Source organism: Prunus avium, chromosome 3 (assembly GCF_965620075.1).
Source record: "Prunus avium chromosome 3, drPruAviu1.hap1.1, whole genome shotgun sequence".
NCBI classification, from domain to species: domain Eukaryota; kingdom Viridiplantae; phylum Streptophyta; class Magnoliopsida; order Rosales; family Rosaceae; genus Prunus; species Prunus avium.
The window spans coordinates 32,702,996-32,820,457 of NC_142286.1; the positions used below are offsets into that span (position 1 = coordinate 32,702,996).

Here is a 117,462-nt window from a genome sequence, read left to right on the forward strand (position 1 = left end):
TACTCTTGGTTTAGCTCCTTCTTTTGTTTGGGTTTTATTTTGTGGGGAAGTGATTTATTAGATGCAGGCCTTTATTGGCGTGTGGGTAATGGTTAGATTATTTATGTTTACAAGGATAAATGGATACCCAGACCGTCTACTTTTAAACTATATTCACCTTCTTCTCTGCCAGCGGGTTCTAAGGTTTGTGAATTTATTTCCTCCCCTCCTGCTTGGAATTAGTCTTTTACAGTTGTGTTTTTTTTTTCCAGAGGAGGTGGAGTTAATTCGAAGCATCCCTTTGAGTTGCAATCCACTTACAGATCAGCAGATTTGGTTATTTACTAAAAATAGAAAATAATATGTTCGATCTGGTTATCAAGTTGTTGTGCAGAAGAAAACTAGTGATATTAATAGTGGTGTTGGTGGTTCCAATGGTGTTCAAATGATATTGTATTGGAAATTGATTTGGAGCCTCCATATTCCAAATAAAATTAAGCATTTCTTGTGGCGTGCCACTCATGATATCCTTCCCACTTGTGTCAATTTAGTGAGCAGGAAAGTAATCCCAAAAGGTATTTGTTTTCATTGAGCAGTGGCATATGTTAAGCTTACATTGGTTAAATGTTGTGGAAAGCTAGAAATGATAATCTTCATGGTCAAGGTGTGCATAATCCTACCTATCTTCTTGAGAGGAGTTTTGAGCTTTATGAGGAATCTCATAAATTAAAAGAACAACCACGTGCTTGTAGGGTTAATCAGAATGAGATTTGGAGTTGTCCCCTGAAGGTTTCTATAAGCTCAATGTTGATGGAGTTACTGACAACACAACAGGCTTGCATAGTAAAGGTGTAGTTGTTCGTAATGATTCTGGAGTTTTTTATGGGTGCCCTAGCCGCAAAGCCCTCGCGGGGTTTCCATTCTAGCTACAGAATTGCAAGCGATCTATAGAGGAGTTTTATTTGCTGTAGGTGGTAGTTTTTTCCCTCTTCTTATAGAACCTGACTCTTCTGAGGCTGTTATAATGATTAATTCAGGGGAGACTATTTGGGCTACTGTCGGCAACATTGTGGATGATGTGAGTGACCTACTCATGCAGTTTTCTTTAAAGGAAGTCCAAGTTCGACCTAGGGAGTCAAATTATTGGTTAGAAGAAGACCTTGTGTGGCTAATGAATCGTATTCTTGATGGCCTCATTGTAACCAATGCTTCCAGTTAATGAAATTTATTTCTTTTCGATCAATTTTTTTTTTTTTTAATGAGTGATATGTGTACTCTACTAACTTCGTGAAAATACAAACACGATAATGTTTTCCTCTCTTTATCTTTACACTTTCCCCCTTTACCTTTTTCATTTAATGAGTGGCATGTGCACTCTATTAACTTCTAAATTAAAAATAATAATAACATTGTCCTCTCTTTATCTTTTCATCTTCCCCTTTTAATTTGTTTCTTTTCCATTTAATAAGTGACATGCGTACTCTACTAACTTCTTGAAAATATAATGAAAATAACATATTCCTCTCTTTATCTTTTCATCTTCCCCTTTCAATTTTTCTTTATTATTCAATGAGTGACATGTGCACTTCACTAACTTTTAGGAAATATAAAAAGATAGGTTTTTTTTTAATCACAAAATGTACCTAAGGTTCACGAAATTATCATGTTTCTTCCTTTATGTTTTTGTGTCAATAGTGGTCCTTAAAGTTAACACTCGTGCTCACAAGTAGCTTCCTTCAAAAAGTCCGTTAGTTTGCTTACATGGCACATATATGGACCCCACATTTCCAATAAAATAAAGATGTGAAGTGGTAAAGATAAGGTGAAGTTGGAGTACACATATCACTCAATGAATGAAAAAGAAAAAGAGGTGAAGTTGTAAAGATAATGTGTCATCTTCTTTATATTTTAAAAAAGTTAGTGGAGTTCACATGTCATGTCACTCATTGAATGAAAAAGATCTTCATCTTTACAATTTCTCATTTTTATCTTTTTCATTGAATGAGTGACATGTGTACTGCACTAACTTTTTGAAAATACCAAGAAGATAACACTTTGTCTTTATAACTACACCTTGTCTTTACAACTTCACCTCGTTTTCTTTTCCACTTAATGAGTGGCATGTGTACTAAACTAACTTTAAAAAAAATATGTACTTTTAATTCTTGAAATTAGAAACACATGTTTCGAAATTTTCCCCTTACATAGGTATAATATAATAATAATTTAGGAAGTAAATTCTATCCCAAGTGGTGATAGTTGTTTTTGAAATCTACTTCCAATCAAAATCCCTATTATCTAATGTAAAATGGTCATTAGTGCATAATTTTCTAGCCAAAAGTTATACTTATTTGCTTCTTCATTATTTCTCTCCTCTCAATTCTCCAATTATAATTTCATATTTATTATTTTCATCACGTGTAATTAATCCACCATTATAACACGTGAATTAATAACGTTTTAACTTGTAACATTCACACATATTCCCATTACGTAGATATCATAACACTCTCTCATCTTCTTCTCTTCCCTTCATATCAATGCATATAAAACTTGTTCTAATTAGAAAATAGCGAGACTTTGGCAATTATTTTGGATCTTGTCAAGGGCGCGCATTTTCTTTTGTAACTTTTGTTGATTGAACCCAACATAGAAAACGAATAAAAAAGTTTACAGTATTTCTGGACTGATACAGAATTCGTACAAGCTGATAACTGATGGTAGGGGTAACCTGAAAATGGAAACGTTTTTTTTATTATTATTTTGTGTGTGTCTTTTTGTCTTTCTCTAATCTAGAATGTTCTTTTTTATTTCATTTTTGCCATTGTTTCTCTTTTAAAAGCAGAACCCGTAAAAGATGGGTTTGGTGGAAGGCCATGGGCAGTTAGTATTATCAAATCATTTTTCTGGTGGTGGTGGTGGAAGGAGTGGGTGTGATGGGGTTGGAGTTCAGGTCGCAGCTGGACGACGCGTGGTACGACGCCCGGATAGTAATGGACGGCTACGATCGCCTGAGGGTGAAGTTCATCGGCTTCCCCGACGACCACGACGATGTTTTCGACGCCAATAACTTGACTTCCTTCAAAGATATCGCCGAGTTCAGGCGCCGGTTCAGGCCGGTGTCCGTACAGGTTCAGGATAATGAGTGCCCGCAGGTAGCGAAGGGCACGCTCGTCTGTGTCGCCCACGCAATCTGTCCCGACGACCGCCGCTTCTACGATGCCGTCGTCTACAAGGTCAGTTTTCCCCCCTCTCTCCCCTCCCTACCTTTCTCTCTCTCCCCATCTCTCTCTCTCTCTGGCCATTTCCGTTTATAGAAGGGGGGCTTGTCGCTGTACTAGGGGAGGGACCATTAGAGGAAGGCCCTTTTTGAATACATGATTAATCCCCTCAACATATTTTCAAAATACTTTTCCTCACAGAGATATTTTCAAATTTTTTTGAAATACTAGTTTATTTAGTGTATCTCTTTTTTATGTTGGACAATTTGCCACTTGGTGGCAGTCAATGGTGGACCCAAGAATTTTTCTAGAGTAGGCTAAAATTTTTATTGGGAGATCTTTTATATAACCAGGAATTTTGGGCTAGTTAACATTCGACAAGAGGAATGCTAGCTACCTTCTTCATTTCCATTATGACACTCGTATTCCATTCACTCATAAATCTATGTATTTAATGTGTTCAAAAACCCTTTATTCTCTTTACAAGTATGAATCACAACGTTCACGCGGTTTTATAAATGGGCTCTTTTCGAGTCCATTTGTGTCAATGGTGAAGGATGGTGAGGTATAGCGAAATTAATTGACAATGTGAGGTTGGTTGGCACACTCACACCTCTAGCTCGGTGTCAGTTGGTCTCAATGGTGGACTGGTTTTGTAAATCAGCTCATCTTGAGTTCAATCATACTAACAATGAGATTGGCGACGATGGAAATGACAATTAGATCCCACAACTCAACTCAATGTACAATTGCATTGGGTGAATAAACACTCTTGTTTGTGTGCAATTATGTAAGAAACACTTAGGACTCATTTGAGAGTAATTCTGGATAGGCCAAAAAGCATGGAGAATCACTTTAAGTGGTTTTAAGTGATTTTATGGAGAAGCACCTCCCTAAAATCACTTACAATCACTTAAAGTGATTATATAGAGAAGCATGTGAAAGGTGGTTATCCCTAGAAGTGATTCTGGCTTATTTAGAATAACTCCCAAACGAGCCCTTATAAATGCTTTTGCTGCAAGTACTTTTGTTAGAAGCACAACAAAATTTTCATTAGAACATGTGCTTCTCCAAGAAGTACTAAAAAGTTGTTTTGTAATCCAGAATCACTTTTAAGTTTGTCTTTCCAAACATTGGAAGAAGTGCTTTTGGTTCTAGCTTTTCTAAAAGCACTAACAAACGAACATTAAAAGGTACTTTTATTGTGGTTTGGCCTAAGGGCAATGTTTGGAAGTGCAACTTTAGGAAGCACTTCATTAGGTCATTTTTTCTGTAAGTACTAAAAAAGTGTAAAATATTTCGAAAATCAATTTTCTATTGACAGTATTTTTAAATCTTTAGGTTTTGCAAGAGGAACATCGGTTTGTAAAAGGAGAAGAAGAATGCCCATGCAGCTTCGTCCTCTTTTGGAGACACGGTCCAAAAGCTGGGTGTTTAACTGTTCAAGCTCTTGAAAACATATGCAGAGTCCAGCCTCGTAGAAACAAAATGAATCCACTTCTGACCTCTTTTCTAGAAACAGCCAGGGAGAAAATTGAAATCACCCTTTCTAAAATTTGTGCAACTCCTCATGAAGCTGCCTATGATGAAAAAGCTTATAGGCCCAGCGTTTCTCAACGTTTAAAGCAGGCAAGTTTTTATATATATATTTTTTATAAGCTTTTACTATTTGTATTTAGTTTCATATATTGGGTTTTGTGTTTTTAAAAACATTCATATACAAAATGTTTTTGTATATAACACATTGATGGGTTAGAGCAACTTTAATGGTTGTATGTAAATTTGGGGAGGTAAAGCCACATTTACATCCCCTTTAAACCTTCGGGGGATTTAAATGTGATTTTTTTTCCAATGGAATGAGATGTAACCACAAAGTGAGACCCGCAATTGCCCATCTTTTATTAACTTCTCTCTCATCTCTCTTCTTGCACCACTAAGCGAGCCCCACAAGTTGGGATGCAAAATCAGATGCAATTGTGCATCCTTTTTTGCAACTTACAATGATTATGTATATTACCATCCCTTTACATCTATCAATTGGAGCATTTTCTAGTGAACTTGGATCTAAATTTAGCATGCATCCCCATATATATATATATATATATAAAACCATTAAAGTTGCTCTTATATCACGTTTTTGTATTCCATTACCATATAATAATTTATAATATTAGAGTTTTCATAAGGTTGCATAAAATAGCATGTAGGTATATTGCACATCAAAATATAAAGTCTCGTGTTGCAATAGACTACCGTGGGTGCCCAAGATTGGATTGGATTGGATTGGATTAGATAAGGTACTAGATTTGAGGCAAAATGAAGTAAGAAATAAAGGTGGAGGAGGCAAATGATTTTTCATTTTGTGGGGATTAGAAAAGATAAGCTATAACGTGTTGATATGCTACCATTTTGTGATGATTAGAAGGGATAAATTTCGTTTATCTTCAACTTTGACAAAATTTGGAAGTTGGCCTCTAATGTTTCCCTTAAAATAAAAGATCCAATTTGATCCAATTCTAGGCATCAAACATGGCTATAATATCTTGTGTCTCACTACTTATTGTCAATTAGTTTTGAGTTGAATGTTTTCTTTTTTGCATGGACCATGGCAGGAAACCCATGTATTAGATTAAAGGATGCATGTGTTATGAGTATATAATGGAATTATATAATATCCTGAGCTTCTACACCCATTGACAATCAATTTTAGATTGCATGCTCTATTTTTAACAAATGGAGTAGAGCAAACATGGTCTAGCCAAGTGGAAAAGGGTCTTGACTTGTAAACCAATGTTCTCTGGTTCGAATCCCCATGGCACTCTTATAGTGTGTGTGAGCATCTACAATGGGCTCCCTAAATCACCTCCTTAGACAAATTTTACGGAGGCATTGTAAAAAAGCAACTCCAACCATGCTCATTATCCACCTCCTAAAATAGGGAGTCCTCTAGGAGCTCCTAAATCTGAGAAGAGAAAAATGACTCCTAGTGGCTCCCTATAATTTAATGCTGTCTTATTTAATGAGTATTTCAAACCCTTATTTAATGCTAACTATTTTTTATTTTATTTTTTAATAGAGATGGACCAATCAAAAAAGAGTTATAGCATTTATGACTCTCCAAATTAGGGAGTATGGTTGGAGTTGAAATTTTTTAGAGAGCTCCTAAAATAGCTTTCTTATATTTTTAGCTAAATTTTAGCTGAGAAATAGAGATCATCATTGCGGATGCTCTAGTTTAGACTATTGCTTGTATTGAAAAAAAACAAAAAAAGGTGGAGTGGAAGAGAGTTTGAGATTTAAGGCCAGTTGTGGGATTGGAGCTACGTAAGGTTGAAAGTCATGAGAAATCCTTGTAATTGTTTACTTGGTAACGGGATTAACCATCCCTCTTCTCCACTCACTCTCTTTCTCGTCTTTAGTTATTATTTGGATTTGTCTAGGACTTTCCACAACTCCATTTTTTATGCCAGTCAGCCTATTTGTAGGATACGAGCACTTCAAGGCGACCCTCAAGCCTTATCTCGTCTCTTAAAGGTTTGTACAAATTGCCCTTAAAACCTTTTCCAAATACATTAGTTTCTTAATCTTTTACCGTTTCCTCAGGGCAGAAATGAATGGAAATCCTTCTCAAAGGGCTGGACATGGCAGTGAGATAGAAGGGGTCCCCCATATGATAATCATTGACAATCTTGAGAGGGGTTTATCACCGTTAAAAATTGTGGAATTTATATATAAAAAAGTTTCAATCTCCTGTGAAGCATTTGTTTCGCCATGATTGTCGTCTTGAGTGGTATACTCGAGGAACCATCCTGGTGGACAGCAAAACGAATGTTGACCTGACTTTCTAGAGGGTCCCGATCACATCATCATCTGCTCAAGTGGAAGGTATCTAATGTAAAATGCCTCTTTTCATGATTGTAGAGGTTAGCTTGAATTGCATTCCCTAAACATTGGGGGTTTAAGTGGTTGTCAAGTTTTGGGGTCTAAGGGTTCATTTGGGGCTGCTTCTATTGAAAGTATTTGTCCTTGTAAGTTCTTATGTTAAAAGCCCTTTTATTAGAAGAACATTAATTTTTTTGTTAAAAATCCAAGTGCTTTCTGAAAAAGCATTTTGGAAGTGCTTCCTAGAAAAGCACTTTGGAGGCGCTTCCTCTAGAAACCGTTTTTATGACCTATAAGCACTTTCAAGTTGTTCTGCCAAATGTAGTCAAACATTTTTAGACAACTAAAAACACTTTTAACTCTTTCAAAAGCACTCCCAAACATACCTTAAGTGATTGTCCAACATGGCATAGAGTCTTCGTTTGCGGGTCATGTGTTGGAAACATCCAATTCCCCTCCAGAAATCTTTGTTGATTTACAAGGTGTAGTATGGGGCTCTGCACGTATATTATTCTTTCTTTTCTAATTTCATTTCCTCTTCATGTGCAAGTGGGGCTACACCCGAGGAAGGGTGTTAATTTGATATGCATTGTTGATCAATTTCTTAACATCTAGCTCTTACGATCCTCTGGTTGTCCTCCATAAATTGTGCAAAGTTGACAATCTTAATATGGTTATTACTCTAATTGATTGGTTCAAACGTGCATCATTTTATAATTTCATGCAGACCTTGGGTGATGACTGAGAAAACACGGGTACATGAGCTATTCATTAAAAACTTCATGCTCATATCTCAGGTTAGTTCCCTATGACCTCGTTTGATTACCATATCATTTTAGTTTGTAGTTTTTACTTGTTTTTGGTTTTTGCTAGGAATAGAGAGAAAGTATGTGGAAAAAATTGTAGAGGGGGGAGGAGAGAGGAATGAAGTAGAATGTATGAAACAAAACCTTGAATAAGAAAACTACTGAAAAATTTAGTTTTCATTTTGTGTGTCATATGAATTTCTTCCCTTCAGTGATCGACCATTTAGGGCTCGTTTGGTGCTTAGGATTGGATATGATATGATTAGGGCCGATCCTGGGTCTTATGAGGCCCATGGCTAGTCTAGATGGTGGCCTTCTAACAAATTAATCATTAAAATTTAAATAAAAAAATTATTAATTTTTTAATTTTATTGACAATGATAAGAGTTTACAAAAAACAAGGATAATATATGGGCCTCGTTAAAACCTTGCTTGGAGAAGATTCAGTGGGACAAAACCTAAAACGAAGGAGAAAGAGTACATGTACAAAACCCCAAATGTTACCAAGCTTGCTGTTTGTGTGCATTTTTTGAAGAGCTTGCTGTTTCTGTGCTTGATATGCAGTACAAAATCGTGTTGCGTTTTGTGTTTTTAGAGTTGGAGACCAGCGTGTATGGCCCTACTTTTCTTTCTTTTTTAAGTTTGTTTTGGTACACCAAGTGCTTCATGGAATCATGGGCATCTGGCCTACAACTTTTTAAAAAAAAATTATTTGTTGCAGCCGCATGGGTTTGTGTTTAGTTTGGTGTGCACATGCTGCTGTAGTATATATGTAATATTGTATTTGGTCTGATATATGCACAAGCTATATAAAAAATTTGTGTGCCCCTCTAACTATTGTGCGGCCCCGGGCTGTCGCCCAACCCCCCCTGTGCCACTCCCTATATTTAAAGCACGTTGAAGAAAGAAATGAAATTTTTTTATCATGTTGAAGGTAGAAGATGGATTACCGATGAAGAAAACTTATCCTATCTAATCCCCACAAAATGATAGAATATCAACACAAGTTATCCCTTCTAATCCCCCAAACTACAAAAATCATGCGCTTCTATCCTCATTTCCTCCAACATACCTTAGATTTAGTGTCTTTTCCAATCAAATTCAATCTTAAACACCAAACTAGCCCTTAATGCTTTATCTTGACTTTTGACTAATCACTGCATGGAAGTAATCCCTGTATCTGCATTAAAACAGAGCTGTGCCATGATAACTACAGAAATTATCTTCAGAGCCCCCTCCCCAAGAAAGAGTTAAGAAGAATACCAAACCTAGATACAATCTGAAACAAATTGTATAACCGCATCAACGTAATACTATTCTTATTGTTTTTGCAGAAACAACAACAAAGTAGAAGAAGTGAAACTATGAATGAACTGAAGGTGGTCGCTTCAGGAACTGAAGAATACAAGAAAGCCAAGCTGCCTAAAGATTTATTTTGGGAATTTGCTAATCATCAGTGCCAACTTCACCAGAGGTTACTGATTGAGGAGGGAAGGATCTGGCATCTTTCAAATGCAGTGCAGAAGAGGTAAATGCTTTTAAAGCCCTAGTTCCTTGAGCATGGTTTATTGTATTGTTGTACAAATATACAACAGCTGTAGTGAAAGTTATTATAATTGAGATTGCCTAGGGGACACCATGAAAAGCTAATTCTGACAAGCAAATGTAAACATTTCTTACCTGAGATTTTGATTAGTAAGAAATTAATATAAATATATATCCGAATGTACTTTTCTTTGTACTTAAAGTTTGATTTTTCTCTTCTCAATTTAGTTAATAGTTGCAAAATGATGATTCAAAGAGACTAGATTTAATACCACCTAGCTATTAGTCTGGTGGTATATCTCTCTGCAATGTCAGAAGTTACCAAAGTTTGAGTACCCCTCCCAAGAGATAAAAAAAAATTGCTCATTGCTCCACAGAAAAAAACTTGGTTAGTTGGTAGATCTGGCAAACTAGTAGTGTTTGTTGTATTCGTGTCAACTCACTTTTTTTAACGAATTAACACAACATGACTCATTAAGTTAACGAGGTGGAAAATAACGAACATGAATATGACCCGTTAAAATAATGAATGACACAACACGACTCATTGCACACGTTAAGAATATAAAAATAAAATAAAAATCAACTAGATAAGAGTTGGGGGGAGGAATGAGAAGAAATAATGAGAAAAAAGAAAAAGAAAAATAGAAAGATATATAAAATTGCAAAACTACCCCTACTCTTAATGGGTGATAAAGAGTATTCGCAAATTCACACGACATGACTTGTTAAGCATCGACCCAAATATTGATTTTTTTCGCGTGAATTCGTATCGTGTTAATGGGTCGTGTACAATATTGCCATGTCTATCTAGTGGAGTTGCAAGTTTAAGTTTCTCTCTTGACACTCCAAAATAATCATCATGCACTTCAAAATAGACTTAACCTTAATGCAATTAAGGATAAATGCTCTTAATCACTTGTCCTACTTTGTTTATCATATTTAACAATCAAAATTTTGACTTCTAATTGATGCTAATATAGTTTTCTCATATATTTGAAGTCACACTCAATCTCATTTATTTCTACAAATTATGCACTTGTCAGATTTATAAAACTAGGAAAAGCTTTTGATGATGGTTTTGTATTGTTGTCCCAATAATGTTAATTTTGAGTCATGGGTCTCTATACCAACTATACTAAATTAGTAATGTAAACACACCCACTTTTTTTCCAATTCTTTGTCCTCACTCTCTCGCATTATGTGAGACTCAGATAATTGTGAAACTATGTAGGGTCCATTCTATATGAGAAAATTGAGATATGATGCTTATATAGCACTACTCATACGAGATAATTTCACAATATTTGAAATTTTTATTTTTTTTTGCCCAATTAGGAAGTACCATTTTTCTCAGCAACCATCAAGCATAATGTAGCGATGCTATTTATATTTAATCACAATTTTGCTATGCATTACAACATCATCTATTATATAAAGGGAGCTGATTTCCCCACTTCCATTTTCTCCACTTACACTCCCTTTTACTTTGTAATACTTTTTAATAAATTTTGTTTTTTCTCTTTCCTATTCTATCATTACCCTACATTAATTTATTTTCTACTTCACTTTTATATTATTTCTTTTTCTTTGTACTTACTTTTCTAACTTACACTCCATTTTCAATATTAAAGGGGAAAAAAAAAACTTACTTTCTTACTCGATTAAAGGAAAAAAAAACTGAAAATAGAGTGCAAGTTGGAAAATTAAGTATACAGAAAAAGAACTAATATAAAAATGAAGTAAAAAGAAATTAATATAGGGTAAGGGTAGAATAGGAAAGAGAATGAACAAAATTGATTAAAAAGTATTAAAAAGCAAAAGAGAGTGTAAGTGGAGAAAAAGAGAGTGGGGAAATCATATCCCTATATAAAAACCCCAAAAAAAAAAAATTACAAAACACCATTCCATTTAAAATGACGAATATGATAACATATTAAACTAAATAATTAACTATATATATATATATATATATATATATATAAATTATATCCAACAAAATTTCTCGTTTTAAATTTTTACTTTTTTATACTAGTTTTTGTTTAAACTTCCCTATTTAGAAGAAGGAATTGAACATTGCATAGAATTTTTAAATGACGCAATTGAGATCCCCATCATTTAAATTTCTGGCAATTAATAATTTCAGTGTTTGAATTTATGTATGTCGAATTTTGTAAATGTCATAAATTATAGTGAAAAACGAATTCCTGCTTAATAGAAATGACACCTCTTTTGGTAGAAATTAAACTCGGAAATCTACATCCCCAATTTTCACGATTTTTTTAAAATAAGTTCTATGCTTGCTTAAGTTGCCAAACAAAGGAATTATCAATTTCTCCTTTTTAGTTTCTAGCTTTTAGCTAAATCCTGATTTATTTTCTCCATCCAAACGGAGAGTAATTAATCTAATATGTGGAAAATGAGGTTTAGAAAAATTTCTTATAAATAAAAAAAGGTTAATCAATTTTGAGTCCCTCAATTTCCAAAATCGTTCTCGTGGTCCTTCAACTTTAGTTTCGTTAGGACAAATGGTCCTGCCGGCAATTTTGTTAACTTTTCTGTTAAATGTAGGGGCAAAATAGTATTTTTGTATCAAAATTGATTAACATATGAATAAAAAAATTAAAAAACTGAAAAATTAAAATTAAACTCTCTCTCTCCCCTTCTATCCCGATTTCTACTCCCCCCAAACTTGATTTTTTTATTTGATTTTCTTTTATTGTTATTTTATAGATATGATTTTTTTAATTCATTTTTTTGGTTTTAATATAAAAATATCATTTTCCCTTGCATTTAACAGAAAAAGTTAACAAAATTGACGGCAAGACCATTTATCCAAATGAAAGTGAAGTTAAATGACCATGGGAACAATTTTGAAAATTGAGGGACTCAAATGCAAATCATGTCTAAGTTCAGGAATTAATAAAACGATTAACCCAGTAAAAAATAGAAAGATCATAGTAACCTTAATTAGTAATGGTTAAGTGAAATTCACAGTGGGGCCTATTCAATGACAGTAGAAGAACAAATGAAACGACTCATTAGCAAAGTGCGCTCGAAAACGGCATAGTTAGCAGAGCTTCTTTTGTTTTTCTGGTCAGGACCTTTAAGAGAGAAAAGACAAAAACAAGAAACGAAACGGCAAAAGCAAAGGCAGAGCAGAGAAGCGAGCCAAAGAAAGAAGGGAACTCTGATTTTCTGTGAGAAAGGTGGCCTACGAATCGTGCGGTGGAGGTGATGGAGTTCAAGTCGTACAAGGACGACGCCTGGTACGACGTGCGCATAGAGACGGAGAGCAACGGCGACAGTGGCGGCAATGGCCGGAGACTGAGGGTCAAATTCTCGGGGTTCGCTGACGAACACGACGAGGTCGTCGACGGCAAGGACTTGAAGTCGTTTAAAGAGGTCGACTTTTTGAGGTGCCGGTTCAGGCCCATGTCGGTTCAGCTTCAGGACACAGAGTGTTCTCAGGTGCACAAGGGCATGAGCGTCTGCGCCGCGCACTCTGCTTACCCCGATGATCGGCGCTTCTACGACGCCGTTGTGGACGGGGTTAGCACTTCATTTCCTCTCTCTCTCTCTCTCTCTCTCTCTCTCTCTGGTTATGATTTTGTTTTTTGTTAAATTATGAACTTGATTAGCTAATTAATCTAGTGATTATGATGATGAGGTGGTGCGTAATGAGCATCGATTTGAAAATGGCGAAGAGCAATGCACATGCAGCTTTATCCTTTCATGGAAGCACGGTCCTTATTACGGGTCATTGAGTGAACAGGCTCTTGAGAACATTTGCAGAGTCCAGCCTCCTCTTGCTGTTGACAAATTGGATCCCCTGCTCGCCTCTTTTCTAAACTCAGCCAGGAAGAAGGTTCAAGCCACTGGCTTTTTTGATTCAGGTGCAAGGTCTCAACGTTTAAAACAGGCAAGTTTCTTTTTTTCTTTTGGTGTATAAATATGTTCAGCTTTTGATTATTGTTGGAATATGGCTAAAATTTATGTTTGAGTTTATAGGATTCTTCTTTTTTTTTTCTTTTTTTTTAATATATAATTATTGTTGATGGTTTTTTTTCTGGGGTGCAAATGGTAAGTCCATATAAAAGACTGTTAGGATGTATTTAATAGTGTGAATGATTAATGTAAGAGGAACAAGAGTTTTGTTGGAAGAGTGAACAAAATTTGACTAAAAAAGAGAGTTGAGGGCCTTTGGTGTTCTTGAACTCTGGTTGTGAGGTTGAAAGTTGTGGGAAATTCTGGTAGTTCTTTGGTTGGTAGTGAGTCCATTGATGTCGACCAGTTAATCGAATATCTGGTTGTGAGGTTGAAAGTTGTGGGAAATTCTGGTAGTTCTTTGGTTGGTAGTGAGTCCATGGATGTCGACAAGTATATCGAACATCTTAGGCTTTTGGCATCTAACAGTAACTTTGAGTGGTCCATCTTGTCTTTACATGTTAGTTGGATACTTCTGCTATATGGTTTGGGTGATTTATGTGGGTTTTTTCATATGAGCTCGTCTGTTCGTGTGTAGGAAACAAAGCTTGCCAGGTCGACCTCAAGTCATTTAAAAGGTTTGAACTGATTTGCTTAAGCTTTTCCAAAATGCTTTTTTATTTATTTAAATCTTTTACTGTTTTTCAAAGGCAGAGATTATTGGAAAGTCTAAACTTGTGACCTATCTGTATATATTTTGAACAAACAGGAGATGACGTAGATATCGGAGGAGTTCCTCATATGATAATCATTGACAATCTTGAGAAGGGGATATCACCATCAACCATTATGGAATTTATTCATCACCACCTTTCATTCCCATGTCAAGCATTTGTTTCGCCCAGTAGAGTTTTAGAGTCATATGCACGAGGAGCTATCCTGTTGCACAGCAAACGGAACTTTGACAAATTATCTGCCTTTTTGGAGAATCCAGATCACATCATCATTTCCTCAAGAGGAAGGTATATAGTGTAAAAGTCTGTTTCCAGTAATTATAAATCATACAAAATTGTCAATCTTAAAATGGTATTGTTCCAATGTATTTATTGGATAAGTAAGTAAAAGATCTTGCAGCCTTTGTGTAATTTAAACAGCCAGCTGGAACCTGGACGTAATTTTTGGAGTCCAGAACCTTTAGCTCTATTCATTGATTTGTTAAGTTTATCGTAATTTTTAGTTCTCTGCAGGCCTTGGTTAATGACTGAAAAAACACCAGTACATGACACACACATGGCATTGATTGAAACCTTCAGGCTCACATCTCGGGTTAGTTTCCTATCATTTTTGCTGTGTTGTGGCTAATGGCTTATAAGATGAAAGCTCTGTGTTAGATCATATCCTGTTATTTGATTCTATAAAATGACGATTCACCCTCAGGCCCTGGAGTGTTTTTTTGGGCAATGTACCAGTTTTGGCTCACTTTTAACCACCTAGATCCAACACTGGGTCTGGCCAAGCCCAATGGACTCGTTAGATGTGAGGTTTTATTTGAAAATGTCTATGTGCTTAGATTTTTATGTGAGCTTTTATTGATGTGAGGTCTTATCTCAAAATGTCTATGTGCTGTTAGTACTAGATCACTTAACTTATATTGTAGATTGTTGTATCACCTATTGTTGTGGGATTAACTCCATCCACACTTGTATCGAAAGTGCAACATGTTTCAAGCATGATCATTGCAAACACCCCCATAATTTATTGATTTTATATAATAGTTTGTATTGGCTAATCAGTGCTTGGAAACAATCCTTGTATCTGCACTAAAACACATAATGGGTTAAGCCATACATTACATGACTTACCTAACGTAATCTTTGCATTCTCCTGAGAAAGAGATGGAGGAGCATGCCAAAACCTGATAGAATAAAAAATGACTAGTATAAAGCACCAAGTTTCCTCTGAAAGTACTGCTACTGTCATTGATTTTGCAGAATGTGCAACAGACTAGAAGAACTGGAACTTGCAATGAATTGAAGGTTGTCAATTCTGGGACTGAAGAGTACAGTACGGCTAAGCAGCTAAAGGATTTGTTCGAGAGACTTGCTAATCATATTTGTAAGCTTCACCAGAGGTTAGTCATTGAAGAGGGTAGGATCTTACAGCTACCTGATGAGGTGTAGAGGTGAATTCAGAGCTTGTGAATACTTTTTGTTATGTTGTACAGATGTGGCTAGCTGTGAGAAGGCTATCATAATTGATATTTGCCCGCACGCAGATTCCACGAAAAAGCTAAATGTGACAAACAAATGAGACACTTCTGACATCTCATACCTGTGTAGGCTGGGTCAAGGTACATTGGATATACTGGACATTTTGATATGTTAACAAGAATAGGTTCATCTTAATGTAATTTGTCTGTGTACTTGAAATGTGATGTGTCCTGAACTTTTCGTTGTGGCATATAAACATCCTTTCCAGATTATAATGTGCTTGTGCTGTAATTGGAAAATGAAGACAACATCCCTAGTGCACGTAAGCGCACACATACGAGCGTAAATTTGTTGTATGAGCTAGCGCATATGCTTTGAGAATCAGAAAAATGCCATGCCAATAGTTTCATATTGGTACGAGTATCCTTTCTGTTGTGGTAATAACCTTCTTTTAGTTTTTCCCTCTGGGGCAGAAAAATATTCCTCTCATGGAGAGAAACTCTCATGCAACGGGGATGGTACTTTTTGCTTTCCCTAGCCAATAACACAATGACATGTGGAATAACTTTACTACGTATCATTATGTTGCTGACTGGGATAGCAAAATAATGATATACTCGTTACAAGTTTTTATCCTACACTTGAGCCACGAATATCCGTCCATGAATTTCTGCAGACTTTAGAGTGGACTTTCATTTGCCTCTCATCGATAGTGGACTTTAATTATTCTACTTATTTTCAACTGTTATCTTGCAACCTCTTCTATGTTAATAAAAGGAAATATCTCAAGGAAAGAAGAAAAAAAATTGTTCAACGTTTTTTTAATTTAAAAAACCCCCAAAGCAAGCGTGTAGCAAGTGCAACTAGCACCAAGGGGATGATAATAATGAAAAGGGCATATCTATTTAAATCTGCTAGGACCCGAAAGTATTGACCTTGCCTTAAGGATTATTATTAATTTTTTTTTTTTGTCTGAACCACGAAGTGGTCCTTGATGGGCCCCAACTATGGGTGGCACCTTTAAGCCTTAACCACAACCCAGACTAATCCCCGCTCACACCGGGTCGGCCCGTAAGGGGTAAAGTGTTGGCCAAAGTGGTGACTCCATACGAGAGCGGGGATCGAACTCCTGACCTCTCTTAAGGAATGAGAGTGCCGAACCACTCACACCAACCACCTTGGTTAGGATTAATTATTTCAAACCACTACACTAGTGGGTGTTTTGCAAATCCTTGAATTATTTGAGTGATTAGTTATTTCTTTGGGTTAATCGTTTTATTAGTCCTTGAACTTAGACTCGATTTGCATTGAAGTCCCTCAATTCCCAAATTCGCTCCCGTGGTCCTTTAACTTCACTTTCGTTAGAATAAATGGTCCTGCCGTCAATTTTGTTAACTTTTTCTATTAAATGTAGGAGCAAAATGATATTTTTATATTAAAACCAAAAAAAGAATAAAAAATTATATCTTTAAAATAACAATAAAAGAAAATCAAATAAAAAACCCAAAAAAAAAGAAAAGGAAAATCAAGTTTGGGGGGATTAGAAATCGGGATAAAGGGGGAGAGAGAGAGTTTAATTTTAATTTTTAAGTTTTTTAATTTTGTATTCAAATTTTAATCAATTTTGATACAAAAATAGCATTTTGCCTCTGCATTTAACAGAAAAGTTAATAAAATTGACGGCAGGATCATTTGTCCTAACGAAACTGAAGTTGAAGGACTACAGGAACGATTTTGGAAATTGAGGGACTCAAATGTAAAGCAGGTATAAATTCAGGGACTAATAAAACGATTAACCCAAAAGTCTTTTATACCTCAACAACCTTTAATTTTATTTTTGAAACAATCCTAAAAATAATATGGTTAAAACCAATCGCCATGGCAGAAAAAGGGAGGACAAATTAATGACAATGCAAATCTAACCTTGCCCAAAACAAAACGTTAATTTTTAATTCCAACAAAAATGAATTCTTGGTGGTATTTGATTTCGCAGGCTCACAGCCGACGTAAGAGAAATACATGACTTTTTCCACCTGTCAAGCATAATACGACGTGGGGGTTTCCTATTGGCCAGTGAATCAAGTTATTGAATCACACCCCGCCATGCTGGCTCAGTTGAAAGACAACTAGGAAACGACGCCGTCTCGAGTACCTTATGCTGGTCCAACAAGAACTGCCGTGGCCCGACAGCCTAGTTTGAGTTCGGCACTTCCCAAATCCCAGTTCATCCTAAATCCCGAGTTCTTTCAAACCTCACTCAAACACAAATCCACAGCCCATCTTCTGCTCCTGCGTATCAACAATTTCAGAGGTAATAATTCTGCTTCTTCTTCTTCTTGATCTACGCATTTACATGTACAAATAACTATTTGGGCAATGATTTTTTGGAACTTTTACTCATTGATCGTTGATTTTTTTATTTTTTATTTATTTCTTTTGGTGGGTTGAATTTGATGCTTAAACAGTAGAGATGGAGTTGTGGGTCAGGGGACACGTGGCACTGGGTTTGGCGCTGATGGGTTTGCTGGTTTTGTGCCAAATGGAAGGGTCAGATGGGTTGAGGTTCGTGATAGATAGAGAGGAGTGCTTCTCTCATGATGCAAAGTACCAGGGCGACACCATTCACGTCTCTTTTGTTGTCATCAAAGTTGATTCGTCTTGGCATAACACTGAAGATGGTGTTGATCTTGTGGTAAGCTGTTTAATTTCTTCTTTTTTTTTCTTTTTTTTTTGTAATTTGTTGTGGCCAAATTGTTTGCTTTTTTCAGAACTTTTTCTGTTTGATCTTATTGTTGAGCAAGTTCCAATGGATTGTACTGATTTGTATTGTTTTTTTTGCCTTGGAAACTTGATTTTTTTGAATAGTGTATAAAGATTGTGGATTTCTGTTTATGAAAATGGGAGATAGAATATATAAATTAGAATGTTGGTGTTTTTTTTTGGTTACTGGTTTAAGCAAAAGTTATAAGACAATCCAAGTTGGTTTTTCAATTAGGACATTGCTGTTTATTGAATAACATAACAATGGTAATAGTGGCAATCAATTTCCGTAGTCTATCATTTACCTTGGAGCTTTGTTTCCAATATCTCCAGATAAAGGGGCCTTCTGGTGAACAAATTAATGACATACGTGACAAGACGAGCGAGAAGTTTGAGTTTGTGGTTCAGAAGCAAGGTGTTCACCAGTTCTGCTTCACTAATAAATCTCCTTACCATGAAACCATTGACTTTGATGTACATGCTGCTCACTTTACTTACTATGACCAGCATGCTAAAGATGGTGAGTGTCCATTACTTGTTATTCCATTTCCTCCCCGCAGTTTGTTTCGAAATTAATCTTCTTTTTAGCTGAAGAGTGATCACTGAATGTTCTGTGAATCTATGCAGAGCATTTTGCACCCTTGCTGGAGCAGATAGCGAAATTGGAGGAAGCCCTTTACAACATCCAATTTGAACAACATTGGTTAGAGGCCGAGACTGACCGCCAAGCAATAGGTATTATTTGAAGAACCGTCTTTTCTATGTCAAATTTCGATTTCTTTTCCTTAACATTAGTGGGAGTGTAAACTATTTTAGTTTCTAATGAGTATGATTCCAACTATGGTACTTCAAGAAGTACATCATTTTGCACTTGCATTGGCATGCCACGCATGTGCACATGAAACTAATATGGTGATTAGTCAAGCTTTATCTGGGCATTGTCCCCTAATCTTGGAATATATGTTGACATATTATATAACTGGCCTGCAGTGAATGAAGGAATGAGCCGCAGAGCAACCCACAAGGCGTTAATTGAATCAGGAGCACTCATTGGAGTTAGCATCCTCCAAGTTGTTCTCTTGAAACGTTTGTTTGAACGCAAGCTTGGATCATCTAGGGTTTAGATCAGTTGTCTGCTTACCTTTGCCTATTTACTGATTGTAATATTAGAAAATGGAAAATATTGATATTGAAATATCACAAAACAGAATCTGTACCATTCACAGGAGTTAATGTTTTAAAGATGGTCTTTTTGATTACTGTCATCCTATTTGAGTTGATTATTGTCATTGATACTTGAATCGATTTTTGGAAGCAAATTTGATGCCTTTTGATGGATTTGTAAGATCATGTTGTGGTGTCAGTCAGTTGAGGCTGCCTCAAGGTGGACATTGGTTTGTATGGTAAAAACAGAATACTATCCAATTCAATTTTGTGGGGCATCCATTTGAACAGTCCAGCTCACCTGAGGACCTAGGAAGACCTCTTTAACAAAAATCCTTGATTGATCCAATGAATGAAATATTAAGGGTTGTTTGAGTAAAACAAAGTGTAAAAGATGTGAAGGGTTGTTTGAGTAAAACCAAGAGTATGAGTGAATGTTAAGCCAACTTCGAATTCATAAGAGACCAAAGTATGCTCCTATTAAACGATCACTAGAAGAAGCCACTTTCAAGCAAAATCAACGGAGTAACTTCCCAACTCGGGGACAGTTGAAGGGGGAAAAATTACTTCATATAAAAGAAAACAGAAAGCCTCACATTGCACAAATATGCAAATACACTCGCAACGAAACTCAAACTGAATCGAACACAGGAAACAAACAGTCACGATAAACTCAGAATCAAGCATTGATTCAAAAGATAAAGCTACATGCAAATATAGTTCACCAGTATACATAAACGTAAAACAGTATCATTTTCCAATCATACACGTCCCCAAATAAGCCCACATTTCTACCAATGTTCATAAAGACAGCAAACAGATTCCAGCAGGACCAATCACGGCTTCTGAACACAGCTCCAGTCTTCTGGAATATATATCGGCATGGGGGCATAACTAGATAATAATATCTCCCGTAAAGTTTATGACATGGTAGGTGCCTCCTCACGATTCCGCACACAAGCAGCAAAACCATTTCTTCTACAAATCAAAGCACAAAAACTGTCAAAATCTAATCATTATATCCCTTTTGAAGCTATCATGTAGCTTAAGACCACAATATCTTTCTTTTTCTTTTTGGTGCGACATTAGTTGGACATCATTTGACAATGAAAGATGAGCGGCTTACCAAAATGAAGATGGTAAAATTTGGCAAGTGAAAAGATGGAAAGGTAAACAAATACATTTGCAAAATCAACAGGTGGCACGCAAGTGAGCATGGGAAAAAAAGAAATTGGTTTAATATGCTTCAATGGTGTGGAATGTGGACTAAGGTGAATGCAGAAATTTTGAAAACTGACAATAAAATTTGCAAGCAACAAAACCAAATATACATGAAAAAGAGAAGGTTCTGAGGCAATTTAGTAAAAGTATAGCCAAGGAATCCATGATTATGCAGTATATTCAGGCTCAGTGTATAAAAAAGATTTATAACCAGCCCTAAGCTTGAATTATGGCATTGTCAAGCCAATATTGAGGTCACTTGCAGAAGAAAATTATGTATATTGTGAAACCACAACGGTCACTTTACAGTTGCACATAGACTAGTTTCAAAATCAGAATTACTAGGCACTAAAATAATGTAATTTTAATAGGGATAATGCAAAGTTCAAATAAAATCTAAGATGAACTTGGAAGTGATAAAAATACCACCTCCTGGTAGTGCCTGCAGTTAGTCTAACATAATTTGGGAAGTAAAGAATTATATGCAAATTTAGTAACTGTGATACTTAATATGTAAAGATTCCAGCCCTCCAGTTTTTAGTACTGTACATTCAAAACTCATTATGGCTCAAGTGAATCTTCTATGTTTTCAACCTAAACCAGCCCTCCTGCTTTTCAGCCATTAGGACAAGATATGGCTATGCAAATACAAAATGAGTCAAGCATGAAGGCTTTCCAAAGTGGGGAACAGTGTAAGGTAAGTAAGTACAACTTACAGCTGGAGGCTTTCCAAGAACTGCTCCGTGCTTAAATGCGCTGTCATCCTTTGATGGTGAGTCAGGTCTTCCACCTTCCTTTTTCTCAGTCCTAGCCTTGTTGAAGATTACAGTGAATCCCTCAGCTGATGCTGGATCATTGACGTCCCATTCACCAAATTTTGGCAACGGCACACCCTTTTCCTGTGGATTGACAAAATTTCACTGGAGGGAATCAATCATCTGAAGTCAAAGTGTTCCAAATTGATATGTAATAACACAATCTTATTATGAGCCCTGTTCAATGCTCAGATGCTTGCATGGAGAAATAAAGGCAAATGAAATCTAAATAATAATAAGATGACTAAAATTAAGGTGATGGTTGACTCCCATTCATCGAAAAAAAACCACTTATCAATACTAGGTATTCTTAATTCTAATGCATAAGAATAAATTATAAAGATATAGGAACTCATAGACTCATGTATTCACGCTTTGGTTTATAAATATTCATGCAAGTATTTACTCCTCAATATGAAGGTATTCCCAAAAGAAGAGGTTTGAAATTCAACGAACTTGTAAGAGATCTGCTGTCAACTACTACATGCCTAAAAGGAACAAAATATCAATTTATTTTCTAAACGCCTATCAGATTGGGTGACTTTAGAACCCAAGAAGGAAAGTACAAATAGCCAGACAGGACGCTAAGTAATAATCCATTGTAAAGGGCAGTCCTGTGCACCAGGCTCCCACCATTTCAAGGTCTGAGGAGGGTTAGACGTACGTGCACAGCCTTACCCCCGCTTGCCGAGTGGCTTACCCTCCAAAAAGAATCCATTGCAAGTCTTGAACATTAGATACTAAACCTTGGAGCTAGCTTGAAGCCACCAAAGTTGGAACACGCAGTCTGTTGTGCAAACTACATTTGGCCATTCAACATAACAAACACAGAGCAACTTTTGCACACATAGAGATACACACACACAAGTAGTAATCAGATATGCTTATCTCTCGAAGCCCAAATAATTTTATTATCAAATACTCAATTTAGTATAAAGCAAACAAGAAGCTAAAAATAGTAACTTTTAATGAAAGGAAAACTAAGAATTAAAAATAAACTGAAACCCAGAAAGAAAAACTTACAGAAAACAACAAACACCAGTTAGATACATCATATTCATACATGAGAAGCTTCTGTTCAAAATTAGAAACCAAAAGGATATGAAGGGAATTTAAAGCATCAGGGGGGGGACTATATATTGATTTCAGCAACACCAGAAAACTGAAAGTGGAATGAATCGCTCCACAGAAACTCAAGAGTCTCAGATCAAACACAGCAAACAGACGCAGTATAGAAATCAAAGGACTTGGCAGCTTACCCCCATAGCTTTCGCTTTGAGATTTCTGGAGAACAAAGACGAAAAAGGCGACTGCTTTTGCTGCTTTTAGGGATTTTAAGCTGTTCAGTATTGAAGGTGTTGATAAATGATAATGATGATGAAGAAGAAGATGATGAGTCCTACTTTTCTCAGGTGAGGTCAGCTAAAGAATAAGAAGGGGGAGGAGAGGAGAGAGATGGTGGGGTGTTTGTGTGGGTCAATGGGCCATGCAATTGATATATGGGGAATGGAATGGGCTTTATGCGGGGCCCACTATTTGGACAATTTAAACGCTGATTGGTGCTTCCAGCTATGCACCCATACACTTTTGTCCATTTCCTTCCATGGTGAACAGTATAAATTCCTTGAATATACTAAAAATGTTGTTCTGGCCAAAAAACAAAAGCCAACGAAGATTGTTGCTATCTTTTTGGGACTGAAAACGAAAAGAGTGTTGTTTTTTTTTTTTTTTTTTTTTTTTTTTTTAAATGAATGAGAAAATCTCACAACTTTTGAATTTTTTTTTGTGTACATCTAAGTTTTGCTAGCGACAGTCTTTTACGTGTTTCCATTAATATATGATACATCATATTAACAGCTAAAGTATGAAAATTTTGATATATATTAAAAAATTTGCACGTAGAATCTCCTATTTTTTTATAAGCAAACTTCTTGACAGGTGTTTCCCTCTGGATTATGTTTCTTTTTTTAATGAAATGTCCTAAGAGCATCAAATTGATGAGATTAACTAACACTTACCTCATTATATCTACTAAAGAAAGTTATTTGAGGCAAGCAATGTGAAGGTATTAGGCCTCCATCCAACAAATGGCCACATGAGTTATGTGTGGGTATACTAAGGTAATAAAAACACCGTTAGACCACCACAAATTCACCATGTTGTTATGTATTTGTTTAATAATGTTGCTTAAATTATGACATATTAATGCATAAACTAATAACACTACAGGGCAGCGTCACCATTAAACCCAAGTATTAATACAAGTATTCTCCTCCAACGGAACGAATATCAAACATTTCGTGAAGCAATCCCAAACGGGGTTAATCCAAGAGCATCCATAATGGGCTCCCTAAATTATCTCCTTAGACAAATTTTAGGGAGGAATTGGAAAAATACAACTCTAACCATGCTCCCTATCTGCCTCTTAAAATAAGGAGACCTTTAGAGCAATTCCACCAGTTGCCCTTAGCCATGGCAAGGGGGGGAATAGTGGCTGCCCTTTCAAAAAGCAATGTTGGTTTCCAGCTGTTGCCCTAGTTTAGGGCAAACACTATTAATTTTTTTGGTTTTTTTTTCACATATTTGTTTACCTAAACAATTAATTTGGACAATATTTTTTAAAAAGATTTTTGGTGTGGGAAGTGAAAAATATGACTAAGTATTTATTTTTTTTAAAATCTGAATTTTTTTTTTCGATTTTTCTTAATTTTTTTTTGTTGCTGACGTCAGCCCCCCGAGTTTTGGATCTAGGGCTGGACCTGCCCTCGGGCCAGCCTGACTTCGTGGCCCCCACAAGCAACTCGGGCTAACCCTTGCTGCTGGAGGCCCTTTTTCTCCCAAACCCCCCTAGCCTCAGTCCAAAACCCTCTGGACTTGCTCTTAGGAGCTCCTAAATACGAGGAGAGAAAAAAGACTCCTAGTGGCTCTCTATAATTTAATGTAGCCTTTATTTAATAAGTATTTCAAAACTTTAATTAATGCTAATTTTTTATATATTATTTTTTAATAGTGATGTACCAATTAAAAAAGAGCTATAGCATTTATGACTCCCTAAACTAGAGAGCATTATTGAAGTTTAAATTTTATAAAAAGCTCCTAAAATAACGTTTATATGTTTTTAACTAAAAATAGAGAGCACGACCATGGATAATACTCTTAATAGCAGCTTTTAGCAGCACCCTCAAAAATTGTGCTTCTTGTTTTGAACTCACATTTTGGTTTTTATTTTTGGTGCAAAACAGAGTACGAGGCAAAGAGTGTTGTTGAATCAAACTGCTAATTAACTGTGCCTCGTACTAGATATCGTGTAATCTTCTTTTTGGAAGACACTTGGAATTAACTGAGATCACCCTTTAGTTTTGTGCTAATTGGTTTTGTTGTTGGCAAACCCTTAGGTGGATTATCAGAATCACTCAAACCACTTATAACATCTTGAAACTGCCGAGAGAGAGAGAAAGAGAGAGAGACTGTGAACAGTGTTGGAAATATAGTTCTTCTAAAATCTATAAATACACTTGTAATTTATTGGGAAGCAAATCAAATACAAAGAAATGGAGAAAAAACTACAAAACAGAGACTTTTTGGTAGTGGCAGTTTCATCTCACGCGAGAAGGTCCAACCTCAGCGTCTGACCTGAAACACAAGTCATGTAACTCATAAGCTAATTGACTTTTTTTTTTGGGGTGAAAAGCTCTGGTTTTGGAAAAGTCCACAAAGCTAAAAATAGGTGAAACAGATCCCAGTAAATGCTATTAAGTAATATAATAATTCGCCATTTCTGACAGTGGAATGCACGAAACTTACCAGTTATCGAAACGAAACTCGCTTACAACAGCTCTAAAACAAGGGCAGATGCACCACCTCCACCATTGCAAATACCGGCAGCACCATATTTCCCACTCTTCTGCTTCAGTACCTACAACACGATTGCACTTTGAATAAGGGGCTTGGAGAATGATATACTTCGATAGAAAATAATTGCAGGTAGGCTAGAATAAAAAAAGGAGATGTGGGGGAGAAAGAGAGATAGAGAAAAGAGAGAGCAAGGATACCAAAAAGGTGTATCATAGCTTATTCATTCTTAATGTAATATGTTTTCCCTAGAAAAAGTAGAAAGTGAATAATATGTACCCCTAAAAGCGTGACCAGGATACGAGCTCCACTGCAACCTAGAGGATGTCCCAATGCTACAGCTCCACCATGCACATTAACTTTTTCCTGAAACCAGAACAGCAAACATGAGCGATAAGAACAAATCTGAACTGCTATGCTAGTATGTGTGTGCTAGTTTGCCCACATGTGGATACTGTAAATGTCTATGTGTTGTGCGTGTACACAGAGAGAGAGAGAGAGAGAGCTTACTGGGTTAAGTCCAAGCAGTTTCTGATTTGCAAGAGCCACAACCTGTACACAAAAAAAAAACGTACCAATTAATGATTGACAGCCTAGAGAAGCTAATATTTTAAAAGCTTGGCATTAGTTATAATAGCTTACAGCAAAGGCTTCATTGATTTCGTAAAATTCAATTTGAGAAGCTTCCAAGCCAGCATTTGAAATAGCTTTTGGAATCGCAAGAGCAGGAGCAGTTGTAAATAATTCTGGTGCCTGCACAATCGATTTCATATAAGCATAGCGGTACAAATTATATTAAAAAAAGGATTTTCAACTTTCAAGATCTTCAGTGGCTCATCTTGTTCAGATATACAAAAACTACTATAGTACCTGAGCAGCATCAGCGTATCCACTGATCTTTGCTATCACTTGTAGCCCAAGCTTCAATACCTTTTCTCCACTCACCAAAATTAATGCTGCAGCACCATCACTGTTGATGAAAGGAATTCAAGATTTCATTAAAACTTGGGTTCATGTGTTTGTAAGACTTATGAAACCAAAAATGGAAGGCCACTGCATTTGGTTCCATCAATTAAAAATCAACCGAATGACATCTTAACAAGTGAATTTTGTACTCATTCATCAGACAAGAAATTTATTGCAGTAACCTCGTGGCTCGAAGCATGACTATGTAAACAATAAATAATTGGATGAAGGCAATTAAATAAAAATCATAGAACATAAATATGTATAAATTAATAACCTTATACTGGAAGCATTGCCAGCAGTAACAGAACCTCCACTCTCCTTAAAACTTGGTCGGAGCTTCCGTAATTTGGCAGCATCAAACTGGCATCACAAAAAAGCTGGGGTGAGCTCAAGGAATGTGATTCACATATATCCTAGACTTCTAGTACATGAGATACTTTTTATTATCACTTAGCAATGACAAGTAACAGACTTGAACTCAAAATAAAAATGAAAGAAAATAGGATTATAACAGTTCATTATGCTAAGAAGAACGCTGGCTGAACAAACTGCAAGGGATGAAAATGAGATATCTCTACTTTCAAACATTGAAACTATCTACTTCTAAAGCTGTCTTCCTGTTAGGAGAGGACAACTACGAAGAATGCTGGCTGAACAAACTGCAAGGGATGAAAATGAGATATCTCTACTTTCAAGCATTGAAACTATCTACTTCAAAAACTGCATTCCTGTTAGGAAGGGACAACTATAGGAGATTTTATTTTGTGCAAGAAAAAGATAGATCTGCCTGGGTGTCTGACTGACGTAAGCATGATTTATTATTTTACCTTTCCTAGACCTTCATCTTTATCAACAATTGTTGATGGTCTTCCCCTACCTCCAGAAACTTCAACTGGAACAATTTCCCATGAAAAGGCATCATTGCCTTGGGCAGCAATACCACGCTCGAAGCTCTGAACAGCAAAGTTATCCTGCAGCAGCCACAAACACATATAAATAAACTTCTATATGATGGTAATGTGCTACAACATTTTATTGTATAAAAGGGCATAAATATAAGTATTACCTGGTCCTCCCTTGTTACTGCATGCTGATCAGCACATAATTCAGCGCACACTCCCATGCCATAATCATTATAGACATCCCACAGACCATCTTTCAGCATTCCATCAACAAGGGTATCATGTCCAAGTCGAGACCCCTTCCTGCATTTTGTATCAAATCAGTGTCTGTTGAATTTTCATTTTAGAGTCCAAGAGAGCCATGAATCAGACTAAGTATTAACCTCGCTTCTGCAAGATACTTGGGCACATTAGACATGCTTTCCATGCCACCAGCCACAACAACATCATTGATGCCTAACTGGATGCTTTGTGCTGCGAGCATCGTAGCTGCAATCATCGAAATTAAATTTATGTTATTCTAAAATCAATTTTTCTACCAAAAAAGAAAATTTGTTGTTGAAAGAAAAAAAAAATAGTAGAGAAAATTATGGTGTTGCACCTTTCAACCCTGATGCACAGACTTTGTTAACAGTGGTACAGATCACTGAATTAGGTATTCCTGCACCTAATGCAGCTTGTCTAGCAGGAGCCTGCCCCAGATTTGCACTGAGAACATTTCCGAAGAAAACTTCTTCCACAAGTGATGGATCAACATTGGCCCTTTTAAGAGCAGCTGCAGGTTGACATAAAAGAATATGTAAAATCAGAAGAGGCAACCTATTAAACAATAGAAACTAAAAATCTGAAACATTACCTACCCCATTAAGGAAGTAGGAGATCTTGTACTTACCCTCAATAGCTATAGACCCAAGCTTGGTGGCAGGTAAAGATGAAAGTGCACCAAGAAAGGCACCCATTGGTGTTCGTGCAACACCAACAATGTAAACATCTGCATTATAACCAATAAGATTAAATATAGAAAACATTTTGAAACTTAAAAAACCAGCGTTCCAAATAAATAAAATTTTCAAATATTAATAATTATCAATGTGAGCAAAAGAAGACACAAGTAGTTAGTACATAAAAGCAGAAAACGTAAATTGATCACAGAGACATAAGCAAAAACACCAGTGGGTTTCAAGAGTATATTTAACATGTTTGCTAAAGTTTCTAATGCAGCACCTGGGCCAGAAAAGCTGAAAAAAAAAGTTCTGAATTTAGAAATAAATATAAAACAGAGAAAATGAAGCACCTCTAGGCTTTATCGAATTGGAACATGCTTCTGCTGTTACTGGAGCCATTGATACAAGTAAATGGAAAGCTGCAACAATTACATGGTATACTATTTAGTTAGTGAAACAAAAAAGAGCAGCACAATAGAATGCATGACAGAATACCATGTTGACTTAAAATAAAGCAAAATGATGGCTTGAAATAAACCATTAACAGTTCAAAATTTAGAGGGGAAAATGAAACGAGACAAAAGGCTCTCACTTTTTCAATTTTTTTTCCGAGAACTAACCCAAATAGAATTCTCTAATACGGACAAGAAAATAACATCCAACAAGTAACAGATCATGCCTCATCTAACTATCAAAGAATAATTTCAAAACTATAAATCTAATCATTTCATAGAGGACAGCATAACTATAATTTCTCCATGGGGTCAATCCCATGGCTGCCAAGGGCAAAACCAGAGACCTCCAAGCAATTTTCAGGGCTGCATGGGGTCGTCTGACCCCATTGACCCCATGGTGGTTCCGCCAACTGTACCCTTCATTTACCAAATAAGTAAACTTTGTTTGAATTTTGAAACAGGACATAAAATACTCTGGAAAATCAGAGAAAATGAACAACTATTTTCTCTTCAATTTCCTAAACAATGTCAAGTTCATTTCACTCAAAAAACCAAACAGAACGAGAAAAAAAATTAGAGGTAGATCTATCGTGAGAAAACAAGCAAGCATGCACCAAATATCATAATAAATCTGTGGGTTTTTGAAATTATCGACAAGTGACAGATCTTAATCAATCCAACGACACAGAAGCCAAATATGAGCAAATGCTAAAAGAACCAACATTCTGAACAATGATCACATGGATAAATCAAGTGGGCTTCAAGCTTCAAGCTTCAAGATCAAGAGAAACCCAAAGTCACAGAGCAAATTTACCTTCTGGTTTGGGGGTTGGTGGAAGAGCAGAACACTAACTCGAAGTCTCAATTCGGTTCTGGTCAGCTAGAAATGCAAGCACGACTGTTATTTATATATAGGGAGGAGAGCTCAAGAATGACGAGCACAAACTGTAGGCAGCAAGTTTACTTAAATGCCCCTGAAGATCCACTTTATCACTTTCTTTCATTTTCATTTTTTATATATTAATTTTATTTGATTGAAATAATTTTCCTTCTTCTTTCTTTTACATTTAATTAGTAAGTAATGTTCTCTTATCAGATATTGAGCAAAAACTAGAGCATCTCCAACCGTAATAGCAAATAAAACTCAATCGGATCAAACAACATATCGCTTGCTTAATTACATATGTAACTTCTGTGAAAAAAGTTATATATGAATTTGAGAATTTTTTATTATTTAGAAAGAAGAAAAAAATAGTACAACAGAAAGTTCACTTTAAAATTAAATTCTCATGGGATTTGTTGCAGTTTGGTGGGAATCAATAATGATTGTGGAGCATTTGGAGGCAGGCACCAACCAAAATTGCGACTGTGTTAATGGGATTTGGTCCATTTCAAGTGTGCCCCCAGGCGTCAAGTTTGACAAAGAACATAGATGAGACTGTGCATCAAATAATTGAAAAGAAAAAAAGGGAGCAGCTAGGGGCTTGGCCTGGTAAGATATGATGTAAAAAATAGACCCATTTTGTTTGTTGGTGGTGGTGGGAAATTCAAATGGTCAACTAAGGACAGCTCCAAATTGCAAATTTTGTAGCAGCAAATGGCCAACTGCCTCAAAACACAAAACAGAGGGTTTCATATTATTTTATTGGTAAGAAGAAGCTGGCCTAGCTAGAATATCATTCCTTGGGTTGGTTTTAATTGCAGCCTAGGTGGTAAAAACAATGCAAAATTTATATATAATTGTCTGAGGAAAAAAAAGAAAAATAATATTTGTAATGGGTACAAGTCACAGCATCCTTTTCAATTTTAAGGAAAATTGGTACAACTTGAAGAATATTTGGGTTGTGATCAAAAGCAAAACAAAACAAAAAAAAAGAGCATCAATTTGGGTTGCAACATTGATGATTTCTGAGAAAATTGACAATGGCTCACAGGGTCAGTACATGCCAAAATTGACCATATTATAAAGCTAATTAAGTGAAATATTTCATATTCTTCAATTTCGTTCTCTTGGGCCTTGATATATATTATGATTTTAAAAAAACTAATACATAAACTACCACTTAATTTTATCTTATTTCATGCGTTATTCGAATTTCGTTTTATTCAATAACTGTCATTCATAACATTTGGATATAGAGATCAAACCAAATGGTCATTTGCGGGTTATTCAAATTTTGAAGGATTATAGTCTCAAAGGCTATACTCGGATTCATATGTGTGTTTGTTTTTTTTTTTACAAAGCGATATTCTAACTACTTTCATTTAGTGTATAAGGAGGGAGATCGAACTCGTGTGCAATGAGGTGGGTACACTGTATTGACCAATTGACCTAATCCAGATATGCAAATTTTTAAATATGTTTGATGTTGATATTGATATTTTGGGTGTATGATTACTTAAATAACCTCATTTCTGAACCCTAAGAAGGAAAAGGAAAATATGAAAATTGAAATTATTGAAGTCAAGAGCAAACTCTGATTGACTTGGTCACTTATTCACTTAATCACTATGTATAAATAAAAATATATGGAGCTGCAAAACTTTTACCAACTCCAATTCACTTGATGCAGTGATCATTTGAGCTAAGTTGGTAGGCAATCATTGTCGACTCAGTTGGACATAACTTCAAGTTAAATTTGGTAGTGTGAGTGAGTTCAACGATGTCCAGCCGAATTAAGTAATTGAATTATATAAACAAAAGCAAGCTATGAATAAAGAGACAGATTGAATTTTAATTCTGAATGTGAATGAACAATATGACTTTCGTAGACTTGGACGGTGAAGTCAACCAGGGATGAGTATCCATTACCATTACCATGACGATCTTTTTATGCAACACATGCAAGCATATATACAACAAACCTTGATAAAAACCACGTTCTTCATATTTTTTTTATAACATAAATAAGATATGAATATCCAACTCAAAATAAATTAATAATAAGTAGAGTGACTTAATTTTTTTTAAAAATTCATGCGCTACACTTTCATCATTCGATGTGAGATACTCTTAACTCGTCCCCTAATATGACACGTCTTTTGTGCCTAATATGTGGAGAATTCTTATTATATGATGCAGAAGCATGTGAAGCAGTTGGATCTGCCACATGAATAACATACCATGATATCTCAAATTTTTTTTATTTATGCTTTAACAAATTGCATCATGCAAAACCATGGGGAAAAACGAACATCATATATTGTTTTCTATTTTGTAAGGAAATGCCTGTTCTACCCTTATAAGAGTTGAATATAAAATTGGGATATCCACTAAAATGCCATCATTTTCAATATAATTTCGTGGATCATGAAATTTTGAGTCCAAGTTCACCAACCATCGATTGTTACATAGTTTATGGAAGCCTTTGTTGACTTCAATAATTCAAAATTGTCGTTTGTCCCTTTTTGCCCCTTCAATCAGTATTCAGTACTGCTCTCTTTTAATTTTTAATTTCACATTTAAGTCGGGGAAAATATGGCTAGCTACTAACCCCCAAAAATAAATTAAATACCACTTGGTCCACACATCATACTTATAATGTTATAGCTCTCTAACTTAACGGTGCAATATCTCCTCGAATATCAAGGAGCATGTGAACTAGTTCACAATTTAGAATTTGTTATAAAAGAACAGTAACTCTTTCTTTCTTGCAAGCGATAAATTTTTTAGTGTGATCGTCATATTATGGCGTGGTCTATATCAATTTACACATTATATAATAAATGTAAATTATTAACTTGTTGCTCAATCATATTATAACACGTGATAGTAATACCGTCACAAACATTTAATTTTTTGTTATCAAAATGTGAACTTCGAATCCATCATTATCATCATCACCACACAATCTATGATGCCAGACTGGTTTTCGTTAATATGAATACATAGATGACGTTGATGGGTATTTGGTAGAGTACCTTATTGCATGAAGCTCAGATGTGTGGTGCTTTTATTATGTTTATAGAGTTCAAGTATCCAGCTGACTTATGCAGGATGCTAGCAACCTCCTACCTCACTTTTATAGATCCCAAAAATGGTGGCCTTTGCTGTACAAAGTAGCTGTGGTATCAATGCACCATACAACATTCTCAAGTCACCAATTACATTACCTCTTCTCTCAAGTGGTTAAGAGTGAATACCTATAGCCAAGATGCTGTGTTCAAATACTCCCATCCCCAATATTGTTTGTATCGAAAAGCAATGCATATATACAGGGCTCAATCTTCTGAGAGAAGTTTTATTCATGTTGTGTGTATGTATACAAGGCATACAAATCTTGTGTATGCGTGTGAAATATCAGACTAGATAAGATTTAATGAAGAATTATGCGACTGAATGTGGAAATTGGGTATAAGCTATACTGCGAAGGCTAGATGGGTTCTGGGCTGGCTTTGGGTTTAGAAATTAGATCATCTTCTCAAATTTCTCAAGTGTCTTCACCCTTTGCATAGATCTAGCCAGCAGTGTGAAAAAGACTCCTGCACAATACAAAAGCTTTGATGAATGCAATCTTCAAAATTTAAAGATGAAGAAAATGAAGCCGAAGGTATATCTTTATATCAAGGTTTCTTGAGTAACAGGATCACCTGCACCGATGAACGATCCATTTGCGATAGCTTGACTCCCTTGACTGCTCAAAGTGACCCCAAGGTTAAGCAGGGTACCTCCTAAGACTGTATACATCGTCGCCATTTGTAGTATTGTCGCTTTTCGAGCAGCTCTTTCTGACTGTCAAATGTAGTTTTCTCATTTTAAATTAAACTAGTACTTTTAGATGTAAACGAATGGGAAGATTTGGAGTGCTAAGAAGAGTACTTAAAAGTTCAAACTGAAAAATGAAACATCAAGAATATTTTTTTCTAAAAAGTAGTCAAAAATGAATACCTCAAGCACCCGGACTCGGAGTTTCAGATCCCCTGACTCAAGTTCTTTCACAAACTCCTCTATTCGCTGAACTCTGTATGGCATGGACATGGTGTAGCTTCTGGCCTAATAGTACATACACAAACACACTTAGTGCCAATACTGATATATTTTTCTTGAATAGAAATCAAACTACGAAATTTTATTTTCTTAGTGGAAACTAGAACATGGAACTAAGCAAGGGAAGAAAGTTAAGTTGCTGTACATCATCGGCTTGTTTCCTTATTTCGTTCACAAGCTGTGTCCCAGTACGCTGCGTCTGTCTTAAATCTAAAAGTTCCTGCATAAAGTGTATATATCAGCAATATTCTACCAAACCATTGACAAGGCAAACGCAAGATTGCTATGCACAAAGTGGTAAAATATTATAATTGTTTGGAACATGTATGGAACCTGGGCATAAGGTGCAGCAATCTTCACAAACGAGAAATCTGGATCAAGAGCATAGCCTATACCTGAAACAAAGATTGCTAGTGAGAATAAAGCAGAAACACCAAGATAACTCTGCTTATCAGATCAAATCTTTGGGCTGCAAAGAAAATTCATTTTAACTAGGAGAATATAGAATCAAGATTTGAAAGTTCTAATATTGTTCCAGCGAATAGGGAGAGCTCTACTTCTAGAATATTAGGATTATTGTAACTGACAAACAAATATAACATTTAGAAACTTCCTCTGAGTCTACAACACAATGTTGAATGTACTTAGGATGATGTACCTAAAATCTAAACTGGCTGTGACGCGAGAGAAAGAGAGAGAGAGTACCTTCCAGGGTTGAGAATGCCCTTAGGACAAAAGTAAATGCGGATGGAAACCGAAATGGTTGATCTTGTGCTATTGCAAATAAATCCTGCCATTAAGAAAAGCCCCATCGCCAACTTTAGATCATAAAAGGGTTATTCAGAATGAAAAGGTAATATGTGGCAACATCTTCATCAATGCAGGGACACAAGTAACCAAGACATCATTTTGGTAACTGATTTGCAGTCAATCTCATTATGTCTGTAGAACCTGTGTCAACTGTTTTCCCCTTTCTAGCTTAGAGCTGTCATTTATATTTAGGTGTGTAACAATATATGCATACCTCTCCAATTGCAGAAAGAGTCTGCGCCTGATCTGGTGTCTGGCTCAACAAGTTGTCCAAAAAGTATTGGACGGATCTCCTTACCTAGAAACAGGGGGAAACAGAGTGAGACAGATAGCACCAATGTTTCCGAAAACCATTCTATTGAGTAGTCGTTCTCTTTAGAATATGTGAGTATTGGCATGATGCATACCGATGACAAATCTCCAGTGGGCTGAAGTGCTCCAAGATCTATGAGGCATTGAATAACCTGCAATTAGCTGGCTTTTGTTAGATTAAACCTTTGCAACAAGGGGAGACATAATGATATATCTTAAGCGTTCCAAATGAACTTAAGTGCATGATTCTGAATCATGGCAATGCTTAGATGAACAATGCGGAAGAAAGGAAACCGAACCTTTTTTGCATCTTTCTCGTATACAGAATAGAAAAGTTCAAGCAGTCTCTCCCGGGTGAAAGATTTAATATCTCCCATCATGCCAAAGTCATAATAAATTAGAGTTTCATCTACGTCAATGGCAAGATTTCCTGGATGAGGATCAGCATGGAAGAAACCGGTTCTGAGTATCTGCATCCATAGCAAAGTCCAGCTAATCATGTGCTTATATAGGATAGTTAATTGTTAATTATAGTAATCAAAACAAAAGAGACTCCATAGAGGAATAGATGCATTCGTTTAGTACAAAATAGTCATCATATTCAATGTCAAGATGAGTAGTCATATGAGTTGGTTTACAGAAGAACAAATTTCCTGACCTGGATCAAGTATGCTTCAATAGCGCGTGAGGAAATTCGAGCACGATTAAAACCCTGTGAATCTAGCATATCAAGCCGATTGATCTTAATGCCTGACAGCAGCAAAAAGACGTCTTATCAACAATAACCAACAAAAAACAAATTAATGCTTGACCACATTAACACTACACTACTGCACCATTTTTATGCAAAACACAAGATCTGGAAAAAATGAAAGAAAGAAAGAAAGAAAGAAGCATTAGTATAGAGTGAAACCTGGTACATACTCCAAGGTCAACACCTTCATGGCAGTATAATCCCAAAAGACCATCTACAAAGGGGAAGAAATGTTCTCAAGATATAACTCAGTAAAGACAGTGCAAAGAGTGCAGTTATGTCTCTGACAAGATCAAAAGTTAAGGCATATCTTGTAGCTCTGTAGCAAGAAACATACAGGTACTCGAACCCACTTTGTATTGCGAAAGTCTCTGCGAAATCTGTCAGCATTCTTCCCTTCATTTATATAATCAATTTCTTGATACAAAATCCTGAAATCCATGAAGGGAAAATATAATTCAAAGTGTCAGAACTCACATTTTATGTAGAGATAAAATGAAGCATGTTTCACTAGAATTCTTTCAGCAAAGCTCCAATTCTCAGGCACAACTGTTAGTAATAATTAATGCTAAACAAACCAGTAAAATACGGTCCAAAACTACTATAATTTTAATATAAGATTTTCAATACCAAAATAAATCTTGTGCATTAACGGACATGAGGTCTGCTGCAGGATGACACAAGTCAATGGGGACATAAATAAGTAAGTTTTTTATTGTTCACGTGCTTATACTAACAGTTGCATGAAATATGAATAAATAGTTAACATAGCAACTAAGAGATGCTTATTACATACGTGGCACATTCTTCATATATACCGATCCAGTCTCTTGTTGGACCACCAAGGGTTTCACTTTTCTGGAAATACTCTGCAATTAGCTTCAGATTTCCTGGAAGTAAGGAGCAATAGGTTAGAGAGATAACTAAAACTACTAAATTCAAATTAGTGGTATCAAAGATCAACACAGAAATATGAGAAGCATGTCAGCTTGCTAGATCTGCAATATCACAAAACTGCAAATATACATAGATAAATGCACACACACACAAAAACAAAACCAAAAAAAAACAAAAAAAAAAAAGACAGGATAGAATGATGGGAAAAGAAACACCTCATCTAATACTTACGTAAATCAATGTCAAAAAGCTTCTTGAGACCTGGTCTTTGAACTTTCACGACTACTTTCTCTCCATTATGCAGGATAGCCCGATGAACCTAAAGACATAACTCATCAATATCCAAACAAGCAAAAGAGAATAATCTCAAATAAAAAATTTCATATAGATAAGGACAACACGGATATTTTCTTTTGAGTTTAATATATTTCAAGTTAAACTCTGTACTGTTTGATGTATTCAAAAGTTTAAACACTACAAACAGATATTACTTAATGAAAAAGAGTCATGAACTAAACACCTGACCAAGACTAGCAGCAGCAATTGGCCGGTCCTCAAACTCCTTAAACAATACATTGATGGGAGCTCCCAGTTCAGTCTCAATAAAGCCTATTGCTTTTGCTGGTGAGAAGGCTGGCACTCTATCCTGTATTATATTACATGAGAATCACATGAATTACATAATGAAAAATCAGCGAATTATAATGAACATAAATGTAAAAGTTTAAGAAGACAATGCCTTCTCAGAAATACTGTAACAGGAATACGTAAAGTACCTGTAACTTGGCAAGCTCGTCCACAAACTCACGGGGAAAAAGATCTGATCTTGTTGAAGATAATTGTCCAAGTTTGATAAATGTTGGCCCAAGCTGCAGTACACGCTCCCGGAGCCATGAGGCAGTCTTTCGCCTTCTGTTTTTCTGAATGAGAGATTTTTTACAAAAGCTTAAAGCCAAGAAACAAGTAGTCCACAGAACCAAAAAACTGAAGGGAGACATGGCCCAGAATGACTTAAGTAGCAGGCAAAATAGATTTCTGTACTCTAATCATGACTAGGATTCAACATAGCAGGGGCAAAAAGTAGCTGCGGAGAAGTCTCAACCACCCACCTGCTTATCTTCGGTGAAGCCTCCTATATATGCCCATTTTGCATTATCCAACAGAACACGCACTCGTAATGAGAGAACAAATGACCATACATCTGCAGACCTTTGCCAAGAATTGTAATTTTCATTGGCCCAACTGAATCCATCATCTGAGGGCAAAACCTTTAGCTCCTCCATTGGGGGAAGTTCTTTAGTTGGTCTAGATTTTTGTGTCTTAACCAGGGCTGGAGTAGGATTTCTCCTAACTAGACTTGCTCCATTAACAGCCTGCTTTGTGCCATTCACTATCTCAATCTTATTAGTGGATGGGGTTGTTCTTTTGACTACCTCACTAGCTGGTACCATTCTCACAGCCCGTCCATTGACACCAGATCTTGAGGATGATTCGGCCTTTCGCATTTGCACTTGAAACCTTAAAAATTTATCAGCATGAGTTGGTCTTCCAGACTTAAAGGATTCGTGAACTGAAATTGAGCTTGAGAAACTAAGACTGTCTGTTGCTATTCCTTGATTTATCAACTCCGCATTGTGCCAATTGCATCTGTTTGTAGCCAGTACTGCAGCCATTTATGATGCAGATACCTGCATAATACAATGATCAGAGAAACATTAACCCAAGAGGGATTTTGAAAAGTGAAAGATCCCCAATTTGGTCTTTGAATCAAAGCAACATACAGAGTTTCCTAAAGCACACAAGATTACGGAACCAGAAAAACATGAAAACTTGTCAATAGACTAAAATAATGATAGTGCTGATAATGCAAAACCCTGTGACTAAAGCAAGATATGAGACTGGATAGGCCAGGGAAATGGAAGAATCTGATCATCATAGATTCAGAGTTTTACTGTCCGTATGCATACAATAAAACTGAATAAAACTTCATCAAATAGATAGTTGAACTCAATCAACACTGAAACAGCATTGAAATCGGATAAAAATTATAAACAGATTCTGACACAATTACAGAAAAAAGCACAAGCAAAGGCAAGTGAGTCTCATATAAAAAGGCTTAACTTGATTGCTGCATACCCAAATAAATTTACTAGTCAGCAACTGCAATCAGCAATGTTCCAATCATCTCTTTGCTCTTGAAGAATCAAGAGGTGAGAAGAAGAACAAAAATAAAATTTCAAAAATTCATGTTTTCCATTTCTTTTGTTCTTCAAAATTGACATTGACAAGAAAGATACTGCAGTCAACTGAATCCTAAACTAAACCAAACAATAGAAAGCACAAGACTTGTTCCTTAATTTCCTACTAATTTCCGAAGAAACTAAAGAGAACCCAGATGAAAGCATTAAAAAAAACTTACTGGGTAAGAAGGAATCAGAACCAAAACTCCAACCCTTCACCACTGTTGGAAGCTTGAGGAGGAATATAATATTTAATGGGGTGGTGGCAAAAATAACAGAAAGCAAAAACTTTTTAAATATAAAAGTACAATGAAGCAGAGAGCTTGGAGTTTGGAGCTTGGAGCTCGGAGCTTGGGGCTATAACAAGAAAAGAAACAACAAAGAACGTGCACACTAGGTGACCTGGCGTGTCCAAGTTTCCAATTGTAAGCGTTTAAGGCACCGTTTGTTTGGGACGTTTGAGGTTAACGACAAACACTGTAAAATGGGATCTTCAACCGGCGCCATTCAGTTTCTTGGTACGTGTTGGAGTTCCAAACACTTGGCCACTCTCATGTGGCGTGGCAGCTTCTCTCTCTGGTAATTCTGATTGGTCCAACTCTCACTCTACACACAAAACTAATTATTAAAATAGAAATATCGTACATAAATTTATATAAAGAGTAATGTTAATGTTAACTTAGGACTAAAATTTTGGTTTTGTATTTTTTTGTTCCGTCATTTAATTGAGGGATTTCTCAAATCAAATTATTTGAAAGTGATGTGTGTGTTAAGGTGTTTGATAAAAAGAGAAGAACAAGATTATTTGAGAAATTCGTTGTCAACGACAATAATTTAGGACAGCAAGAGTGGTGTGATTTTTGTTTCCATTTTCTTGAGAATCAGGTTGGAACGGGTCAGGACATTAATGGTTTACTGGGATATGGTAATTTAAAGGTGAACAACCAATTTGCTAGTTTGGAATATGCACAAATCATAAAATAGCATGTGAGTTGTGAGTTGTGAGTTTTTAGTATGTGTTTGTATGTGAGACCAATCATCACTTCTATATATGTTCTTCTAAGTTCTAAAGTTCTAACCTAACTCCCAATATTGGTCCTGTCCTACCTAACTTGCCTACAAAGTCAATTTGATTTTGAGTCAAATTTTTTTTGGTTTTGTTAATATGGAAATTATAAAGTGAGGATATCAAGAAAATTAGAGAACATATATGGGAGCTTTAGTAATATACCCAAAATAGGGGCTGAAATTATATAAAATATAAAAATAAAAAAAAACCACATAGAATGCACTTTAGAAACATACCCAAAAACTATTTAATACATAAGAAATGAGTGTTGAAGTTCCTATAAATTACATATCTACCATTGATTAACTTAAAACAAGCCCAGCCCAATTTTTTTTTTTAAAAACCCAAACTTTAAAAAAAAAATGAAAATCAAGGAGCTGTCCTTACGACCCTTCTCCACCGAACCTCCGTACACTGTTAATACCATGTCATAGAAGTACATTGTTAATACCATTTCATAGAAGTACACTATTAATACCATGTCATAGAAGTACACTATTAATACCATGGCATAGAAGTACATTGTTAATATCATTTCATAGAAGTACATTGTTAATACAATTTCATACAAATTTTTTTAAAAAAACCCAGCAAGACATCCGATATCTTTTGTAGAAACCACCTCCAATTATCCATAGTTTCACCACATACAATTGCAAAGGCAAAAGGAAATACCTCTACGTACACTGTTAATACTATGTCATAGAAGATGTCGTGAGTACTAAATTCTCCACAAGCTCTGATTACAACCTAGTGAAACAACATCCAAACTTACACAACTATAGAGAGAAATCTTATGAGAAGGATAACTAGCAAATGGTAAGGATAACTGGCAAATGGTACACAGAGAGATCTCATCCTTCAAAAAACAAATTCCAATACCTTCACCTTCAAAAAAAAAAAAGTGTCAATTATCAGGACTGAAATAGATTAAACTTCAAATGTCCAGTATGTGTCAATTGGCAAAACAGACAGCTTCAAAAGTCCAATACTCCATGAATAACAATAAACCAAGACTGAAATAGATTAAAGTTTCATATCAAGATTTGCTGCATAATTGAAATACAGGATTAAAGGAAAACCTAGAAAACAAAAATCAATTAAGGCATGACGATCATCTTCGTCTTTTTGTTGCCTGACCTTCACCTTTGGCTACACTTCAAGATTCCCAAGAGATACAAGAAAATCCATTTCAGAATCATTTTAATTTTTACTTTCTAATAACATAATACAAAACAATAACCTAAAAGACAAAGAAAGATAAATAAATGAAAAATGAACACAAACCTTTCCATTTTCCTCTTCTTCTCTCTTCTGAGAGCTTCTTTAATTGTTGGTGTTTAGGACCATGAATTGAATGGCTCTGAATTAGTACTCTCACCCTAAACTAGTACTCTCATCGAGATGAGCATCCTCCTCCCTAATTCTCAAGATCTAGCTATGCACTGACCCCTCCCTCTTCGCCCTCTGCCTGCATCGCCCAACCGACCTCGGCGACTCCATCTCCTCCGACGATCCCCCGCTGTCCTGCTCCATCTCTTCGTGCTCCGTACACGCCTTGGGCTTCAACACGAAAAGCAAGCTCCGCTGAACCTCCTCCATCATCTTCCGATGGTCGTCGTTCTCCTTCTGGTTTGGGTGCCCAGAGATTTGAACCCGGACACCAAGGTCCAAGGTCTTAAACACACTAAAGGGTAAAGCAGGTGAGTAATAATTCAGGTTTGAGTTTTTTTATATGAATTTCACACTGAAGGGTAAACCAGGTGTAGGGATCTTTTTGTTCCAGCAGCCTGACGAATGGGCTTGGGCTGCTATAAGAAGAAAACGAACAAAAAACCCCTGATGCATGAGTTCAAAAACCAGACTCCCAAAAGAATTTTTAAAAGACTTGCTGAAGCCTTAGAAAAATATGTTTGGGTTCTTTTCACCAACAACCAGAAGAACGTATCAAATTCATTAGTGACTTAGCTTGAGGAGCTTGTGGCATGGGAGCTAAGCCTTCACGAGTTTAGCAATTTAAGAGAGAGAGAGATCAAAGCATAAATTTCTTTCAAAAAAGAAGGTTTAGAGTGGAAGAAGGGAAAATTAGGAGAGTTTCTATCTCAGAAAGAGAGAGAAACGATGGAAATAAAAGATGGGGTAAATTCCAGTTTGCTTGACAAAGCTTAGTCTTGCTCTGGAATGGTGTGTGTTTCTGGGTAGAGGAAGCTCTCTTTTATAGGCATTTGGAACCCTAATTTCGTTGATCCTCCATTCCCACTTTTCCTTTGCTTTTTTCCAACTACTCCCTTTCTTGTGAAATCTCTTCGACCAGAGCGCCTCAGTCAATGGTTTCTTGGGGTTCCAAGGTTTTATGCGGCTGAACCTCCCCATGGGGGTGAGGCGCCACCTGCTTTCTTCCCTAGTTTTCAAACTAGAGCTCGCAGAGGAAAAAGGGAATGGGTAGAGTTATTTGTCCAATGGATATTCCTTCTATACTTATGAATTTCCTTTGGTTCCTTCAATGGCTTCTTGTTGACCGTTATGGAGTTTTGTCAAGGTTGGAACACGACGCCAGATTTTTAGCAAGAACCTGGGCTGGGCTTTGCTCATAGGTATTGGGTTATTGGTGTCTTTTTTTCCAGCGGCCCGCATGTTTTCGTCAAGCTGCTGGAAGTGGCCTATTTGTTTTTGGGCGTTCTAACTAGCATGGGTCTGCCTAAGTACTACAACGACCTATGGGATGCTCTCCTAAGGCATTGGACCCCATTTTTCTCTCTCTCATGCTAACCCATGTATTTGGGCCCGGGTAATGGGCTTGAGTTTTAGTGCTCCCAAGTGTCCTAAAACTTCCATTCCTTGGTCCCTCAATGGGCCCTGTGAGTGCTCGTACCCGTCCATACCACATCTTTCTCAGCAAGCCCCGGGTAATTACGTGGCTTGGGCCCACTCGAGCGTGTAGCATGGCTTGACGGCATCGTGTGCTTATTTTTCGTGCCTGTGCTTGAGTTTCATTGCGCCATATTAAGCCTATATCGAATTAAATGGCACCAGACAGGTTCATGAGCATGAATTTATAAGGCCGTTGCATTTTTTGGCCCTTTTGCGCATGCTTGCTTGGCGTGACACTATCACGCCCCAACCCATGGGTTTACGTAACCTTGGGTTAAGTCGTAATTCACACCTTAATTATAGAATTTAATAAATACTATAACTAAAATGTGAAGAAACAATTAAATAAAGACAATAAATTTCTCACAAAGAATATTCAGGGAAATGACAACATCTGAAATTCTTGAAATTTGTTACATTATTTTACAAGTCAGAACTACTCAAGAGTTCACTTAAATAAGTAGTTCATTATTTATCCACAAGCTATGTACACAGTACATTCTTATAAATATGCCAAAATCATCACAAGCTCTAGCTTTCAGGTTCGATACCTACAAAATCTATTAGGGGTGAGCGAAACCACAGCTCAGTAGGGATGTAAACCTTTTTACACGGAATTGATATAATTAAATTAAATGACGAACAATTACACATCCAAATATCACATTATTAATAATAATGCATGAATGCTCTTCATCTAATCCTGTTAATTCATATAACTGGACAAGCAGACCTGCACGTCCCATACCATGCTTATACCACTTGGTCCCGGATGCCCATTTATATGAACTAACACCCATTTCAACCGTCCCATAATTCCCCTTTTCTTAGTCATCTTGCCTAACTCCCTTTCGCTAGTCTCGAATCACCCAATAAAAAAAAAACATGTGCACTGTGGGATCCCTGAGACCTAGTACCTGCCAAGAGTTAGACTCAACTACACAAAATACTATTCCATTACCCTCATCATTATTTTCTCCATCCAACAATTCTAGCAAATTCCATGACATGATATATGCACAACAATGTAGCCATTTAAAACATCACTAATGCATATATACTTATGCCAACATAAATAGTTAAGAGTATATAAACACCCAATACAAGGGACGTCAATCAAACTGTACCACGCATAATGTAATGCTCACATAATTTAATTAAATCAATCTCTGAAAAAGGCCCCCAAGAAACCCCTACCTCGTTTCCAAAGCTAGCTCCAAGTTAAGAAAACACACAAGCTATGACCTCTAATTCCTCCTGAGAATTTGATCACCACTTGCTTTCTCTTGTTTTCTTTCTTCTTTTCTATCTCACTCTCTTTATTTCGATTTCTTCTCTTTTGTCAAGCACAACTATGCCTGAAAACAAGTAGTGATGACCCTATTTATACTAAGAAGATGGTGGCAACTCTCCTATGCTTTCATTGGCTGCATGTTGATTTGCATCAAGTAAGGATAACTATTTCTACAATTACAACAACACATGGTAATGTTGCTTAGTCACAATGACACTTGTAAGCCTTAGTGTGCTGCAAGTAAGTGTTCTTCCACACGTTGATTAGCTTAGTAGGCAAGGAAATGTAAAGTTGCAAACTATACAACAATCAAAGTCAAGCGGTGTTCCATGCAAGAGATGAAGTGATTGAGTTTCCTAAGCCCAACTCTAATAAGTCCATGAATTAAAAGTATTATTAGATCGTAGCTTCATAGAAGATAAATAACACATTTCTAATAATTGAATATTATTCTAAATATATACCATTAAATACCCAAAAATATCTAAGGGTACCCATTTTAAAGAAAAACAAATAAAATATACAATTTATAGTTATTCAAATGAACATATATATATATATATATATATTTACTAAATACAAATAATTATTAGAATAGTTTTGTAAACGTAAAATAATACACACACACACACACACATATATATATATATATATATATATTTTATAAATGTTTAATCTTCTTTACAAACTTTTAAGAATACGGATTCTCACAGACACGTAACCCACGGCTTATGCAGGCGTGTACTACAATTTCTTTTATATCCCGATTGGGCTTCTTTTGCGACTAATTATTTGTGCCGAGCTAAGAACAAGTTTGGGCCTAGCCCTTGGATTTTTGGGCCTCAACACCAGGAAATCTGTATATTAAGTAAACTAGAAAAAAGAACAGCTGGCAATAGTAGGGTGTGTTTATAAAGTCTGTTTAATGTAAGATAGGGTGTGTTTATGAAGTCAATTTCATGTAGGGTATTTTTATGATTCTATAGCTATAAATGGGTTTCTTTATAGTTATTTATATACATAAAGGGTATTCAAACCGTGCATTTTTAATGTTGAAAGAGGTTACAAATTCGGATATGACATATCTAAATATATGTATAAATAAGATTTCCTATATTTGGTATATGTTTGTCGCTGGCGTTGTTTGTCGTAGCCCTATCATAGCCTGCGTTAGTTCACTCCTGTCTCTCTTTCAGTCCCAGATTGGTTTTCTTCTCAGTCCGTTGCTGTGCTCTCTTTGTTCTTGTTGTGGGGCTGGTTTGTTGGCGTCGCTTGGGGCTTGTGCTACGGGCTTTATGCCCTAACGTGGGACTCTCGTCTAGTCCCTTCTCGGAGTCGGCTGTTGGTGTTCTCGTTTTCTTTTGGCTACTGGTTTGTGTGGTGGTGTCGCCCTCTACGCGAGCCAATTGCAAGGGTTTTGGTTTCGATCTAGTTCTGGTCTTCTCCTTTCCTCCATCGTTGATTCAGGTAGTGGTGCCCTTGGACAATATGGCCTTTGTGCGTTCTAGGATCTTCGGTGTTGGGCATGATTTTAGGTGGCTAGGGTTGTTGGTTGCGCTCTCTATTGCTCCCTTGACAGGCTCTGTCGTACTAGGGCTCTCGGATCCGGGTGGTTATCAAGATTTTATTATTGTTGAGCAATTTATCTGCATAGATGTTAAGCTCATAATTTCATACATATACATGCCCAATTTACTTACTTCTTTTGCTTAGTTCCTATAATTCTAAGTTATTTCCCTCCCTTTGTGTGTTTTGTAGGCCAATAGAGCAAGAGAGCATAATTCATGCAATTCAAGCATGTTAAGGCCTAATTTGGATGAATGGAAGAAGAGCTTAAAAGACAAACTCATTTTGGCTACAGCCCCCTGCCAGTCCAGTTCCGTAGGTCATATTGCAAGCTTTGTTTCAGCAACCTACACAGCTCGGATGAGGCAGCATTCTTCATGAAAGTTGTTCCAATGGGTGTGTACTATAACATATCCAAAATTCAGCCCCATTGGATAAATATGGAGTCTGTTACCTAGCAAACACAGAGCCATGCTCAGGATGGATTTTATCAGCGCGCAAAATGAGTTAGCAATTTGTTTTGGCCTTAACTTCCTCCTCCGACCTTGGATTGGCCCAAATGACATATGGCGGGAAAGAAGACATTCTGAACTTCAATTTCGAGTGCTTAAAGTCCTAATTTGATTAAGAGAAGCCCAAGTTGTAAGCCCTTGAAGTTGCTGGTTATGCTGACCTCAGCATGTGCTGGTTGGATGCTTGGTCATGGTGAGCTAGGTATGAGCTATCATTTCTGGTTGGAAGCTTGGTCATGGTGACATGAAGATGAGCTAGGGCTGCTGGTGGGATCTATTGGTGAAGTGCATCAACCAATTCAGATTTTATAATGCAAGTGTTGTATGCATTAGTGAAGTGCATCAACCAATTCATCTTTTATAATGCAAGTGTTGTATGCATTAGCCATATTGAATTCAGATTTGTCACTCCCCTCTCCCTATAAATACCACATCCATTCCACATTCAAGACACAACAAATCCTGATATTCACAACCCCCACAATTCACTCCAACCATCCTCAAACACTCTCAAAATCCCAAACACTCCAACAATCACCAAAACAACTCCAGCAAACCTCTCTTCCATTTCCCTACGAATTTCATCTTCCTTAGCCATCACCACTCACTCAAACTCATCCCAAATCACCTCCATATCCTTCATACATCTTTCTAGAAGTGGGGAAGCTCTTGGAGAAGCATTAGAAGTGGAGAAGCACTTGGAGAAGCCTTGGACACCACAAGAACTTCAGAAAAAGGGTTTTTCTACTCTTATTGTATTCATTATGTTTTCTCATTTCTGTTCAAGTCTCTTTTCCATTATGAGTAGCTAAATCCATAACTAGGGCTTCGATGTAACCTAACATGAATATTCTGGGTTTATAAGTTTGGAGTTTCAAGTTTGATTCATGATTCATGTTCTTATTCATTATGCTTATAAGTTAACATGCTTGTTTGAATGATTGATCACCATTAGAACTTGTTTGTTAACTATCTTGGTTTGAATTAAGAGTATACACCATGCTTTAATTCGAATTGAACTATGAATAGGAAGAGTATGTATGGACATTCGACAACAAATATTAGATACATACTTGGTTGTTTAAAATGTTCTTCTATGCTTAATGGGTTCCTAATGCTTAATTTTAGGTTAGACAACAAATGATCAAATTAGGGAATTAGGAACACAAGGTTAGGACCAAACACCATGGCCTAATCATACTTTAGCTAGAATCAATCTTTGAATCTGAATTAGACTTGTTACTTGAATCTTTATAACCCAGAATTGAATTGTTATGGTGATTCGAATGCCCTAGTCTCAAAATCTGTTTTCCAACTCTTAAAACCACTCTTTGTTACATTTGTTTACTTGTTTTTGTTTGCAATTTCATTTTGCTTCTTTTGTTCAACAATCACAACCACTCTTGTTTTAAATTCTGTTTTAGACATAACCTCCTACTTTCTTGAATTTGGTAATCTAAGTACATAACTAGTTTTAACTTCTCAGTCTTCGTGGGTACGACCTCGTACTTGTCTTGCTATACTACTAATTGCCCCGTACAATTGCGAGTTAACATAATATTAACAACAAATTTTGGCGCCGTTGCCGGGGACTGAACGAAAGTTCTTCCCTGGTTATGTGCCCAAGGTTACCCTATTCTTTTTAGTGTTTCTAATTAATCTAATTTTCTGTTTCAGGTAGTTTATGTCTAAAAATCCATTACTTGAACAAGTGAGGTCTTCGTTCCAACGTTCTAGATCTTTGAACGCAGGACCATCATTGCAACCCAGACGAGTGACCTCTGAAATTCAGAATCGTCTAGAAAGGGAGTTGTCAACTGCAAAAGAGCAAGCTCTTGCTACATTTACAAGTCTTGCTCTCCACACTGAACTTCCCGGTTCTTCACTTTCAAATTCGGAAGCAAGTTCAGACCAAGAAGAAGAAGAAATGATGGCTGCCATTGAGTTCATGGGAGAACTTGATATCCCAACAATTCCAGCATCTCCTTCAAGCATTTTGCTGCCCACTGTAGCTCGAAATTATGAGCTTAAATCTTCTCATCTTAATATGCTGCCTTCCTTTTATGGTTTACCTAATGAAGATCCATTGACTCATATAAAGGATATTTTTAATGTTGTGAGTTCTTTTCCCTTGACAGGTGTGACAGAAGATCAACTTCGAATGAGAGTGTTTCCATACACTTTAAAGGATAAGGCGAAGTATTGGTTGAATTCTTTGAAGCCTGGTTCACACACTACATGGTCTGCCATTCAAAAGAAGTTCCTGGAAAAATACTTCTCCACGCAAAAGACCGACATGCTTAGGGACAAGATCTTGTTATTTGCACAGCAAGATGATGAATCGTTTTGTGAAGCATGGGAGAAATTCAATGGGTTGCTCAACCAATGTCCTCATCATGGGATTCCATTGAAGCTTCAAATGCGTATGTTTTATAAAGGACTAACCCCTTCTAGTCATAATATAGTCACCAATTTTGCAGGTGGTTCTTTTAAAACCAAAACTCCAGAAGAAACGTACGAACTCTTTGAGGAGATAGCAATGGAGACCCAACATACGGATACAAGAGGTAAACGTGTTATTAGTGGTTCTAATGATGCTTCTAGTGTGCAGATTTCAAAACTGGAACAAAAGCTAGATGCTCTTCTTGCATTAAACTCAAGAAGGCCTCCGAAGGAAGTGTGTAGCATTTGTGAATCTCATGACCATGCTACCACAGCTTGTCCACTTGGGGCTGGATATCCAGAATTTGTGCAAGAGCAAGCTAAGTTGGTAAATTCCTACAACCAAGGTCCAAGAAATGATCCATACTCTCAAAGTTATAATCCAGGTTGGAGAAATCATCCAAACTTTTCATGGAGAAATACCCAGAATCAAGCAAATCCCCCTTCATTCCAAAGGCCACAACAATCATCATCATCATTGGAAGATATAGTGAAGCAGATGGCAATCAACCAATCCAATTTTCAGCAAACTACACAAGCTGCCATCTCCAAATTGGAAGTCCAATTAGGCCAAATAGCTGCTGAAATAACTCAAAGAGTGCCTGGGAAATGGCCAAGCCAAACTGAGATCAATCCAAAGAACCCAGAAGCCAAGGCCATTCATGTGCTCAGATCAGGTAAGATCATTGATAATAAAGATGATTCTAATCTTTCAAATGATGTTGTGATTGTAGAAAATGAAGAGGAGGAGACCATGGCCACGGAAGGAGAACAACTCAAAACTTCTCAATCTGCTCCTAAGGCCAAATCAGATTCTCAGAAATCCGATCAATTCCAATTGCATAAAAGGGATGACAAATTTGTGCCACCACATCTTCAAGAAGATAGATACGTGCCACCCGCTCCATATGTTCCACAGATTCCATTTCCAGGCCGTCTTAAGAAAGCAAAGCAAGATAAGGCTTTTAAAGAGATTTATGATATTTTGAGTAAAGTTAATATCAATTTGCCTTTGCTTGATCTTATTGAACAGATTCCTGCATATGGAAAATTCATCAAGGACTTGAAAACTCACAAGCTCAATTTCGCTCCAAATGAAGGAGTAAAGCTCGACCAGAATGTAAGTGCTGTATTGCAAAGGAAGCTTCCACCAAAACTAGATGATCCTGGCAGCTTTGACATTCCCATTAACATTGGAGGCAAGAAGGTTGGAAGAGCCATGTTGGACTTGGGAGCAAGCATCAATGTTTTGCCATATTCAGTTTATCAAGAGCTTGGCTTAGAAGGGATGAAGAAGACTTCAATGCGACTTGAACTAGCTGATCATTCTATAAAATATCCAAAAGGTATTGTAGAAGATATTCTAGTTCAAGTTAATACACTAATTCTCCCTGCTGATTTTGTAGTGATGGACATGGAAGACAATCCAAATGGAGATCGTGTTGATCCCATTCTCCTAGGCAGGCCATTCATGGCCACTGCAGACACAATCATCAAAGTGAAAGATAGCACTCTCTCCATGACTGTTTTGGGTGAAACTGTTGAATTTAAAATGCTTAATGCTCTATCTCAACCTTCTATCTCTCTTGATTCTTGCTTTTCAATTGATGTTGTGGATCATGAGGTTTCTTCCAAAATTTTGCAGAGAAAGTCTAATGATGCTCTAGAAGCTGTCTTAACACAAGAAGAGGAAGATCTTTGTGAACCGGAGTTCCAAGAAGTGGTGGCTGCCTTAGAAGTGTTTCCGCCATACCCACCATCCTTTAGGCCACCAATCGAGCCTCTTGGACCATCATCCACGAAATTGGAGCCATCCATTGTCATCCCACCAAAGCTAGAACTTAAACCTCTTCCCAATAATCTTAAATATACATATTTGGGTGCTAACGAAACTCTCCCTGTTATAATTGCTGCAGGTCTCTCCTCACATGAAGAAGAGAGCTTAATTAAAGTTCTAAAAGAGCATAAAACAGCCATTGGGTGGACCATAGCAGACATCAAAGGAATTAGTCCAAGCATGTGCATGCACCGGATTTTAATGGAAGAAGACAGCAAACCATCTCGTGATGCCCAAAGGAGGCTAAATCCCAACATGAAAGAGGTGGTTAGAGCTGAAGTTTTAAAGCTACTCGATGTAGGAATCATCTACCCAATTTCAGATTCTAAGTGGGTAAGCCCTGTGCAAGTTGTTCCAAAGAAGTCCGGAATCACCGTTGTGAAGAATGAGAAGAATGAGCTAGTTCCTACACGAACTGTCACTGGTTGGAGAGTTTGCATTGATTACAGGAAGTTGAACACATCCACTAGAAAAGATCATTTCCCCTTACCTTTTATTGATCAAATGCTTGAACGTTTATCTGGCCATGCTTACTATTGTTTTCTTGATGGTTTTTCAGGTTATAATCAAATTCCCATTGCTCCGGAAGACCAAGAGAAAACCACATTCACATGCCCATTTGGTATGTTTGCTTATAGAAGGATGCCATTCGGTTTATGCAATGCCCCAGCAACTTTCCAAAGATGCATGATGTCAATCTTTTCAGATATGGTGGAACGATTCATTGAGGTATTTATGGATGATTTTTCAGTTTTTGGTTCCTCTTTTGATAATTGTCTTCACCACTTGTCTCTAGTGCTTAAAAGATGCCAGGAAACAAATCTGATTTTGAATTGGGAGAAGTGTCACTTCATGGTGAGACAAGGCATTGTACTAGGCCATGTGATTTCAAGCAAGGGAATCGAAGTGGATAAAGCCAAGATCGACCTCATCTCAAATCTTCCACCCCCTACCTCTGTTAAAGGAATTAGAAGCTTTCTAGGTCATGCTGGATTCTATAGAAGGTTCATCAAAAATTTCTCAAGCATTACAAGGCCATTGTGTAATCTCCTTGCTAAGGATGCTGTTTTTGAGTTTAATGAAGCTTGCATGGAAGCTTTTTCTACCTTGAAGAGGGAGCTAACTTCAGCCCCTATTATCATAGCTCCGGATTGGTCTTTACCATTTGAAATAATGTGTGATGCCTCTGACTTTGCTATTGGTGCAGTTTTAGGTCAAAAGAAGAACAAGCTGCCCCATGTGATTCATTATGCTAGCCGGACCTTGAATGATGCTCAAATCAACTACTCCACAACAGAGAAGGAGTTGCTTACTGTAGTTTTTGCTTTAGAAAAATTTCGTTCTTACCTTGTTGGTTCTAAAGTAATTGTTTATTCTGACCATGCAGCCCTTAGATACTTGCTCACTAAGAAGGATGCCAAACCACGCTTGATTAGATGGATTCTCTTGCTGCAAGAATTCGATTTGGAGATTCGAGATAAGAAGGGATGTGAGAATGTGGTAGCTGATCATTTGAGCAGAATTGTGGTTGAAGAAAAAGGAGGAGCTGTGCTACCCTTGAATGAGACTTTCCCTGATGAACAACTATATGCTGCCCAAGTCAAAGAGCCATGGTATGCTGATTTTGTTAATTATCTTGCTTGTGGTGTTCTTAGAAATGATCTAACTTCTCAGGATAAGAAGAAGTTCTTTTCCATGGTGAAACATTATGTATGGGATGAACCTTTCTTATTCAAGCATTGCCCGGATCAACTCATCAGAAGATGTGTTCCAGAAGAAGAGCAAGAAAGCATACTTAGGCATAGCCACGAATTGGCCTGTGGAGGTCACTTTGGAGCTAAGAAAACAGCACTTAAAATTCTACAATCTGGTTTCTTTTGGCCCACTCTATTTAAAGATGCATTTAATTTTTGTGTTAAGTGTGATAGGTGCCAAAGGATGGGGAACATAAGTCGCAGGAATGAAATGCCATTGAATAACATACTTGTTGTGGAGCTCTTCGATGTGTGGGGTATTGATTTCATGGGACCATTCCCATCTTCCTTTGGTTATACTTACATACTTGTTGCTGTTGATTATGTGTCTAAATGGGTGGAAGCCATAGCCACCAAAACCAATGATTATAAGGTGGTGCTGAAGTTCTTGAAGGATAATATTTTCACAAGGTTTGGTACTCCAAGGGCTGTCATTAGTGATGGAGGCAGCCACTTCTGTAACAAGCCATTCGAAGCACTCATGAAGAAGTACAACATCACCCATCGAGTCTCTACACCATATCATCCGCAAACTTCTGGTCAAGTGGAAATAAGCAATAGAGAAATTAAGCACATCCTGGAGAAGGTGGTGAACAATACAAGGAAAGATTGGGCAGCCAAGCTCAATGATGCATTATGGGCTTATAGGACAGCATATAAGACTCCTATTGGAATGAGCCCTTATCGTCTTGTGTTTGGGAAAGCTTGTCACCTGCCAATGGAGCTTGAACACAATGCTTTTTGGGCCATCAAGAAGTTAAATTTTGATCTAGACAAGGCAGGCCATGCAAGAAAGTTTCAGCTGAATGAATTGGAAGAAATTAGACATGAGTCTTATGAGAATGCAAAGCTTTACAAAGAACGAACCAAGAGTTACCATGACAGAAACATTCAACGGAAAGAGTTCTCCAAAGGTATGTCAGTTCTTTTGTTTAACTCACGTTTGCGTCTCTTTCCAGGAAAATTGAAGTCTAGATGGCAAGGCCCATTCACCGTGGTCAATGTTTCTCCCTATGGAGCTGTGGAGATTCAAAACCCTAAAGATGGCTCGACTTTCAAAGTAAATGGACAACGTTTAAAGCCATTCTATGAGGGAGTTTCAGCTGGCATCCAAACTGGCCATGTGGTAGATCAACTTCCCTTCGTACCATCAACTTAGCTGATTGCACAATGTCTTGCCAAGACAGTAACTAAGGCGCTTCTTGGGAGGCAACCCATGTGTTCAAGAAGAAGGTGCTTGGTAGCAATCGACCTAATCGCATCAAGGGGGAGCATTTCAATCCTTTCTCTTTACTTGTTATTATTTTAAATTTCTGTTTTTTTTTTTTTTTTTTATAAAAATTTAAAAAAAATTTAAAAATTTAAAAATTTAAAAAGATTTTTCATATGAGCTAACTTATGGTAACTCCAGTGAGCACTTCCGTCAATACAGTGTCTAGGAGTTCTTTAGGCGACACCTTCGGTGTCTAAGAAGTTTGGGTTTTAAGCGGGACCATTGTGACCCCTCCAACCTTCCCGGATCCCCTGGCTGTGTTTTCTGAGGCCCTTAACTGGTCATCCATGAGTTGCTTATATATTCATTTTTTTTATTTTTTATTTTTCCTAAACCTTCTTCTAAACTTTTCCCTTTTTCATTTGTTTGTTCTCAATCATCTTTTGTATGCTTTCACATTGAGGACAATGTTCAATTCAGGTCTGGGGGGAAGGTTTTCAATTTCAATTTTCTTATCCATTTGTGTTTTCAATTTTCGTTCTCTTGTCACAATTTTTTTTTTTATTTTTTTATTTTTTTTATATTTTTATATATATTTTTTTTTTTATATATTTTTTTTTTTAAAGAATGTCATACAATCAATGCTATGGAGCTGCTATTTGAGGTTTTCATATCAGAATTTTGCACTTCACAAAGCTTTTGCTCTTAGAATTCTGGTGGCTAAAGTACCACGCTCAAATTCTTGAAGGAAAATAGTGGAGACTACCCTAGTGAGCTATATCGAGCCTAATTGCTTTCTTGAGAGGGTTTAAAGTGTTCTATTTCTCATCCATACTTATTTTCTTCAATTCACTCTAATTGATCTCATTATTCCATTTTGATTGAATACTAAGGATGATTCGCTTTTGCAGATATCATGTGCTTGCTCTCATTCATTCATGAACTCATTGAAGTGATGCTAGGCTATGTGTGCATAACCATTCTATGTGCTTTCTTTTCACCCTACCTATATGTGTGTTCCATCAACCCTCTTGAAGCCAAACACTTAAAGCCTTTTCTTCTATCACCCTCATCATTTCCCTACCTTTGTATCTCAATCTGAGATACTTGACCTATTGTAGCCATACCCTATAGCTTAGAAATATACCAAGGTGTGCCAAGATAAAGTTTGAAGCAAGGAAGTTGCAGCCATGTACCTAAATAAAGATGATGTGAATCTGTGCAATGAAGTTAATGAAGATGCAGATCAAATCAACGAAGATGAAAGTGTTTCGATTTGATCTAAGTGTGAAAAATAAAGTCTATGCCAGGAGATACCATGAAGTTTGCTGCCATGCCAATCTAAATCAATGATGCCTTGCAGATTAATGAAGCATGCAACCTTGGTATGTTCTTAAGTTATTTGTTTTTCCTTCCAATTCTTCCATTTCCCCTAAACCTTAGCCTTTCATTACAACATTGTGAAAGACCTAGCTGATCTTTGAGGATGTATTCATGGGTGCTGGTAAGTATGTGTGTATCTCTATTCTTAGTATTTAATTCCTTTCATGAGATCTAACCAAATTTGTGCTTCTATTTCATACACTCACTTATGCTTTCTTGAGAGAATTAAAACATAGGTTCTGAGTGATTGAGTGTTATCTGTGAGAATTAGAGTCGAAGCATGTTCTCTATTCAAGGTTTGAGTGTGCTTGCTTTGAAACTGTGTGCCTTTGAGCTATAGCTTCCACTTGTACACACTGATTGATGACCTATCTTGGCAACTCTATAGTGTTGGAGGTATGACTAAAACTTTCTTTGATTTTCATTAGTTGATTTCAAAGTTGTTTTTCTAACCATTTTGTTTTGTAGAGTTAGAAAAACGTTTGTGGGTATCGTATCTGTTAAACCCTCAGGAGACACAACTCCTCCTACTAGGGATGCCTAGAGGTTTAAAGGCTTGTTGCATACGCTCAATGCAATCGAGTTACCTACGAAAGTGGTCTAGTTAACTTCTTGTTTTGTTTTTATCTTTGTTTCTCTTTTGTTTTGCTCGAGGACTAGCAAAATCTAAGTTTGGGGGTGTGTTAAGCTCATAATTTCATACATATACATGCCCAATTTACTTACTTCTTTTGCTTAGTTCCTATAATTCTAAGTTATTTCCCTCCCTTTGTGTGTTTTGTAGGCCAATAGAGCAAGAGAGCATAATTCATGCAATTCAAGCATGTTAAGGCCTAATTTGGATGAATGGAAGAAGAGCTTAAAAGACAAACTCATTTTGGCTACAGCCCCCTGCCAGTCCAGTTCCGTAGGTCATATTGCAAGCTTTGTTTCAGCAACCTACACAGCTCGGATGAGGCAGCATTCTTCATGAAAGTTGTTCCAATGGGTGTGTACTATAACATATCCAAAATTCAGCCCCATTGGATAAATATGGAGTCTGTTACCTAGCAAACACAGAGCCATGCTCAGGATGGATTTTATCAGCGCGCAAAATGAGTTAGCAATTTGTTTTGGCCTTAACTTCCTCCTCCGACCTTGGATTGGCCCAAATGACATATGGAGGGAAAGAAGACATTCTGAACTTCAATTTCGAGTGCTTAAAGTCCTAATTTGATTAAGAGAAGCCCAAGTTGTAAGCCCTTGAAGTTGCTGGTTATGCTGACCTCAGCATGTGCTGGTTGGATGCTTGGTCATGGTGAGCTAGGTATGAGCTATCATTTCTGGTTGGAAGCTTGGTCATGGTGACATGAAGATGAGCTAGGGCTGCTGGTGGGATCTATTGGTGAAGTGCATCAACCAATTCAGATTTTATAATGCAAGTGTTGTATGCATTAGTGAAGTGCATCAACCAATTCATCTTTTATAATGCAAGTGTTGTATGCATTAGCCATATTGAATTCAGATTTGTCACTCCCCTCTCCCTATAAATACCACATCCATTCCACATTCAAGACACAACAAATCCTGATATTCACAACCCCCACAATTCACTCCAACCATCCTCAAACACTCTCAAAATCCCAAACACTCCAACAATCACCAAAACAACTCCAGCAAACCTCTCTTCCATTTCCCTACGAATTTCATCTTCCTTAGCCATCACCACTCACTCAAACTCATCCCAAATCACCTCCATATCCTTCATACATCTTTCTAGAAGTGGGGAAGCTCTTGGAGAAGCATTAGAAGTGGAGAAGCACTTGGAGAAGCCTTGGACACCACAAGAACTTCAGAAAAAGGGTTTTTCTACTCTTATTGTATTCATTATGTTTTCTCATTTCTGTTCAAGTCTCTTTTCCATTATGAGTAGCTAAATCCATAACTAGGGCTTCGATGTAACCTAACATGAATATTCTGGGTTTATAAGTTTGGAGTTTCAAGTTTGATTCATGATTCATGTTCTTATTCATTATGCTTATAAGTTAACATGCTTGTTTGAATGATTGATCACCATTAGAACTTGTTTGTTAACTATCTTGGTTTGAATTAAGAGTATACACCATGCTTTAATTCGAATTGAACTATGAATAGGAAGAGTATGTATGGACATTCGACAACAGGGATTAGATACATACTTGGTTGTTTAAAATGTTCTTCTATGCTTAATGGGTTCCTAATGCTTAATTTTAGGTTAGACAACAAATGATCAAATTAGGGAATTAGGAACACAAGGTTAGGACCAAACACCATGGCCTAATCATACTTTAGCTAGAATCAATCTTTGAATCTGAATTAGACTTGTTACTTGAATCTTTATAACCCAGAATTGAATTGTTATGGTGATTCGAATGCCCTAGTCTCAAAATCTGTTTTCCAACTCTTAAAACCACTCTTTGTTACATTTGTTTACTTGTTTTTGTTTGCAATTTCATTTTGCTTCTTTTGTTCAACAATCACAACCACTCTTGTTTTAAATTCTGTTTTAGACATAACCTCCTACTTTCTTGAATTTGGTAATCTAAGTACATAACTAGTTTTAACTTCTCAGTCTTCGTGGGTACGACCTCGTACTTGTCTTGCTATACTACTAATTGCCCCGTACAATTGCGAGTTAACATAATATTAACAACAATAGACGAGTTTGTTGCTAAGGTGATGAAGGCTAACCGTGAGGGGTCTCCCAATTCTCTTTGATGTGTTCGCCGAAACGTTTGTGGGCTTGGCATCCGATAAACGTTCCCATTACGATGCTCTTCTATTGGAAGTTCGTCAAGCTAAGAAACCAATTTTGTTGGGGTCTTGTTTGTGGGTTTTTAGTTTATGTTTTGTTGTCTTTTCCCCTATTTTGTTGATTCCTTGCAGCTCTTCTCTACTTTGCGCCGACCGAAAAACTATGTTTGGTCACAGGAGGTTTTCTTTGACAGGTTATGAGTTGATTTCTTCGACAGGTTATGAGTTGAAGTAGGGTGCTTCTCAAGGGTCTTTTTCACTATTTTTTTTTTGTGTTTTCTCCTTCATGTTCTCTCCTGGCTTCTGCTATTGGTATGACTTGTAGTTTGTGTGGGTGTCAAAGGACTATGAGTTTGTTCATAGACATCTTTTTTTGATAATTGGGATGTTCTGCTGTCCTCCCCTAGGGTTTGTCCCATAAGGTTGTCCTATGCATGGACTGAAAAATCGATATTATCGCCGAAATATCGGCGATATATCGGAATTTTTGAACAGCGATATTTTCAGCACAAACCAAGCAGATGTCGTCATAATGTCGAAATTATCGCCGAAATTTCGGCGATATTATCGTGAAATTTCTAAGCTGAAATGGTGATAATTTCGAGATATTATCGAAATTATCGATAATATCGCCGATATTTCCCTGGCAGCCATGGGAGACGACCATGGCAGATCTGGAAATGGCTCAGACGACCATGGCAGATCTGGAAATGGCTTAGAGGTCCCTGGCAGCCATGGGAGACGACCCCACGGAGAAGAAGATGCAAGTTGCGAGGGAGAAGAAAAATGGAGGAAGAAGAGAGAGAGAGGGAGGAAGAAGAAGAAGACAGTGATTGAGAGGGAAAAGAAAGAGAGAGGAAGAAGAGAGAGAAATGGAGGAAGAAGAAGCCCGAGTTGGCAAGCGCAAACACAAATTTTTTTTTATAAAAAACGAATTGATCTGTTAGGGTTTTTAAAAATATTTTTACAATTATGTTGGTTAGACCTATAAATACTAAAAGTATACATAAATAATGTAAGTTATCACTTACCATAGTGGCCTCTGAATTGAAAAGAAGTTTTTGGTCAAGGGTTCAAGACCCATTGTGCTCTTTTTGTTGTAATATTCCAGATATTTTATTATTTGGGTTATTTTTTGGTGTGTGTATTTATTATTTGGGTTGGTGTTATTATTTCGATTAAATTTATGGTTTACATAATGGGCTCAATTTATTGAATGATGTTTTCGTTAATTGGAATAAGTTTGGCGTGTTTTTTTAATTTTTAGCATTGTTTTTATCCTTTAAAAAAATTCAGAATTTTAACACTAGTATTATGACCCCATGGGGTAACAATCACAGTGTTTGCTAGCTCGCTATATAATCAACTTAAATCAGTTAAATCCATCATGCAATGCATTTCCTTCTAATTTTTTATGATAAACTAATAGATAATTGACTAAATAAACATCATGCAAAGTTTCAATAAAAATTTCCAAGTTTTTCTTACAATTTCCGTGCTTTTTATTCAATTTTTATTGATATCGATAATATCCCGAAATTTCCATCGAAATTTCCGTGTTTTTGGCCTACCGATATTTCCGATATCACCGATATTTTAGACCTTGGTCCTATGAAGATTTTAATGAGGTCACTGTACCGTGTCTCTCTTTGTATGCCTTTGATTCTATGAATGAATTCTCTTTCTTTAAAAAATAAAAATAAAAAATTTCCAAATTCGAGTCAACACATTCCAATTGATACCCCAAAAAATAAAATAAAAAAGTAAAAATAGTGTGTGAATGCATCCTCCTATTGGATTGGGCCACCAGAAGCTATTGAAAATGTCAAACTACATGTGAACAAAATAAAATAAAAAAAAAGGTGCGAGACTAAGAAAGAAAAAAATAAAATTGTCATGTGCTTATGAATAAAAAAAATTCTCAAGCAGATGATGGGGTCTTTTTTTTCCCCTGTATTTTCCATTTCCAAGAAATTCAGGAGAGAGAAGCATCAAACATGTTAACAATTAAACAATTATTATGAGAATTTGCTGTATGAGGGAGCCTAGGCCAAGTGACCAGGCCCAAGACCTGCTTGTTGGACCCTGTCTCACCTAAATGCACGGAAGCTACCAAGTTTTCCGAACCCGTGTCCACCTTCTGGACTGGGATGTCAAACAAAAGTTTAAAGCAAGGCACAAGAATTGACTTTGAAATTTGAGAAAGTTTTCTGATCGCTCGTATCATTTTCCCAATCATTTACAGTTCAATATTAAATCATGCTTCCCGGTTGCATGATGCCACCATCTAATTATTATGAACTTTGCTTCTGTTTTTTCTTCGGGTGTAATTACTATGAACATTTTCAGCTCCACATCATCAGATGAAGAAAAATGTTTGTGCCAAATGTCATGATTATTTATCTGAATACAAATCCAACTCGTTAGTAATCATTGATTTCATTATTTCGGTCACCCATGTTTACACTCTTCAGTTTATTTTCGAGGACAATTTCCATAGAATCGAATCTAGACATATACTTCAGTTTTTTTTTCTTCTAAACAATGCAAATATATCATGTAGCATGAATGAAGAGTGGTGTTTTTTCTTGTTCTAACTCGTGTCGTGTTGTTAAACTATCAATCTGAATCACATATTCAAATAAAAGTTATATAATCTAACTTAAAATCGAGAACATTAAATTTCATGATAGAAGAATTTTTCTGAATATAATAAGCTGGGTGTTCTCAGTCTTTCTAAGAGAGTAGTCATGCTGGTTAATGACTAGTTGTTGTCCTTGATGTCATTGGATCATATTCGGAAAAATTATGGCGGTTAAAAGAGGCTATAGAAAATTTATTTTTGAAAGTAATTCTCTCTAGATCGTTTCAATTTTTCGGCTAGCTCATGTTACTAGATGGTTCCCTTTACAGTCTGTGTCAACAAAGCATTGAGGAGATGCGGGTCTCTTTCTACGTGTTTCTAGCTCTGATTGTCTGACCAGTACGTTCCGTCTTGGAAATTAGCAAGAGACTGCCGTGCCCAAAAGGGCAAGGATTTTACCAGTTCAAAGTCACAAAACCCAGACAGCAAGAGGAAATTTCATGTCCTCTGTCTGGGGCAAACAAGCAAAGGGTATAAAAGCTTTGCAACAAGGTAAGACTTTTGCTAACTTTTCTTAGTGGATGCAGGCGTTTAGACTTGAGATTCTTAAATTATATTCATATAAAACTAGACATAACATAACAGATGTCGATGCAGAGGTTCAGAGCCACCAGGAAGCTTTTGCCACACCTTTCAGCCAATAAAATCTCTCCAGTGTCTTCTTCTCTTGTGCTCCATCATCCATATCCAAAGAGGCCTTGTCTTGGAACTCATGCACCCTATTCATCTTCCTGGCCCAAAGGTATGGCTTCAATTTCTGCATGTTTAATGGGTCTTTTATTATGCCATTGTTGTTGCAGTTGTTTGTTTGTTTGTTTCATGCATTTGTGGAACTTGTTTTGCTTGTCTATGGATCTGTGGTGGTCTGGTACCCATGAAGCTCTGCCTTTTGTCAAAAAGGGTGTCTTGTGAAACTTCAGAATTTGAGTTCATAAGAAAGCATAAGAAAAGCGGGTGTCGGACAAGAGAGGGGTCGATACTTATTAAGAAGAGTTTTAAAAAGAAATACGGTTCAAAATTAGGAGAAATTATAGAAAGACTACGGTTGTATGACCGCGTATACAAGAGAAATCCTGTGTATTAATTTATTGGATTTGAATTGACACTTTGTCGATCATGCCCTGTCCTGCTGCGTGGGGACTCGTAAGCATAAACCACCACTTGAAGCTTGGTATGGACAGCTCATTAAATTGTTGGAATATCCATTAGCCACGTAATCCTCATTAATTATATCAATTATTTCTTGTTCGCTGTCAAATATTTTTTTCCTAGAATGATGTGATCTTGTGGACATAAATGAATTGCCTTGAAATACCTCATAATGGAGAGACCGGGTTAGTTGTCAAGTCTTTGGTTTTCTGTCCTTTAAGAGAATCACCATGGACTCTCTAAATCATCTTTTTAGATAAGTTTAGAGAGGAATTAAAAAAATACAATTTCAACTATGCTTCTTATTCATCTTCTAAAATAGGGAGATCTTCAAGAGCTCATAAATCTGAGGAGAGAAAAAAGACTCATAGTACTCCTTATAATTTAATGCTGCTTTATTTTATGCATTGTTTAAACTCTTAATTAATACTAAATATTTTTTATATTATTTTTATAGAGATGGACCAATTGTATTGAATTATAAAATAACTACAGAATCTATGGCCTTCTAAACTAGGGAGTATGATTGGAGGTTTGAAATACTCATTAAATAAAGAAGCATTAAATTATAAAGAGCCACTAGGAGTCCTTTCTCTCTTCTCAGATTTAAGAGCTCCTAGAGATTTCCCTATTTTAGGAGGTGAATAGAGAGCATGATTGGAGTTGTATTTTTTTAATTCCTCCCTAAAATTTATCTAAGAAGTGGTTTAGGGAACCATTGTGAATGTTCTTAGTATATGCAATTTATGAGTTGCCTTTGTAGACTCGTCGTGTCGTGGTTCATTGTAGGCGCTACATATGCATGATTCTTCCTTATTTTCTTCACAGACCCAAAAGATAAACTTCCTTCCTGGATTCAAGACATGTCAGTTTCTACAAGTTCATCATCATCTGTTGCAAAACAAGCCATCATGCCTGAAGATGGAGTTGAGCAGATTGAATTACTCAGTGCAGTTGAGGATTTACATGGAGGAGTTGTTGTAGACTTGAAAGAAGTTATGGATTCTGAGGTTTTCAGCTCTTTGCTCAGAGCTTCAATGTCACAGTGGAAGCAAAAGGTACTTTTTGTTGTTGTTGATTTCATCATTTGTATGTATGGTGTTAAGTTTGTTATGGTTGCTGTTATCTCTGAGTCCCTAACTATATATATACTATCTACTTGAATTGTATTTTGTAGGGGAAGAAGGGTGTGTGGATCAAATTGCCCATTAAACTTTCAAATCTTGTGGATGCTGCTGTGAAGGTACAAAAAGATTCCATTGTGCTAGTTCTTTATAAACCCAGTAGACCAAATAATTCGTGACTAAGAGGACAGAACACAATATTTAAAATGATTGGGGAAAATCCTTACAATATCAAGGTATTAAGAGAACAAACATGAAATCTGACTCCTCTAACTCAGGTCGTGAAACTATCCCCGTTTCATTTCTCTCTGATCCCCGAAGACATACGAGAAATTCTGGCTGTAGCCTAATCTGTGTATATTTATTGAGTGCCATGGAACTCATTCATTCTTTAACAAGATAAAGACTTTATTTACTTGGCAAGGGATGCAAATAATTTTATCCAAGTAAATCCAAACAAGTGCCTTACAAAAGACAGACCAAATTTTGACATATAATTTCCAACACTCAAGCCTCATTTGTTTTGTTACTTGTGCAGGAAGGATTTAGGTACCACCATGCTGAGCCAGATTACTTAATGCTTGTAAGATGGATTCCTGAAACTATTGATACTCTTCCGGCAAATGCTTCGCACCGAGTAGGTATTGGTGCTTATGTCATGAACAGTGAAAGAAAGGTATGCCTTCTGCATTCTAATAATTTTTTTTTAACTGTTTGAACATTACATCTACAATGAAAGTCAATCTTGTAACACTTGACTTTTGTGTTTGTAATATTTTTAGCGTCTGAAACCATTATTTATAACCTCTTATTTCAAAGTGATTTTCAAACCAAAAGTTGATCTTTCATATACGTAACTGTGGATATTGTTAGCTTCTAGATCAGATAATTATATCCATACACTTGGATAGATCAAACAGTTATAAAGAAGGAAATACCAGATATGCTTTGAAAACTGACAGCCAAAAGAAGAAAATATGGCACCTTGTTTTCTATGAGTTTCCTACAGAACATACGGATAGGTTGAATACTGTGACTAGGTGTATGTACCCTTCATATTTACATTCTCAGTTAAAAGTTCTAAATTAGAATCGATTCATGTTTCGTTTCAAGAACTTATATTTCAGTTGCCATCACTCTAAGTAATTCTATAAGTTTCTTTTGCTAGAATCTGTTTTTACGACATTATGTGTCCATTGTTGTCTACTACTCATGCCTATTAATATCATCCGTTTGGCAGATACTTGTCGTTCAGGAGATCAGTGGCAGATTCAAAGACACAGGTGTGTGGAAGTTGCCGACTGGGGTTGTTAATGAAGTGAGTACAAACAGGAGCAGAACTTTATCAATTTTTAATAAATATTTCAAATCATCTTCTCACCATGGATAAAATTGTCTCTATCCACAGGGTGAGGATATTTGTGCAGCTGCAGTTAGAGAAGTCAAAGAAGAGACAGGAGTAAGCGATAACTGATGGAATATAGTATCAACGAACAGGCTATCAAATTCCTGTGTAAATCTAATACCATGATTTTTTTTTTCTGCAGATTGAAACAGAGTTTGTGGAGATTTTAGCATTTAGGTGAGAAGCCTGCCTCCAGTTAAAGGAGTCTTCTATGCATTTAGATATCTGTGGTTTGCTTGGTAGCAGCATGCTATGCAGAAGTCATCTTTTCAATTATACCTCTCTTTATATTATCTCTTTCTCTTTCTACAGGCAAAGCCACAAGTCATTCTTTCAAAAATCAGACTTGTTTTTTGTTTGCATGTTAAAACCACACTCCTCTGACATCGAGACGCAAAATTTAGAGATTGCAGCAGCCCAGGTAATTTGTGGAAGACGAAAAGTTCATCATACAATCTAGTTTTGGAATTTGTTTGACATTTGATTGGCAAGAAAACAGAACGTTGCTGTCTTTTCTAAGTGTTACATAGCATCACTCAATGTAGGAGTCAACCGAAAAACATATGATGCTAAACTATTCTAATGTGTAACTTTCTGGGAATTATTTTCAGTGGATGCCAGTTGAGGAATATGCAGCTCAACCCTTCATTCGACAAAACAAGATGTTCGATTATGTAGCAGAGATATGCTTGGCAAAATCAGATAAGGACTATGCCGGTTTTTCTCCAATGCGTACAACAACATCCTCCGGAAAAAGAAGCTACTTGTACCATAACAAACGGGACATGGACAAGATACAGGCTACCGGTGATCATCAGTAGAAAGGCTGATCAAACTCCATAACATAGTTGCAATAACAGTCACTGTGGAATCCTGTTGTATAAAAATCCCTTCAAGTGCCTCCCATTTTACATTGATGTCATGTCAATAATTGATTCCTATATATTGATGTCATTACATTGTTTATAATTTATACCGAAATTCCAGATACCGTGTGTATACGTCTCATATATGCTAATGTTTTTAATACAACTTGCTTATTCTATTTTAATTTTGTCATTGGTTGGGATCCATGCAAGTTTTGCATCTTACATTCCTGGTTATGTAAGTGGACTTCATTGCCTGAGTGAACTTTAATCAGGAATTAAGAGAAACTGATGAGCTAGACATCCACTGGAGTTTCCTATACATTTCTTTACCAAGCACCTGAGTTTTCAGATAACATAAACTAAATGTCAGGTCACATTTTGACCCAAACGGACACAGCGCTACAACACTACACTATTATTTTCTGAATATTTATTCTTATCTCTACACAACAATATCATATACTTTTATGAAAGTGACTCAAAACCACCTGCCCCAAATGGTTTCAAAGCATGCTTCCTCCCTCATGCCGCCTTCGACAGTTTTTGAGTTCATCAATTAACTTCTTTTTTTTCAGGGTTTTGTTCTCCTATCCATTTAATAAAATAAAATGACAAATCCTTCCAGGGGAGGTAGAAACATTGATTAGGTCAAAAAAAATATAAATATATAAATGAAAGCTGAAACTAGGGGCGAACAAAACCGACCGTATACAGACCCAAATAAGTCTTCCCTTCGTTTCCATTAAAAAAACAAAAGCAATTTATCCAAAACCACCTTGAATTTATTATAGGGAAGGCACATCCCATGCCTTTAATCGCAATGGAGGAATGCTAGTTATCTTTTTTCTTATCTTCCTTTTATTAAAAAAAAAAAAATTATAAAAAGCAGACAGAATTTTATTAGATCAATATGAAAAAAGGAGTATATATAACATAGATAGACTGTAAAGGGAGCCATCCCAATTGCAATATGTCATATATGGGTAAAAAAATTCCCCGATGACCTGAGCCAGCGGAAAATATGAAACAAAGTGGAGAGAATCACTCTCAAAAATAACTTTTATAACCCTTTTCTAATGTCATAGTTTCCCCGAATCTAGTCCAAAGACTTCAAACATATAATTGGCCGCTGACCGGCATGATTCTCCTAAAGAGGCTAAGAACATCCAGAAAACTCAACTAAGTCTTTGAAATTATGAGAAGAAAAAAACACAGACAACTCATAAAGTTTGTGAACTTTATTTAATTTAGTATGTGTCGTGTGTATTTCACTCCCACATAAAATTATGTATTTAATGTAAAACACTAATATTTCCCTTGTAAACCGAATAAATAGTTTTTAAACACATTAAATACATAAATTTATTTGTGGGTGAAATATACGATAATATCCAAGTAAATTAAAGCAAAATGAATGGCTTTATTAACGCAGAAACGACATGGCGCAGAGGAGTTGCACAAGATGACGTTAAAAACGACAAAAACCTGTCACGATGAAATACGCAAATGTTTATATGTAGAGGGTTTGAAAGCCATTTGAGAAACCCCCACAAAACAAACTCACAGTTTCCTTCCAGAGTGAGAAAGAAAGTGAGTGAGTCCACAACTCCTCTGTTCCAACCACAAGCAATTCAACGGTTCCATCCATCCATCCATGGCTCTGGTGCAAGGCAAATGGATCAAGGTCTCTTCCCTACTTCCCTTTCAAGTTTCAAGCTCTGTTTTAGATCATCAGTTTGCTTCTTTTTTTTTAAAAAAGTAACTCAAATTGTGATGAAACCTTGATTTCTACTGTTTCAACAAATGGTTATCCAAATTGTGTGGTGCATGTTCTTCTTTTGGGTACTGCAAATGTGGCTTATGTTATTTATTTACTCAGAGGACCAAAAAAAGGTTTGGCCTCTTGGGTTAAAGATCGGGTCTTTTTTACATCTTGAGATTATATTGGTTTTGCCCATCTTCTTTAAAATCAATGAAAACACTTAAAAATCTCCTGTGTGTGCATCAGTTTTAACAGATTGGATGAAAATTCTGTACTTGGTTTAGATCTAAAGCAGATTATAATATATGTGATCACAATTGGTATATAATTTTGAGAGAGAGAGAGGGAGAGTTTTGTAAATGTGGTACAAACAGTTTTATTCATCTTATTTGCATCCGCAAATCTTGTATTATTGTTTTTCAGCTTGATCAAAAGGGTACTGGGCCTGGAGCAAGAAGCTCACATGCCATTACCCTAGTAGGACAGAAGGGCTATGTTTTTGGTGGCGAATTCACGCCACGTGTCCCCGTTGACAACAAGCTCCACGTGTTCGACCTCAAGGAGCTGACGTGGTCCGTGATCGACGGAACCGGTGATGTCCCGCCACCTCGTGTTGGTGTGACATTGGTAGCTGTTGGACAAATCATCTATGTTTTTGGTGGTAGGGACTATGACCACAACGAGCTCAATGAGCTCTATTCCTTTGACACAACTACAAACAAGTGGACCCTAATTTCTAGTGGGGACATTGGGCCCCCTAATCGGAGCTACCACTCCGTGACTGCCGATGACCGCCATGTGTATATTTTTGGCGGCTGCGGTGTGGCCGGCCGCCTTAATGATCTATGGGCCTACGACGTGGTTGATAAAAAATGGATCCAATACCCAAAACCAGGTGACAATTTGAAGGGGAGAGGCGGGCCTGGCCTGCTAGTGGTCGAAGGGAAAATATGGGTTGTGTATGGCTTTGCTGGAGAGGAAGCTGACGATGTGCACACCTTCGACCCAGCCCAGGGTGAGTGGACCCAAATCGAGACAAATGGCGAGAAACCAACGGCTCGGAGTGTATTTTCTACAGTAGCAATCGGGAAATACATAGTTATATACGGTGGGGAAGTGGACCCTAGTGACTTGGGCCACATGGGTGCTGGGAAATTTGCTGCTGAGGTCTATGCACTGGACACAGAGACATTGGTGTGGAAGAGGTGGGATGATGGGCTGGGCTCTGGCCATCATCCGGGGCCTCGCGGGTGGTGCGCATTTGCCCGCGGGCAGTGGGATGGAGAAGTGGGCCTTTTGGTGTATGGCGGGAACTCACCAACTAATGATCGCCTTGGTGATATTTTCTTCTTCACTCCTTATTTGGAAGCAAATGGCAAATGATTTAGATTAGGGTGAGAGTGGTGATGTTAGCTTAATGTCATGTACTGGAAAATGGAATTATGGGTTTGTAAGTTTCTGTGTGTAATAAGATCCAGACATGACTTTGTGTATGTCAGAATAGGATTTTGTATTTCCTTTTCTATTTTCTTTCTTTTTGGCTTTTGATTTGGTAGACTTCAGAACCCAGATGAATCTTATTAGAATTTGGCCTCACACCATATCAATCTTATTACTGTTTTGTTTTGGAAACAAAAAAGAAATAGGTTAAACATTGGAGGGTCTTCATCTGTTTTGATACTACCAATCTTAATGTGACCAATTTGGTTTTATTAAAGAAAAGGTCTGCACATACTACAGTTGTTATATAAATTATTTTGAAAATAATTATTTGGTCTAGCGACATCAGTGTTTAAGGAAATTGTAAATTTCAGTATCGTTGTTGAATAAACAAAAATTATTACAGTATGTAATTGAGTTCAAGCTAATCCTTATGGGCCCCATTCTTCTAAGACATAACATATTGGATTGTTGTCCATTTTAATAAGTTCAGTCACAACACACCAAACAACGCCCATAACTCTAATTGAAATAGTTCAATCCCACCCACCAAACGTTGAATATGCATACACCTTAATTACCCTTCAACTCAAATTTTAAATGGTATAATATGCAATTTAATTGTAATACACAATACATTTTTTTTACATTAAATTATTTTTTCGAATAAAATGAAGAATTTTTTTGTTTTCAATTTTCCCACAAAGAAGACCACTCCATCACATAAGCAAAACCCCAGCGCACAAACTCAAAACAACCATACCCAATCTCCCACCGTCCAATCCCGCGACTCCATTCTTATCACTATCAGCCGTTTGATCCTCCGAATCATCAGATCCCGGCGCATCAGCAGAATCATCCGGCCCCTCCGCCACCTCCTTCGGCGCAGACGCCGTCTTCACCTTGAACAGCTCCGTCGGCTGCAAGACCTTGTTCACCTTGTAAATCACCAGAGGCTCCTCGTCGATCAACGTCCCCGTTATCTTCGCCGTCACGACCTCCGTCTCCAAACTGACGATCTCGCCGTCATTTTGGACGGTGAAATCGAACTTGTTGGCCTTGTCGGTGGCCAGCGTGTTGACGAGGCCGTTGTTGGACTTGAGCATCTGGAGGGACTGGTACACGGGGATGCCGTGGTAGAGCAGCAACGACACCTTTTGGGATGTCGTTAGGTTTTTGTACTTGGGGAGGAAGCCGTTGATGACGGCGTCCGTCGGGCAAAACACCGTTAGGCCTCCGTCAATGTTGGTCTCGAAGGTCGTGTCGGCTCCCGATGAGATCAGCAAGTCGGCGAAGGCTTTGCAGCCTTGCTTTGATAGGATCGCCGTTAAGTTCAGCTGGCTTGGCCCTGCGGTTGGCGCCTCAGCTTCCGCCGAAGTTAAGACCTGAATCGCAGTCGTTTCATGTGATATTTTTAAACGCAGTCGTTTCATGTCTACTATATACTGTACCTTTGTCTAGTGGCCAAAATGAAGTGTACCAAAGCAAGTTGGAATTCTATATTTCTTAAAATAAAAAAAGAATCAAATTCCCAAGATATGTTGGGAATTTTGGAGGTCTTGTGGGGGAGAATTCATGTCCTTTGCTTAAGTATCTAATAAGAATTTGAGTTGAGAACTTCATAACATACTGAGTATACCACTACACATTATAACACATTATACACATATGTATGTATTCTGTATGTATTCTATCATGTTAGATAGTATTAATTTATCATCTATAAGGTTAGTCCTATCCCAAAATGATCCCAAACTATGTACCTGACTGATTTGCAAGACGGAGATATTGTATGGCATCTCCTGCACAGACTTCACATAGAAGGAATTGAGCTTCCCATCATTGTCTTCAGCTCCGAACCCAACTTTGCCGCCCTTGAGGTTGGTGATGTTCACGTACCCCGAAGTCCCTGCCGCTGCCCCGGTGGCCTGGAACATGCTGCTAGCCAAGGTGGTGCCGTGGGTGATCTGGTGAAGTTTCTTGGCACCGAAGTAATCCACAAGAACATGGAGGGAGAGCACATTCTTTATGGTGTAGACAGAGAGTCCTTTGGAGAGGAGGGAAGACATGGCGGCATTGTCGATGGCGAGGACGGTGATGGTCTGGCGGCGGTTGATCTCGGTGGCAAGGTGGGTGAGGGTGAGGTAGTGGTTGAAGGAGGAGAGCTCGGGGTGTTTGGCGAGTATTCGCGTAATGTTATGTGCTTGGGATGTGGAGGAGAGGAGGAAGAGGAAGAGGACTGAGAGGGCTAGGGTGGAGGTGAGGGCTGGTGGGTGTGGCATTGTGGAAATGTGGAGGAGGGGAAGGGGAGTGCAGATGGGTTTTGGGCAAGGGGGAGGAATGGGAAGAAGAAAGAGATTGTGTGCTTATATGTGATGAGGCTGAGGACTTGTGAGTTATGCCAGCTTGGTTTAGGTAGGGGGTGAGGGCATATAATATTTTGATGGTTCCTTGTGACGATATATTCATAATTGTCAGTTGTGAATTTGAGAGAATATATTTGGGGATCAAATTGATCAGGCAATTTTCTACCTATAGACTGTCTCTATTGTTGGGTCAAATTGAAATTTGAAGTTGTGATTGATCCATAATGGTTGAAACACGAAAGGGAAAGGGACCACATGATTTATCAAATCCTCATTAAAACAAAAAAAATCAGAGCAAAAATGCAGGCAGTTCAATTAATGATATGCAAATTTTCAATGCACACTTATTCTCAAGACCAAAAGATTTGAGTTAGTTGTTGGTACATGACTTTTCAAAGATCAAGCTTGTATAAGTGCATAGAATTTGAATTAAGGACTGTTGCGTGCCTCTATATCCGAACTACTGTGTTCGAATCATCCCTCTCTGCAGTGTTGTTGATATGTATATTTTTTTTTAAAGACTTTTGCTTCCGATGGATCACTAAGTTTGAACAAACGGGATGTCAAAATTAAAAAGATAGAAGCATAAGCAAGATGATTTGAATATAAAGTAGATGAAATGGCAACATCAGTGTCCTCATGCATATGGCCAGAGAGAAAATTATGCCCGTGCATGAGTTGATTAAGCAATTGGGCCCCTGATTAGCATAAAAAAACAAAGAGAAGGGGTTTAATTAAGCAAACTACATGTGTCGGCAGCAGTGTACTCCAGAAAAGCCAGACTGGTTTGAAGAGAGGAACTTGTTGAGTTTAGACTACATGGACAGCGATGGCTGATCCCCTAAAGAAAAATACAAATAATAAAAACATTTCAATAATATTATGATGGGTAGCATTTTCTTTTCATTTTCTGTCGGATCCAGGCTGTTCTTGTTTGTTTTGTTTGATGGTCGCAATGTCGTCTCTTTACATGATAAAATTGATTTTTCTTTTGTTCCCATTTCCCATGTTCCATTTCTTGTGTGATTCTTCATAATGCAAACTTAAACATCATTGCGCTTTTTGATTAATCACATTTAGAGGTAACACTGCGAATAAGTTTTCGTCTAGAAGAATGAGACTCAATTCCAATACAGTCCAAACCGAGCCACCAAATTAGAGCATCTCCAACTGATATGTCAAATTACCACATGGACATGAAATGACAAAAATTGAAGGTTAAAGTTGCTCCAACTGAGTAGTCAAATTCTACATGAATTTGAAGGCCGGAAGAAATATATCAAAAATAACATATCAAAAAGCTTGATGTCAAATATTTTTTTAATATTTTTTTAGTCATGGACCTCACTATCATTTACTCTCTTTTAAAACTTAATGCATCATATGTGTCCCATTTGCTTTTAAAAATATAATAAAATAATATGATATTTGGCATTTTAGGTGGAGTTAAATTTTTTCCAAAGTGTCAAATTGTCACATAAACTATCAAATTCAAATTTAACATTTAGCATTTGACATCTCGGTTAGAGAGTGAACAAATAGGTGCTTGTATTTCAGTGAAAAAGTTGGTGGTTTGCTTTGTTTGTTTAGTGGTGTAGGCATAAATATATATGTGTAGGACCATGCATGACTTCAATGGTGTATGGGGCACACCATGGGATACTAATTAAAAGGCCCAATTTGTTCAAAGAAAAACCAGAGCAAATGAAAAAGCATCAGAGGTTTTTCCCATCTTTATTCTAGGTCCAAAGGGGCAGAGTGACAGTAAGAGAAAAGAACCATAAACACTAGTATCTTCTAGTGAAGGAAATCTGCATTTTACTCTTTTAGTTAACAATTTACTTTGCTAGGTATGTAACTATATATATTATATACACTTTTACTTTTCTTTTTTTTAGAGAGTAAAGGGATAATCGTATTTATAAATTAGACATAAAGACCACACACACATGCAAATACATATACTCATAAAGGGGTAATACAAATATGGAAGCATATTAATTACACATGGTTAATCCAAATACAGGCCATATAAAGCTAGAAAAATTTCGGCATAAAAACCGCATGTCTGAACAAACTAAACATGAATCGCAGTGCCCAAATCTACCAATACGTAGTGGCAGAGCCCTTCCCCCCCCCCCCCCCCCCCCCCCTTTTTTTAACCTCTCTCCTATATTATATAATGTAATATATACAATTTACTAATAGACAACTTGTGTTGAAATTTGTATGTTTATTTAAAAAATATATATAATTCAATAATTGCCTTAAATTACCTTTATTAATAGGAGTTATTTTCAATTAATATGAGCTGATTTTCTCAACTGATGTATCTGCTGCCTTTAAAGCCCACCAAAGTTTCTTTGGTGGTATAATATATATATAAAACTAGAAGAGAAACACAACACAAACAGCTGTGGCCTTCTTCCTCTTCATCTCATGAAATTCTATCTTTCTCTTATTTTCTAAACTAAATTTCTGAGCAACATAGAAATGTGTTTGTATTCGGGTCCTTCCTCAGTGCAAGGAAGAATCTAGATAGAGGAGATTTTGGGGTTGTTTTATCCTGGGGACATAGTGGCCTTTGCTGAACTATTTGCACAAATTGGGTAGAGCAGTGAAACGTCTTAAAGAGAGCAACTTAGTACGCGACTCATTCAAAGAACCGTTCACAGCTTCACATCGAATTTTTTCGGGTAATATTGTTCTTTTAATTTTCTCTACTTCAACAACTTGTGATTTAAATTAATGGCCCCTTTAATAACAACTAGATATGACTAATTTTGAAAATTTTAGTTATAACATGTCTTTTGAACACTTATATGTATTCGATATACTTGTGTTTTCTATCTCGGCCCCTCCAATCTTACAATTCTAGCTCCGCCCTGCAACTACAGATGATAGAGAGAAACACGAGTCTAGCCCAAATAATAATCGGGTTAGTTGGGCTTCTTCAGATAAATTACACTGATATTTCCTTTTCTTTTACATATTTTAGCTTTCGTCAAGCGGTGAGCACAATCAGTTGACCTAACCCATATTTTCGAGTTTACTATTTATTATTAATGATGATAATAGCGTTCATTTTGTTGCCAAATTTACTTTTGGATTTGGAAAATATTCTTATAAATTTTTGGTCAACATGCTTTTGAAATTAGGTTAGTTCCCACTTTTTTAATCGCCATTTCCTACAAAAATTAAAGACACATAATTACTTATTTATTTGGGAGATTCACTATTATACCCAATATAGGAGCCCAAATTATAAAAAGGTTGAACCACAAACAATGCTTAAGAACATATAATGACCTTGACAATTGGTGGTATTAGATTCTTTGGAGATGATGATTGGCTAACAAGACCCACAACTACCAATGGTTTTGTTAAAAGTCAGACAATTCAAGGATTTTGAGTGGACATTTCAATCAACAGCCCACTACAGATGATAGAGATATGTTTATTTAAATCGATATAGGCATATGGCAAGCTAAAATCACTAGTTTAAATTAAAGATTAGTTCATCTTTGTGTTATGAGTTCATTAGCCGCAGCAGTATGCAATGAGCTGAATTATGCCATTCCCAAGCATCGTAAATATTCATGGTTCACGTAACCAAGAGGCAAGATCATAAGAAACTATGAAATATGTTAGCCTGTACGGTTAACTTGTTTGTGACCATTTTAGCTATAGATTTAGGTTTTGGGGTGCAGGCACATCCCTGCTTAGGGAATGCAATAAGTTTCACAAGGCAATCCACGACAACCATCAAAAACTCATCAATTGACACAGAATGATGAAGGACAAGTAGAAGATTAAAACAAAATTAAAATAGCCGAATACCAGGAAGAAAACATTTTAACGCCCCCACAGAGGCCATCAACACCAAAAATCAATTTAAGAATTTCAATGTCTTGATTATCTCACGATGCTCATTGTCCAAGTAATTGGGAAGGCTATGCGGAAAACTGGTCCAGTTTAAGACTCGGCAATTGTAACCTCCACTTCCACACCAGGTTCAATTGTAACGGATGTAATTTGCTTGACCACATCAGGAGAGCTAAAGAGGTCAATAACCCTCTTGTGGACACGCAACTCAAATCTGTCCCATGTGTTGGTACCTGTAAATCACAAACAAAATTTTAAATGCAAATGCAGACAACGTATTTCTGTAACTGGTCAGGTATGAACAGGCCACAGTAAGTTACAAAATTTACTTATGTAACCTAGCACAAACAAGGGTAACCCTAAACCAACTCTAAGAATGACCACAAAAGCCATAACCCTTGTCCATAAACTAGCCCATAAGGCTCCTCAAAAATTGACGCATTGCCTGCCTGCCTGCCGCATACTGTAATCTTCACTTTCGTATTATTGGCAGGCATATAGATTGTTTTGGTAAATGTTTTAAGATGACATATCTGCCCTCTTGTTTCTCTTTCTTCGTTATATATGTTTTTATCCGAAACTAATAAATAGAGCATTTGACATCTTAAATTTTAATATGGACAGGGTATAGCCATGGTGCTGAATGTTTGAGTTGAGATGCTACAAAGCCCTTGAGGCTTGAAATCTGGATGTGATTCAATTTAGTTTCTGAGTGTATTTCTTAGCTAATTATCTTTGTTTAAATATTCTTAACCGTATAGCCGTGCAGCTATACTATTTTAATATTCGAATATATGTAAAGAGTGTAGCCGCCCGGCTATACTATTTAAATATTCGAATATATATGTATTAAGATATTACTTAATTGAAAATATTAAAGTTAACAAACTAATTTTGTATAAATAAAAAATAAAAAACCAAAACCACAAAAGAATTTAAAATAATTAATTACTTGTTCAAGATTTGAATTATGACACATTTATCATCTCAAAGTTTTGCACAATGTCACATATAATTGTAAATGCCGCTGTGTAAAAGAAGATGAATGTTGTTTCTTGGTCTTAGCTTGATTCTACGGCTAGTTTGATTGCATACATACCAGTTTGGAATGTGAAAATGCCGCCTTTCTCTTTACCAAATTTTATTAAATTGTTCATTTTCTTAAATTTGAGATAAATACAACACTGAGAATTTTAAAAAATAAAAAATAGGTTTTTTGTTTTGTGTGTGAAAGAAGTAAAGAAGTGTTCTGACCAAAAGAAGAGAGTAACGAAGTGGGCTTCTTTCATTAGTAAAATATTTAAATACTAATTATTCACTCAATAAGTAATAATTAAAATATAATTATAAATTAAAGCCCATTTACAATATAATAAAAAGATTTTTAACTTCTTTTAAATTACAAAACTGTGTTGATTTCTTAAAACAAACCAAACCCTAAAACCTCATAAAAAAAACCCAAAACACTCAATAGGGCATCAAAGTAATTTAATAATCAAAATTAAATTCAATAGGGCCAGCTATCATTTTTTGTGTTTGTTTATAGAAATTAAATGGTGTAAGGTTTATTTATACTTTTAGTGCTAAGTATGGGTATATGACTAAATATCTCATTAAAGTAATTGCAAAAGGCTAAGATATTACTTAAATACATATATTCAACTAAAGAAGTTGGAAAAAAAATAAAAAAGCAAAGAAACTAGTTTTATATTTAAAAGAATAAAAATAAAAAAATAATAAAAAAAGTAAAATCGGCCTAGGCGCTAGGCGGCCTCTGTTTTTTTTTCCCTGATTTTAAAGAAAACACGATGTCTCCTCTGAGCAGGGCCGGCCCTTGGCCAGGGCAACCAGGGCCACCGCCCGGGGCCCACGATTGAGAAGGGCATAAAAAAAATTTATATTAGCTTATATATATGTATATGATCAGACAAAAAAATATATATGTATATGCAAAACAAAATTATAAGTGCTCATAAAAAAATAAAATAACTAAAAGTAATGGGTATGGCTACATTATATTGCCCCTATGCTCAACTGGTGTACATATTACCTTATTTCTATTTTTAACATTTAAGTAAATGTCTTTGTCCTTTTACTTTCATTTATTTTTATATTACTCCATTTACTTAAGTTTACAATGTAAATAAGGAAGTATCCCCCATTTGGATTCAAATAAAAATACTAGAAAATCAAATTCCCACCAAATAAAAATATGAAAAATCGGTTTTAGTGCAAAATACGATTTATGCTAAAAATGATGGCTCATTAAGTCAATATATACTTCATACTAAAATTCCATAAAATTAAGTTTTCTTATTTGATGTGTAAGGAATAAAAGCCGCCAAAAATTATCTTGAGAAAATGATTATTCCGAAAAACCATTTTTCATACTTAGTCAATATTGCACCTCCGCTAAAAAAATTATGGGTCCGCCAATGGTGGCAGGCATAAGAATTCTCTCTCTCTCTCTCTCTCTCTCTCTCTCTCTCTCTCTCTCTCTCCCCCAAAGCACGCATCTCCTCCCTAGGTTTCTCTAAACAAGGATTTTCTTATCAAGCCGTATGGCATGATATGGTATGGTATTGAGCTCGTATCTCTACTGATACTGGAAATAAAACCGGTATGGTACGATATAGGATTATCGTTTGCCAAAGTTGGTACTGTATCATACTGTGCCAAATCGGTCTCCATGTGAAACAGTACCATTTCAGTGTCAAAATGACACAACTCAAAAATCAACCAATTCAATATTCAACAGATTCATTCACCAAAATAAGTGATGCTTAAGTTATAGATTCAAAGATTCAACATATTCAATGTCCAAATCCTAATCAACCAAATCAATATCCAGAGTTCTAAGGAAGCTCCTTGCTTGAGGCTTACCTTATCACAGAGAAGAAACACAACAACACAAGGCATGCACTTTGATCAAGTCATGCTTTGGAAGTATGGGATTGAATGTGTTGTGCCAAAACATCCAGTAAACAATTCTTCACATACTAATTTCCAACCTATGTTAGAGTCTAGGAAATGCCAATATGATTTTCGTACTAACAGAGTTTCTGGGTGAAAATAATTATTACATTTGTTTTAACGTAGATGAAGAGTATTTATAGAGGGAGAAGGGGAGATCATATCTCCTTAAATCTATCAAAATGGGAGATCTTCAGCCATTCCCAATATTGGGATCAGAGAGTGGTTATGGCCCCAGTCACTTGGCTGATTATCAGGGACCAAGTGGCAAGACGACACCGCACACAAAGAATGCCCAATGTTAATTAAGGTCATGGTTTTCCCCAAAAGAACACAAATACAAAGACCTTTTCCTCCTCTGTCAGTCTCAGCTCATATAAGCAAAACCCATGATTCATGGATTCTTTTCAACAGATTGGAAATTTAGAACCAACCAAAGTCCAACAACTAAATTGGGGTTTAATCAAAACTATCTACATGAGAATCAATATGATACAATTACAGATACACCCAGTTCTTGTTTCTACTTTTTCTTACCTCCCTCCCTCTATTAGCTACATACATACATTTTTCCTTTCCCACTATACCCCTTTCCTTTTCCCACAATTACACTTACAGACAAACACACACACAACACACACACACAGAGATATAGAACGCAAGAAATTTAATTAACCCACCTAAATTAAGATTAACAGTCATAATCATCATCCCTAATTAAACCCACCCAGCAAAGCACCTGCATTGACCTGAGTCACCTCACAACTGAAGCTCCACCATTTCCACCACTACCTGAACCTCCACTATTCCCAACCCTAACTCCTCCACTTCCCATACCCATTTGATGTTGTTGATACCCGCCACCAGAACCGTACACGTGTCCCTGATTATGATGATGATTACCCATCATCACCATTCCACCATAAACCCCATTATACCCACCACCACCGCCGCTTGACCCAGAGCTTACACCGCCACCGGAAGCCCCCCCACCGCCGCCGCCTGCACTATCCTTGTCTCTGCCGCCCATGGTGGTCTTCTCGCCCTCCACCTCCCGAAACTTCTGCAGATAAACCTTGAGCGGCTCCACGTACTCCTCGAACCCTAGCGTCGTCATCGCCCAGAGCAAATCGTCCCCGTTGATCGTCTTCCTCTTCTCCCTCTGGCACTTGTCGGACGCCTCTCCGGTGACGAAGCTGATAAATTCCGACACGCACTCCTGCACCGTCTCCTTCGCGTCCTTCGAGATCTTCGCGTTCGCCGGCAGCGCCTTCTTCATGATCCGGCTCACGTTAGCGATCGGCAGGAATCGGTCCTGCTCACGCGCCGACAGCTCCCCGCTCTGAGCGTGGCTGCCGTCGTTGTTCCCGCCCGAGTCGTTGTCCGAATCGGCCATTATCGGGGGTCTTGGGCGTCTCGGATGGACTGCGTCGGAGAGCGATGCGGGAGGAGAGGCGGAGGTGTTGGGGTCCGTTGGATCTGGAGGGTTAATAATGCATCGGGAGCGACACGTGGATCGTTCTGGGCCGGTTGTTTCTCGATAAGTTGTGAGTTAGGTGGGGGTTTTTGGGTTGTTGGATTGGAGTGTGGGGTGTTGGATCTAACGGCAGTGGAAGTGACACGTATGCTGCTGTCCGTTTTGAGAATCTTCAGGCCGCTGCTGCGGCTTTGGCTCTAAGCTGTAGCCGAGTCGAACAAAGTGTAAAAGTCAAATCTAAACCGTTGAATCCACCGGTTTCCACACGTGGTCTTACTTGTAGCCGTTACTGAAAGCCGCGGCTAAGGCTTACATAGCAAGCAGTTTGTTGAGACTGTAGAATCTCTCGGAAATATAACCCTCGTCTAAACAATATTAGAAGAACTTGTATGTAGGAACGGAAATATCACTATTTTGCTATTTCTATCTAATCACGTTCTAACATGTGGAATTTCTATCACGCCGCGATAGAACGTGATTGGTTAAGAATAGCAAAATAGTGTTATCTTAGATACAATACAAGTTTTTCTCCACAAATATATCATTTCAATTGCTAATTAATTTTGAATTGAAAACTTATTATATTCTTAATCTAACACAATTCATATTTGGCTTCGATACAAATCTGATTTAGAAACTGATCATTCTCTAATATTAAAGTATAAAACTTTAACAAACACCACTAATTTAAAGCTATAAAACAATGGAGTCTATGCCCATTTGGTCTAGTGGAGTATTAATCTTCACTTTCTTTTCAATCTCAAGAAATGTAGCTATTGAATATTTAAAAAAACAAAACAAAAACAATAGATTGAAAAGAAAAGGTGAAGAATTTTGAGAAATATTTGTGGATAATGTAAGTGTAACCTTCTGCCTTGAGTTGAGCAGGAGATGGAGAAGGTAACAATTTGGATAAGGTGCCTAATGGGCAGCCATATGCCCCTTCACTGTGTGCCAAAAGTCCTGGTGGGAACATTCAGAACCTTCAATATAACTAATAAGAACTTTGCAATTTCAACTAGTTTAAGCTTGAAATAATTTAGCTTGATGGGCTCAACCTTATCATAGAACTAGTTGCAAAATGCAGAATATTGAATCCTGAATCTGATGCTAACAATAATTGTACTAATCCGCATATGTCTCTCTCCCATCAATCGAATCGGCACTAATCCCATTTGTTTGATGATAAATGTGAAACATCAAAGAAAAGAAAAGGGATCGCCGTTGGGAATGAAATTCTACTATTTGTTCTTCTTTTCATAAAAAATGAGAGATATTCTCTACAACTTTCATAAGAAAATTTTCCATATTGAAGGAAGTGATTCCAAGTTTTACTGCTTGATCCTGCAATGGAATTTGAAGTGCCATGGAGTGATTAAAAGCACAATCAACTGTAAATTTAGTCTGAATTGACCTGCTTTTTATGGACATTGAGCAATTGGCATAGAAGGTAAAACAAAAGTCAGAACTTGTACTGATCTCAGTCAAAAAAATGAGATCTTGTCAAATATTTGTTCAGAATCATTATTAAAAAAAAAAGAGAGTACACATTAGTCTGAAGATCTGATCCAGTTAATAATTGATGATTAATGCACTAATTGCATATGCTAATAGTCAACATCTAGTTTATTGATTTAACAAAAGGTTGAATCTTAATCCTGAATTGTCCTTCAGAATCCAGAAAAGTGATAGAAGAGATCTAAATGGTGACCATTGTGGCCATATAGACAGCAAAAAGAGGTTCTGCAGAAAAGGAAAAGCAAGTGGGAATTCCATCAAAATCAAATGTTTTTTTTCCACCTTTGAACTCTTAATACTTTAATTTAATGTGCATTAGGAGAAAGTAAAGTGGAATAGTACAAATGCTTTAATGGGTATCCAAAGTTTGTCAAAAAGCAGGAGCTTCACAGTGCACAACAATATAACACAAAGTAGCAAAAGCACAGAAGCATGTAACTTTCAACCAAAATCCAGGGAGGATCAAAAACTTAAATATGGTGAACTCTGAAAAAAGGCTAACTCAAGCTTCAATCTCAAACCTTGAACACTTGATAGAGCCCATGGACAAGTCGATTTCGATCAAGTTTTCTTCCTCATTCATCTCATTGATCTCAGCTAATAGCTCCAATAGAGTATGCTGTTGGAAAATGGACTGGTGTGACAAACCTGGCCTTTTCTGCTGCAGATTAAAGATTGACTCTTGTTCCTTATGACCAACATAGTATCCGCCCGGCAGGGCTATTTCGATGAGGCTATCCTCATCGGAGATGGAACCGTCTGAGCAATCCGGACTCTGAACCGCGTTGTCTCCAAATGACCAGTCTACTTCAGATTCATCACTAGTTGACAAGTGATCAAGGCATTCTCTTTCTGATATCAAATCTGGTGAACATGGTGATGCTCCTAAGTAATTATGAACAGGGTTCATACCTTCTTCTTGAGCTTCCTTCTTTTGTAAGGCAGCAGTTTCTTCCTCATCATGTTGTGTTCTTGATTCATCTTCCAAGCAAGGAGAGAACGATTGGTCACACCTGATGAGAACCTTTTCTTCAACTAACTTCTCAACCAGAACAGGTTTTTGCTTACAAAATGTGAAGAAAACAGTCGACAGAATCAATACCATTGATGTTAGGAAGATGGAGAAGAACCCAAAGCCCCTTAATCCCATCAATATAAGAAATGGAGCAACAACTGCCATCCATGGTGGTGGGAACCTGAAGAACCACAAAGCAGTAGCCATTTGATCCTCAAGTATGTTTTTCAACTCCATGAATTTCTGAAACCTGAGCAAGTAATTATTGAAAGAAAACCAATTAAGCTAAGTGGAGAGAAAAACTTTCCCTTTAGTTGGAACTTGGATTGCATGTACAGTAGATAAGTTGGTAGAGATGTACAGAAGAATACTGAGGGTAAATGATGGAACAAAAATTTATAGCAGAAAGCTGGTAGAGTGGCCTTTTCAACTCTAGAATAAGCAAAAAAAAAAATAGCAGTCACAAATCTATAGCACAAAATGAAGGATCTAGGATAGAGAGAATCTTTCAAGAACACACTTTACAATCTTCAAATCTCCAGTGCTTTCCTTGCTCAAATATTTGAATATATTTCAAAACCAAAAAAAGGAAAGGCTTAGGTGGGATTTGAACAAGAAACTGCACTTGATATTAATAGTTGTATGAAAAAGGCATGAACAGCAAGGAACCAGCTGCAGTAGGTAACTACACTAGTTTGCAAAGAAGAAGCAAGCAAGGTAAGGCGAAGAACAAATACTACTTAATTTATTATAAAAATGGAGTTTTACTGAAAGGGTGGTTGCTCTGATCACAAACTCACAGTTCCCAAGCCCCCATTACACCTAAAAACTGGGGTTTTTTTTAAAATAACAATTAACACCAATCAGGTAGGTTTTACTCTGCAACTGATTCTCTTGAAAAACCCAAAACCCCTTGGTTTCCCTGTATTGGTTTACACTCTGAAAGCTTGGGAAATGAGAGAAACCATGTGCACCCATCTGAGCTCACCACATGGCACTTTCCATCCAACTTCAATTCAACAAAAAGAAAGATAAATACAAAAGAAAAAAAAAACAGTGGACCAAGATTAATTATCCCTCCATTCATTCATTTATCTTCGTCAACTCCAAGACTAATGGATATTAGAAGTACTGTACCTGACTGTCATCAAACATAATGCTCATTATCTCTCCTCTAAACCAGCCACACCCATTAACAGAAATTTGTTTTCCTTCATGATCAGCTAGCTTGTTCAAACCAACTCAAAAGACCAACTTTTCAGCAGAAACCAAATTGCTTTCACAGTCTTCTGGGGCATCATCTTTGGAAGCTACCATTTCTTTTGCAGCAAATTATGGGAAGAGTAGCTAGCATTCAAATTAAAGAGACCCTTCAGTCAAATTTTCCCTCTTGTGGCAATAACATCAAGCTTATGCATATGCAACATGCATTGATTACCGGGCTTGTGTAAGACAGACCATAAACACCCTACAGAAAACCATGCTCAATTATTTCAAAACCAAGTTCTTTGAAAATAAGCAGTGAGGGGATGAAGCAAACAAGACATGGGATCACTTACTCATCCAAAGGAAAAAGAAAAAAAGTGGTCTACAGTTCTTAGTTGAGAACATTAAAAGAAGGAAAAATGCTAAAATCACAGTGAAATCTTTTGAAATAAACCCCACTCTTTGCTTAAACTAGTAAAATTTTGGGACAATAGCCGTCTAGTTGGGAACCCACCATACTGTGCTTAGTTTCTTGGCAACAAAATGTGGGGCAAAAAAAAAAAAAAAAAAAAGAAGTATCAACTTGTAAATCATGAATGTAGGTTATTTATCTTTGATTTTGATGGATAAACATCATAAGATGTTGACATTCTTTTGTGTATAGCTATTAGCTTTATGAGTGTTAATCGTGATTCATACTTTTGTGTTTATTGGGGTTGTGGCACTAATGATGATTTATTCAAGTATGCTTGAACATATGGGCCATCTATGTGCCTCTACCAACCATGCATATATATATATATGCTTGCCTTGCCCCACTCCCCTATAATCCGGTGGGATATATGGCCTAGTCTTTCATCCATGCCATGAAATCATGTCGAGGGTTTGAAGACTTTTTACTTATATTCAAACTTATATTCAAGCTTTTGCTCCCTTTGGGATCATTGAAAGACTTTCACTTTGAGAAATTAACATGAACATTATTACACTTAATATGACAAAAATCAAATTGACTATGGTGTCAACAGATTTAGTGGGATTTGTCTAATGTGCATATATATGAATGTCGCGTAACTAATTGGTATTGGTTAAACTTTTAATAAGACACTTATCATATCCTTCAATTCGTTGGATAAATATTTTATGTTGCTAGATTGTTAATTATCTGATCAAACTGCCTGTAATAGAGCAGTTACTTCTACACCCGAAGCTCTGTATTCGAATCTCATCCCCTCCCCTCCGATATTTCAATAACTATAAAAACAATTCTTTCATTAGTTTTTTTAAATCCATGAGCAACCCATGCATCTCAAAAGACTTTCCTTCTCGGTATTTTTCCCATTGTGGACCACTTGAATAATTAATCTTCTCCCCAATCTTCCTTGCACGTCAAAATACCAACATGAATACCGTCCTCATGGGAAACAAGTAAAAATAACATTGTGCAGCTGTCAAAGAAATTAACTAAGGCAACGAAGATGATGCCACTTGTCGCCCATTTGCGTGTGGTAGCTCTACGATAAAGCAGTCTCTCACAGACATGAAACCCTAGTTCCCTAACTACAAGACATTGAGAAACAACCTTGATATTGTTAATAACTTGGTTCAAAATGAAAATGTGTTTGGGGGTCTGAGAAGTTTTTGTCTTGACCAGATTGGTGTTGGAGATCTGTGTAACTCAAGGAATGTTTGAGCTGTGAGAATGGAGGGGACCATATCTAAGACTCCATGAATGTTTCATCGTAATTGTACACTTTTTTGGATAACACAAATCGTGCTTTGAATCTAGAGCTGCCTATAAACTGTTGGTACTAATTTAATTTACAGCGGTGGCCCATAGTTTTTGGTTGCAGATTAAAAGTCATACGTTGAGTTTTATATGATTAACATATTAGTACTTGCTCTAAAGCAAATACAAGCTAAATAAGGCAAGCAACAAGTACTTCCATGGTACAAAACATGAGGCTAAACAACAAAGGTCTTGGGTTCGAGTCCTAGCATCTGTGTAGTATGTGTGAGTTTAGTATACTATCTCCTCTCTTAATAGAAAAGGTCCTAAAAAAAACTTACAAATTTTTTTAACAACAAAAACATATTCAATAGTCAAAGTACAAGACACTCTGACACATTATTGACGCACAATCCAAAACGCGTTAACTTGAAAGTGTAAAAAAAATAGTGTATTTACCTACAAATTTTTGCATTTTATTTTCACATTGAAATGTGTTATTCGATATATTGTGTTACGTAAGTATGAAGTAATCTCTTGGGGATACTTTTTGACAAAGAGTGCTTATATGTAAAAAATCGTTCGGTTTCTCAATGATCTTTATAGGGTTTCCTAGATCCATCACTGTCCACCTCCTTAAGCTATTTCTTGTAATTGCTTTATAACTCCCTAGGGTCATTTTATATTCGCTTTCAAGTATGTAAAGTTTTTTTTTTTTATACAAACAAAATGAGTGACTTGTAAAGCGACTTTCAAGGGATGAACGGTCCAACTCAGTTAACGTTCATGTAAATCAATTTGAACCTTAGATATATAATTTCATTTTCATTTTTCATGGCAATGAAAGTTGAAAACGATGATTCTTGCATTACACATATATTTCATATAATTTTCATTTTGTGTAGTACAGGTTGCTGTCCTCCAATGGCCATATAGACACTGACCCAGGCAGCAGATTCTCTTCTCGTGTCACATCTCCACCTATGTGATGCCAACATTTAACTACCAACCTATATATATTTCTGTACTTTTTCTATATTTTTCATTATAATGAAGATATTGTCAATTCTCTCTCTCTCTCTCTCTCTCTCTCTCTCTCTCTCTCTCTCTCTCATAACTTTTATATTTGCTTTCTTTGCCAAGGATTCTCTGAGAGGGAAAAATCACTCTCATTAGATTCTTGCACTAATGCGTTAACTTATGAGAGCCCAAATGAAATGACACACAAAAAAAGAGAGAGAGGAAATTGCAAGACTAGGATTTGTTAGCATCTGCAGCATTGCCTTTAGCTTGTTATATAACTGAGTGGATGAACAGAAAGAGAGAGATGCCCACTTCCCAAATTCTATGATCTCATGTGTCTCTGGCTTCTTATATTATCTACATTGGAGGGTACTCAAAACCTGCTCAACTTGCACCTAGTTCTATGATATAGTTGGCATATTCGATTTCATTGGTATATTATATAAGCAAGTCTCACATGGAGAGAGATCTAAACTTTTGGACCCTTATAGCTAGGAAGGGGCCTTTTATTTTGTTTTGTTTTTTTTTTTTCCATATAGGGTGGAGTACTCCATGAAGGACCTAGCTACTAGTTGTATATATATATATATATACATAGATGGGTGAACTAGCCAAAAGCAACCTAGCCATGCCAAATTTTGCTAGACTTTCATGTGATTGATTTGATTTCTCTCCACTATATTGAAAAACCAAAGTTATGATGAGTAAGTTGATTTGTATAAGGTGTTAGATTAATTCATGATTGCAATGAGTTTACTAAACAACATTGTTCAAGAGTTATTGGTTCGTTAATGCTGAATTAATCAATTATTCATGTGCACGTTGACAACTAATACTGTTAAAATTTTGATGATTTGTTTAATAGAAAAGTTGATATAGATCCAAATTCGCATTAAGGAGTTGGGTTTAATCCTCAAATTTGGTGACTTTGATCCAAGTCCTTTACTTTTTTGCCACATAAGATTACATTCCTTTTTTGATATTATCTTATGTAATCTTTTTTGTTTTTAATTTATAAAATATTTTTTTTTTCCAATGCCCCTTATGACTTGAATCAGGTAATAGTTATTTATGTCATAATAATTAGCCATTTACAATGTTTGGCTACAAATACAACAGACATATCCCAAAAATCACATTTTTACCTACAATCATGCTTCTTCCATCCCAATCTACTGATTTCTTGCTTCTCTCAGCTCCATATTCAATAGGTATCTCGTCCTACCTTTACCTTGAATAATATATCGTATTGGTACATATGAATTATATGTTGTATAGTTATAATATGAGCTACCTAATCAACATGTATCTTATTCTACATAGGTACAATATAACTCATCCATGGCATAGGTACAATATGAATCAGCTACCTATTTGACACGTATAATGAGATACACCTGTGCTATTGGTATAATATGACTCATCCCCAGCCCTAGGTATGTATTTTATATAGGTATTTTTGTGGGTAGAAAACACTTGTTATAGTTATAATATGAAAATGTTAGGTAGGTGTTTATGACGACCCTTTTCTCATGAGAGGCTTCTGAGCCTTGTGGTTGGAAAAATCGTAATTTTTTCGATCATGGTATATGTGTATAGGCAGCAGAGCTATAGATTAATTTGGTGCAAGTCTTTCTTTGTGTTTAACTTGTTTTTGGCTTTTTGTGTACTTTTTTCCAAGTTCAAGTCTTTCTTCTGAGAGCAATTCTTGCAAGGAGGACATTTTTTTGACGTTTTAAGCTTACTATGGTAATGCTACCTAGGCGACAAGTAGGTGTTTTCCACCAGGTTCCTATAATGTGTATACTAAAAAAAAGATCTCCATTATTGATGCAAGAAATCTGCAGAGATTGTTAATGAGCATGATTGTAGGAGTTCCCATAATTGCTGGGATGTTCATTTTCCTTTTCTATTTAATGGTACTGTAAGTAAATATGTTAAAAAGGAAGGACAAATCAATTGCGTATCTGTCCACACACTAGCTTGGAGGACTTCTATTGAGGAGTTAATATTGATGTCCTGCATCCATTATATCTTAACAAAATTGGACCTACATCTAAGAAGCCTTTTGTTTAACCCTATACTTCAAACAATGCCTAGGGGAGAATTGTCACCACCCAAAAGTGGTTTGATAGAGCCAATGGGAAAGTAAGCATGTTTTTGCCTAAACACAAAGTTAATCAGTAATTAACTGAATAATAATGTTAATGGGGTGTTCCAAATGGCCTCAACTATATAAGACAAAGGGTTTTGAAATTCGAAGACAACTTTTTATTGTGCTTTGTTTGAGAGGCAGAATAGGGTTTAGACTTGGCTTTACTTTGTTAATTAAAGGTTTAGGTTTGTTTTGATGCTAAAATCTCTCCATCAACAGGCAGGACATTGTCAATGTCGCTTGCACAAGAATAAAGCTTAATTTTAAAAGACATTGATCGAGCAAAAGAGAAAGAATGAATTCTCAATGGATGCTTTTCTTGCATTTTAATTCTAACAGAATATTTTTATGCAATATGTTAATAAATAAATAACAACATACTTGGTTTGATTGTTTCTAGCCAGTCCAGTTGAAGTAAAGTATATTAAAATTATGTACAAATTACTGTATATTTTTATATTAATATTGTACTTATGTTGAAAACTATGAAACATATTTCGTATTTTAAATACATTGAATTTTGATATCATATTTTAAAAAAGTCATCGTGCACTTCTCGTTATGAAATGATATCATATTTTAAAAAAGCCATCGTGCACTTCTTGTCGTGAAGTTTAATCTTTATATTTTTATAAGGAACATGTCCATAACGATTCTGTTTAAGCAAATACAATTACAAATACAATTCACGAGAAAGAATAAGAAATAAAAATATGGAAAATTCAACAAACAGCTTTTGCTTTATGATGTGGCTTTCTTGGCACTCTTTGAATGAAGATTTTAGGGGTCCATACAAGAAAAGAGTCTTATTCCAGTAGTGCCATGCTCACGCTAGTGAATTTGAGGCCCAAAACTGTAAAATCAAAACCAACTAGCTAACTCACTGCGGTGAGGTGGCAGGCTGGAATTGGTTGCTGCATCAAGTTGTAGCAACAACTGAGGAAACAGAGCGTAAAAATGACACAAGCCACAGCACAACACAAGGTAACCTTCTGCTTTGAAACAGACACCATTATTAGTCCACCGTAGGATCTTCCAAACTCATTGGAGAATCAAATTCACTGTTCCTTATGCACAGTTGCCTTTTCAACACTGAGCCAGTGATTTGAGAGAGAGAGAGAGAGAGAGAGAGCTACTTGTGCTGTCCATTTACACAGAAAAAGAAAAATTCAAAGGGCAAAAAAAAAGTCTGTAAGTGAAGGTGGAAAAATAATGCTACCTTTCCTTCAGTCAATTCCTGGTTGGGTTTCTTGTGTGTTTGCAATCTGTTTACAGAGATGGGTATGTCATCAATCAAAAACCCAAGTTAGTCACTTGGGTCTTTTGCTTTTTCTGTTTTTGGGTTTGTTCTTGTGTCTGTTTTTTTGCCTTTTCAATTCTTCATCAAAGAAGATTTATTTATTTTTTCTCTTTTCTTTTTCTGTTTTGCCCTTTTGATATTTTTTTTCCTGTTATAATTATAAGAATATAAATCAGATTATAACTGGGTTTCCTTTGTTTTCAGTAATGGGTAATGCCAGTGGTAGAAAAGATGGAGAAGGCCCTTCAGAAGTTGACAACTTTCAAGAGTATGATGGATATGTAGAACCCATGGCTCACTCTCCTCCCCATAGCCCCAGAGCTTTCCACCCATCTCTCTTCTTCACTTCACAAGTGAGTTCTTTTCTGCGTTTTTCTATTTTTTTCAAGAATATCATGTGTGTATGCTTTTGCTTTGTTGACAGAAGAGAAGTTTGAAGAAGAGTTCCTCAAAAAGGCATCTCTCTTACTTGTTTATTTGGATTAATAATTGTAATTTGACAAGAAGACTGTAAAGGGGTGAAAGTTGTTTGCTTTAGTTCAGTGCAATTTTACCAGTTTATGAAAGAAATGTGGCATCATGTGATTGTCTTGAGTTATGGTGAGTTTCTTTGTGCTGTTTTGTCTCTTGACAATCATTTCTTTGATTATTCAAGCAATGGGGTGAGCCTAATTGTCAAAAGATAACTAGTAAAAACTACATGTGATATCTGTTGACATTCTGCCTTTACTTTGAAGATGAATCTAGTCAATACTTGTTTGATAAATGTCCAAATGCTATACATCTATTGGTTTCAAGAAAAATGTATCCTTCTGCTAAGGTTATTCTCTCTGGTTTTCCAAAAAAAATAAAATAATGGGAAATGAATTTGTCAGATTTCATATTTTTATCTTTGCACTAGGATTGATGTGATGCGTAACATAAAAGGCAAAAGAAAGTTTCCCTTGCATATTAGAGCTATCACTTTTAACTAAGTTTATAAAGATTTATGTTCTGCAAAATCTGGCATGTATAAAAGACACATGAACACAGGTATGAAACTCTCTAAATTTTTATCTACATTTTCAGAATCCTGGGGACCCCTTACCAAGACCAGCTGGGGCATTATCACAACATACAGTTTATAATGAATATGTACACAACGAGAAATTGATACGGGCGAAGATATCATGGAACCATGGTGGTAGGCAAGTTGCTATCACAGGATCATGGGACAATTGGGAGACCAGGTACTAAGTTACATAGCAGTTTCATCATTAAATTTCCAACTTCATTTTCTGTTTTTGACATAATCATGATTTTATATGAATAACTTTCACCTCCTATCAGTGAACTCATGCAGAGTATTGGCCCAGATTTCGTTATCTTGAAGTTGCTTCCATCGGGTCTCTACCAGTACCGCTTCATTGTTGACGGGTGTTTGAGGTGTGCTGCGGACTTGCCATGGGTCTATGATAATTCAGGGAGTGCCTATAATGTTTTGGACTTGCAGGTAATAAATATAATGACTTCTAATGGCTGGTCTATAATTGAAAAACTGTTCTGTTCCTTGTACTAGGCCTCTTGCTCCCTGTCTTTTCATTATATGTAAGGGTTTATCTTGCACTTAGGCTAAATATGATGTACTTTTGGGATGAAGGTCAAGTTTAGTTGAGTGGAGATCAGTTTACATATCAAGTATTATCAGGAAAAGTCTTAGGAATATAGAAGCAATCTGTCTCACCTGCACTCACCCTCTTACACAAAACGCCTAAGACAAGGTTACCTAAACTTGATTTCAACATTTTATTGGGCAAAATATCAACTTTACTAGCAAGCAAACTGAATGTTCTTTATCACATCACAGTATTGGGTTCTTTCTGCTTGCTTTTACTTGCATTGCAGGATGAGCTTATGAGTAAGGACCTAACCCCGGATAATCTCAGTCTGTGTTTAAACTCGTAAATCAACCACAGTTTGCTTGAGATTGTTAATTGGAACTTTAAGACCAAAATATGAATGGGACCTTAAATTCTCCCCAAGTCTCCAAGTACTAATAATGATATGTACATAACTTTCCAATCATATTTGGCCCATCCAATTGATTAGGACATTTCAGTGCATTGTGAATCTGTCTTGCTGATAACCTTTCTTCCGCACTTAGCAGATGAATCTGTGTAATATTGCTCTGCATCATATTGGAGTTTTATTGTTAGTTGTTTCTGTCTTTGCATATTATATTATACACTAGTGGATTATAGGAATTGAGGAAGTCATCATAATTACTTACTCATAAAGCTCTTTTCTGAGCTAGGGAGCTAAAAGAAGAAAACTTGGAAGCTAAGCATAAGCAAAAAGGGCATAAAAGAAACCTATCCTCTGTTAGTTTACTCTCCAAACAAATCTAGCCGACATCTTATGGCATGACAGTTGAAAATCATAGATTATCATATTTGGAGAAATTATTCATGTTGTCAGTTTAATACTGCTTCAGCCGATTTCACTCTCAAAATGCATTATGCAGGAATGTGTTTCAGATTTGCGTGAGCGTCTTGCAAAGTTCGAATCTCCTCCATCCCCACCCTCAAGCTACGATAACAGGCGCTTAAGCGAAGATGATTTCAGTAAACCTCCGCCAGAAGTACCCCCACAGCTACAAGAAGCATTTTTAAACAAGCCATCCTCCTCAAATGGTGGTGACCAGCCATTGCCAATGCCTCATCATTCACAATTGAACCATTTGCACATCCAGAACCATGTTGGTGGCAAGTTTTTTGCACTCAGCTCTACACATAGGTTTCGTCAAAAACTTGTTACTGCGGTATTATACAAGCCATTGAGAAGAGCAGATCATTAGTTCTTTTTATCTCATTATGGGAGTAGAGAATATTTTATAGATGTAATATTGATTAGAGGATTGTAATGATTCAGTAGGTTGAGAAAGCAGTTAATGTAGGTAAAACTGTGAAAATTGGATTGTTTGCCAAATATATTTCAAGTACTTCAATTTGGATATGATCATGTGCCCTTTCATCAATTATTTTGAGCTTCTGATTTCATTAAGTTTGTTAGCTGAGATACTCTGTGAAGACCAAAAATGAAGAAAACAACACTGGCCATTGCCAATAGGGGAAAAGAAAAAGGTTTTTCTTTCCTTTCACAAACATTGTGGTGCCTTCTTAACCATAGCCAAGAACAATAACAAGAGGACCCAACTGTGATCAATATATCTGAGAAACTCATAACGTGTATCAAACAAATTGGTGAAAAAACTAGCATTTGAGACGAACTCAAATGGTAGAACTAAGGTGTAATGAACTGAATAATATTATAAACTCATGTGTTGTTGCTGCTGCTCCCCAGGCTGCACTTGCAGCCAATCATCGAACCGGCACCTTAACCCAACCATTAGCAAAAGCAATGGCTAAGATTACAAAAGGAGTGGACATGCCAAATATGATGATGTAAGGAAGAGGGGTCATCATGGGATTTTCCCCTTCCCTTTCTCCTGCTGTTTGCCAGTACCTGCAAAATTGCAAATGGTAAATTCCTTATGCTATTTGAATCACTCCCTTGACATTGTATTTGTTTTTTTATCAACACTTTCTTAAGAAGATGACCATAGATAAACTGCTAACTGATAAAGAGTGGAAAACTTACTGTTCTGGCTCTTGTTCTCTAGTTATGAACTTTTTCTTCCCTTCCTTTTTTATTTCTCCATCTCCACCACCTAAAAGCATTAGAAGATATCTTCTCAAGTTATCATCTCAGTCTCACTTGGGACAAACATTTGTAAAAAAACCAAGCAATAACAAGAACATTTATGAGATTTACATCATTTACATTCAAATGCAGGAAAAGAAAAGAAAAAGAGAACTCTTTTACCCAATTCTGCATGAATCTTGAAATTGTGTGCCCTCCTCTTTGGTGAAATGGAAGTGAAAGAAGGAGGATATAGCAGTGATGGGCTAGAGGAGGCTAGAAATGTTGTGGTGGGAGAAGAGAGGGCCAACTTGGCTGCCATTTTTATGAGAAGTTTGATCTTTGTTTGCCCATCTCTTGAGAATCACATATATGTCACTGGTTTTGGATATGGGTGTGGTTACAGTGGAGACAGACTAACCTTATCTACCCCACATATGACCAACGTAACTGACCCGTTTTTTTTCTTCTGATTTTTTGTGGTGTTGGGTGATTTTCTCATTCTTCTTTCCTTTTATCTTTTAATACTTTTTAGGGAGATTCACTTTTATACTCAATATAAGAGTGCAAATTATAAAAATACCCTATATGAAATAGACTTTAGAAACACACCCAAATCTCATTAACAACATAACAAAAAAAACTTTTAACTTCTTTTAAATTACAAAACTGCCATTGATTTCTTAAAACAAACTCAACCCCAAAACCTCATAAAAAGGCCCAAAACACTCAATAGGACATCGGAGTAATTTAATAATCAAAATTAAATTCAATAGGGTCATAGGATTTATATATATTATTAGTGCTAAGAATGAGATTTTAACTAAAAAATAGGGAGCATGATTGTAGATGCTCTAAAGTCTATTTCATGTAGGTTTATTTATTTATTTTAAAATAAATAATTTTGGCCCCTATATTAGGCATAATAGTGAAGCTCCCTAAAAATACCAGTATCTACATGGAAAATACTAGTATCTAATGAGATTTTTTCTTTTGTGTTTTTCATGAATTATTTTTGCATATATGTCAAACTGTGATTCATATGAAGGAGGAGTATCTCCTTACGAATAATTAGTCAAGTAGTATCCTATTTACATAAGAGTAAGGCTTGGCTGCTTAAAATTAAGGAGGAGCTCCTCCTTAAAATCAATGGGGTTTTGACACTTGTCAAATTCTAGCAACATTGACAAAGTTTCGACAAAAAAGAAATTTAAAAAAAATTGGCATGTGTCAAAACCACATAGGTTGTAAGAAGGAGCTCCTCCTAAATTTTAAGGAGCCAAACTTTTTCCTTTACAAAATTTACTAAAACAACACCCCAAGCATTGGACCTACTAACTGGAAATTCATTTTTGAAAAAAAAAGAAAAGTATTGGGTTCAAATACATGATGTATGAATGTGAATTTGATAATCAAGACGGTCTCACAACTCTACTCCATCAGTTATTTATTTATTTTTCATTTAAGTAACTTGTTTCGCATCTATTTGGCACATCAATTAAATGGTGCTGGCTGAGTGTTTTCGTCTTGTAAGTTTACCAATTTGCCAATTGCAAAGCCCACGTTTTTACTTTGCTTTTAATTTTGACGTCAACAGTGAGGGCTTTCAAGTTATAAAATATTGCTATATGGAACAAATATCCAATATCCAAATGAGCAAAGTTTTAGCCAATTTTCAGAGAAATTAGTAGGTTGTATCGAATTACCATGAAGCATTTGCCAGGTGATAGTATGGACGAATAGTAGAACGACACATGGAAAGCAATTACAACTAGCATTTTATGTGAATGGACATTAAGGTCACCTAGAACCTTACACCAAAGAAAATTCTAAGAAAGGCGTTAACTTTGAAACTTCAATATCTGAAACCTTCTCAGCACTTCCATTTCTGTTGATATCCAAAAATAGATATCAGTGGTGGTTGCCCATCGACTATCCACAATCAAGAATGCAGATGTGATGGCAGTGGTTAAAAATGGGGTTATCGTAGAGATAGGCAAGCATGATACTCTGATGAATATCTCTGATGGATTTTATGCATCCTTAGTAGCTCTTCACATGAGCTCTTCAACTGCATAAGATTCTGGTACACCTCTTCTCACCAAAGGCTAAAGAGAAAACCGCGTGAGTCTTCAACAGGTTATTACTTGTTTTTGTTGCAGTTCAAACATCTTCAGCTGCTTCACTTGTTCTTCAATTCGAAACTTTAAATTTCTCCAGATATGTTCGTAGAAGTAAAATGAAATTGAAATGTTAGAATGTAACCAGAGTTACTTGGCATTGCGTTTTTTATTATTCTTTTGCAACATGAAAGTCCTTCAAGTTCAGAGATCTCTTTTTATTGGCACAAAGACTAGCCCTGAAAATTTCTTAACTGATTTGGCTAATGTAATGCAGAGTAAAATACAATGTAGAAATAAGAAATTTAAAGGATCTGCCACATATCATATAATGTTACAGATACAGAGTGACACATAATATATCTGTTGGAATTTTAAAAGGTTTTAAAAATTTAACCGTTTTATTTAATTAATTATTTTGGCTATTTTATTTGATTTATTGTGGGGGTTATAAATATTTAATATTCATGTTTTATTTCTGGTTGGTGAATGCCTTAATTTTTGGTTGGTGAACTTTTATGATTGGTGAAGGTTACTTGTTTTTGGATGCCTATAAAAGGCCACTCCTCCTTCACATTTGAAACACACACATTACACCATCAGAATATCACATACCACAATCACCACCATAAACTGATTCTCTCCTTTTCTACTTTTATATATATTCTCTACTTTATATTATTATTTTGGCAATGGTTCTGTGACTTGGATACCCATATCCGTCTATGAACGTGCTCATAGCGGATCTTGAGTTTGTGTACAAGGGGTCGTATCTTGGAGTCTTGTAGACCGTCAGTACCTGCACGTAGGGAGGCTACAAAGGCTTTAGGACAGCGTCTTTGACGTGCTTCACCGTACCAAACTCACCTTCTTACTTATTATTTATTTTCCTTTTACTTACCTATTATTTTGTTTTCTTCAATTTCATTATACCTTAAAAGTTTTCCTATTTATTTATATGTTATTTATAATATAATATTTTTTTTGTGTTTGGCTTTACGGAAAAGGAAAACTATATTTTGTATATTTTTTATAACAATCTAAAGCCTTTGTAGATTAAAACTAGTTTTTTTCCGTACTGTTGTGAAGCCTCAATTGAATACTTGATTGATGAGATTACCACTTGCTGCTTGGTTCAAACTGTAGTAAACAAAGTATTATCTTACATGTATTTCGAATAAATCATATTTGTTAGGTTGTGTCTTTATCATAGCATAAGTTTGATTATATATGTGAAACCATATGTCTATTAAACCTTTGTATGTTAAAATCATTTTCTTTCCGTACTGCTATAGGTTGTTTGTAGTTTACAATTGTTGCAATTCAATATCTATATTTATAATATATATGTAAGCTCTGCACAATTTAATTTTACAAAATATTTATTAAGTGTGTTTGGTAAAAGGCGTGCTGGTTTGAAAATATTAGTGTGATGATTTGAATTTATTGTTTGAACAACCAAATATGTTCTCAACCTTTTGCTCAAAGACTTGTTTATCCATAAGTTTCAAAGTTCTATCAAAATGTATTTTTATCAGTTTGTTGGTTAAACATAATTATTGGTTTGTATAATTTTGAGGAAAAATTATTTGTTTTGTTGCATCTTTGTCATGCTATATATATATTGCACAGTTCATTTTGTATACTTGAAACTTTGCACAGTTCATTCTGTTGTTTGGGTTTCGGCCTTTTTTCAAAATTAAAAATTAAAACGCATTTGGCCGATTTATATCATATTATGCTATATACTTTGAATTAATGCATTGAAATTGTGACTCTTATGATTATGCTATTATTCCTCTAAATTTTTATTCAGACATTATTCCTCTGTATAAATTTTAGTTATATATTTAATTTGTGATTTGCAGTTGTAAGTTACTCAAAGAACACTTGTATTTTGAAATTGAGAGTTTGCTTTGATAAAATTTAAGAGCCTATTAATATATTTTCTTTAATTAATAATTTACATTACACTGACCATTCATTTGGATTGACTAATTGATATTTTGTAAAGTTCTGCAACTTATTTTATTAATATGTCTAATTAATGACCTTATTTCAATAGCGTTGGTATATTAATCATATTATTGCTGATTTTGGATATCAATTATCTTTAGTTTTTGGAAAATGGATCAAATTACGTTATGTGTGGTGTCTTTCGAGTATTTTATATAAATGTACATATATATTGCACTAACGATTGTGTTAAAGGTTTATCTTATTTATGGGAATAGAGATTTGCGTTATTTTCAATTTGGAGTTATGATGGAATCGGTATCAGGGGTCCAATATCATGTACCACAAGATAAGTTCTACCAATTAATACTTTATCTTATGCAAGTGTGAGCATTGCTATAAATTTATGTGATTCGAAGAAATTAACTTAGTTTGAATTTTGTGAATAAGACAATACAGAAACTTATCATTTGGCACTTGTTTAGTCTTGTCAAATTTTAAATAAATAAATAAATAACCTGAAATGGAAATCTATTTCATGATCTTATCTACATGGTCCTTTTGTTCTTTACAAATCAGAGTGTGTATTGTGTTTGTTTATTGTTTTACTTAATCTAGAAATGCCAATCCATGAGAATACTTCTTCTTGATTGCATACACTTATACCTTTTCTTTTCTCTATGGAATTTCTTTATATTGGTGTGAATGCCCAATTTTGTCAAACCTTAATTTGGTGAGTTTTCTATGATTACTTGTTTTGAAACCAACTTCAATTTATTGAGAATTAGAATTTTTACATTTATGGAGAAATTAATTTTGACTATTCTATTTTGTGCATATGCATATGTTTTCAAAATTTTCATTACTCCCATATAATGTGCTATATTGAAATCTTAAATGTGGAACAATTTATTTTGGACGTTAGCTTTTGAGATCCATTGTTGTCATTAACTTTAATTAGAAGCTTTGCAACGGCCATTTCATTTATATAATTGTTTTGTACTTTGGTATTGCTTTAAATCATTATTTTAGTGGCTTCATTTCAATTGCTCTTTCAAATATGGGAATTTCTTAATGTGGTGATTATTTTGATTTGTTGAAAGTTGATTACAATTTTTTTTACTGAAGCAATCAAAGGTTTTTTTTCTCCCAACCGTGTAATATTCCAAGGAAATTCTTCATTCAACAAAATCTAATTGTTTCTGGTGAAGGAATTAATGGATTTTAATGGTGCTTCTCCATTACTTTTGTAAACGTATAATTATACAATATTTCAGTGAGTATGAATTAGCATGCCTTCTTTATTTTGTCGAATTGAAAAGGCGTGCATGCATAATTAAATTTTTCCTAAATTCTTTTCTTTCTTAATTGTTATATTAATTCTTTTGTATTCAATTGCGTCAGTTTTGGTATTAATTGTTTGAATATAAAATCTAAGAGCCTTATTTTTGGCAGTTAAGTTGTTGATATTGTTAGGTGATTATTGCCTTTAATGTTCTGAACATTTATGCAATTAATTACATTTAGTTTAAACGTCTTGGATTCAATTTAAAGTTGCCAACGCCTATATGTTTCAATTGTGCAATCCTTCATATTAGTTACTTGAGTTAATCTTGATAAAATATATTAAGTGAACTAATGTTCTTTTGAGTGTGAAGTCTTGATAGCTGCCACTTTGAGTTAATTGCCAGGAAGTGTACTTTGTGAAACCTTCTGGAGAAAACTGACATAAATGATAAATTATATCACTGTAAGCGGCATTTAATTTTGAATTTTGGTGTAAGGTTTTCAACCTGTAAATCCTCTAAAGTATTTTTGCATATCTTATGAATTTAAAATTAAATATAAATTTAGTATAATCTTCATATATTTTGCAAATTCCCTTAAATTTGTGGGGGTTGAGTTTTCCTTAACTATGTAGGTATTTGTTGTAATCTTTGTGGGTATTTCAAATACAAAATTAATATCAATTTTTTTTATATAGATTTTGAGTGGTTTTAATTACCTCTTTAAAACTAAAGTTATGTTGTATACTTATTATAAAAGTTTTGCATTCTTAATTTATTTTATTTTAAAAACAGTGTAGACAATTTGTGGAAGTTGAACTTTTCTAAATGGGAACTTTATTGCTGTAATTTTATTTGTTACTATCATTAAGCAATTTTTGCTTTTATGCTGGAAAATATTAGATTCATTTATGTAGGCTTTCCTTTTCTCTTTCCCAAAATTTTGAGTGTGTTTTCAATCTTTATGCTCTCGTGGGAAAGATTCATTACATTCATTTAGTGACATAATAATTTTATATTTCCTTGGCAAACATGTTGTGTCCGTGTGAAATTTGTTTATATTATAAAATTTTATTATGAGACTAATTTGTCTTCAATTTTGATATGAAAATGTGTGCAACTAATGATTACCTTGGTATAAAATTTTGGTAGAGACTTCTTATTGTCTTATAGGTTCCTATTGAGAATCAAGAAGATACAATTTCAACCTGGATATGCGATCATGATTTCAGCCACTTGGAGTGCACAAAAGGGAGTAAGAGTATCCTGAAATACTCAGTGTTTATAGTTAAATTTATTTAAAGAATTAATTGTTATATTGTTGTTCATAAGTGGTAGCAGGTGTACTCAAAGTTTCATGGACTTGAGAGGTACTCTTGATCATAAGATTTAATGTATGATGTTTTTTGTTATACTTAAATGTATACCAATCCGTATCTAATTTCCGATTATACTGAGGTGAAATCCACTAATCATTTGTGTGCAAGATTGTGTAGGAAATATTTCCAATAACATGCAGGTTTAGAGCGCGCTAAAACGAAGAATAAAGATATGACCTACATTATATATGCCTTGTGAAGGCTAGTCTTGATATGCATGCCTCGTGGAGGAGGCTATTAATGCAAAATGTCGAGGGGGATGTGCTTAAGCCCATAAGGGAGTCACCTAGGGAGGTAACCCAACTTCTGTGATTGGAGATCCCATGAAGGAAGTTCAATGTGGTAGAAACAATCCATATTGCGTGACTCATATAGCACTCATAAAACTATGGAGATATCCTTGAGATATTCTTCTGCTCATCCCTAAGGCAAAAGTGCTATTTTATGTGACGTCAGGAAGGGATTTATCCCTGAATGAGTTTCGAGGCGGGCAAACTCCCGCAGGGTGCAGGTCACATGTACTCTTGGAGAACTCACCCAAGTGAGAGACGTCGTGAGGCCGCGACTATGAGAATTGGGCTATTCTCTAGTAACTCTCATGAGAATCAAGATTAGCGCATGGCCATAAATAGCGCTACCCCGCATCCAAGTCTCAACTAATACTATGTGTGGGATATGTTGAAGTTTGGTCAAAGGTGCCGAGTTCAATACTGTGTACACTCAGGTTCCTCAAATGGAGACTATCATCACTAAGTGAAGGTTCAAGCCCGGAAGGCACCTACACCTATTACATAGTATTATATTGCCATATATATTATATATTTTTCACTGTTTTTTTTGTCACAGTAAAATTTTAAAAACCTTGTGGGGGATTGTTGGAATTTTAAAAGGTTTTAAAAATTTAACCGTTTTATTTAATTAATTATTTTGGCTATTTTATTTGATTTATTGTGGGGGTTATAAATATTTAATATTCATGTTTTATTTCTGGTTGGTGAATGCCTTAATTTTTGGTTGGTGAACTTTTATGATTGGTGAAGGTTACTTGTTTTTGGATGCCTATAAAAGGCCACTCCTCCTTCACATTTGAAACACACACATTACACCATCAGAATATCACATACCACAATCACCACCATAAACTGATTCTCTCCTTTTCTACTTTTATATATATTCTCTACTTTATATTATTATTTTGGCAATGGTTCTGTGACTTGGATACCCATATCCGTCTATGAACGTGCTCATAGCGGATCTTGAGTTTGTATACAAGGGGTCGTATCTTGGAGTCTTGTAGACCGTCAGTACCTGCACGTAGGGAGGCTACAAAGGCTTTAGGACAGCGTCTTTGACGTGCTTCACCGTACCAAACTCACCTTCTCACTTATTATTTATTTTCCTTTTACTTACCTATTATTTTGTTTTCTTCAATTTCATTATACCTTAAAAGTTTTCCTATTTATTTATATGTTATTTATAATATAATATTTTTTTGTGTTTGGCTTTACGGAAAAGGAAAACTATATTTTGTATATTTTTTATAACAATATCCATGTGAACGCCCCATCCATAGACACAGACCAGACAACCTACCTAGGGGTAAGGGACCATGGACTCAAGGGTATTGACGTTTAACCCGCAGCGTCAATCATCCAATAAATTTTACTCATTTACCAAGATTTCTGGAAGACATTTATTATATAAATTTATATTTTAGTAGTCAATTTGATTTTTTTTAATTAAATTAAAGGGTTTTTAATTGTAGAGGTCCCTGAACTTTACCTCAAGTTGCAATTGGGTCCCTGAACTTTTTTTTTTTAGGCAATTAGATCATCCAACTCTCTCATCCGTTCCAATTGAGTCATTCAGTCAATTTGGCAGTTAATTTGAGGGCTAAAACCGTCCATCTCAATTAAAATATTTTAAATTTTAAAAATTGAAAAAAGTGAAAAAAATAATTAAATAAATAAATCCAAATCTCTCTCTCTCTCTCTCTCTCTCTCTCTCTTATCCCACCCTCTCAAAACCCAGATCCCAACCCAACCTGTAACCCATCCCCCATCTCCCAACCCGCATAACCTAGAACCCACCCGCAACCCCACCACCCCAAGATGGATAGTGTTCGAATTTTTTTTCTTTTTCAATTTTTGAATTTGCAGAGAGAGAGAGGATCTGGATGGGTCTTAGGTGAGGTTGGGGTGGATTTCAGGTGGGGACGAGGGTGGTTGTATTAAACTCACACACACAACACAGATGTTAGGATTCGAACCCAAGACCTTGTTTGAGTGAGTAGTTACTCCAAACTACTACATTAGTAGGTCCTTTGCCTCTTTATTTACATTGTAAACTTAAATAAATTGAGTAATATAAAAATAAATTAAAGTAAAAAGACTAGGCATTTACTTAAATGTTTGGGATAGAAATAAGGCAATGGGCAGGCCTACTTGGGCCGAGCTATGGACAATTTCAAGCCCTAAGCTCAAGCCCTACACAACCTTAGAATGGGGTAAGCTGAGCGGGCCTAACCATCGAGCCAGACCAGACTTTCGCCCATCGGGTCTCAGGCTACCCACTTCTGCCCGTAGGCCAAATGATGAACCCTGTTACCCTCCATTTTGATGAAGGAATTGAAAATTACATAGAATTCTAAATGACATCATTTAGATTCCATCATTTCAATTTGTGGCAATTAAAGATTTCAGTGTTTGGATCTATATCTATCGAATTTTTTAAAGGCTTAATTACACCAATGCCCCTTGAAACTTCGGTCAAATCCCACTTTGCCCCCCTCCTAAAAAAAAATCAAAATGGTCCACTTTCATCCATTGACCGAAGTTTGGTGACCCACTTTACTCCATGTCGTCAACTCCATCCAAAAGTCTGTTGACTTTGATGACGTGGCAGGGGTAATTTTGTAATTTTGTATATATGGATATATATTTGGCAGCTCCATTAATATGTATTATTGTTAATTCAATCTAAGCTTGCTATGAGTAGCTGCGGAGAGGTCACTATACTAATTAGTTAAACATCACATGTTGTAACTATGACAATTAACTTCCCATTAGGCAGAGGGGCCACTACTAATTAGTTAAACATCGCATCTTGGTTCTTATGACAACTAATTAGAGGCAGAAATGGGTCATTTCCCTCTCATAAGCGATGTGCCCTACATGCCCAATTCATATTTTCCTATCTCAAAGGCCCTCATCACAATTCACAACTTTCAGAAGAAGTTGATTTTTCAAGCACATGTCATTTGTTTTAGGTTTATTTATTGATATGCCCCATGTGCTTTCATTGTGGTTGGTACAGTTATTGAGCAGTTATGCTCTTATGGTATAATCGGAGGCGGGGGCTTCCAGGTCTTCTGAACAGTAATTTCAATATTGAATTATTACGAACTTGTTTGGACTGTTTGAACTGAAGCAATTTGCAATAACAGTTACAAAATCTTGAATTTCTTAATTCATATTGTAATTAATTTTGAGTTTGATGCTCACGTTCCAATATCACAGAACAGTCACGCACTTTGCATGACAATTTAAATGATCTTAAACTTCCAAGTCACAAGAGGAAAAGATTTTAAAAAAAGGCATAAGCTAGTGGCTTCCCTTTCGTTATTAAGGGTTGTGCCCTACATGGCCAATTCATGTTGTCTTTTCTCAAAGGCCCTCATCACAATTCACTACATTAAGAAGTTGATTGTTGAAGCATATGTCACTTGTTTCTGATAATTAACCAAATAGATGATGGTTGGAACACTTATTGAGCATTTATGCTCTTAGGATATGATCAGGGGCTGGGGAGGTCTTCTAACCAGTCATTTCCATATTGACTTTTTATGACGCTCTGTGCCGCTGTTGATTCAAAGCTCAATCATTTCATGCAAAACCTAGTAAATGATTGGGAAGCTTCAACATAAAAACAGGAGCTTATCTGTTTATTAAGAATGTAATATTTGACGAGCTATGTCTACATTTTTCTTTTTGGTAATTGTATGTTTCGGGCTACATTAATGCCTGATAGTTTGAGGACATATGATTCATATACGTTTTTCCGTAAATGAAGGCTCCTCTAGCTCACTTCTATGCCATATCCTTCCCGAGGCTGTTTCGTGCCATAAGCAGAGATATCCCTTTCCTGTGTTTTACTGCCATTCAACAAAACAAACGGCAAGTTATGTGATGTCTATGAAAGGTGCTGATGGGGAGAAGGTTAAAGCAGTAGCAATGTGCCATATAGACACATCGTAATGGAACCCAAGGCATTCGGCCTTCCAAGTGCTGAAAGTCAAGCCAGGAACCGTTCCCATATGCCATATCCTTCCCGATATGTCTATATGGCACATTGCTACTGCTTTAACGTTCTCCCCATCAGCACCTTTCATAGACATCACATAACTTGCCGTTTGTTTTGTTGAATGGCAGTAAAACACAGGAAAGGGATATCTCTGCCTATGGCACGAAACAGCTTCGTCGCCTCCCAGCTTCTTCACTCCAGGCAACACTGTATACTTTCGCAAGGACTTAATGACTCCCTTTTCAAGTAGCTCCGTCGAGACTGCTTGAACATTTCTTGTTCCAAGCTTGGAAGTGCTGAAATCAATCATTGATTCTAAAGAGGTGGTGCAATATTTTTCCTCTCCCTTGTTACCCGGTCTTTCACACAATTCAATTGTTTCCTTAGGAGCGTTTGCTTCAAAAGATCCCTGCTCCACTACAGAAAAGAGCTTGAAAATTTCTGTGAGTCTGTTCGAGGAGAAGGGAATTGATTTCGCAAGGTTGCGTGGCAGGAATGTGGCGTTGCCTTCAATTATATTGAAGTTCAGGCTTATGATTGTGCCAGGATGCATGTCCTTCTCCAAGAAGAAAATAGATGCGGCCTTAAGAGAATTAGGGCTCGTTTGGTACGAAGGACTGTCTTGGCATGGACTATGATCAGGGACTGTCTTGGATTGGCTTGGCCTGACCTAAACTGGATAACAATTGTCCTCCGTTTGGTGTATGTTTGGACTAGGACTAGATTTTTTTTTTTTTAAAATTAAATTTTTTTAAAACATATTGAAATGAATTTAATATTATTTTTTTGACTTTTCTTCTCTCTCTGCATCTCATTCTTTTCTTCTTCCTCCTGCGACTTGATTCTTCTTCCCCATCGTCTCTCTCCTTCTCCTCTTCTTCCCTTCTTCTTCTCCATCCTCTCTCCTTTGCCTCTTCTTCTCAGTATATGTTTCTCTTTGCTTTTTTTTTTTCCCGAAAATTTTTCTTCGTTCTTTTTTTTTTTCCCGAAAATTTTCTCTTTGCTTCTTCTCAATATACTCTGTCTTCTACTTCTACCTCTGCTTGCACAGTCATCATCATCTCACATTCACCATCGTTGCACAATCGCCGTGTCTACAACCTATAGTTCAAGCTGCGAAGTCGTTATCTCCAATCGGTGCTCACCGAAACTGACTGGAATTGACTGCGATGTTGTATTGGGGTCACTGCGTATGGCTGTGACGGTGGGGGTTTGGATCAGTTACAGGTGCTTGGGTGGTCGATGGTTGTGGAAGGTGCTTGGGTGGTCGATGGTTGAGGCAAGGGCTTGGCTATTGCAAGCGCTTGGGTTGGGACTAGCTTGTCCCCCCTCTCCACGCGGGTCTCACTAAGAACACCTAAGGAGGTGTTTTTGGTGGGGCCAGTATTAACAGTCCCACTTAAAACTAGAACTAAGTGAAAACAAACATGGCATAAAAATTTGTCTAGTCCAGTCCAAGCTTAGAAGGTGTACCAAACGAGGCCTTATTCTCATCAGTGCCACGATTATACAGTAAAACGATAGAAGAGATAAGATTTTAAATACAAACCAGCTGGTTGGAGAATTAGGTCACTGATGGCTTTTGGCAATTTTGTGTATGGAAGCACAGAGTTCCAGTAAAGTTGAGGTGCTGGTAGAGGAGAATGCTTTGCAAGTGCCAACACTGCCATCTGCAACATTTTGAACTCTCATCAGTAAGTATGAGATCACAAAATGTAATTAATCAGTGGATAAAACTAAAATCCTTAAAATAATAACGATTTCTAGAAACATTTTCATAAAATGTTTTCGGAAAACGAAAACAAGAAAACGAATTTGTGTTTTCAAGATGAGCGAGTAATGAGATATTCCTTTATACAGTACCATGAGATATTGGAAAAACTAAATAATAACGCAGAGCTTACAGTGAGAACAACGACGATAAATGAGCTATAGAAAGCCATTGCAGCAGATATCAAGCAAGAAATAGTTAGTTGTAGCTCTTATGTAAGAAGATCAATTGGCTTCAACATTTTATAGAGGGAAGTCGGACTTACAGACAACATAGGATAGCTGATGTGTTCCACATGTTGGTTCAGTGACAAGTCAGACTCAACCATTAGGTTTTGACATGAGGGGTGCATTTTTGCTCACCACTTTAACCATAGGTGTACCCTCACCACCATCCTCAATGCTTGACATGTGTCCATAGACATAATCATAGTTAACTTTTGCTTTGTGTTTATGGAATCATGATTACACTTATGGACACGTGTCAAGCATTGAGGATAGTGGTGAGGGTACACCTATGGTTAAAGTGGTGAGCAAAAATGCTCCCTGATTGTTTTTGGCGTTGTACAATAACTAAAAGATCACATGTTGTGACTATGACAAGTAACTTCCATTAGGTAGGCATGGGCCACTACAAATTAGTTCAATATCGCATCTTGATTCTTATGACAACTTTAATTTGTTTTGAAAAAAATAAAGTATGAGAAGAGAGAAAACTCACACACAAGTTTCTCACAGGGGCTTGAACTAATAAAACAATAACTTGAGAGATATTTAATACAAAAGAAATGGTGTTTGAGAATTTAATGCCATCAATACCCCTATATAGGGGTATATATATATATATTAAAAAAATAAAAAGAAAGTTGAAATTCACGTGAATTTCTTTCTAGTTTTGCAAGCATGAAGTGATGTGTCACATTGGGCATCAAATACGTGACACATTGTCATCACTCACCACCTTTCTATTATTTTTTGAATCATCAAAAGCCTTTTCCTTTGGCCCTGTTATCACTTTAGGCATTATGCATCTTGCAAAGCAACAAGAAAATCGAGGCTTCTCCACCACAAGAACCCTAATAAGTTACGGAAGGAAAGTGGATGTTTCTACTGCCTTGCAAGAAAAGAATATTGAAATGACTGCTCAACCATCATCTGTGTGGTCAACTATATCAGAATATAACAAATGACATGTCCTTGAAAAATCAACTTCTTCTGAAAGTAGCGAATTGTGATGAGGGGCCTTGGAGAAAGACAACCTGAATTCGGCATGTAGGGCACATCCCTTAATTATGAAAGGGAAATTACCCCTATCTGCCCACCATTAGCTTATGTCTTTTTTTTGTCTTTAAATGAAACAGGGGAATATTAGTTTCATCAAAGAACAAATATCAAGAGATTGAGTCAGTGGGTCTGCATGAGATTGAAGGAGTGGCTCTATTTGTAGAAAAGGATATTTGGGGCCTGAGTACTGTCGGGAGGAGGTGGGTCTGTGGTGATGGTGGTGTCAAGAAGCGAGGCGGTGGTGGGGCTTGTGTCGAAGGGAAGAGGAGAGGAAGAAAAAGGTTCGATGGGGGGAGCAGAAGGAGATGAGGTGGGGAAGTAGGGGCCGGTGATGGGCAATAAAGGGAGAGGGGGTCCGGTGTTATGTGTAGGTGTGGATGTGGCATGAGTGGCGAAAGGGAAGGTGTCTTCAAGGAAGAGAACATCGCAGCTAGTGAAGGTTTTATGGGTTTCAAGGTCGTAGAGTGTGTAAGCTTTCTGTCCAATGGGGTAGCCAATAAAGATTGATTTTTGAGCTTGAGGAGCAAATTTGGAGTTTGGGTGAACAGAGGTGGTATAGTCAAGGCAACCAAAAACTTTCATATGGTGGTAAGATGGGGCTTTGTTGTAGAGAATGTCAAAAGGGGTTTTTTTTGTGAAGAAGAGGACTGGGGAGGCGATTGATGATGTAAGCAGCAGTAAGAACACATTTCCCCCAAAATTTGATGGGTAAATTAGATTGAAAACGAAGAGCTCGTGCAGTTTCAAGGAGGTGGCGATGTTTTCGTTCGACAGCGCTATTTTGTTGGGGTGTGTAAACGCACGAGTGTTGATAAATGATCCCATGGTCGGAAAAGAAATTGCGCATGGAAAAAAATTCTCCCCCATTATCGACATGGATTTGTTGAACTTTGAGATGGAATTGTGTTTCAACATAGGCAAAGAATTTTTTTTAGGAGGGGTTGTGTTTCATGTTTATGCTTTATAAGAAAAACCCAAGTAAAACGAGAAAAATCATCAACAATTGATAAAAAAAAAAAAAAATAAGCCCCAGTAAGAGAGGGATGTTTATTAGGACCCCAAATGTCACAATGTAAAAGAGCAAAAGGTCTAGAGGTTGAAATAGAACTGAGTCCGAAAGGTTGGCGAGTTTGTTTCGCCAAAGGACAAATATCACAAACATGACGCGAATCAAAAGAACAATTTAAAGAAGTACTAGCTAAGAATTGCAGATGGGCTGGAGAAACATGCCCTAGACAACGATGCCAAAGGTCAACGGAGGTGGTAAGAAGGTGACAGGCAGGTGTACGGTCATTTGTGGTGGTGGAGCCTATTCGGTTCATTTTTACACATGATTTTTCATGTTATTCACCCACTATTTTGAGTTAGTTCTTGACATTTTATAGCTTTTTACTTCCTTTTTGTGTTTTCTTAGATTTTACCTTGGTTGGAATGAAAATGAGCTAAAAGTGCACTATTTGTTCTAATTTCTGTTTTTGTTCATTTTCGTAGGTCAACTTCTTGGCCTGGGATCAACATGCTCCGGTGCTCGGATGAGGTCATGATCTTCACGAGACTTGTTCCAATGGATGTTAACTACAACATATCTAAATTTGAGCTCCATTGGACAAGTATTGCCCATCCAACCAATCCAGCATGTTACCACAGCTCTGAAAATCCGAACTTGGCCAGCTTTTACCTCCTTTGTGTTATTTTGATTTTCTTGTTACCATAACTCTTGGTAACAAGAAGTTACCTTAGCTTTGAGATAATTTCTGAAGCAATTGGCATCTTTGTGAGGACAAAGCTTCATGATGGCAAGGGGACAATGGGCTAAGGCTTTATCAAAGGTGGTAGTTTTATATTAAAAGGTAAAAGCTGGAAAGGAGGAGAGAGGGAGGAGAAGTCAAAGGGCAATCTGATTTGGGGGAGCTTTGCAACGGGAGAGAGAGGCTATTCCATCAGTCTACACATTGAGAGCAGATTTTGGGAGAGTTGGAGCTAAGAGAAAGCCAAGGTGTAGCCAAGAAAAGGGGAGAAGAAGACTTCCACCATTGATGATCTTGAAGCTTTCATCATTTTCTGAAAATCTGTAAACTCTTTCTAATTTTATTTTGAGTTTGTATTTGGAATAAGTATGAGCAACTAAACTCCATAGCTAGGGCTTAGGTTGAAGCCCTAAACATGATTACCTTATTGTTTTGATGCTTGAGTGTATGAATTTCTAAATATTGTTGATGAATTCCAATTCACCAAATTAATCTATCCTTGATGTGTGTTTTTCCTTGATTGGCCATCTTTGAAAGCATGCCTCTTGAGATTGTTGGGATTATGTATATCTTCATGTTTTCCTAAGCAATAGATGGATGGAGTAAGAACCATCCATGTGAATTGGTTTCTTGAATACCTAATGTAAACACCATGCTATTAGGATTCTTGTGATGTTCATATTCTCTTTGAACTTAATGGGTTTTCCTTGTAATCGAATCGAAGTACGAACCATACCTAGGTTCGGTTATGAGGAGAGCACAAGTATTGTAGCACGAACCATGCACTTTACGTATATTAGAGAGAATCAATGCGTCTTGAGCCACGACCCATGGTCTTGATTGCGAACATCTTCATCAACACGTTTAGAGTTCATCACTTGAGTATTCATGAACTTTGGTAGAATTGTTTAGGGTGGATTCCGAAACCCTAGTGTGTGTTACATTTTAATTTCACATCTTGATAATTCATCTCTGCCTTTCTTGTTAAATTTAGAGTCCATTTACTTTCATGCAATAGAAATAGGTCACTTAAACCAAACCAAAACACCCCCCCCCCCCCAAATGTGTGTGAGTTGTGTGTTTGATACATTGTGTGTCTTGTTTACTGAATTCTGTTTATTTTCGTAACTGTTTTGGACTTTTGGTCCGCGTTGTGTTCTTCGTTTTTGTGTGCTGAATCCAACCGTATAAAGAATGTGAAATTTGGATAAACAGTTGGAAAGTTATAGGCAAAACACTGGACAGAGGTCGAAACTGGAAAAACAGAGAAACGAATCTGCCCAAAAACGACCGGTCGTTACTGTTTAGCGACCGGTCGCACTGTTCACTGTTCACGGCACTGTTCACAGGTGATAAAGTGGTGATAAAATGGCGATAGAAAATGCTTTTTTTTTTTTGTTTAGTTTTCTTGTGTTGTTTCATTTCTTTTACACTTCTTTACTCATTTTTAGTTTCCATTTTGCATTTGTGCATTTGTGGTGTGTCAATTAAGTGTTCTTTACGTACTCAAATTAGAACTTATAGGAAGCCGACAAGTTCTTCGTGGGATCGACCCCGTACTTACATAATCTATATTTCAATAGATTCGTGCACTTGCGGGTATTTTTAATTGGTTGTTTGCACATTAATTTGTGTCCTCTTAGGAATGCAACAGAGCCGAGTGCCACTAGGTAGTAAAGATCTCCTCGTCGCTTACCCACACCAATCGTCGTCTTCGAAACCAAGTCCTGCAAAATAACCCAAGAAGGAAAAAAAGTTACGGAACAACGTAACCCATCTGTAATTTTACCAACTGATAAAAGATTAATGTTGAAACTAGGCACACATAAAACATCTTGCAATTGTGTATAGGAATTTAAAGGAATGGTTCCTGTCAAGGTAATTTGAGCCTTGTCTCCGCTAGGCAGGGAAACTGGAGGTGAACGATTTGTGGGTGAATTGTTTGTCAATAAATGAGGGGAGCATGTGATGTGATCCGTCGCGACGCTGTCAATGATTCATTGACCATGAGAGGAGACGACGGGTGACAAACCTTGGGAAAAAGAACTGGCAGAAGCGGCATGTGCTTGTGGGTTGGAAAGAGGAGAGTTGGATGTCTCGGCCATCACAAACATGATTTGTTGATACTGGCTGTCGGATAAGTGAGGCATTGCAGACTAAATGTCTTGGAGAGTTGGAGCAGCGACGGTGACTTGGTGTGCAGAAGAGGTGGCATGAGAGCGGTGGCCACTGCCGCCAACGCTGTTGGTAGTGTGTCGACTGCTGCTACCGCCGTTAGTGTGGTTACGGCGTGGAGTGGGCTTCTGTCCATAGCGGGGGTGCCCAGGTGGGTACCCATGAAGTTGGTAGCAGGTGTCTCGGGTATGATGATCATAGTTGCAGTGGGTGCAGTGAAGTGGAGGCCGATTTCCTCCTGAATGTGTGCGAGAGTCGTTACGAACGGCCATGGCTGCAGTCTGTGAATCTGGAGGACGGGTGGAGCCAAGTTCCCGTTGTTTCTCTTCCTGTGAGATGAAGGAATAGGCTTGTCGAGCTGTCGGGAGAGGTTTCATCAACAAAATCTGCCCACGGATTGCATTGTAAGATTCGGGTAATCCCATAAGAAATTGCATAAGCCGATTGGTTTCATTTTGTGCGCCGCATGTGCAAAATGTGGCCTCACTGAAAGAGGCCAACTCATCCCAAAAGCCCTTTAATTTGGTGTAGTATGCAGTGATCGAAAGTTGCCCATGGGTGAGAGAAGGGATCTCGCGATTGATTTGAAAGAGACGAGGTACATTGTTTTGAGAAAAACGCTCGTGAAGGTCCTCCCAGATTTCATGAGCAGTGGACAAGTAGATGACGCTATCTGTCACATCGGGTTCTAAGGAAATCAAAAGCCACGACACTACCATGTCGTTGCACCACTGCCATGCTGCAGAATCTAGAGGTTTCTTATCTGCCCTTGGTTTTTTGATAGATCCATCTATGAATCCAATTTTGTTTTTGGCATTAAGAGAGATACGCATCGATCGAGACCAAGTATTGTAGTTGTCACCATTGAGTTTCTTTGAACAAAGGACCAATCCGGGGTGGTCTGAATGATTGAGAAAAAGGGGTTAGCAGCATCGTTGCTACCCTATGTAGAAGAACTATCGTCACCCATGTGTGAGAGAAAAGAGGGAGAAAAAGGAGCTAGGTTTTCGAAGCCTGCTCTGATACCATGTAGAAAAGGATATTTGGCTGGAATAAACTTTTATTAATAACACTGGAATATATACACACGTATTCCTTGTACAATAAGGAATCCTACTATCTAGGAATACCATCTAAGGTAAGGATTGGATATGGATCAATTACAGATTTCTTTCCTATCTAAATTGTATTTACATTCTAACACTATTTCAATTTACTACCCTTCACTCTTAATTTTAACAATTATATACTCAAGTTTTTCATTTTTATGCAATCTGATTCCGACTTTAGTTTTATCATTAGAATTTCCGTTAGTTGATGATGTGGCATATGTAAGATCCATCTTTTCAAACTTAAACTGCCTAAAATATTAATAAAAAGAAAACTATTTGAAAACAATCTCTCCTCTGTAAGAGTTTCATAGCCATAAAGAAAGACAGCCTCTGTAAAATTCACCTTTTTCTTTTGATTTAACATGAACAACTTTTATCATGTGTATTTGAGAAGTTTGTCGGTTTGTTTGTGTGGTCTCCCACGCCAAAAACACTCGAAACACATTGGTTGTTGTAGAACCAACACGTGAAAAACTAACTTCTTGTAGTACCTGAGGACATAAGCGTCAGAACTAGAAAAAAAACAACCAAAAGGGCAATACGGATCATAGAACTTTTTCTGACTTCCCTTCCATTCCATTCAATGTTGAAGCCAATTGCTCTTCCCTCCATAAGATAGGATTAGTACTAAATAGTTTGATCATGTCCTAAATTGAAACCATTCCCTTTTCCTCCTCCAATAATCCACACCAGAATATCCAGAAGCTCCTCACAGACTCACAGTAATGGCGACCCAGACGGGGTCTGACACAGCGTCCGTGGAGATTTCAGAGCCGTTGGTTGACAATTTGGACGAAATCAGACTGGTTCAGAAAGTCGATGATGATGACCAAGTCCCCAAATGGAAGGACCAGATAACGGTCAGAGGGTTGCTGGGGAGCCTCTTCAGCATTGTCACCCACAAGCTCAATCTGACGGTCGGGATTTTCCCATCCTTGAATGTCGGCGCTGGGTTATGAGTTTCTTCTTCGTCAAGTCCTGGACTAGCTTCTTGTCCAAATTACGATTTTCTGTTGCTCCCTTTACCAGGCAAGAAAACACCGTCATCCAGACCTGTGTTGTTGCTTGCTATGGCATGGTTTCTAGCGGTACATTCTCTTTCTCTTGATTGTCACTGAATAGCGATTAATCAGTGCGAATAGTGTCCTTTCAATTAATTTTTTTAAATCAATAATAGCCAAAATTCAATGAAATGAATTGGTAGGGGGATTCGGTTCCTATCTCATTGCAATGGATGAGAGAACATATAATCTTATTGGTGTTGATTACCTTGGTAATCAGGCAGAAGATGTTAAAAATCGAAGCTTGTGGTGGATGACTAGTTTCCTATTTGTTGTTAGCTTCCTTGGCCTTTTAGTCTTGTTCCCCTTTGCAAGGTAACTACTTACTTCATGGATATGGATAATTTTTGGGTGCTACATGTGGGTTTGGTTTTGAGCTAATAGTGACTCTATTGCTTGTGACTTAAAGTTGGTTCTGAGCATTTTGTCCTTACAACTATGGAATTGTCTTTTTAATTTGCTATTGGCATACGAATCGGAGAACTTCGTCTGACTTCCTTCTATAATACGTTGAAGCCAATTGCTCTTCCCTCTGTAAGATAGGATTAGTGCTAAATAGTTTGATACTGTCCTAATTGAAACCAATCCCTTTTCCTTTTCCTTTTCCTTTTCCAATATTCCACACCAGAATATCCAGAAGGTCATCACAACCATCTTTGTTCATGTGATATTAGGTCATGATCATGGATTTCAAACTCACCTATTTGAGTGGGACAGCCACAGGAATGCTGATAAAAGCTTTCACACTAACGCTGGTGCAGAGGTTGCCAGGTATAGTCTTGTAGGGGTCTTTTTGTTCCAGCAGCCTGACGAATGGGCTTGGGCTGCTGTAAGAAGAAAAATAACAAAAATGCCCTGCTGCCTGAGTTCAAGAACCGAGCTCCCAAAAGAGTTTTTTAAAAAGGCTTGCTAAAACCTTAGAAGAAACACTTTCAGGTTCTTTTCACTAATAAGCATGACAAACTGATAAGGGACTTGGCTTGAGGAGCTTGTGGCATGGGAACCGAGTCTTCAAAAGTTTAGCAATTTAAGAGAGAGAGAAGTGTGGACTTCTTACAGAGAAAAGAAGAAAAAGTTCAGAGTAAGGAAAGAAGAAAATTAGGAGGATCTCACTGAGAAAATAGGGAAGACAATGGAGGGAGGGGCGTTTAGAGTAAATTCCAGTTTGCTTAACAAAGCTTGGTCGTGCTTTGGAATGGTGTGTTTTTCTGGGTAGAGGAAGCTCTTTTTTATAGGCATTTGGAACCCTAATTTCGTTGATCCTCCATTCCTACTTTTCCTTTGCTTTTTTTCCAATTACTCCCCTTCTTGTGAAATCTCTTGGACCAGAGCACCTGAGTCAAAGGTTTTTTGGGGTTCCAAGGTTTTATGCGGCTGGACCTCCCCATGGGGACGAAACGCCACCTTTCTCCCTTGGTTTTTGTTGCGTCGATACAGCTGCACCAAAATGGGTTCAACTGCATCCTCAACTTGTGATACTCGCAAGTGCACGAACCGTTGGTAGTTTAGCGTATGTAAGTGCGAGGTCGATTCCACAGGGATTGGTGATTGAATGATCCAATTTAGTTTCCCTACACAAAACAGAAATGAAAAAGAAAGGAAATAAATAAAATAAGGAAGAAAGAAATAACTAACTCAAGCAAATAAGTTCCCAAGTTCAATTAGATTAATGGATTGGTTCTAGCTAAAATATGATTAAGCCATGGTGTGTGGTCATAACCTTGTGTTCCTAATTCCCTAATTTGATCATTTGTTGTCTAACCTAAAATTAAGCATTAGGAACCCATTAAGCATAGAAGAACAATTTAAACAACCAAGCATGTATCTAATCCCTGTTGTCGAATGTCCATACATACTCTTCCTATTCATAGTTCAATTCGAATTAAAGCATGGTGTCTACTCTTAATTCAAACCAAGATAGCTAACATGCAAGCCTAAATGGTGATCAATCATTCAAACTAGCATATTAACTTATAAGCATAATGAATAAGAACAAAAACCATAATTGAAACTTGGAAACTAATTCAACTTGAAAACTTAAGAAAAGAATTTACATAACAAGAAAAATAAATTACAACTAAGAAAACATTAAAGAAAGCTAGAATTGAGAACTAGAAAGGAAAACTAAGAGAATTTGAGGGAGAGAAGGGAAGGGAGCTCTAGAGAAGTGTTTGAGAGCTCCCCCCCTTGGGGTGTTATTACAAGCTTAGAGAACTTCCCTATTTATAGGCCTAGGGGAAGTGAAAATCAGAATTCAATAAGACTAATGCATACAACACTTGAATTATAAAATCTGAAATGGTTGATGCACTTGTATTAGAAAATCTGAAATGGGTGATGCACTTGTATTAGAAAATCTTGAATTGGTTGATGCACTTCACCACTAAATCCCACCAGCAGCCCTAGCTCATCTTCATGTCACCATGACCAAGCTTCCAACCAGAAATGATAGCTCATACCTAGCTCACCATGACCAAGCATCCAACCAGCACATGCTGAGGTCAGCATGACCAGCAACTTCAAGGGCTTACAACTTGGGCTTCTCTTAATCAAATTAGGACTTTAAGCACTCTAAATTGAAGTTCAGAATGTCTTCTTTCCAGCCATATGTTATTTGGGCCAATCCAAGGTCGGAGGAAGAAGTTAAGGCCGAAACAAATTGCTAACTCATTTTCCGCGCTGATAAGATCCATCCTGAGCATGGTTCTGTGTTTGCTAGGTAACGGACTCCAGATTTATCCAATGGGGCTTAATTTTGGATATGTTATAGTACACACCAATTGGAGAAACTTTCATGAAGAATGTGGCCTCATCCGAGCTATGTAGGTTGCTGAAAAAAAGCTTGCAATATGACCTACGGAACTGGACTGGCAGGGGGCTGTAGCCATAATGAATTTGTCTTTAAGCTCTTCATCAATTCATCCAAATTAGGCCTTAACATGCTTGAATTGCATGAATTATGTTCTTCAAAGCCATCATTGTTACCTAAAGCTCAATTAACTGAAAGATAAACACAAAAAGGATTAAAAGCACAAGTTTAACTCAAAAACATAACCAAATCATAAGCTAGAAGGGTAAGAAATAATATACAATTATGAACCGATCAAATACCCCCAAACCTAGATTTTGCTAGTCCTCGAGCAAAACAACACAAAACAAAGTTAAAAACAAAACTAGAAGTTAACTAAACCACTTTCGTAGGTAACTCGATTGCATTTAGCATATGCAACAAGCCTTTAAACCTCTAGGCATCCCTAGTAGGAGGAGTTGTGTCTCCTGAGGGTTTAACAGATACGATACCCACAAACGTTTTACTGACTCTGTAAAACAAAGTAATTAGAAAACTTAAAGATTGTTAGTCCTTAAGCAAAACCAAAAACAAAAACAAACACAAAAACACAAAGAACTTAAAACAATTTTTCCGAACATTTTCTGAAGAGAAATGACTCATGCACATGACTTAAACGTTTTAACAATAAAAGCTCAATTTTTAGACATTATTTACAAAGCGGCAAAGTTCTAAACACAATATGCTCAAAGTGTAGTAGTGTGATAGCCAAATGCAACAAATTCCCCAATCTTAGTTTTCACACAATTTCAAAAATCATACAAAGCATAAGTTCAACTTCAAATCTCACCAAAGTTGTCCTCTCACAAATGAATCACTCAGAAGAGGGCTATAATGCACACTCAGTTATAAACATGAGAATAGTGTTAAACCATAAGGGACTTAACTCGCAATAGAAATATGAAGAACTTGCATTAATATGATCTCAAGAAGGATGTCAAACACTTAAAAGTAGAAAAATGAATGCAATTCAACCACATGACATTTAAGATCAATTTAGGTCTTTAACATGGGTTGTAATGGGGCCAAGGGTGTAAGGTGAGTAAGAAATGAAGGATATGGATAATACAAAGTCCAAGGAACTCGCAATGCAAGAGCATAAAATAATTGTTTACAAGACTTCGAATCATCACGATTAGATTTTTTTTCTTTTACCTGATCAAAACTCCTTATACCCTTCATTTACATTGATTCACTCCTTTCCTGAACAACCACCAATTTATTTTGAAGGCCCAAAAATGAAACCCAAAAATGAAATTTCATTCAACCACCACTTAATCACAACTTTTCTCTTTTCTTTCACCAATTGTGTGATTTTTTTTTTCTTCGAAATTCCCAAACTTAGTATGAAAAACACATCCCAATTAAAGCTCATGAGTTCCTTAGAAAGGTAAATATTTGTTTTTCAGGCTAAGGCGAGGAAATATAATTGGTTAAATGAAAGAAAAGGTTTACATGTAGGCTCAAAATGGTTAACAATGGAAAATCATGCTTAAGCATGCATAAGGTTAGCTTGAAAGGCACAAACGATCCAAAGAGGGCCTTAATATCACTTCTTAAATGTCGTGAAGTCAAATTGCATAAGAATGAATGACTTTTAAGTGTTCAACCAAATCAATAAATAATGAGATCAAACAACAACTTTGATGACAAGAAAATAAGAGTATGTATATAACACTCATGAATTGAAGTACAAGGCTCAAAAGCTCACTTTATATGGTTATATAAGTCTAATTTGTGCTTGATACAATTCTTTGGGTCATGCAAATCCTTTAATTGGAAAATTATGAAACAAATGGCAAGTGTAAAGAAGGTTTCAAACATATCATGCTAGAACAATGCCAAATTTTTTTTTATTTTTTAATAAAGAAAAAAAACACTAAAATAAAATGAAATCCAATTTTTATTTAAGTCATGCAAACATTTATCACTATCTCATCATAAGTGTTCGGAAAGTGACTCAAAATAAAAACAAAACAAAACAATACTTAAAATAAAAACAAGCAAAAACATAAATAATTTTTTTTTTTTTCAATTATTATTTTTTTTTAATTTTAAGAAAAACCAAATTTACTTGCTAAACTCCAATACCCCCAAACCTAGAAATGAACATTGTCCTCAATGTTTAAAAATTAGCCACAACCAATGTCATAACAACAAATGAAGGGTATTAAAGCAAATAAAAATCACAAAACATACAAAAATAAAATAAAACAATTACAAAATAAAAATTACAAAACAAACAATAAAATAAAATAAAATAAAATAAAAAAATAAAAAAACACGAAACAGTAAAACACTCAAAACAGTAAGCCCTAACAGATAGTCTTACACA

The 117,462-nt window shown here is 36.6% G+C and overlaps 13 protein-coding genes, 1 non-coding gene and 2 pseudogenes across 20 annotated transcripts; 6 read left to right on the plus strand and 10 right to left on the minus strand.

Annotated features, from left to right (window-relative positions):
- The first annotated feature begins 2,844 nt into the window (after nt 1-2,844).
- Nucleotides 2,845-9,650, plus strand: LOC110749924 (uncharacterized; annotated as a pseudogene). The gene is made up of 6 exons (XR_002525663.2): nt 2,845-3,215; nt 4,542-4,829; nt 6,686-6,734; nt 6,809-7,085; nt 7,810-7,879; nt 9,223-9,650. The product of XR_002525663.2 is annotated as an uncharacterized LOC110749924 (transcript).
- A 2,826-nt stretch (nt 9,651-12,476) lies between these two features.
- Nucleotides 12,477-15,770, plus strand: LOC110749929 (uncharacterized). Of its 4 annotated transcripts, none has more exons than XM_088249780.1 (7): nt 12,477-12,985; nt 13,104-13,355; nt 13,959-13,998; nt 14,130-14,382; nt 14,608-14,686; nt 15,364-15,491; nt 15,585-15,770. In XM_088249780.1, exons 1-7 carry the CDS (start codon nt 12,671-12,673, stop codon nt 15,592-15,594), a joined length of 1,077 nt encoding a protein of 358 aa, XP_088105906.1. In that variant the 5' UTR covers nt 12,477-12,670; the 3' UTR covers nt 15,595-15,770. The 4 variants fall into 4 exon arrangements, with proteins under 4 accessions (XP_088105906.1, XP_021805826.1, XP_021805827.1 ...); XM_021950135.2 differs by having other exon boundaries at nt 12,478-12,985; nt 15,352-15,491; XM_021950134.2 differs by having other exon boundaries at nt 15,364-15,770.
- A 1,950-nt stretch (nt 15,771-17,720) lies between these two features.
- Nucleotides 17,721-19,589, plus strand: P24BETA2 (emp24/gp25L/p24 family/GOLD family protein). 2 transcript variants are annotated; one of them, XM_021950225.2, is made up of 5 exons: nt 17,721-17,881; nt 18,039-18,262; nt 18,664-18,850; nt 18,958-19,065; nt 19,321-19,589. In XM_021950225.2, the coding sequence occupies exons 2-5, from the start codon at nt 18,041-18,043 to the stop codon at nt 19,452-19,454; spliced, it is 651 nt and encodes a 216-aa protein (XP_021805917.2). In that variant the 5' UTR covers nt 17,721-17,881; nt 18,039-18,040; the 3' UTR covers nt 19,455-19,589. The 2 variants fall into 2 exon arrangements, with proteins under 2 accessions (XP_021805917.2, XP_021805916.2); XM_021950224.2 differs by having other exon boundaries at nt 17,722-17,881; nt 18,036-18,262.
- Nucleotides 19,590-20,164: 575 nt separating this feature from the next.
- LOC110749922 (RPM1-interacting protein 4 (RIN4) family protein) lies at nt 20,165-23,002 on the minus strand. Its single transcript, XM_021950122.2, has 3 exons — nt 22,790-23,002; nt 21,432-21,614; nt 20,165-20,472 (listed from the first exon to the last, which is right to left on the minus strand). Exons 1-3 carry the CDS (start codon nt 22,793-22,795, stop codon nt 20,437-20,439), a joined length of 225 nt encoding a protein of 74 aa, XP_021805814.1. The 5' UTR covers nt 22,796-23,002; the 3' UTR covers nt 20,165-20,436.
- Nucleotides 23,003-24,995: 1,993 nt separating this feature from the next.
- On the minus strand, nt 24,996-29,619 carry LOC110749972 (acetyl-CoA acetyltransferase 2). The gene is made up of 14 exons (XM_021950195.2): nt 29,467-29,619; nt 28,548-28,616; nt 28,146-28,244; nt 27,855-28,028; nt 27,637-27,742; nt 27,418-27,556; nt 27,179-27,322; nt 26,626-26,711; nt 26,253-26,352; nt 26,025-26,135; nt 25,893-25,934; nt 25,662-25,748; nt 25,335-25,446; nt 24,996-25,163 (listed from the first exon to the last, which is right to left on the minus strand). Exons 2-13 carry the CDS (start codon nt 28,594-28,596, stop codon nt 25,357-25,359), a joined length of 1,227 nt encoding a protein of 408 aa, XP_021805887.1. The 5' UTR covers nt 28,597-28,616; nt 29,467-29,619; the 3' UTR covers nt 24,996-25,163; nt 25,335-25,356.
- Nucleotides 29,620-32,865: 3,246 nt separating this feature from the next.
- On the minus strand, nt 32,866-39,108 carry LOC110749979 (Protein kinase superfamily protein). Its single transcript, XM_021950211.2, has 18 exons — nt 38,832-39,108; nt 37,522-38,100; nt 37,189-37,332; nt 36,933-37,058; nt 36,644-36,731; nt 36,312-36,405; nt 35,853-35,946; nt 35,675-35,729; nt 35,420-35,511; nt 35,061-35,231; nt 34,857-34,913; nt 34,664-34,747; nt 34,345-34,429; nt 33,973-34,034; nt 33,785-33,859; nt 33,541-33,645; nt 33,243-33,384; nt 32,866-33,134 (listed from the first exon to the last, which is right to left on the minus strand). The coding sequence occupies exons 2-18, from the start codon at nt 38,083-38,085 to the stop codon at nt 33,061-33,063; spliced, it is 2,112 nt and encodes a 703-aa protein (XP_021805903.1). The 5' UTR covers nt 38,086-38,100; nt 38,832-39,108; the 3' UTR covers nt 32,866-33,060.
- A 9,152-nt stretch (nt 39,109-48,260) lies between these two features.
- LOC148295972 (small nucleolar RNA R71) lies at nt 48,261-48,367 on the minus strand. Its single transcript, XR_015834869.1, has one exon. It is a non-coding gene; the product is annotated as a small nucleolar RNA R71 (small nucleolar RNA).
- A 12,164-nt stretch (nt 48,368-60,531) lies between these two features.
- On the plus strand, nt 60,532-64,746 carry LOC110749975 (nudix hydrolase 2). The gene is made up of 9 exons (XM_021950207.2): nt 60,532-60,751; nt 61,987-62,216; nt 62,336-62,401; nt 62,821-62,958; nt 63,523-63,600; nt 63,691-63,741; nt 63,830-63,864; nt 64,000-64,108; nt 64,299-64,746. The coding sequence occupies exons 1-9, from the start codon at nt 60,595-60,597 to the stop codon at nt 64,506-64,508; spliced, it is 1,074 nt and encodes a 357-aa protein (XP_021805899.2). The 5' UTR covers nt 60,532-60,594; the 3' UTR covers nt 64,509-64,746.
- Nucleotides 64,747-66,079: 1,333 nt separating this feature from the next.
- Nucleotides 66,080-67,914, plus strand: LOC110749937 (Galactose oxidase/kelch repeat superfamily protein). The gene is made up of 2 exons (XM_021950152.2): nt 66,080-66,240; nt 66,742-67,914. The coding sequence occupies exons 1-2, from the start codon at nt 66,211-66,213 to the stop codon at nt 67,699-67,701; spliced, it is 990 nt and encodes a 329-aa protein (XP_021805844.1). The 5' UTR covers nt 66,080-66,210; the 3' UTR covers nt 67,702-67,914.
- Nucleotides 67,915-68,335: 421 nt separating this feature from the next.
- On the minus strand, nt 68,336-70,239 carry FLA2 (FASCICLIN-like arabinogalactan 2). Its single transcript, XM_021950151.2, has 2 exons — nt 69,522-70,239; nt 68,336-69,143 (listed from the first exon to the last, which is right to left on the minus strand). Exons 1-2 carry the CDS (start codon nt 70,038-70,040, stop codon nt 68,478-68,480), a joined length of 1,185 nt encoding a protein of 394 aa, XP_021805843.1. The 5' UTR covers nt 70,041-70,239; the 3' UTR covers nt 68,336-68,477.
- A 7,195-nt stretch (nt 70,240-77,434) lies between these two features.
- NF-YB3 (nuclear factor Y, subunit B3) lies at nt 77,435-78,889 on the minus strand. Its single transcript, XM_021950222.2, has one exon. It carries the CDS (start codon nt 78,376-78,378, stop codon nt 77,737-77,739), a length of 642 nt encoding a protein of 213 aa, XP_021805914.1. The 5' UTR covers nt 78,379-78,889; the 3' UTR covers nt 77,435-77,736.
- Nucleotides 78,890-80,207: 1,318 nt separating this feature from the next.
- LOC110749977 (uncharacterized) lies at nt 80,208-82,745 on the minus strand. The gene is made up of 3 exons (XM_021950209.2): nt 82,552-82,745; nt 82,130-82,460; nt 80,208-81,242 (listed from the first exon to the last, which is right to left on the minus strand). The coding sequence occupies exons 2-3, from the start codon at nt 82,138-82,140 to the stop codon at nt 80,480-80,482; spliced, it is 774 nt and encodes a 257-aa protein (XP_021805901.2). The 5' UTR covers nt 82,141-82,460; nt 82,552-82,745; the 3' UTR covers nt 80,208-80,479.
- A 5,332-nt stretch (nt 82,746-88,077) lies between these two features.
- LOC110749926 (SNF1-related protein kinase regulatory subunit beta-2-like) lies at nt 88,078-91,421 on the plus strand. Of its 2 annotated transcripts, none has more exons than XM_088249745.1 (5): nt 88,078-88,410; nt 88,610-88,758; nt 89,474-89,634; nt 89,735-89,897; nt 90,909-91,421. In XM_088249745.1, exons 1-5 carry the CDS (start codon nt 88,383-88,385, stop codon nt 91,239-91,241), a joined length of 834 nt encoding a protein of 277 aa, XP_088105871.1. In that variant the 5' UTR covers nt 88,078-88,382; the 3' UTR covers nt 91,242-91,421. The 2 variants fall into 2 exon arrangements, with proteins under 2 accessions (XP_088105871.1, XP_021805822.1); XM_021950130.2 differs by having other exon boundaries at nt 88,080-88,386.
- A 170-nt stretch (nt 91,422-91,591) lies between these two features.
- On the minus strand, nt 91,592-92,484 carry LOC110749927 (uncharacterized). Its single transcript, XM_021950131.2, has 3 exons — nt 92,270-92,484; nt 92,045-92,114; nt 91,592-91,909 (listed from the first exon to the last, which is right to left on the minus strand). The coding sequence occupies exons 1-3, from the start codon at nt 92,406-92,408 to the stop codon at nt 91,765-91,767; spliced, it is 354 nt and encodes a 117-aa protein (XP_021805823.1). The 5' UTR covers nt 92,409-92,484; the 3' UTR covers nt 91,592-91,764.
- Nucleotides 92,485-103,007: 10,523 nt separating this feature from the next.
- Nucleotides 103,008-103,706, minus strand: LOC148295973 (BURP domain protein RD22 pseudogene; annotated as a pseudogene).
- Nucleotides 103,707-110,087: 6,381 nt separating this feature from the next.
- Nucleotides 110,088-110,825, minus strand: LOC148295974 (uncharacterized). The gene has a single exon (XM_088250662.1). It carries the CDS (start codon nt 110,823-110,825, stop codon nt 110,088-110,090), a length of 738 nt encoding a protein of 245 aa, XP_088106788.1.
- Nucleotides 110,826-117,462: the final 6,637 nt, after the last annotated feature.

Coding starts and splice junctions, on each gene's coding strand:
- LOC110749979 (XM_021950211.2), bottom strand. CDS start 38,085: ATGGCTGCAGTACTGGCTACAAACAGATGCAATTGGCACAATGCGGAG. Junction 34,748..34,856: donor CCACTGGAGATTTGTCATCG/GTATGCATCATG, acceptor CCCTGTTTCTAG/GTAAGGAGATCCGTCCAATA. Junction 33,385..33,540: donor TCCGAGTCCGGGTGCTTGAG/GTATTCATTTTT, acceptor TACATTTGACAG/TCAGAAAGAGCTGCTCGAAA.
- LOC110749927 (XM_021950131.2), bottom strand. CDS start 92,408: ATGGCAGCCAAGTTGGCCCTCTCTTCTCCCACCACAACATTTCTAGCC. Junction 92,115..92,269: donor CAAGATTCATGCAGAATTGG/GTAAAAGAGTTC, acceptor TAATGCTTTTAG/GTGGTGGAGATGGAGAAATA. Junction 91,910..92,044: donor AGAGAACAAGAGCCAGAACA/GTAAGTTTTCCA, acceptor GCAATTTTGCAG/GTACTGGCAAACAGCAGGAG.
- NF-YB3 (XM_021950222.2), bottom strand. CDS start 78,378: ATGGCCGATTCGGACAACGACTCGGGCGGGAACAACGACGGCAGCCAC.
- LOC110749972 (XM_021950195.2), bottom strand. CDS start 28,596: ATGGCTCCAGTAACAGCAGAAGCATGTTCCAATTCGATAAAGCCTAGA. Junction 27,743..27,854: donor CTGTGCATCAGGGTTGAAAG/GTGCAACACCAT, acceptor CGATGATTGCAG/CTACGATGCTCGCAGCACAA. Junction 26,353..26,625: donor GGCAATGCTTCCAGTATAAG/GTTATTAATTTA, acceptor TTTCATCAACAG/TGATGGTGCTGCAGCATTAA.
- LOC110749922 (XM_021950122.2), bottom strand. Junction 20,473..21,431: donor TTCTTGGAAAGCCTCCAGCT/GTAAGTTGTACT, acceptor TTTGATTTGTAG/AAGAAATGGTTTTGCTGCTT.
- P24BETA2 (XM_021950225.2), top strand. CDS start 18,041: ATGGAGTTGTGGGTCAGGGGACACGTGGCACTGGGTTTGGCGCTGATG. Junction 18,851..18,957: donor TGACCAGCATGCTAAAGATG/GTGAGTGTCCAT, acceptor GAATCTATGCAG/AGCATTTTGCACCCTTGCTG. Junction 19,066..19,320: donor GACTGACCGCCAAGCAATAG/GTATTATTTGAA, acceptor ACTGGCCTGCAG/TGAATGAAGGAATGAGCCGC.
- LOC110749929 (XM_021950132.2), top strand. CDS start 12,671: ATGGAGTTCAAGTCGTACAAGGACGACGCCTGGTACGACGTGCGCATA. Junction 13,356..13,958: donor GGTCTCAACGTTTAAAACAG/GCAAGTTTCTTT, acceptor GTTCGTGTGTAG/GAAACAAAGCTTGCCAGGTC. Junction 14,383..14,607: donor ATCATTTCCTCAAGAGGAAG/GTATATAGTGTA, acceptor AGTTCTCTGCAG/GCCTTGGTTAATGACTGAAA.
- LOC148295974 (XM_088250662.1), bottom strand. CDS start 110,825: ATGGTAGTGTCGTGGCTTTTGATTTCCTTAGAACCCGATGTGACAGAT.
- FLA2 (XM_021950151.2), bottom strand. CDS start 70,040: ATGCCACACCCACCAGCCCTCACCTCCACCCTAGCCCTCTCAGTCCTC. Junction 69,144..69,521: donor CCGTCTTGCAAATCAGTCAG/GTACATAGTTTG, acceptor ACTGCGATTCAG/GTCTTAACTTCGGCGGAAGC.
- LOC110749937 (XM_021950152.2), top strand. CDS start 66,211: ATGGCTCTGGTGCAAGGCAAATGGATCAAG. Junction 66,241..66,741: donor TGCAAGGCAAATGGATCAAG/GTCTCTTCCCTA, acceptor ATTGTTTTTCAG/CTTGATCAAAAGGGTACTGG.
- LOC110749926 (XM_088249745.1), top strand. CDS start 88,383: ATGGGTATGTCATCAATCAAAAACCCAA. Junction 88,411..88,609: donor GTCATCAATCAAAAACCCAA/GTTAGTCACTTG, acceptor CTTTGTTTTCAG/TAATGGGTAATGCCAGTGGT. Junction 88,759..89,473: donor CTCTCTTCTTCACTTCACAA/GTGAGTTCTTTT, acceptor CTACATTTTCAG/AATCCTGGGGACCCCTTACC.
- LOC110749975 (XM_021950207.2), top strand. CDS start 60,595: ATGTCGATGCAGAGGTTCAGAGCCACCAGGAAGCTTTTGCCACACCTT. Junction 60,752..61,986: donor TTCATCTTCCTGGCCCAAAG/GTATGGCTTCAA, acceptor TTTTCTTCACAG/ACCCAAAAGATAAACTTCCT. Junction 62,959..63,522: donor TCATGAACAGTGAAAGAAAG/GTATGCCTTCTG, acceptor TCCGTTTGGCAG/ATACTTGTCGTTCAGGAGAT.